The 144,179-nt window shown below is 38.0% G+C and overlaps 1 protein-coding gene across 6 annotated transcripts; it reads left to right on the forward strand.

Moving 5' to 3' along the window:
• The first annotated feature begins 3,109 nt into the window (after positions 1-3,109).
• IBTK (inhibitor of Bruton tyrosine kinase) lies at positions 3,110-70,031 on the forward strand. Of its 6 annotated transcripts, none has more exons than XR_016464458.1 (30): positions 3,110-3,311; positions 10,512-11,182; positions 15,149-15,245; positions 16,607-16,731; positions 18,923-19,033; positions 19,831-20,001; positions 21,233-21,350; positions 22,892-23,072; positions 24,200-24,323; positions 26,118-26,295; positions 27,393-27,570; positions 28,404-29,000; positions 29,817-29,903; positions 30,835-30,917; positions 31,012-31,049; positions 32,766-32,862; positions 33,249-33,350; positions 33,725-33,842; positions 35,160-35,220; positions 36,047-36,174; positions 38,163-38,275; positions 38,862-39,010; positions 39,478-39,641; positions 41,406-41,498; positions 42,788-42,946; positions 47,376-47,528; positions 55,784-55,852; positions 55,950-56,082; positions 58,664-62,890; positions 68,863-70,031. XR_016464458.1 is itself a non-coding variant. In XM_090136091.1 (30 exons), the coding sequence occupies exons 3-30, from the start codon at positions 10,859-10,861 to the stop codon at positions 58,787-58,789; spliced, it is 4,077 nt and encodes a 1,358-aa protein (XP_089992217.1). In that variant the 5' UTR covers positions 3,110-3,311; positions 10,512-10,584; positions 10,834-10,858; the 3' UTR covers positions 58,790-70,031. The 6 variants fall into 6 exon arrangements, 5 of the variants coding, with proteins under 5 accessions (XP_089992217.1, XP_089992219.1, XP_031467110.2 ...); XM_090136091.1 differs by having other exon boundaries at positions 10,512-10,584; positions 10,834-11,182; positions 58,664-70,031; XM_090136093.1 differs by having other exon boundaries at positions 10,512-10,584; positions 11,055-11,182; positions 58,664-70,031.
• The last annotated feature ends 74,148 nt before the right edge of the window (positions 70,032-144,179 follow it).

Raw genomic sequence — 144,179 nt, forward strand, 5'->3', positions numbered from 1 at the left:
TGGAATTATGGAATTTAGTATACCTGTCTCTCTGAGTTTCTTGATAGGGTTTCTTAATGCAAGATATATATATACTTATAAATTTACAGATACATTAGTGGTGTATATATATATAAAAAATCTTAAGTGTGTGGCTATCTGATAAATAAGTAGTTTGTTTTTTTGCTTGGCAAAGCAAAAATCTTCCCTGCTAAGTGGTCTTATCTTCTACTGTTATCTCTCTAATACAAATTCCCAAATATCTTATACTCTTCTGTCTTTTTAAGTTCATAAAATGGAAAGATCATGAGGAATTTATTTAGTGTAAGAAAAAGATAAGAGTTGATTAATTTTTTCTTCAGCAGAGAGTATTACTGCTGCCAATAAGAATTATTACTAAAGACTTCAGAGGACACTAGCAATAATTAGGCCAGCTGAGGCATAAAAATAGAAACATGAATGCAGAAATCCATCATTAGACGCTTAACTGTAGCTGAAAAGGAAAAAGAGTAATTATTTCCTTTTCGATATAGACTGAACTTCTAGATTGCTGGCTGATAAAAGTAATTGTCATCTTTTTTCTACATTCAGAATCAATTTTAATAATCTGTTTTGAGATTATTACAACGATAGCCCAAAGTACAGAACACATTTTTTCCTTACTGTGACTTAACCTTCTCTCCTAACTAGTCCATCAGCCTTAAGCTTGGGACAGTAGACAAACAACATAACTTTATGTCAGTATTTTGACTTCTCTGGAAGAGTGGAAAGGATTTGTAGCTTGCTAGAATGATGCTTAATGGGATAATATCCACCTTGCTGCCTAATCCTCCCTAACCATAAGCAAGCATACACATTTGGAGTACAGTCAACCTGTAACTCCCTAAACTATCAGTGAGCTGAGATGCATACTAATGCACACACAAAAAATAGTCTATAAGTTAATTGAGCCTCACAAAATTGATATTCCTCCTCAAATTCTTGAGGTGAATAAGTACAGCAGTTTTCCTTTTTAAGTGTTGCCCTTTCCTTTTTTTTTTTTTGAGGAATTTTGACTGCAAGTCTAAAACTGCTATGAAAGGTCACAGTGATGGTCAAAGACACATTTTTTCCTATGACAATTACATGTTGATTTGTGGTAATTCAGACCTTTTCGCCACAGACTGGAGAAAAAAAAAAAGTTTTGAACAGTCAGGCACGTAGTACATGCTTCAAGTATTCACGAATCTGGCTCTTGGACCATCTATTTAAAAAAGATGCTTTAGTGTCTTGATAAACAAGAAAACCATTAAACAGTATCTATTTAAGCTGTTTTTTGTTTTATAACTAGTTACCTTATCACCTCAGTATATCTCTGCATATCATCCTCAGTCTGTGAACAGCATTCACTAGTTGGCTGCTTTTGAAGAACTGACACAAAATAGCAGGAATTTTCATTACTGGCCTATGCACTGGGAACAATTAGAAAAACCTCAACAATAAACAATAAGTAAAGTAGTTAATATCCTGTTTTTCTTAAAAAAATAAAACAAAAAAAAGAAACCAAAGACTGTTGTTTATTGTCAAAGTTTTGTCTGATCCAGCAGATTGTATCAAGTCCTATCCTTGTATTCTTCACAGTTGTACTCTGAGCTGTATGAAAGAGAAAGTACCCAAAGGGCACTCCAGCGCCCTTATAAAAATATTTTTCTCATATAGAATCTATTATTGTTGTCTTGGACCTTGTTCTCCTTTAAGGCTCTTGATCTCTCCACTGTTCTGTTTACCTCTCCAAAGGATGCCTGCCTCAGCTATTAGCTTGAATTCATTATTGTACAACAAAGCACTGTTTATGGCTGACTTCAGCTGTATTTGGACCTTCTTATCTCCCCAGATAGTCATTACTGTTCACAGGCCAGCTGGCAGCATACTTGTAGCAAGGCCACCTCTGAAACATGCTCATGATTGAAGCACAAAAAAGCTATCAGTAGGAAAATAACACATCAATAAATTTCACACAGCGTGCAAGGTTAGTTACCAAGGGGACTGACTGCTGGAAAAACCAAACCTTTGGTACAGTGAAATACAGAAAGCAGACGGCAGAGTTCACATTAACTTGATTAGATGACATGGATAAAAATGCCTGTGATTCACCAACATAAAACTTCTGCTCTCTTTATTTTCCCTAAATTAAACTGCTGCTGCTGAATATACACGTATCTTTTTTAACGTCAAATGTTTTGAGATTAAAAAATTGCTAGGTTGTTTTAAACTCCTTAATGCTTGCACCACTTCTGGGATATAATTGTGGCTTTGAATAAACACATAAACTGGCAAAAGTATTAATAAAGCCTGTGTTCCCTTTCTATTTTGCAAGTGATCCGTGATTTTTTCTTCTCTTTTTTTACTGTGTTTTGCTTTAGGTATTGCCTATTTTGGTTCCTAGCTGTTTCAGAGTAATCTGTAATGTGTCCTCCTTATTACATCATCCAATACATGGATTAAACAGTATGTACTGAGTCGAGCCCTTGTGGAGCTTACTTGAGGCATCTGAGATACGGGATGAGAATTTTTCAAGCCCTTGTGCACAAACCAAGCTCGTGAGGTGCAAAGCCTCACAAAAGTCAAGCTGTACCACGTAGAGTACAGCTCGCCGTGTCACGGCAAAAGTTACACTGACTTAAGGCAATCTGTCTCAACCCTTTGGTGCTTTCTCCCACTTCGTTGCTTTCTAAAGGTCTGAGGGCTGATTACTGAGTGACTGCTGCTTGAGCCCTGCAGCGAGGTGCTGCCCTGCCGGAAATTTCCCTCATGGCCACAGACGCTGCACTGCAGCCAGCACTTCCAGCTCTGTGGCCACAATTTTCCTTTCCTTGCGAAGCCTGACTGGAACTCGGTAGTTTTCCCTTCCATCTGCTCCTTCTCGGCACACCACCTCCTCGCTCACAGGGCTGCGCACACCACACCCACCCCACACCCACGGCCGCCATTTTGATTCAACTCCCGTGTCGCCCAGGAGGCCCCGCCCCCTGCCAGTCCTCCCGCCCCCCTTCTCGGCGTGTCATTCAATCCAAGCTCCGCCGTGAGGGGCGGAACCTGGCCGACGGTCGCAACCAATCGGCACCCGATGTGCGGCGGCGCCGCGGCCAATCGGCTGTTCGCTTCTTCGGGGGTGCGGTGTCCCCGTGCCCTGCTCTGCTGGCACAGGCTTGTCGCCGCTGCCGCTGCTTGAGGTGCAGCGGTAGCTGTAGCGGCCTGGCTTCGCTCTTGTTCTGTTTTCACTGAGGATGAGCCCTTGCGGTGCCCAGCGCGCGTCCCGCCCTGTCCGTCCGAGCCCATTCATCTAGCGACTGGTGAGGGGCGGGCCGCGACCTGCTGATGTGTCCGGAGGGAGCCGGGCTGGGGGGAGGGCGGCGGCGCGGCTCAGCCCTACCGGGCGGTGGCCAAAGAGATAGAGCGTAGGGTAACGGGTAGGCAGCAGCTTCTGGTTTCTCTATCTGGAGGTTCTCGGGCCGCCTGCTTGCTGCCAGCCCGCCCCGTGGCGGTTCTGCCTCCGAGCAGCAGCACCGGGGTGCTGGCATCGCGTCGTTGGCTAGGGAGGATATTTCCGTGCCGCCCTGCCGGGGCCAGCTGCCCCATCTTTGGCACCCGGCCCTCCCTTTGCTGACGTGGTCAGTGGAGCTGTCGGTCTGCGTGGAGGCTGACCGCAACTTGTGGTTTACAGAAATAGATGTGAAGGCACCCGGATGGGTGCTCTTTAGCAATGCTTTACCCGACGTCTATAAGGTCTTTCAGTAAAGTCAGCCCTTCCGAAGACTTGTTGTATTTATCTGACACAGCTTTAAGTGTAGGAAATTCTAGGAAGTGTTTTCTCTCCATTGCTCTTTTGTTGTGAGACAGATAAGCTGCACATCCGGAGCAGGATCCCAGTATGTTGTGGAAATGTCTATAACTGCATGCAGTGTACTTCTCTGTTACTGCTTCCTGTATGTTTTCATTTTTTGATAGTGTTACTAAACATAGGTAGTCTTCAGTATTTCCAGAAAGCTCTTCCACGGGGGGTTGCAAAGGGTCACTTTCAGTATAAGCTATTCTGTGACTAGAAGCAAAGCACAGTATTTCGGTGTTTGTTGTATATGTGCTGTTAAGATAGATACCTTGTTCTTTCTGACAAATAAACTTGCTCTGAAGTGTGGTAGCTGTGCTTAGCTACCAGTGATGCCTTGGTGTTTGTTTGACAGATGTTTTGCCTTCAGTTAGCACTGTAAGGATTATACTGTCATCACTCCAAAGTTGGAAGTTGCAGAGTCCGAGAACCTCTTTAGAGGCCACTTGTTGCAGGGCTTGTGGGTGGTGGCACAGAGGTTCCAGCCTAGTAAAGGAAGCACCTTGGGTTTGTCATGACAGAGGGAACGTAGCAGGCATAGTGGAACCCATCGCTTTATAAATCAAGGTGGATTTTGTCCGTCATTTTACTTGTGGACAGGTTGTATTTAAAACTTGCTGGGTTACTTGTCTAGTCAATTTTGAGAATACCTGTGAGTAGCATTATTTGCATTCAGCTTATCATTTGAAAGTACTTCCTGATAAATAATCTTCGATGAAACTTGAAGGAATGGCTACTGATCCTGCTATCAGGGGTAATAGATGGATTTTTCTTTATGCAATAACTTTGTTTGAAGACTCCAGGTGGTCTGTGGAAAACACAGCTAAGAAATAAAAGAGATGCAGTTTTCTCAGCCTCTATTCACAGATTGTTTTGTAAATCTTTGGAGTCCTGGTTCCTCTTTTCAGAGTTCTCTTCTGTTTCTGTGCTTCTCTTAAAACTTGATATCTGAGCTAGAGGCACAGTTCTATCTGATGCTTTGTGTGTTGAGAACAGAAGATCTGTTAATTTCTATGACTTGTAAACAGGTATGCAATACCCCTGTAATGTAGTTAAGAAAGTGCAATGTTTTTAGGGTTCCAGATCACTCAAGATACTATGTAACTTAGATTTCCCCTTTTTTTGCTTGTATACTCACATTTTCCTCTATAAAATATGTTTATATTCAGATAATATTGTTCAAGGGGTTATAAAATGTGCAGAGGGTTACTGAATAGGTTAAACACTCTATGGATATGTAATGTCATGAATAGGAATTAATCTTATTATTCTTTAAAGGCTTGGTTGGTGTGCTGCTTGTAGCTGAAAGGTATGTTTGGTGATATTTATCTAGGAGTTCATCTGTGTTCAGTGGCTTCTCACAATGCATCCTTGAGGCTACGCTGTTTAGTGTCAGTGCTACCATTATTGTATTACCATTTAGCTCCAGTTTGCTAGTCTAAACTACTTTAGTATTTATTAGTGGAAGTTGTTTTCAGTCAACAGAAAATCCTGGAAAATCAGGAAAATGCTAGCAAACAAAATCTATGGAATTAAAGCTATGTTATTTTTAATTTTCATTAGTTTAATAATCAAGTAGTCTGTTTGTAAAGTTTGGTTTGGGGACAAATATTTTCAGGATTACCGTGTTGTTATGGTTATACTTTTTTTGTGGTGTTATGAACTGAGTCTGAATGGACCAACTTGGAGAACATTGTTGAATGTCAGCATGCTTGTTCAAAAATGAAAAGAAAAAAAACCCCACAAACACCCAGGATATCTTTCAGAACTCACAATGCCCTTATAAGGCTGGATTTGCCTCATTGTAGTGTATGACGTTGCCTGTCGCTAATCTTCATGTAAGCTTCTAGCAACTTACTGTCAAATGGAAAAGCAAATCGATTTTGTGTCTTTAAAGCCACATTATTTATACTATTAAAAAAAAAAAAAAAGGTTATTAGAGTTGATGAGAAAACTTTGAGCTGCTTTTTTTTTTTTTTTTTTTTTAATGCAAAATAGAAACTCCTACTTTCATTGTAGGAGAGCCAAATATTTGGTAATTTTTTCACTGAGTATATCCTACATATAGTTGAAATTTAGGAATGAATCAACACCACTTAAATAAATCCTTCCAAAACAGTGAGTGAGATGAGGGCAGGTTATGCTAATTTAATGATCAAATAAGATACTGAGAAATGTATTCTCTTCTGGGACAGGTACCCAGCACAGATACTTCTGGGACAATCTTCTGTAGCTCTTTAGTAAGGTATCTGGACTGGTATCGAATGCCCTTCCCGTGGGTCACCTGGAGCATTATCTCCCAGTGCACTACATGATGTTATGATGTGGAATACTGATAACCAAAAATCATAAAACCATGACAATACTAAAACAGCGAGAAGCAGGGTTTCAAATCAGTGTTGCTAATTGATCAATTGAGTTACTTTAATGCACTGCACATGGAAGATGCTAAAGCAGCAATCTGACCAAAAGTAGCGGTGAATTCTCATCACTGCTGCTAGTTTTCTCTTCCATTTCTGTGCCAGGATTGTTGTCTCCTGTGCTCTTAGGACCAGAAAAACACAGCTGCAGTTACTGTCCACTGCCTTAGTGTGATGTTCACATCCATGTTAGTCAGATTTTTATTGGTACGATACTGAGGGTAGGCTTTTCTCAGGAAGAATCTAAAAGACTACATGAATTCTAGTATTAAATGTGTGCCTCCCAGATTGGCAGCTTCAGTGTCTGTTTCTGGCATCCAGCATATTATAGGATTTGTTACCCTTCACTTCTATCAGCACCCCTGTACTTTTAAGGCAGGAGCAAACAAACTGTGAAAAAAGAAAGAAATTCAGGAATGTGTTGGTTGAGAATGTGGTCTGACAGAAGTGGAAGTGAGCTGTCTGGCATTTTCCTTTATCCATTAGCTTGTGGTGTTCTAGGCATTGCAAAAACTTTGCTGTGTATGCTGTGCCATTGGTGCATTTGGCATCTGAAAGACAGCAACTGAGAAACACTTGCAGTAAGGTCTGCCTCTTTACTAGCATTTCTGCTGTTTCTACATAATTATTATGAGATTTCTTGTTGCCAGAATGTAATTGATTGTATATACTTGTTTATTCTGGGAAGCATCTTGGATAACAAAAGAGCTAAGCAGAACCTTTGGACAAAGAGACTGCTGACCTACCAGAAGACCCCTGTAAACAGCTTTGATACCCTGCAAGATTTCTAGAACTCCCAAATGGGAGATTGTTTCTCTCTGCTTTGTTTGTTATACCCAAAGAATGAACAGAATCTCAAGATTTCATCTAACTGCCCTCTGATGTGTATAATCTTAGTTTCATTCTCAAGAGAGGTGTTTCAACTATGGTCTTAGACTTCTTAATAAAGTGGCACGTTTTTGGCAATTTGTAGAGATCACTTTAAAGAAACAAATTTGAGACAAGCAGAAATGACTGCAACTTTTCCAGCTGTAGGAGTTCTGATTCCTTAAGGTCTGATGGCTCCTCTCTGGCCAGAGACCTTATACGTAGTGGGAGGTCAAATTACTGTGTGTTCTTGTTCTTTGGGAGAGCAGATACTCTGTTTCAGAGTTTCTGTAGCGGCATGTAAGGATGGGCAAGGCTTCCTGAAAATGAGCTGCTAATGCTTTGGCGTAGGACAGGAATTATAGCAGTAGGTCTCTTGAGACCTGTGCTGGAGAAGCTCTGAAGTGGTTGGGTGAAAGTGCTGTCCAGGAGGAGGTTTGACAGCTGTGGTGTGGTGCTGCTTTGCCCTCTCAGGGAAGAGCTGAGTGGGAAGGTTCTACCTACTTGCTTCCAGGAGGCCATAAACCACAAAGTCTTTGTTTACTGCTTAGAAACTGCCTCTAGCTTGGTTGTAATCTCTTAAATTTCCTTGGTCTATAAGCATGTACATTAATTTGAATTCCAACCCATTCCATAACAAAAATGTTTGAAGGCTGATATTTACCTTTTTGTCTTTCACTAATTACAGCATTAGGAAAAGACTAGTGTTATAACATGAGTATAGTGATGAGAACTCTACAGAGATAGCTGCAAATAAAAAGCAAACACATAACCAAAGGCAACATATATTCTAGCCACTGAAGTTCCAAGTTTAAAAAAATGCTGATGGTCTTCATGCTTCGAGCTTCCTTTAGGTGCTGCTGATTCAACTGGGACTTCATGTACTACAATTAAGCATTTTTAACACCGCTTACAGGGTTTGCACATAAACATGAGCATCACAATTTTAAAGTTTTAAGATTTCACTTAAGGACCTACTTCATATGTAAAAATAGTCAGATATGATTATTAATTTGTTTCAGGTGTTGTAATAGCATGACTGTGTTACTGATATCTCAGTCTTTGTTGAAGGGGGTTGTAAACTTGAACAACAGCCTTCTGTCTCGAAACTGAAGGTGTGTATGCCAGTGTCCTAATGTAGTATCTGCTGTTGTGTGTTATAGTAAGGAGGGCTGGGTTAGGGTGACTTATAAAGAAATAATTCACATAGTTGCAGTATCATCATAATGAAATTACTGTGTGGTAGTCAGGTATTTTGGTGTTTGGTCTCTTAGGCTCGAACTCAGCTGCTTTAATGAGGCAGTTTTTCTTATTTGTGTGCTCATTTCTTGTAGTGTTTCTCATGGTGTAGTTTGTTTTTTTTTTTCTTTTTGGTACAAGTTTGTTCTTCCTTCTGAATCATTTACCCATGCAATTCAGTGTTGTAAACAGATGAGTATGAGCCCAAGGGATGGATGGTATGCCATGGGGCATGGCAGGACTGCTGCTTCAAGTGGCAGTGCCACTTCCTATCAGTTTACGTGAGAAATTAGTCAGTTTTATTTATGACTTCTCTGCATATTTTTTCTCTGTGCTTGTTGATTTTACTTTTCTTTCTTGTTAGCACTAATAGCAGTGTCTTAAAAATTAATGCTATTACAGATGTGCTTCACAAAGCATAAAGTAAAATTCGTACTATACCACAACATGGTTTTATCACCTAGAGGAGTACTGATAGTTTTTCCTATAGATACCCCAACATATTTTAGAATAGTTAGCATTTAGAAGAGTTTGATGCCCTGTGTATCTGGGCTGCCAGTATCAGCTACCTGTCACGCATTGATTCCTTGGAGCAGCGTCAGGCCATGTACTTGAAACTAAAGCTTCCTTTCAAGTCTGTGACATTGGCTCCCTTGTTAGTATAAGGTTTTAAAGAAGGTCAAAGGAGAAGTCCAAAAAGGTATGGGTTAAACTTTGTGCTATTGCAGAGGTTCGTATGCTGGTTGGAAGGCATAATCTCACTATGGCAAATGTAAGCTGAATGGTTGTGGTCACCTTTGGACTCTGAGGTATTTCTAATGTTACTCATGGACAGGGATGAGGGACTCAATTATAGTGAATAAAAACTATTTTTTCTTAATCTTTGAAATTGATTTGAAAGTACATAATGAATAATTGTAGTCTGTAGATTTGCATTCCAAGTATTTAATCTTTTCTGAATGAGGGAGAATAATAACTGTCAGAAGTTTTGTCATAATATGTTTCAATTAATATCTTTGGATTAGAGTTGTGTTTTTCTTCCTCTTGAAAGTTTAGATTCCATTACTTCCATTACTGGTGTTTGCTCTAAACCTTGTGGCAATTGTTGATAATTCTTGAAATAGGCGGAATGGGATTTCTGTTTTCTTTTCCAGCCAAAGTAATTTTTCAGTGACAAATCTTTGCAGATTGTGACACAGTAAAATATGGTTGTGTGTTGGGTACCTGAAAAACGATGGCAGCATGCTTTTAAAGGGGAGAGCAAGGAGTTTGGTGTGAGTGTGGTTAGGTTTATATCGATTGCTGAGCTGGGAAGAGAACAGATTATTATTTTTTCTGAGAGTTAAGTTTTATTTATCCATCTTTCATGGTATTGTTGCCTAACTTCTTTTGACGTATTTACAATTACAAACTTCATTTCTTCCTGCTGGTTCCAGGAGCTTTACACCTTTGCCTTGCAGGCAGCCAGCAATCTGAATTCACTTGTGTGTACAAGTTGCTCTTCTTGCCCATCTTGCTGTCCTTCTTCTCACATTTGTCAGCAGCTCTGGAAGTTGTAAAAGGGAGCCTTGCTGTTCATTGTGCAGAAGAGACTTAGTAGGGTGATGGTGGGGACTGGGGACAGAAAGAAAATCTGGAGCTTAATCCTTTATTGCCGTGGCAAAGGGAAACTGTGGTGATCCTCCTCTGCCTGGGCAAGACTGGCAGAGCCAAGATATATTCAACACCTGCTTGGGTTTCTCTTATTTGGTTACTCTTTTTCTCAGCAGTCCTTCAGTTCAATCCTGATAATTCCTTTCTGATAATAAACTATTGAGGTCCTGAGGTGGCTGGGAAAAGAAGTTGTTGTTGTTCTTTAGATTACTTTCTGTTTTTCTGGTTCATCATGTGCCAAAAGATTTGTGTCGAAGAAGGGAGGTGTTACCTTCCAAGGCTGGGGTGGGGAGGGGATTCATGGCTTTTTAGGCTGGCTAAACACCTGACTGTAAGCTCAAATGGCATTAGACAAGTCAGTTAACCCTTCCTGCTTTACTCCTGCACTTGTAAGTTCTAGTATGATTTAACTTTGTGCAGTTGATGGGAGAAAAGTGGTTTTTTTTTTTTTTTTTTGACTAATCTGTTCTGTTTTGTCCTTTTTTCAGGTCTCCCTTGCAATTATGGAGTTTTAGAAGAATAAAGGAGTGTGGAGGGGGAATCCCCCTCTCCACACGTAAGGTAGTCAGTTCACTTCAGAATTTTGTATGGACATCAATATTTGTTATATATGATGGTGAAATAAGACTTCTTAAAATATATATTTTTAAGTATTTATTTGGATCAAGTGCCAAATATAACATTACAAAGATTTCTGATGGCAGCTCAATAAAACTGGATTTGCATCTTTGGAATTACAAATTTTTGAAGGCACTGTGTTGTATACTGAGTTGGTGTGCCTTGATATTCTTAATGGTTGTTCTCCTTAAGGAGAGGAGCAGCTTCCAAAGTGAAGATGAATTCTCTCATGCCAGACTGCACTTCTAAGTGTCGATCTCTACAGCATGCTTTGGATGTTATTTCTGTAGTAACCAGAGGAAGTGAAGGCCAGATCAAAGCTTTTCTTTCTTCTTACTGCTACAATGCTGCAACTATAAAGGATGCCTTTGGTAGAAATGTTCTACATCTTGCTTCATCCTGTGGCAAAAAAGGTGTGCTGGATTGGTTGGCTGAGACCAAAGGAGTGGATCTCTTGGCAAAAGACAAAGAGTCTGGATGGACAGCTTTGCACAGAAGTATATTTTATGGATACATTGATTGTGTTTTGTCACTACTGAAGGTGAGTATTTGCAACTGCAGTTTTTCTTGGTTGTTTTAGAGTGGTTTCAGTCACTGGAAAGTGAATGGTTTTTAAACTTGACTGAAAGTCTCTTGAAGGTTATCTTAATACTGTATTTAGATAATAGAGTGCTAATTTACTTGAGATTTGCCTTTGTATTTGTAAAAGAAGTCTGTCTTTGCCCACTAGGAAATTAGCACTGAGTAAGGATCCCCAGTCAATTGTGGACTTCCCTGAAAGACTGGTTTGTGTGAACAGTATCAGGCTTATGATCTTAGAAGTATAGAATGAACATGACATTAGACAAAAGATACTGCTAAAATAGACTCTTAGTCTATTATACCAATTAGTACTTTTGAGGGAACACAAAATATAAGATTGGGTGGAGCTTATGTTTGAGAGAGAAGCAATTTAAGATAATTCAGTGTTTTATTAAACATATTGGCATTTCATTTATATTTTAACCAGGGCTTCCACTCAGTTCCCTGTGTTCCTTCCGTGTTATTGCTGTTTCTTCCCCACCTCTTAGCAAGTTGTTTTTTATTTTTACTTCCTTCTTCCTCTGTTCCTCCAATCCAAAGTACAGCAACAGGAAGATCTACATTTGATTGAGATGTTCAGGCTCCCTTTAGCCATGTAAGAAAATAAATATTTGTGGTTCAGGATGACTTAGAGCAAATTTTAAGACAGAGACTTCTCCATTTTGAGTTCTAATTCTATTGAGCCTTCTAATATTGCAGTTACTAGCAGTTTGTAAGCAGTAAACTCTCTGCTTTCAAGAAGCAGTTTAAACAGAATGTCTGTGGGTCCACTAGTTCTTAATTCTAGAAAATGTGATAACTGGTAAGTATATGTTTCATGTGTTATACTCCTGTGTAGTGAGGAGGTTTTCTTTAATCTTTCTGAAAGTAAATGTTTTTATGGGAACTGTGGGTGGTTCAGTTCTCTCTAAAACTGGCAGCAGTATATGTGATGTTTGAAAAGGTACTGAATCCTCTATGTCTCTGTATGTGTCTCCATGTCTTTGATATTTGCTTACAGGAGGCCTTTAGTGTTTTTCCCAAACGTATTTTACTTTTTTATCAGTTGCATGACTGTGAGGTTTTTATGATAGGTGGCTCTGTTGATATGCCTCTTAAAAGAAAAATGAGTCATGGAGAGTGCTCTACCTTCTAGTTTCTTAACTGAAGTCTCTCTGCTATGCAGTGTTATTAAAAGCATGTGTTCTTAAGGTATTATGGCAATGACAGGAAGGGATTATAGAACATAGTTATGAAATAGCTGAGCTAGAAAGGAACCTTGGAGCAATTGACTAGTCCAAACATCTGTGTTGCAATGTTTTAATACCAGTTTATATGTTCAAATGGAATTTCTTTTTTTTTAAATTTATACCCACTGCTGCTATGCCCGTCACTGAATACTGCTGATAACCCCTCTTCCACTGCCTCCAGTTGTGTATTTTTTTTTATACAAGTCGATAAGATCTGCCCCCTGAACTTTCCCTGAGTTGAGCATCCTAGATCTCTTGGCTACTCCTTCTATATGATATCTCAGTCATTATCCGCTCTCTTAAGTTACTTTCAGGGCTGGGGACTTCACCACTTCCCTGGGCTGCCCGTTTTAATGTTTGACCACCCTCTCAGTGAAGGTACTCTTCCTGATGCATGATCTGAGCCTCCTGTGGCTCAACTTGAGAGTCTCTCTTTGTATCTTACCACTTGTCACCTTCCTGCAGCCTTCTTTCAGATAGTTGTAGAGAGTGATGAGGTCTCCCCTCAGATTCCTTCCTCTTCTCCAGACTCTGCAGTGATAGCTGTAGCTTGTTATGCTTATAAATGACTTATGAGGCAGCCAGAAGAAAAAATATTGTGTTAGCTGTTACCATGTCATGACGTTAGGAGAAGGCTTTTTGCTGAGGGTGTGGTTGGGCACTGGAGAAGACTTCCCAGGGCAGTGGTCACAGCCCCAAGCTACTGGAATTCAAGAAGAGTTTGAAAGGTGCTCTCAGGTATGGGATTTGAATTTTAGGTAGTCCTGTGCAGAGCCAGGGGTTGGACTCAGAGTTTTTTGTGGGTCCCCTCTAACTCAGGATGTTCAGTTATTGCTGTTTACATTAAAACCAATGTTGATAGCACCTTATTTATTTACTTTTTTTTTTTTTTAATTAAGAGCACCATATATACATATATGTATATATATATGTATGTATGTATATGTACAGAATATCTACACTCATCTACAAGGAAGGTTGGAAGGAAGATTTGGGGAACTACGGGTCTGTCAGCCTGACCTCAGTATTGGGAAGGTCAAGAAGTATATTGTCTTGACTGTGATTATGTGGCATGTTCAAGACAGCCAGGAAATCAGGCCCAGCCAGTGTGGATTCATGAAAGGCAGGTTCTGCTTGACCAACTTGATCTACCTAGACTTTAGTAAAGTCTCTGACTGTCTCCCACAGTATTCTCCTGGGGAAACTGTCTGCCTCTGGCTTGGACAGGTACTCTTCTTGCTGAGTAAAGAACTGGCTAGATGGGCAGGCCCAGAGAGTGGTGGTGAATGGAGCTAAATCCAACTGGTGACTGGTCATGTGTGGTTTGGTACTGGGCTCTGCCCTGTTCAATATCTTTATGGATGATCTGGACTAGGGGATTGAGTGTGCTCTTGGTAAATTTGCAGATGACAACTAGCTGAGAGGAAGTATCCATCTGCCTAGGGATAGGATGGCCTTTCAGAGGGATCTGAGTAGTCTGGATTGGTAAGCTAAGGCCAGTTGTATGAACTTCAGCAAGACCAAGTGCTGGGTCAAAACAACCCCAGGCATTGCTACGGATCTGGGGTAGAGGGGCTGGCAAGCTGCATGTAGGGAAAGGTCTGGAGGTGTTAGTTGCCAGCTGGCTGAACATGAGCCAATAGTGTGTCCAGATGGCTGAGAAGGCTAACAGCATCCTTGCATTATCAGAAATAGTGTAGTCAGCAGGAGCAAGGAGGTGATCATCCAACTGTACTAGGCACTGGTGAGGCTGCACCTCAAGTACTTTTTTCACTTTTGGCCCTCTCGCTACTGGAAAGGCATCAGGGTTCTGGAGCATGCCCAAAGAAGAGCCATGAAATTTGTGAGGGGTCTGGAGCACAAATCTTATGAGGAGTGGCTGAGGGAGCTGGGCTTGTTCAGTCTGGAGAAGGGGAGGCTCAGAGGAGACCTTATCGCTCTCTGCAAGGGAGGTTGTGACAAAGTGGGGGGATCTGCCTGCCTCTTCTGTTGTGTAATTACTGATGGGACAAGGGCTAATGGCATTTGATTGTGCTGGGGAAGATTCAGGCAGGATATTAGGAAAAATTTCTTCTCAGGAGTGGTGAGGCATTGGAACAGTCTGCCTGGGGAGGTGGTGGAGTCACTGTCCCTAGAAGTTTTTGAGAAGATGGAAATCATGACCTATTAATGCTTTTTGCTTTTGAAACTTCCTCTCTATTATTTTGTCTGGCTATTTGTGCCCTCTTGTCTTTTTTCTCAGCATCTGTGATCTACTGTTCCCTGCTTGTTTTCAAAGTCATAGTAGGTGGGTTTTTATTTTTAATCCTACTTCTCTAGCTTGTCAAAACTTTTTTTTTAAGAAGAAGATGTATTCTTCAAAGCTGGCAAATGCCTTTTTTTTGTTAATACTCACCATTCTTAGATGACAGTGCTTTACCTTGAAGTGAGTTTCTTCTGTGTTTCTGATTACATCTTATTACTCAACCAGTACAATAAATTCCAGTTAATGAGTTAACATGAAATATATGTAGTTGAACAAAATTATACTATTAAAGTGGCATTTTTTTCCCAGATCTAATTCCCAACTGACTAGAAAGATTTTAAAGATTAATTACAGTTGTATGTAGCTTTGTAAATGATTACATGGCTTTTTCAAACAATAGAGTTATTTAATTTTTCTTTCCCTCTTTTCCCCTTTTCTCCTTTTCTTTCAGCATGGTGTTAGTCTGTACATTCAGGATAAAGAAGGCTTATCAGCCTTGGATCTTGTGATGAAAGACAGACCAGTTCATGTGGTGTTCAAGAAAACTGGTAGGAAATAAATTTAATTGTATTTTACAAGGAGATCTATTTCAACATCATAATGTATGTACCAGTGTAAACAGTGTTTTCTGTTTCCAATTAGAAATGTATAGATTATCAGATTTCTTAGGATGTTGGGTCACTAATATCCATAAAGTAGCAGGTGCAGGATATTGGCAGCAGACACAGGATTTGTTTATGTACCAAAAATGAACAAATAATGACTGGCTTAGCGGTTTGAAGGAAAGAACTAACTAACAAACAAAAAAACATTAAACAAAGTGATTTAATAGGTTGCCCAGAGATCTCCAAGGACAGTCTCCACAAAATATTTGAAGCCTGAAATGGACATGGTATCGGGCAACAAGCTCTAACTGATCATGCTTGAGCAGGAAAACTTGAAGTAGGTGGCTTCCTGCGTAGCCTTTCAAATTTTCTGGGATCTTTTTATGAGTTCAAGATGTCAGAGACACTGTCAAGTTACCAAAGACAATGTCTTTGAACTCAGTAGAGTGATTTACATCACTTCTGTATCTTCTGCGAAAAGTAGGGGAGTGTATTCTTGAATCTGTACCTTTAAGGTAAAATAACTTAATGTAAGTTAGCTACAGTCACTCTAAATATAACATTTCCAAATGGGAAACGGGCATGTAGATAAAAAAGCATGAATAACTGAGCACACAATGTTTTCTTTGACAGAAACAGTTTTTCCAACTTTTTTTTTTATTTTTAATGTTGTTATGTACTTTTTATACTCTTCTTGTCTCCAGAGTGGCACAGTGAAAGTTATTCTTTTCATCTTGTTTCCAGTCAATTTAAGTGATTTGGATCATGCAAATCCTGGGTTTCCTGTATGAATTTTACATTTTTATATGGTAAACTCCTTTAATTCTTATAATAGTTGGACAAGATGCTCAAATTTACATTTATTATAGTTTCCTACTCATCAGAAAACAGGGTTCAAATATCAGTGTAACCAAAAGGTTTTTTAAAAAAAAAAACAGGTAAATAAAGTGCTTATGGCTTTCATGCATAAGCATATAACCTTTTTTGGGAAAGACTTTTTACTAAATTGTAACTTAAGGTAGTAGTAATGTTCTTCTGACAACTGCAGTAACTCTGCTGTAAAGTTTTGCATCTTACACAAAGGGAATGTAAATGTGAGTAATGTTGCTTATCTGGCATACATAGTTGTCAGAGCTTTTTTTATGACATCATACCTTCTCATTAGAGCGTATGTTTTTCAAGTTCAGTTCAAGATGAAAAAATAACTTTCGCCTTTTAATAGAAACTGTAGGAGTTCTCAAATTTGGTGTGTATGAAACTGCTGTATTTACAAGCTACAGAGAGAATATTCTTCTTCATTGCAGATCTCACAGAAGTCTACACGTGGGGAAACAATATAAATTTTACATTGGGTCATGGAGGTCAACAGAGTAAACATCATCCTGAATTGGTGGACCTCTTTCCTCGTAACAGCGTGTATATCAAACAGGTATCTTAAGAATATTGCATAGACACCTTTCTTACTAAATGTGGAAGGATTTGTGGAGGAAAAGAATGGTCAACAATGTAATCAAGTTTTGCAAATTGACATGGAAAAAAAAGTTGAGTTTAATTTGTATATTTTGATTTTTTCTTTCTAGTTATTTCTCAGCAAACTGTTTCCATTGATCTGGCAACCAGCTTAGAATAGCTGAGGAATATTAGACAAGGCCTGCTGTATTATTTTCTTGCTGCTTTACCTCCCAATCACCTGCAATGAAACAACAATTCTGTTCCAGTGAGAAGAATGTTTTTTGATTGCTGTTGATGATTAGCATCGGTTAAATGACTTGAAGATAATTAAAGAATTCAGAAACATGGCGCTCCTCTAACTGTTACGAGTTTCTAAACTCTTGTGCAACTCCCATAGTGAAAGGAAGTGGGACAATGAATTTTTATGACGTTTGTTTCAAATTCTTGTGTTGAAAGCAGCATGTGCTGTTAGAGCACACCTCCCACAAATGGTAGTTTATTCCTTTTAACTTCTTGTGACTTCAGTTTAAGAGTAATTTAAAGTTTGCAATGAAAATTGGATCTAGCATTCAGTGCTAACCATCTGTGCTGCATTTTCCTTCAGCAATTCTGAGACAGTATTTTTATCCTTAAAACAACCTTTGCTAGCCTGTGAGGCCGTTGCTTGAACATACTTTAATAAACAAAACTATTGAATTAAGTTAATGTATGTATTAAACTTAAAGCAAGTGTTTTGTGTTAATTGTGATTTGATTTGGTAGTGCATCTGCTGTTATACTGGTATCTTATTCGTATTTTCATTATCAGATATATTGTAACTTTTGCCTCATTTAGAATTTAGCTTTCAAAAAGGTTTACTATGCTGGCAAAGAAGTGAAATAACTAGAAGCATGTGTAAATCCTGTTGTCTTGTACCTGTATATTATAGAAAATCAGAGAAATTCTTTTCTGAACTGGCCTGCCATAGTTTAATCTATTCTGGGATCTCTGTACTTTGACTGGGGTGGCCAGCAGGGACAGGAAGGTGATTGTCCCCCTCTGCTCTTGTGAGGCCCCATCTGGAGTATTGCGTCCAGGTCTGGAGCCCCCAGTACAAGAAAGATAGAGAGCTGTCGGAGAGGGTCCAGAGGAGGGCCATGAAGGTGATCAGGGGCTGAAGCTCTACCCCTATGAAGACAGGTTGAGGGAGCTGAGCTTGTTCAGCCTGGAGAAAAGAGGCTGCGGGGTGACCTCACTGCAGCCTTTCAGTACCTAAAGGGAGCCTACAAACAGGAGGGGAATCAACTCTTTGAAAGGGTTGATAACAGCAGGACAAGGGGAAAATGGGTTAAGTTGCTGGAGGGGAGATTTTGGTTGGATATCAGGGGGAAGTTCTTTACTATGACAGTGGTGGGGTGCTGGAACAGGCTGCCCAGAGAGGTTGTGGATGCTTCGTCCCTGGAGGTGTTTAAGGCCAAGTTGGATGGGGCCCTGAGCAGCTTGGTCTAGTATTAAATGGGGAGGTTGGTGGCGCTGCCTGTGGCAGGGGGGATTGGAGCTTCATGATCCTTGAGGTCCCTTCCAACTCTCGCTGTTCTGTGTTTCTGTGACCAGCTTAGCCATTGTATTTGTATGGAGAGAGCTGTAGCTTGGCTATATAAGCAGGGTCAGGGAGATGCATGTGACAGGTGCATTTCACTTTCAGTTGAATTCTTCCTTTCCTTATGGAATTCTTAGTGGTGGTTACTGAAGAAGAAACTCTTGTTGGCTGACTGAACTACCTTTAGGGCAGTTTTGCAGTATAATTGAGAGGATCAACAGTGTAGGCTGTCACGTGTGTCTGTAATCATGTTTCTTTGTTGTTTTTACCTTTTCAGTAATAATTTATATTGATTTTAGTATTTTGCATTCTAGTATTCAAACGTCATAATCATAAACACATACTAAAAAGTTGGTCATAGTAACAATGTTGATCGTTTGCATTCTTCTTTGCTGAGGTTACTTAAACCTGAGGATGAAGATTCTGTGTTGCAGCACAGTGTATAGTTTCATGTTCACAAATTCTGACTGTATTGTAATACGTTATCTTTACTAAAGCTGAACTTGTTCACTAGGTGGTTTTGGTAGACACTCTTAGAACTTAGAAAATGAAGTTGCCCTGTATTCTCTTCCCACCCTCATTCTTTCAGGTGGTACTCTGCAAATTCCACTCGGTGTTCCTTTCCCACAAAGGTCAAATTTATACGTGTGGACATGGACAAGGAGGGCGCCTAGGACATGGTGATGAGCAAACATGCCTGGTAACTTAATTATATTTCTTTAATATCGAAGTCTGAGAACTAAATTAGAGTTCCCGTGAGTGTACTCTTAAAACTTATTCAGTCACTTTGGTGTTTATTTTACATAAACGACCTCCCCTTTCTTCGCTAAATAACATGAATGCCATACAATTCAGTCTTAAATATCTTACCTTGTCTACTTGGTAGTGTGCACTAAGTTTACAGCGCAGTATTCAGTTTTGTTAAATATTCTTAGTATTCAGTATCTGGTAGAACTTGATACTGTGTTCTGAATGCTATTATGAAGACCAAAGCTCACTTTTAAGCACTTGTTTGCTTTTTTTTTTTTTTTTTTAAAGAATGCAATTCTAGGAAGTCAGATTTTTCTTGCAAAGGTATGGAACCTCAAAACCTGTTCTGAAATGAGGATTATACTCATATAAAGGAGAATTCCCATTAGGGGGCATAAAGAGTCAAAGATACAGAACTCCTTCCTTATTCTCTGTAACTTTCTTTAGATTATCCTGTATTTGGATGGATGGGAGAAACCATTATAATTTTAAAAGAAAAACAAAAGAGGTAACAGTTAATATTTGTTTAGCTGTCTTCAAGATACAGTTTTCACCCTGATTTTAGAGCAGATCTGCACTGATAGCAGAGGATGTGTTTTTAATGTCTAGTTGGATTGGATATGGTAAATTTGTTCATGAATATGTTGTATGTTCATAAACATTTTCATCTGTAGTTTCAATATTTTGTTACGAATTTCTGTTATGTGTATGGCCGTTGGTTAATACAACACTTTTATTCTTTCTTAGGTTCCAAGACTTGTGGAAAGCTTAAGTAGTCACCAGTGCTCCCAAATAGCAGCAGCTAAAGATCATACAGTTGTTTTAACAGAAGATGGATGTGTTTACACGTTTGGTCTAAATACTTTCCACCAGTTAGGTATTCTTCCTCCTCCTGCTAATTGCAGTGTTCCTAGACAGGTAAGAATAACATCAACCAAAAGCTTGGCTATGTTTGTTATTTTCATTTTAATTTTTCTTTTAACAGAAAGTGAAATATGAAGATTGTACAAGTAAATTTTAAACTTTTTCGGACATTGAAATGAAATTTGAATTCAGATAAAATCTTGACTTGGTGTTATAGTACATCTCAATCTTAAATTCTTATTTGTGTCCTGATTTACATCTCAGTTTGTAACCTGAATTATACAAAAGATTGTAACAATAAGTATGATACAAGCTGCAGCTTCCGAGAACTTTTTCCTTCAAACTGTTCTGTAACTGAAATGAAGTAATAATAATAGGAATGTATTACTTGAGACTGATGACCTTGACACATTCTGGTTTACTGGATGATGGATCTAAGAGTATGATGGTTGTATCCTTTGCTGGAAGTGCTGTTGTTTTTGGAGTTGTAATGCTTTGGAAAGAACAGAAACAGGGATAAGAAATAATCAGCAAGAACTAGTGAGTCTACAGCAGAGGGTGTCAGCATCAGCAACTTGAGTGTTTTTTCATATTCAATTGATAATTTATTCTCAATTTTTTTAAAAGGAAATAAGAACTATTTTATCATTGAAAACAAGTCTGTCATCTGGAGTAAAAAAGAAAAAAAAAAAAACAAACAAAAAACAAAATTGTACTACCAGTGTTATTAAAGTAGGAAAGAATCATTTGCCAAAGTGCAGTAGGGTAATGTTTTGAGGAACAATGGGATGCCCTTCATGATAACTATATATCCACAGTATTTTTTTTGATTTTCTAGATAGTTATTGATGGTCAAGATCAAGTTAAATGTGAAGTCTGGAATTAGTTAGTATATTGTTCCACAGAGTGTCTAGAGCATTAGGGCATACCAACTGAAACACTTTAAATGACACCTTTGCAGCACTCTAGTCGTCTCTGCATGTATTCACAGGTGCAATCCTGGCATCTTACACATGAAGACCATCTAAGGAGATTTTATTCTAGTTCTGATTAAATAGTGCAAAAAAAAAAATACAACCAAGAAGGCCTTCCTTTTTTTATCATAAATGCACAAGTGTCCACTTGACAAACTTCTGAAATAATCCTGATTTAATAGACTGTACGTGGATTGATACCAATACTGTACTCTTAATGACTTTAGAAGTTAAATGTCGTCAGAAGTTTGTACATGTGAAATTCACCCTTTGCTGCTTAATATTAAGATGTACTTTGGATTTGTGCTTAGGTTCAGGCAAAAAACCTGAAAGGTAGAATGGTGATTGGAGTGGCTGCAGGCAGATTCCATACAGTGCTATGGACTAAGGAAGCAGTGTATACCATGGGGCTGAATGGAGGCCAACTAGGTAAGGTAGAAGTGTTGTAAAAGTAAAACACAGCCATTAGAAGGTGTTACACGTACTAAAGCTATCATCTGCTTCCTACAACAGAAGCCTTGTTAAAGCTTTCTCTCTTTTCTCTTTTTTTGCCAATCTGATGATTTTGTCCCTCCCAACTTTTTTTTTTTAAAGAATATTTTTCATAACGTTTACACTTTGAGATGATGGGAGCTAATCTGACTTAGCTTCTGTGTTTCTTGTGGGGTTTTGCTGTTGAAAATGTTAAGGATACAGAATATTATTGTTTGTATTGCAAATTACCTGAAGTCTTGCTTGCCTGAAGTCTTTAATAAATTTTAAACTATCTCACTTGTTCGCTGTAAACAAACTACTGATAATTTTTTTACTTACTAACTTTTTGGAGAGAAATCTTTTCCTGTAAGTAGATTTTTTAAAATTACCATTGTCTTTTCTTAATTCAGTATTATTCTGACATGAGAACCTAATAAAAACATGTTACCAACTAGTGATCTTCCTAATTCATTATATGAATAGGATATTTTAGTTGCATTTGTCTTTTTTAATAACCATATATTGCAATTGTGATTTGAATTTGTAATTCGATGGCTCTGTATCTTTATGGAGATAAAATTTATCTAGCTCTGATACTTACTTAAGGTTAGTCTGCATCAGTTCTGAAATTTGGTTCATACACTTTTATGCTCCTGTTTAGGAGTGTAAAGGTATGTGAAAAAAAAATCTTTGTCAGAAAAGCATCTTACTAATCAATAATTATTTTTTTGTGTGTGTGTTGTGTATGCATCTATCTTACACATTTCTTTGTGGTCACTTGTGCTGTTGAGGTTCTTCTGATATGCACAAGATCCAGTGCAGTACCATATGGAGACAGTAGCTTGGATTATAAAGTGTAGTTGTGTCAGCTGGGACAATAAATAAACCTTGTGCCTCTATAGGAAGTTTGGGCATAGTGCTGTGCTGTTAGGACAGCATTGCAGGACTTTGTGTTGCAGATGTAAGTGCACACAAAGCAAGGTTATACTGTGTACGTTTTTACAAATTCTCAGTGCAGCAGAGCAGTTAAGTTTTAAGTTTTCTTAGCCCTTACATTTACAACTCCAACTTTTGTTTCACCTTAGCTCCCTGCCTTAGTGCTTACGTGCACTTACAGTGATTTCTATGACGAGCTTGTTTAGTACCTTCCAGTGACTGCAATAGTTGATGCAAGTGTGATAATACTTCCAGTATTATGAACTGTAATGCAATCAGATAGAAGTTCTTTGAGATGAAAAGGCAATGCTACTGCATAGTCTAATGCTATTAAATAGCTGACCCTCTAGTGCCTTTTTCTAATTTTTATCTCAGATCTTGAATATTTTCAGGAGTTCATGGTAAACTAACAAGTATGTGTGGTACATCTGTTACCTGTCTTAAAGTTTTGAAGGTGAATTATCTAACTACCTAAAAAATCTTAAAGAATTTAAAGGTTCTTCAATTGAGTTGCGTGGAATGTTAAATAATACTTTTTTCGGGTGGGTTGTATTTTCTAGGTTATCTGCTGGATCCTAATGGAGAAAAGTGTGTAACTGCGCCTCGACAAGTTTCTGCTCTACACCATAAAGATATTTCTGTGTCGCTGGTGTCTGCAAGTGATGGTGCTACAGTGTGTGTTACTGAAAGAGGGGATATCTATTTACTTGCAGACTATCAGTGCAAAAAGATTGCTTCGAAGTATGTGTTACTTTTCTAATTTGTTATGAAGTTTGAGGTGAAGATTTCACTATAGTCTTTTACTTGCAGAATTATTATTATATACAGTCTTCTGTATAAAGTAGCATTAGTATAGCACTCCTCTGAGTTTTCTTCACTTGCAGTTCCCTCGTATGAACTGCAGCAACCTTTTTGTACGTTTGTTTTGTTATTAGATGGGACTAAATACCATTCATTGTTTACTAAGGATGTTTAAAAAAAAAAAAAAAACAGTAAAAAAAAAAATATGCTGCAGGCTTAAAAATTTTGAAACTGGTGGGTTTTGTTCATTCTCTGATTTCAGTTTGTTTAAATGCGTCTTGGTAGAGATGGTGAAGATGTTCCACTTCGTTCTGTTTTTGAGTTAGTCAGAGTGGCTCTGAATTTCATAAAGAAATGTGAATATAGCATGCTGCATGGAGTAATTTAGGTTGGAATAGGGACCTTGTGATACCACCTGGTCCATGTGCTAAAACCTGAATGTAAAACTTGTTGAAGAGACTGGGCCTGTGGCTCATAAATAATTATTAAATTCATTAATAGACCATTCTCTCTGATAGTCTTCATGAACAAGAGGTAATGAGTGTTTTTCAACAGCTTCCAGTTAGCTTTTCAGCTACAATTCAAATACTACCAATATTTATTAGCTTAGAGATTATTATTTATACTTCTGTTTTCTATCATTAAATAGCCATTCTCACACTAAGAAACCAAAAAGTGTTATCTTGCACAGCTTTAAACAGTTAGATTAGTGAGAGATTGGGAACCTCCTGGAATAAAAGGTCTTTTACTACAGACTCCTAAACAAAACTGAAACTAAAATGTATGTAATTCTGAAGATCAAAGCAACGTGTTTAATCATGGAAAGAAAACATGAATATGCTGCTGCTTTTTTAAAACCAAAATAGATCTATGCAGTCTATTAATCAAATCTGATTAGCAGTTGTGTTAGTTATACCAGCAGAGGATAACTAAATTTAAGTAGCTTTTCAGAGTCGCTACTTCAACTATGCTTTCTTTTACTACCTCTCTAATGATAATTTGAGCTTAGAAGCAATGTTTGTTCATGATGGAAAAAAATGCTACTATAACCTTTTGTGTTCTTTCAGACAGCTGAACCTTAAAAAAGTTTTAGTTAATGGGGGCTATTTGGAATACAAGGTAGATACCCAGCATCTTAAAGAAAACGGGGGTCAGAAGATCTGCATTTTAGCACTGGATGAAGCTGGAAGAGTAAGTTATTTTTCTAAAATCCCAATCTTATGGCAAACTGCCTACTGAATAATAAGAATGAAACCATTTATGCTCTCTTGGTGAACCTCTGGTTAAAGAAATCAAAGTAGGACTTACCTTGGAAAGGAAGGTAAAATGTGTGCTGCAATAATAGATAACTGTATTTTACTATTTCACTATAAACATTAGTTGACAGTACAAAATCAGCCCTACAGAATACACAACTCATTTGCGTAATGCTGCTAATGATGTGTTCTTTTAAAATAAATAAAAAAGCTTTGAGAAAACTAACAATGTACTCTACACTAGTTGATTTTTAAATCTGGGAACATCTAATAGCTTGTCATTGGAGATTAAAACTGCTTTGCTTTTGCATACAGGAGTGATGAGGGCATACCTGGTTCTTGTCCTTTTTTCTATCTTCTCTTAAATTACCTCCCTCATCACATTTATGCCCTCCAGAAATAGTCTTAGAAAAGTTGCAGCTAAACTTGGTGAATAACTTAGGATTTGTAGCTATATGTAAACAGTGTTGTCTTAGATCTGCAATATTATGGAGAATTTATTAGTTTCTTCTTCTCCTCCTCCTTTCACAGTGGAGCAGTTCACAGGCTCCTACAGAATATTGTGCCAGCCATTACTAGCTAGGTCTGTTCACTGGGAGACCTTAGTCTTCAGTGCCACCTAGTGGTGCATATAAAAAGGTTTTGTTATTGAAATGCTGCCTTAAACAATGTTGATAACTGTCTGTGTATCAAAATAAGGATCAGTGTGGGTATTTCCCTTTCTTTCCTTGCATTTGATTGAGCAGATCTTATCTGTTTTGTTAGGTCATTAGCTGCCTCAAAGGTCATAAACTTCCACTTCAGTATTTGTTCATATGAGGTTTATCCTCTAGTACCTGTGGTATTGGTAGTGTCTCTTCAACATCTCTGGGGTACTAGTTTAGCTCTAAAAATAACTACTTTTGTGGAATTGTGTCAACCTACACTGCATATCTTTCCATGCTGGATGCTGGCGAATACTGGGATTTGTGCTTTAGAGTCTGTAAATTACTGAGTAAGGAGAGAGATGAGATATGAGAGATGGGATCTGACTGAGGAAACACTTCTGTTTCCTCAGTCAGCAACTCCTGGTCTAGCTTGATGATAGTTTTTTCAGTCAAGAGAACAGAAGACTTAAAGCGAATCTTACTAATGTGTACCATATATTGTGTGTGTGTATATATATCTGAAGGCAGAGATCTATATGCTTGTGTATATATGTTCACATTTATGTTGTATGTTCTCATGTTTATGTTTAATTATGGCCTGCATCTGCAGAACCTTAGATAGTACAGAGAAACTTAAGATATTTGTCAGGTGATTAGCAAGATACGGTTTACAGTTTTTGGTGTGCTAGTTTTGAATTTGACCTAGGTCATAAAGCTGACAGTTGTACAAATTTGTAAATCAACTGGATTAGGCTTGTTGCTTGACTTGTCTTTGATATCTTTTGCTGTTCTTATTGAAACGTGAGTAAAAACTACCCTATAGATGGCAGTTACAAAGATATTTGAATATTTAGAGCAGCTTTTCAAATGCTCATCATGGGCAAATGGATTTCAGTATCATAATTTTCCCCACTTTACATGTGGGTTCTTTTAATAGATGCTTATAATGTTTTAGGGTAAGATTTAGAAGAATGTCCTTCTCCTTTTATATATGACTTTTAAATGGCACATTCTTGTGTTTAAAAAAATACAGTACTGCTTTTATATGATTGCTCTGAAAAATACTTCTACTGATATTACAGATTTTTTGCTGGAAGTCATCTAATAATTCCATGAAGCAATGTCGTTGGGTATACGGCCGACAAGTCTTCATGTCTGATGTTGCTTTGAATAGGAACGAAATGATGTTTGTCACACAGGATGGTGAAGCCTTTACTGGCAAGTGGCTAGAGGAAGGAAGAAAAATGCGAGAGAAGAAAGGTTGGTAGTGACTTCGTAATTTTTTAAGGACTTGAATATAAAAGATTAATTAAACCTTTACAACTTTACTTTTTTTCTGCTGCTTGATCTAACAGTATTATGTAGTAAGTTTTCTTTGTGGCTGATGGTTGGTTCACTGACCAGTAGTGTTTTCTTTCCTTTTTGGTTAACCATCAGAGATTTTCAGGAAGAAAACTACTTCTGAAGAGCAATAGTAGCACAAATGTTCAGCATAACAACTTTGTCACATATTAAATGACCAATCCTAGAAAACTGGCATTGAACAAAAACAGAAGTATGTACTTGCTTGTACTGCTTAGTTAGGGAAATCTCACTTTGTTTCCCAGACCTGGGCATAATATGGTCCCCAGAGCAATTTCTTCCTTATTAACTTGGCAAACATTGCTGATGGATTGTTTTTTGGTGAAGAAGATGCCTCTCTACTACAGGACAGGATTTTAATTTAGTGTGTTGGCTCTGTTTATAGAAGTGCCATGAAAATATATAAATAGAAGTGGATTTACTACCAATCTGTGCTGTGTTTGTGCTTTACAACTTTATGTTGCAGTTCTGCTTTTATTATCTGGATTACATCTTAATTTTTATGCTCAAATGGACTTAATCTTGGACAACAAAAAACTTTTCTCTTGATTGTTGCAGAGTTGCATACTAGTTTTGCTCTGTCACTACTTGCTTTTATTTTATGCATCGTACGGTAGATCCTGAGTGCATCTCATTTTCTTGTTCTTTGTCCTGGTGCTGGTATGTATCAATAGGCACAATGTTTTTTCTGCTCATTGATGTTTTTTTTGCAGCTTTAGTATCTTCTAGGAAACTTCAGAATCCAGATTTGTTGATCTGTTGACTAGGTGAATGTCTAATTGACATTCATGAGTGTTTTGGAATGAATGAGAACTGCTGTGTGTTGTTTTTTTTTTCTTTTGAAAGTTTGAGTGGTGCTGAGTGGGCTGAAATTTTTTGCATAATCTAAATTTTTAGTGACTACATCAGTGGACTTGAAGTCATAAATCCTTCCATTTTTTTAATCAGTTGCATTTCAATTAGCTTGACCTTTTTGTTTTTTTGTCTGTTTTTAGCAGAGCTAGTATCAAGCCTTCCAAATGCTTCCACTGAAATGTCTTGTTCATATGATACAAACAATGTGTATGAAAGAATTCGACTTCAGAAACTTGCTTTTGTCCACCGAGCTGTTAGTATTTCCACAGATCCTAATGGATGCAATTTTGCTGTTTTACAATCAGACCCTAAAACAAGGTATATCAACAGCTGTTATTTTTCCTGTTTGTGCATGTGATAATAAATTATTCTGCTTTTTAGAAAAGCCTATTTTTCAACACATATGGAAGTCATAATATATAGAGTTATCCATACTGCCAGACAATAGCACTTGCATAGCACAGTAATTACTGACAAATTAATAAGCAGAGGTAATTTTTTGGAGTAATTAGGATAGGTAGCGTTGTTGATATTTTAGATGAAGAGTTTAAGGCAAGCATTTTTGCAATCCATTTTTTAATATACTGTGAGTGCAAATGGTGTGGAAACTCATTCCCTCAGTAGACATCAGTAATCAATTTTTAAATGACAGTGGAAAGTGAATCTTTGGGAAAAAATGTCGAGTGTAAAATAGAAGACCACTGAACGATGTTCTTTTAATAGTTTCCAGTCTATCTAATACAGGACTAAATATCACCTTTTTTCTTATTGCTTTTAGTGGTGATATGAAATATTGCAAACATTTGTGGTTTGTTTTTTTGTTTGTTTTGAAAAATGAGATGAAGATCTGAAAAAAATACATATTGTGGTCTTAATTATAAAGACAAAAGTGCTGTATTTGATATTCTAACATGTATTTGATATGACAGATCTTACACATGTAGTTTAATTGTCTAAGATTGTCTAAGTAGCACAATATTAGCTCTTTCTGTAAAAACAAAACAAAACAAAAAAACCCACAAAATTTTGAATAGTTAAGCAATAAAAGAGGAAAAAGGAGACTGCCTTACCCTTGTCACTAAGCATACTGTTGAAATTTTCATGGAGTTTGTAAATAGAGGATTTTTTTTAAGGGTGTAATTTTTTTCTAGTCTCTATGAAATTCCGAGTGTATCACTATCAAGTTTTGGAGAAGATTTTGGCAAGCTCTTAGATGAAACAGATGAAATGGACAGCATCCATGATGTGACTCTTCAGATTGGCACCAGAACTTACGCTGTGCACAAATACATCTTGGCTGTACGCTCTGACTTCTTCAAGAAGCTGTTTGTTTCCAGTGATAGTCAGCTGGAAACTCCAGATGTCTACCGTAAAGATGAAGATGCTGTTGGATGTGATCTGTATGTAATAGAGAAAGTTCATCCAGATCTGTTTGCATACCTTCTGCAGTTCATATACACTGATACTTGTGATCTTCTGACTCATGGTTACAAACCAAAAATCCTACATAAAGAAAAATCAGAAGAGTATCAAGATACTTTAATTTCTAACCTGAACAAAATGAGTTTTGATGAAGATGTTAATAGGAAGTCTGCATTTGAAATTTACAGAAATAATCAAGTGCAAGTTTTAAATGAAAAACAGAAGAACAAATCTAAAAAAGGCAAAATTGTAGGTGAAGAAGCTAATCTCATAAAAATGTTGCAGAGCGCTGCAAAAAAATTTGGACTCAGCAATTTAAGTGGAAGGTAGGTGAAAGTAAATGAATTTGTTCTAGCAAGTTCTTCACAAAGAGTTTTTGTTTGTGCTCTTAGCTTTTATTAAAAGGGAAGAAAGATCAGTTTGGTTGCTAAATCTGCATTTTTCAAGTGTAAAAGCTTTAAAAACTTTGTGTTGCTTTATACTAAATGTTTAAATTCCTGTTAGACTGATATGCTCTTAATGTTACGTGGTAAAACTAATGGAAATGAGCAAGTAGTTAGAATATGTAGAATTGTATTAGTCATTTTTTCCCACATTTATCTTTTTGTTTTGGTGAAGATGAACTACTTCAGGGCAGGTGTCTTCAGTGTATTTTTCACAAATACTAAAACTGATCAAAAAATATGTGAATCTACTGCTAAAAATAAACTTTCCAGGTAAAATTGCCTTGACAAAGCACTTCTCTGTTGGAAGTACATGCCTCATAATCTATGAGCAGTGCTTTTGTATCTTTACTTATTCCAATTCACAGGCCTATGCTGAAACATGTATCTCTTTCACAGTGCTATCTTTGCTCAGATGACTAACTGATTGGTAGTAGAATCTGTAACTTCTAGGTTTTTGATCCTGTTATGATGGACTTCAGCCTTCAGTACAGCTTTTGTAAAAATAAAAATATACCAAAGATGTAGAATGAATTTCAGGTATAGTTTGCAACTGGCCTTTTGTAGTTTTCCTTGACAGATGGAATTATTTTTCAGTTTTATAGGGTGAATGGACTGAAGTGCTTTTACTTCTTGAAACTCAATGGTTTGAACTTTATACTGATTGTACTATTTATTACTGATGTTAATGATTTGCAGATTGGATGGAGTCAGGTTAGAAAATGGAAAAATTAATGTTGTCAACAGGAAGAATGGGAACAAACTGAAGTTTAATCAGAAAAAATGGTAAACTTTTTCAATTAAGCTTTCCTCACATTTGCTATCTTGTTCTTTCTTTTCTACATCTCATTGTCTGTTAAGTGTGGGCTAAGTTTTAGCGGCTGTATTTTAGCTTCTGGTGTTACTTTCACAGTAACTGATATTTATTTATTTTCTTTGTAGGCCTTCATGTAGTGATCTATGTATTAGTCTGAGATGCGTTATATATAGTTACTACTTTTTACTGTACATGAATTTGTTCTGCAGATTAAGTAGAATGCTAATGTCAGGGGAAATTCTGAGGGTAGTTCAGTCAAAAGCAGTTAAACCTCTTGCAAGTAGGCTTGCTGTTATATCAGGACTACATTGATTGGAAATAAGATGTGTTATTTTTTTCTAATGGAAAAAAAAATCAGAAATATCTTTCAGTAGAAGAAATTCTTTACACTTTCATCAGAGGGCTGTCTGTTCTTCCATTGATCTGTTAGGGATATCTGTGCACAAAGGCTTGAATAGTCTGCCTATGTAATCAAAGCTATGCTGCATAAAAGCAAATCTTTCACAGGTTTTGAATTCCTTTGCTCTTGAAATGCTTTGTTGAAGCTTGTAGTAGCAATTAATTTAATGGAAATAACAAATAACATAGATACCTTTAGATTGACTAAAATTAGCCATAATTAATTTGGTCACAGCTGTTTGAAACAGTAATTGACAACTTTTTTGAAAGAAAAATCTGAGAGTGCCTGCCTTTTGAGAAACTGTATTTATATATTTAAAATAAATAAATTTCTTGACATTATCTTGCCTTTTCTATTAGGTTTTTGTTTGTTTTACATTAAAGTTCAAGTGTGCATATTATGTAAGTCCTCACTTACTGAAGTAAGCATGTATTTGTAGAGTCTACAACTTCCAGGTCTGATGAACAGTCACAGTTTTGATCCTATTAAATATCTTCTAGTTCATACCTCTGCGATGTGACGTTGAAGTCTTCAGATGGAAAGGAATTCCCTTGTCATAAGTGTGTACTTTGTGCAAGACTTGGTATGTGTGTGTATATATATTTATATATAATATGTAATGTCTTTTTTTAACTGGATTTTTATTGGATCTTGAACTGAAATGCCTTTCTTTACAGATTATTTTCACAGCATGTTAAGCAGCTCCTGGATTGAGGTAAGCTTACTGATAAAAAAAAATGTGTAGTGGTACATTTTTTTTGACAGCAAGTAAGGGACAGCTTTTTAATTTTTCCTGGTATAATGTACCCTAAAGATTGGAGAAGAGAGAAAGTTGAATTCCTGGATCCTGTTTGTAAGAAAAGAAATATTTTTAGTTACTCTATTGTACTACTGAGATTCTGTATTGTATGAGATTAATAAATCTAAGATTGAATATCAAAGGAGATAAAATTATTATTTCAGCAATTTATTTTGAGTTAGTTCATGGATTGATACTGGCCTGTTCTTGGAGGATATTGATGCCTTTGGATGTACTACCATTTATTTTCTGTAAAATATCTTAAAATTTAAATAAAATGCTGTACTCATAGGTACTGAATGAAAAGTACAGTAGAATCAAAAGTTAATGTGTAATATCTCTATTTGACTTTCACTGTTAAGGCTATTTCAATTCGTCCTCAGCTGCTATTTCAAAAGGCGTAGATCTTCTGTTTATCTCGGTTCCTATTTTGCTGGCTGTGCACCAACATCTTAGATGTTAGATGATCTTGGAGTTCTTTTCCAAGCTTGATGTTTCTATGATTCTTTGTTTTTTGACATTGAGAATTCATTTAGATGTCTCTGGTTTAGTATCTGAATATAATTAATAATGATTAATGAACAAGGGGAAAGATGTAAATGGCTAAGTGTTTTTTAGAGACTGAAAGCTGAAATGTTGTTTGGGAGTTTTCTCAGCTTCACATAGCTTTTTTTGACAAGATATAAATTAGAGGACTTGGCAAAATACTGGCAGCTCTTGTTGCTAAGTAACAAAACTTTTCCAATCCTTTAAGTTACTCTACTGCTTTTCTTCAGTCATCCACAGGAAAATGTATCTGAAACACAAAGCTGAGTTATTAAAAAAAAAAAAAAAAAAAGTTAAATCGTTGTGTCCATTTATATTAGTCATAGCCATATTTGTTATGTGTGGATTGTCAGTCTATTATTTTGTAAGTAAATCTCAATTGTACAATATTCTTAAGTAAAACATTCATAAGTAAATGTTTTCTGAATCAAGGACTCTAGATGTTATATGAAAATGTCAATTTCCGTAAGAAATTTTAAAGCTAAGTTGGTCAGTATACCAGTACAGAGATCAATCTTTTACTGTCAAGCTTTGCTACAGTGCCAGCTGAAATAAATAGAAGTTAAGCAGTGGCATTGTGTACATTTGAATGATGAAGTTACTTTTGTGGTTGATGCTTGCCTTAATGGTTAGGATGATTCTTCAAATGTAGGGATTGCTGATGACCCTGTTTTCTGTGGGATTAACGGTAAAAGCTAAATTAACCATTCAGTTTTGTTCTTAAATGGGAACTTGTAATTTCACTAAACCTTCTATACTGAGAGGAAAGGAGTTCAGTGCTCTGCTTTTAAACAATTCTGGGTAAATATTATTGTTAAGGGCAGTTTTTAGGGAAGATCATAAAATTGAAGAAATACTGAACTGTTTTCATGGCTGTTTATTTAGAAGTCTGGCAAGACTTTAATTGTTCTGCTGCAGTCAGTTCTTAAAATGTGAATGGCTGTTGTCCAAATGCTCAAATAATTTTTTTTAATGCTAAAAATGTGAACCTCAGCTTGAACGATTTGCTAAATGCAATCACTATATTAATTATTTATTTTATTCTAAATAATCAACTTCTTTATTTCCCTTCCTTTTGCATTTCAGGCTTCCTCTTGTTCTGCTCTGGAAATGCCAATACATTCTGACATACTGCAGATAATAGTAGATTACCTGTATACAGATGAAGCTCTTGCAATAAAAGGTACCAGTAGTGTTTTTCAGCTCAGCAGTAGTTCTTGCAAGTTTTATATATATTTTTTTAAAAGTAATTCCATAGTTAGCATGCTTGTGTTATGTCTTCATCTAGAAAATCCAAGTTAGCATGACTTTAGATTCTGAGGCTGTTTACCCTATGCTTTTTTGTTCCTCTTTTCTGCTTGTCGAACTCAGTTTTCCTTTTCCTTATCCTTCTTAAATATACAAAATCACTTTTTCTACTCTTCTGTAAGCTATTCCTTGTGCTGTGAAATTCCATCAGAATTTGCAGAGCCAGTACATTTGTCCCACTTTAAAATCTTGCTGAAGATCTATGTGTAATAATTGCTTATATGACTTGCCTGTAATGCTTATGTGATGCTTTGTTTCCAGATTCTCAAAATGTGGAATTCATATGCAATGTTCTTGTGGTAGCAGACCAACTTCTTATATCCAGGCTCAAAGAGATATGTGAAGTAGCCATTGCAGAAAAACGTGAGTTCTGTGATTTCTATTAGTGTTTTAGATATTAAAATATACTTTTTTTTAGATGTTAATGTCTTCTATATAATTAATAATCATAATTAATCTATATAGTTAATTTCTTCTATATCTCTGCACACAATTACTTGTTTATTCCTTTGCACTGGTTACCTTCTGTGTTAATTGCACAGCTGTTTACAGTTGCTTTTTTTGGTCAGGGTGAGGTTCTGTAGATAGGACCTTTCTATTTTTGTGAATGAGCACTTGTGTTCATACTGTTGTGTAGTTATGTGGAGCTTGCTGTAATTAATGCTGTGCAGTAAGTCTTAAAAATTGCTACATGAGATTGCATTGTGTTACTAGGTTGTTGTGTTTTGTCTCTGCAGTTACTTTAAAGAATGCTGCTGAGTTGCTGGAGTTTTCAGCAATGTATAATGCTGAACAGTTGAAACTGTCCTGCCTGCAGTTCATAGGACTCAATATGGCAGCTTTGCTTGAAACGAGGTAAGAAGGGATGCAGATGAGCTTATGTACAACTGTTAAAGTCAAATATTCCAGAAAGGCAAATTTGTTGGAAGTAATAGGAGCAGCTAAAGTGCAACTGAGTGCTGTTATCTTAAAGGGAGGATCAGTTTTGCCAAACATGGAGAGAGAGAAAGTAGTTGTATTCATGTACATACTATACAAGTTCCACACTACCAAAAACTGCTTTCCAATCTGGCATGAAAAGCTTGAATTAAGGGTTAAACTCCTCTTGAATTTAATGGGCTTTGACATTAGGCCTGAACTTGTTCAGTGTTTTTCATTGTTTTTAAAGATGCATAAAATTGTGTGTGTATTTTCTAATTTTTTTTTTTTTTTTAATATGTGTGATATTTACTGTGCTATCTGAATTTGTGTTGAGTAGGTTAATTATAACTGGTGTGTCCTCCAAGAATGAGTCATAGAATGGCTTGAGTTGGAAGGGACTTCAAAGATTGTCTGTTTCCAACTCCCCTGCCACCCACTAGATCATGTTGAAAAGGATGGGCCTGCCTTCTGGTAGTGTATATGCTTTAACTGTCTGCAGTGAAGGCTGAACAAATAATTTACTCTTGCTTTCCACAAAAATTCAGCTAGACTCCTGTGAGGTTAAAAGTGTTCTCTGTCACTGCTTTCATACAGGGCTTTGGGTTACTTCCAGAGTAGGTAATGTGTTTTCAGAGCAAGCTCACTGATCTTCTTTCCTAGCAAAGACTTATAAATAAATTAATTTCTATCACCACTCTTATCTGTTTTCCTAGGCTTTTATCAATAGGAGTTTTTGGAAATCTTTGTTAACCAGTTCAGAATGCCAGCACTTCAGTTCCGTGTGAAAAAGATGTTCTGTGTGTATCACAGATATGAGAATTTTTTGGTAGTGTCAATTTTCATTTTCTTGTCTTCATGTCTATATACATTTTAACCTTTGATTTTGCAGAGGAGAGTAAAATTGTATTAATATTGTGTTCAGTGTTGTTCTTAATTAAGATTTGTTGGATTTTAAGCCCAGAAAGGACATGCAACATTCTTACTTAGGTACCTGTCAGGAAGACTTGGAAGTATGCAGAAATAGAGAAGATAAAGCCACAGTCATGAACTGATTATTAAGTAATAGTGGACTATTTAGAAAGTTTATATTTTTAATTCTGCCTTATAATGAATGCATTAACTCATTTATGGCTTGAGTTCATTTTCTTCCTTGTATTTTTGGGACTATATATGCCTCAAAGTGAGATTTTTTTGGAACATTCATTTGTTTTTTTCACTAACATGACTTATATTTTATTTATTTATTTTTAGGACTCTGGATGTCTTAAGTGATGAAGTTGTAAAGGATCTTTCTGTTTATTACAGGAAAATGGTGAGTCACACAACCACAGTGTAAGGTTAGGTTTAAAATGAGATCAAGTGAGTAAGATGTATGTACCTACAGGATTTTTAGATGACTGGCTGAAAGGAGAACATCTGACTCAAAAAAACCTATTTCCTGCTATTACCGCTTCCATGGAGCTCATATTTTCTTATTTCACTAGCTAATAGTATACTTCTTTAAAGTAATTAAATTGCATATTTAATATATTAAACATACTTGTTAATTAACAGTTTTTGTGTGTGGAAGAAAAAAGAAAAAACAAGCAAAATCTGTGGAAAAGTGCATCTGTACTTAGAAGGAAAAGAAAGCAAAGGAGACTTGCCAGTGAAAAATGAAGTGTTCTCAAGAAATCTTAAAGGCAATGAAAAAAATAATGTGAAAGTTGAAATTCCTTGCATAAAGGGAAAACCAAGAAACATTACAGTTATGCAGTTAAAGAATAAAGGATGTGAGTTTGTGTAACCCTGAAGCATTTTCTGTCAGGAGTTATAAGCAGCTGGGAACATACATAGGTCACTCTAAAACTAATGCTTCCTGTTTTCTTCCATGGAAACTGTAACAGCCACAATAAATACAATAACACTAGTTGATAGAGCAGATTCTCAACTACAAAACACTATTCTTCAACATAGTTGCCACCATTAGCCTTAGCCTACTTAGAAACATAACTGAAGCTTACAAGCTGTTTAAATAATTAATTATTTAATCTGTAAAAGTATTTTAAATAACTGTCATGTTGACCCCTTCACGAGAGATTAAATATTTGCTAGCGAACAACGTAAGAGCAATGGTGTTATAACTTTTGCAACTACAGATTCCTGCTATGGTCAGGAGAGTAATTACGCCATATCCAGATGGACCTGACTTAAGTTGTTTTGAGCCTGAAGAGGGAGAGAACTTTGTTTTTATAAGGGAAGAAATGAATACAGAACAGAATTCTCAGTAAGTATCTGTTTTTCATCAACATTTTTAAGTGAGCTATATGTGGTGTTTATTTGCCTTTGGATGGTACTTTGGGATCAGAACTGAAATATTAGAAAATAGGATAAATGATGATTTCAAGGACTGCTCTCACTTCCCTGAAGTATTGTACACTACAGTGAAAAACGCCTACCCTTACCTCCAGCTTACTGACAAGGTAATGCTGGATGCACAGAGACAGACTGGGTGAAGAGTGGCTGGAGAGCAGCTCAGCACGAAGGGACCTGGGAGGAGTGCTGGTGACAGCAGCTTCTCAGCATGAGCCAGCAGTGTCACCTGGCTGCCAGGGTGGCAAACTGCAACTTGCCGTGCATTAAACGCAGCATGGTCAGCCAGTCAGAAGAGGTGATTCTCCTGCTACCTTTAGTGTCGGTGTAGCCTCAGCTTGAATAAGTGCGTGGTTCTGGACTCTACACTGTCAAAAAAAAAAAAAAAAAAAGTGAAGGTTCTTGAAAGCACCCAGAGGAAGGCAATAAAGCTGGTAGATGGGGCTGGAAAGCATGTGCTATGAGGAGATGCTAAGGACATTGGGTTGTCCAATATTGAGAAGAAAAGGCTAGGAAACAACCCCACTGTTCTCTGCAGCTATGTGAGGAGGGGAAGCAGGAAGCAGAAGGAAGGTGCTGGATTCTGCTCCTGGGAACTGATAACAGGATTAAAACAGCACAACACTGTACCAGAAGAGGGTTAGACTGGGAATCAGGAAGCATTTCTTTACTGTGTGGGTGATCGAGCACTGAAACAGGGTTCCTAGGGGGAGGTAGTTGATGTCCCTCAGTCTTCATGAGGCATTTGGATAATACTATCGTTAATGTGCTTTAACTTTGGGTTAGCCCTGAAGAAATCAGACAGTTGGAATGAATATTTATAGGCTTCATTCAGCTATGAACGGAACTATCCCATTCTATTCCTATAAGTAATGTGAGCAAAGATAGCAAAATGGGCACTGAAAATAATATTTAGGTGTTGTGCATACGTGACAGCACCTCTGCATTTATGCAACCAACTATGAAGTTCATTGAACTTCATTGAATTAGAAATTGGGAGATAAACTTGCAGTTTTTACTGTACTATAGATCTGTCTGAAAAATACTTCTTATCTGCATTTTTTAAAATTTTATCAGTATGTCATGAGAAACAACAACCTTCGTAGTGCAAGGATTTTAATCTGTCAGTTTATAGTGGATGCTTTCCGGCTGGGGAATAACACAGCAAATTTCCTATGGTTAAGAACTGTTAGAAAACATAATCTAAGCAACTGTCAGGTAATTTGGCCTTGGTGGTTTTCTGGAATTCTGTTATTCTTCTTTACAGCATTTATCTAAAGATGGGGAAGTGACCGATAGAGTTTGAGGAGACTTGTCAGGCTAACAACATGTTGCTTTTCTAATGAAGTTTATAACTACTTTTTTTTTTTTTTAGTACAGCTTTTTAACTGGGGAAATTGACTGTAAAGTCTGCACAACTGGAAAAAACTAATTTGATATGATGACTTAGTAATATAAAGTTTACTAAAGTCAACTACTTTAGTTAAGAAATAGGAGGCCAAGGGAACTGAGAGACTGTCTTGTATTGGAACACTGAATGGCTTGAGGTCTACTCTTTGTGTGGACTATGTGATAGGAATGCAGAGCTTTAAAGAAATATGTATTTAAGGTTACAATATTGATGCAGGATTGGAGTTGGAGATCTTATTAATTTGATTCTGAATTTCTAAAAATAAAAATAAAATAATAATTCCCGCCCACCCCCGACTAATTTAATAAGTATTTTAGGTAAGCAGGGAAGTGTCAGAGAAGGAACAAGCAAGCTATTGACAGTTGGTGGGAGTAATGATTGCTACTTAACATGTAACTACAGCTGCTGGCTGAAAAACTTGACGTTGATAGTTCTGAGACTGAATTTTCTTGATGCTTTAGTCTATCTTGTACTGTTTTTGCTTTTAATAGGGAAGCTCTTTTCAAAAGGGCAAAAACTAAAGCAAAAAAGAAGCCACGGAAACGCTCTGACAGCTCTGGTGGATATAATCTCTCAGACATTATTCAGAGTCCAGCCTCTACAGGTCAGTGGGAAAGATGTTCCTTTCAGTTATAAAGACAGAACACAAAAGTTAATTTGAAATACAGTGCAATTTTTATACTTCAGTAATTAAAACTTGCAAAGTTTTGCAAGTTGAATTGCTGCTGAATTTGAACAGTGAATTTTGAAGACTGAGTTGTTTGAAAGAGTGGTTATCACCTTAAGCTTGTGCCCAAAGCTTTCAGTAGAAGCGTGTTTTTTGTAAAAGGCACTTTCCCATATAGTGGAACATTTCTACTCACATACCTTTCTCTGGAATATCAAATAGTTTACTCACTGTTTGTTGAAAATATTGAGGAAGACTTTTTTTTAACAGAAAAGTGTCTATTTTACTTTTCCTGAGAATGTATGTCACAAGACAGGGTGAGAAAACTAGGAGCAGTATCAATCTTATTTTTTTAAAGAAAGTTTGCTTGAAGTTATTCTTGTCTAATAAACTGGGATAGGTAATCTGGTTATTTCATTCCTGTAATATGAGGTTAAAAATTTTTGCTTTGTTTAAAAAAAAAAAAAAAATGTTTAGTCCTGCTTTGATGATATATTACTTTTACTCTGTTCTTATTTCATAGGCTCCATAAAACTGGATAAAACCAACTCAGTAGAATCTCTTCCAGAACTCCTAACATCTGACTCAGAAGGTAGTTACGCAGGAGTGAGTAGCCCTAGAGACTTGCAGTCCCCTGACTTCACAAAAGTTTTTCATCCAGAGAGGACTGAGGTTGGATCTCTTTGTTTCTAGCAACTTTTTTTTTGTTATTTATCTAATCCATCAAATGACAGTTTGTATTTTTGGAGTGTTTCTGAGAAACTGTTGTCCTTAAAATTGAGAGACTTTGGCATAACAGGCAAAGAAATAATTTTGAAATAATTCTGCCTGTCTTACAGCTTTAGAAATAAACATCTTGGAGTAAATTTTCTATTACCAAGATACATATTTGGACTTAGGTCATTCAGGGTGAAGTATGGAGAAAAAAAAAAAAAAAGATACAAATAAAACTAAGGAGAGATTCACTAATACTTTGCCTGTTTTTATGGTATTTTTTAAGATTTTTTTCTCATATGCATGTCATCCAAGTTGCATATAGTGTTGTATTTTTTTTGTGGGGAAAAATGTAAGAATATTTATACAGAGTTTTCTGGCCTTGTGGTTTATTTTTATTTATTTATTTATTTATTTATTTCTAGATGAAAGATAAAGCATGCAGTCTGGTTATGAAAGCCTCTCAACAGAACAAGGAGATGAAGTCATACAAGGGATCATTGGCATTGACACAGTCTGTTCCACAGTCCATTCCCAGTACCAAAACCAGCTCTGCAACCTCTCCCAATTGGGTAGCAAGCAGTTTCAGGTGGAGTAAATATTGTGGTGCCTACCTAGCTTACAGTCATTATTTCTTCCTCATGTGGTAGTGAGTGCTAGTAACATTCTGTTCAGGCTACAGAGTTCACTGCTTTTCACATTTGACTCATTAATTTTGTTGACTCAAAAATTTTGTTAGTTTTTTAAAATTGGTTCTTTTAAAAATTATTCTTTGGGATGCTGTTGATGGATGCTTTTCTTTTTTCAAGTGCTATCAGTCTGGACTTCTGCTGCCTTTTTTAGAGGCCAGCTTTTATTTTCCTTTTGTAGTTTTCTGTGGAATCAGATGATGCTTGAGGCCATTGGGAACACCATTGTGCTTTGACATTTTTAAGCCATTCTTTTAGACCACAGTGGATTGTGAAAAATCAGCACTGCAGCTTTAACTGATGCAGTAATAAAATAATTGCCTATTAGTTTTTATCTGCAGCAGTATCTGCATGTGAAAGCAGAATAATAGTACCATAATAAACTGAAGATTCATCTTGCCTCATTGCCAGTAAAAGTTGAATAGAGAAGAGGTTAAGGACTTAAGGAATCACACAGTGATAATTTTTCAGAGTTTTCTTATCCTCTATGGCTTTGTGACTGATGTGCTTTGTGAATACATTTAATCTATAGAATTTAGAAGTACCAACTCTGAAATGTGTCGTTTAGATGGCAGAATCCATTAAGACTGTTTTGTCTTGCCACATACTTGTGCAAGCATAGTTTGTGCAGAGATTCTTTGGTCTTTAGACGTGGTTGAAGGAATTTCCACCTTCGTCTGTTGTCTTACAATTCTTACGGAATGTTTTTTAGAAGATTACATGAAAAGGAATAAACAAAATCATAGGTGTTTGTTGTAATATCCCTGTACCTTTCTGGATTTTCCTTTATACTTTTTCTTTGCTTTTTCTAGTAATGCTGGCATGTGATGTCAAAAAAAAAAAAAAAGCAGGCAGCACTGTTGTATAGTGTTTTAAGGACTAATAGTGTGTTTGGTTGAAGTACTATTGAAAAGCAGTGATGACAGTTATTGGTGTGAATTCACACTGATTAATTCACTACTTAGTCAATTAAAGTTGGTTTTCTGTAGAAAAAGACAAAGTACTGCTTATGTCTGATTTCAGAGTTTGTCTGTGTAACCTAGTTGTAACACAGCTTTGTTTATAGATATCTTCAAATGCCCAGGTTTTAATTTATAGCTTTATGTAAATCCAGACATTTCTAAATTTTAATTTGCATTCTTTTCTACAGAAGTTTTTAAAAAAATCATTTACAAAAAGGAAACTGATTTCTAATGCTTGAGATTGTAGCTGGTGTTTGGAGAGAGCTTTCAAATTTCATTGCAGTGTGCACTAGTGTTAAACAAACTCTTGAAAGATAGATTAATTCAGTCTTCATGAAAGAGCTGTGAGCAGTGCCTTTCTAATACTTAAAATGGATAATTGACTACTAAATAAGAATCCTAGATTTAGGTATCTGATTTTTTTTTGAAGCAATCGTAGTTCACATTTTTCCCATAGGATATTGAGTGTTTTTATAGCATGTTCTTAAATAGATATATATTTATGAATATATATTGAATATATGGATATATTTTTGTCATAAACATCGTATTTGTTGTTTGCCGTAATGGAGCAAACAGACATAAGTTATACATCCCATTTCTGATCTTATGTATGATCTAGAGAGTTTCGGAGAAGGTTGGAAGTATGGAATGTAAATGAAGGTGAGTGCCTTGGAAAGTAACTTGTTATTTTTTATTTAGCCCTGCCAGCCCTCCTGCTATGGATCTAAGAACTATAATGGAAATAGAAGAAAATATGCAGAAAAGTGGAACTATGCCAAAGACAAATTCAAGGTTAGTAAAAAAAAAAAAGACAAAAACAAAAACAGCAAAATTCAACAAAACTTACGAAAGAAAAGTGTGATCAGGGTGTTATGAATTTACTCAGTGGTTCTGGCATTTCAGGCTTGAAAAGGAACAGGAGAAAAGAAGTCATGTTTGTTCTTGAACAACTTTGTTTACTTCATTCATAGTGCTTTTTCTTCAGGAATTGAAAATTTATCCCTTTATTTTACTGTAGTCTTGTTAGTCAACTACTGCAAAAGCATGTCTAGCACACTGGAAACTAGTGTGTTAAATAATTGGTCTGCTTTCTGAACTGCATTATTTTCAACCAAGAAGAATTAACTCTTTCTTGTCCATAGCTTAAGAAATTACTTCTTGACCATAGTATACTCAATTCTGAAGTTTGTTTCTTGTCTTATATTCTCTGACCTCCCCTGACACCTGATGTGTTGATATTCATAGTTCTTGCTCAGTCAGAAGCAAGGGTGGTTCTTGCTTTGAAAATTACCTCTAAAATATAGTGAAAGAAATAGAAGTTCTTAGGAGACAGTGAATTAAACCAGATGCTTATTAAATGGTGACACATAGAAGAGAACAGGAGATAACTTCAGCATAACTTCTGCACCTTTAAAGTGTAATGTTCTTGTAAAAGAGAGCCATGAAAATAGTCCTGGAATGCTTTGATCAATTTCTGTATTTCATAAGAGAGAAATATGGTATCTAGTCAGTAATAAATGCTTAGGGTAAATTTGAAGAAAAAATTTGGTTTGTTTTTTTTTATTTTCCTTGTGAAGGGTTGTTCTCCAGGTAGATTCTGAAGCTGTAAACCCAATAGCTGAGAATGAAGAATCAAAATAGCTTAAAAAACAAATCACTAAGTAGAAAATAATGACTATATTCTGTTGTATACATTTCTAGGCAAGAATATTTTTGGCTTCAGGAAGCAAGTTTCAGATAGTCTCTTTAAAACAAACAAACAAAAAAAAAAACAGTGGCAAAACTAAAAAGTAGTCTTCATCTGGTGGTAGACCTCTCTTAGAGACTTTTTTCTATTCTGCATATTTTCATTTATAGGAATCAGTAAGGGATAGTTTCATGGCTTCTTTCTGTCATTGATTCTTTTTGATCCTTCTTTTTGCTTCCCAACCATCCAGCCCAGCCCTGGCCCATAGTCACTGCGTTTAAAACAGTATTTTGGTCTAGGAAAGGAATATTTCTCTGTTTAGTGTTCAGGGTTAAAGGCAAGTCATCTGAAAGGACACTGATCTCACATGTCTCTTTGCAATATCAATTCACAGCAGAATGGCTTCTCATGGAATTAAGCTTTCTCAGAAGCAAAGGAAAATGATTGCACTGGCAGCAAAAGATAATGGGTCAGTAACTACCAGCACAGAGCCTACTCCACTTATAACCATACCACCCACACCTACGAAAGTTGTGAAGCTAGGAAATGCATGGTATGTTACATTTTAAAAATCACTTCTCAGTTTTGGATTTTTTTTTTTCCTTAAATAATTTCTTAGAAGCAATTTCTACCATAAGTGACCTAGCTTCTGTTCATTAAAAAGAATAATGATGTTTGTATCTATGTTTCATAGTAAGCCCATTGGGGATGGGGACATGCAGTGGTTGCAGTTTAGCAGTTGTTTAAAGTTCTACTACAGGTGAGTCAGTAGGCACTGTCCCATCTGGCTTTTGCCTGTGTGTAATGTGGTGTTTGCAGGTAGTATCCAAGTGATATATAGAAAAAGAAGGTAAAACACAAGCTTTGGAACAGTCAGGAGGAGATTATTAATAACCATTAGGAATGCTGCTCTTCTTTGTCAAAAAGAAAAAAAAAAAAAGTCCTTCCTGGAAGGAAGGGCTAAAATGATTTTGTTACAGAGTGACTGATAAATACTAGTGTTAAGGGTTCTTTTGGAGTGTAATGTGTTTAAAATGATTTTTAGTGCAGATTTCACACAATTAAAATGTTTACATAAATATCACTGTATTAAACAAAACAATTATTTATAATCTGGGCTTACAGCAGTGAAAGGTTGCAGCTTGTCTCATTTAAGATTTCTTTTTCACAATTTGAGTTGGTACAGGATGAAATCTTAGAAGTATAACTGAACAAGTAGCGAGGAGCCATGTGAATTTAATATATTTATTTACTTAAAGAAGAAATATCTGTGATGGCTAGAATTCCACCAAGAATTTATGAAAGCAGGGGCAAGAAATCTTTGTAGGCATCTGTTTATCATGAGTTGATTATTAGAAAAAAAATTATATTCTGTGTACTTCTGGTGTCCAATTTACAGTTACAGGGATATATCGCTACAGCAGTGTATTTTAGCCACTGGTTTTAGTCTTACTACTAACGTTATTATACTTATGAGTAAACAATGTATAAGCTAACATCTGCAGTGACAGTGTACACAGGTCACTCATGCTCATTTACATATCAGTTCATGTGTCCTTAAAAATCCACTGCCTTTATACCCATTACAGAATCACAGAATGGCCAGGGTTGGAAGGGACCTCAGGGATCATGAATCTCCAACCCCCTGCCACATGCAGGGCCACCAACCTCCACATTCAATACTGGACCATCAGTGGCTGGTGTGGAAGGAAAGTCAACCACTTGTGCACCACCTGATGGGTGGCACTGGGGGCATCCATGCTGATGTATGAAATCAGTGTGGCTGTTAATTATACGGACTGGGATTTGCATGAGTCAGTTCTTCTCCTCATGCATCCAGCAAGGGCAGGGACCTTTCCTCTGTATCAGTGGCTTTTGCCTGAAGTCCTCAAAGGAAATTCACCAAACATCCCTTGCCATGGCTTGCTCTTATGTCAGTGATTGCTGCTGTAGGTGTTTCAAGGGCAGTTTCAATGAGTCATCTTAAATATCACTTTCAATTTTTGTAACATAAACAAAATGAAGCGTAAAGCTTTACAATATTTTGGGTGCCAAGGAAGGAAGCTGTGAGATAACACAGGATGGTATCTGTTTGGTTGTCTGTCTTTCTCTTCTCTCCTTCGTACACAACTGATAGATACAACAAAACCTGAAGTAGGCTTTGGAGGACGTTTTGAGGAGTTTATCTAGTTATCTGAATATCTTCAGAAGTGTTTTTTGTTCCTTGAGTCCTAATTTATGGTATAAGATAGGTGAGTCATTAGACGTATTTGTACTGATTAATTTAATCGTGTTGATAGATGCCTCTAGAGTATTTTCTTCTGAATACGGAAAATAAGATAGTAAGAGAAGATGATAAAATATGTATAAAAATATGGAGTGTAATTTCCTTAGTTGGAGATCTTGTTAGGCTGTGCTAACTATTCAAACTATAGATCTGTTCTCTTATGGCTAATTCTTTACTTATTGGGTGTTATTTACTTTTAAGCTACTAAATGCCTGTGAACTTTTCCTTACAGTTAAAAAGCAAATATAGACTGATTTTATATATATATATATATATATATATATATATATATATATTTTTTTTTTTGAGCATACTTGGATAGATCTGTCCAGAAAATATATTGTATTCTTGAGCTTTTCATTAAACAGTTCTTGAAAGTGGCTGGGCTTTACTGTGTTACACAATCTTAAATGGAAGTGCCAGAGTATACATCAGGAGGATGGAATCCAGGCTGTTGCTTGTGTGGTCACCATGCACGATTCTGTATGTTTCTCAGCAATGTTCTGGCTGCTGATCTGGGAACTGCCGGTAGCTCCAGAATTCTAGAAAAGTGGGAGGTAAATAAATATTTTAAATTAAGCATTGCTGCTGTAAAACAGCATTTGTTGAAGAGACTTCAAGCTATAGAAGGCAAGCCATCAGTTGTTTGAAGCAGTTTTTCTATGTAAAATAGAAGAGTGTTACTCCTCTAATGTCGTATTTGCAAAGATCTAGTCTGTACGTTCACTAAGGACTGTTAGAGTCCTTCTGGCAATAGAAGGAGGTTTCCATGCATGCAATACAGTCAAAGCCATAGAACTTGCGTTCCAATGAAATAAGATATTCATCTTGGATGTGCAGTGAGAACACTTGCCAGAAGGGTGTGGGGCCTTCCGACTCTTTCTTGGTTGACTAATGCACAGTATATTGTACACCATGCCCAACTTTTCCACCAAAAGCAACCTCCAGTTTCATAGTTGAGGAGTTGTCTGAAGCTATGCTACCTCCTGTGAAGAATGGTGGAAATAAAGGAGGAAAAAACCCAACAAATAAAAAGGAGACTAGCAGACAAAAAATAATTCTTGGGGAATATGAAGTACAAGAAGTTAGGTATTTGATATGTATTGACCTTATTAGTTCTCCAAACTTTGATCATGAATGGTAAGGCTTCTTGTTTTTGTTGTGTTTTGTTTTTGTTTTTTAAACTCCAGAGAATTTTCAAGAATGGAAGTATAAATTTAAAGCCTTCCTTGAGAATTCATATATATGATGTGTTTTTTTTAATGCTTAGGTATTCAGTTTGTTGATATTTTACCTTATTGTGAAACATCAACAGCTGTTTTGGAACTGGACACTTGGATATTTTGCATTTATAGATTAGAAAAACTTCTTCCTCTTCCATTTTTTCAATGTATAATGTTTAAATTATATTTAAATGTTACATATTAAATAGGTATGACTGTATCAAGCAAGCTTAGAGTTGTTACTCTTAAGAAAATTTGTAATGGTTTAAGCTAAACCATTTTATGCTATCCCTATTGTTTTGGATAGGATCAGAGTCTTTAAGAACGGCACAATTGCATTGTTTTTTTTTTTTGTTGTTGTTGTTCATGGCGTGGGTTTGTTTGTTTTTTTTTGTTCTGGGTTGCTGGTGAATCTGATTTCAGTACAGAATTTTCATGAAGACCGATAGGCTATTAAACTGTTAGCAGCAGAGGCTTCCATGATGGCAGATCCCAAGAGAGCTATTTGCCTGCTTGGTGTAATAAGCTTGGGGAAGGTCCGGTAAAACACTTTCCATGGTTCTTTTAAGTCAGCTGATAGTTGGAATGGAGGATGCATAGAATGACTCCAAGTTCCATCTAGTGGCTTCCATTCCTTTATATGCCTACAGCGCTGCTCAAGCAGTAAGAAAAACATTTAAAAAAAAAAAAAAAAAAAAGGCCCTTAATGCTGGGTATTCTAGTGTATGATTCAGATTATATAGCATTCAGATACTTCTGTTGTTACATTTTATTTCCCTGATGCTTGGTAAATTTTATACTGCACTGATACAGTTTGAGCATCTTTGACTTCAAATGCACCTCTCCTTGTGGTAGCTGTGCAGTTAGTAAACATTGTATAGGTAGCTTGTTCTACTTCAGTAGTATTTATAATTGATCTGTTACCTTCTGAGTGCATGACGAACAGACCTGTTATTCTAGTACGTATTTCTAATAATTGGCATACTGTAAATAGATGGTTAGTAAAGTTAAATGTAGGTAAATTTATGGAGAATTAAATCTGAAGTCATGATGGGCAGGAACAAAACTGAGGGGCAACTACCTTGATTCCTGTAAATAAAGATTTTGAAAGTGTTCATACCATTTATTATTCTAAATTGATGTATTTTCATTCTGTTTTGTTTTGAAAGATAATATGCAGGCTCTAGTTCAGTACCAGTGTACATTATACTTAAGCAAGTAAAAGAAAACTAAGCATATCAGTTCTGTGAATTTCACTGTGGATTAGGGGATTTTTAGAACCTCAAGTAGGTACAAGTGACTCATTCACTGTCTTGGTTCTGCTTAGCAGCTGTCTGCCAATTTTTGTCAAAGTCTGAAATATATCTGGTGTTTATCTTTTTGTCCCAAAGTGGTGTATTTGAAGGGATGAGGTCTAAAGAGGATTTATGTGTGTGTATATGTGTGTTTTTAATTGCTTATTTATTCAAAAGGTCATCTTCATTGCATTCTGCTTTGCCAAAATCATTCCGTGATCTTGTAATGGAGGAAGAAAAATACATGAGTGCAAATAATTTGCCTGGTACTGCTATCAAGAGAGCTGGATGTAAAGGAGCTGAGGATTCAGCAGTCCAAAGCACCACAAGGTAGGAGAGCAGTCTTTTCCTAATTGTGAATAGTAACTCTTATGCCAGAACCTGAAAGTATGAAATTGCTTTTTTTTCCTTTTTAAATCCTTAAAGTATTCTTCTAATGGTGTTTTAATATTAATAGGATTTCATAAGTGGAATACTATTGCAAATAGGAAGTGAAGTAGACTTAAGGAATATAATGCCACTGCTAATTTTATGTTTATAGTTTAAAGTATATGTGGGCATATATATATATATATATATATATATATATACACACATGAACACAAATACTTCTGACTACTAACAAAATGGTTGTGTATCTATGTGTCTATACGTATGTATAAACATAGAAAACACCTTATTTCTGCATAAGTTAGAAAAATATCTTCAAGGATTCAGATATGACATGCATGAGTTTTGCTTAAGAGTGTTTTTCTGTAGCCAGTAGGTGAATAAAATCCATTTATTCAAACAAAGAACAGTCCCTAATCTGAGTTGTTTTACAAGCTGATTCGTTCCATGAAAAATTGCACCTAAACAATCTAAAAGGCTTACTGAAATATTTATGTATCATTTATGTTTTTATATTGTAACTAGTAGGATACTATAATTCTAGGGACAGAAATGACCTGTTTTGAGGTCTATATGAATTGCAGTATAATAACTAGATGTACATTGTTCTTCTGTTGAATTGTTTTGTCCCTGCATTCTGCTATCTCCAATAAAATCTGTGTGTTGGGATTAGAATTACTATCTAAGCTGAGAGGAAATAAATCTCAGCCTAATTTCTGAAAGTATTTATGACCAAGTTGTCATCTTCCTGCATCTCTTTGCTCTATCATCAGGAATTTTAAACACTAGGCATTTAAAATATATTTAAGAGACAGCGGGCTTGAAATTCTTACTGACTTTCCTACCTGCCGTCTAGAAGCCACAAAGTCTGAATGCTCTATCATACTGGTGGGGTCAGGTGGCAGCAAGGCTGGCAGGGCACACCCCTGCTGTGCCAGAGTGAGGTGACCACAGCAGTCTCTCTGCTGGTGACCAGCATGAGCCACAGTCAGTGACTACAGACAAATCTGTAAGGGTGAGGGAGGGATGAGCTCAGATGCAGCTTGGACGGCCAGCTGTGTTCAGGGCTGCATTAAAAAAGGGGTGGCCAGCAGGGAGAGTGAGGTGATTGTCCTCCTCTACTCAGCTCTTGTGAGGCCTCACCTGGAGTACTGTGTCCATGTTTTTAAACTGAGACAGGGGAGGTTTAGGTTAGATATTAGGAGGAAATTTTTCACATAGAGGGAACAAGTTGCCCAAGGAGGTTGTGGATGCCCCATCCCTAGAGGCCAAGGCTGGATGTGGCTTGGCCATCCCAAGGCCAGACTGGATGTGGCTCTGGGCAGCCTGGTCTGGTGGTTGGCGACCCTGCACGTAGCAGGGGGTATGGAACTAGATGATCATTGTGGTCCTTTTCAACCCAGGCCATTCTATGATTCTGCGGTCTAGAAGTCAGGATTAGAATCAGTGAGGAGGGGCAGTCCCCCTGTGCCTTCTCATGGCTCTTTCTTACAAATAACTGTGTCACCAACATCTTGACTAAAGGGAGAGGAATTTGCAGAGCCTTTTGGTGTATGATGGTCCCAGGTACACATTATAACTCTCTCCTTTCTTTACTTTTTAAAGAACCTCTGTTCTGTCCCACTCCAAAAATGGGCTGTGCAAGAAGGAAAAGATGGTTCTGCTGGGCCTCCCTCTTGGTTGCTCAATTGTATAGAAAGTGATGATTCTCTATAATGAAAGTAGTATGTGCCATATTGGTAGTTAAAGAGCAAAAAAGAATGGAGAATTAAAGAAATATGTGGGAAATGATGTTAGAGGAGAGAAGAGGGATTTGGCAAGTGTAACGGAAATATCCTTCAGCAACAGAAATAAAGCTGAGGCAGCTGTGGTGAGTGGAGATGCACTTATACAAATGTGCAGAAATAACTGGTATTATCAATATAGTTTCTAGTAAAATAGCGAAACTTTTGATCACATGAGAGAGAGTGTGGGCTGGTGATAGAGGAACGTGCACTGGATGCTTTTACTAGTTTTGTCACGTGGTCTCTGATCTCCATAAAGTCACTTAATTTCCTTTTGCTTTGCTCTGTCTAGTCTGTTCAGTCTGGCCTGTCTGCAGGCTCTAAACTGGATTCTTTGAGCTGATTCCAGGCATAATATGTTAGCTGCCTGAAAATGATATATTAAACTAGTGGGAGGCTGCATGACTAGATTGTCTATCATCAGTCAGAAAAAAAGGGCACTTCCAGAGCCATTTCAGGTTGTTTTGAACTGTCTCTAAAGATGCTTATTTCTTTCTGTTAGGTATAAATAATCGAGGCTCATCTATCTGGAGTTAGGATTAAGGTTTCTACTTTGAGCTAGTTTTATTCTTTGACTGACAGCTTTTGTCACAGCAAGGTCTGACTTTTGCCAGCAGCCATCAAGAGCTGTTTCAGTAAAGATTCATTATCCACTCTCTTTCCTCTTCCTTTTTAAGGAAAGGAAATTGAATGTTTGTAAAGCATAAGCAATCCTTGTCTCCAAATGTCAGGCCTACTGATGGGATTCTGAAGAAACTTGCACAACTACTGTGTCAGCTTTCTTTCTTTTTTTCTTTTGGATAAAATGTGAAATAATTAAACTTTTTTTTTTTTTTTGCATTGGAAGGGGTGTATAAACATGATTCCATACATTGTCGTCTTCCAGTTTCTGCAGATGAAAAATGTCATGAATGTGGAGATGTGAACTGGATTGGGTCCAGAGGCACATCAGCTCAAAAGCTGGGCCAAGTGGATGTGGCTGCATTGTTTCCAGGGACAACTTAGTCTTGGGAGTTACGCTGCACAGCTGTGTGTGTATAGCTCACAGTTCAAGCTAAAAACATAGGCCTGACGTGACTTGACTCTTTTTGTGGCTGCCCAGATTGTCTTTATTGCGTTACTCTAGGGAGCAGTAAAGAGTCTTAGTGGAAACGCATCTCTCTGGTTTTGCATGGGAATGGCCTGGATTTGGCATGGCTAATATTGAGCTAATAGCTAGTACATGAGTCAAATGGCACAGCAAAGCCCAAGAGGTTCTGCAGGAGACCAGTGTTTTTTTTCTTACAGCAGTTATTAGATCTTTGAGGCAGTAGACCTGAAATGGCTTCAAGTGAAGAAATTCTCAAGAAACATTGGGAAGTTAAGTGCTAGGACATCACAGTGTCTGGGCAGGAGTCATGGCAAGTTCAGCCAACTGAGTTAATCAGGCTAGTTCAGTACTGATGATATTTGGCTTGTTTATTTCCATGCACTTACTTCTCTGCATCAGTCTTTAATTTTCTAGACTTCTATCTTTCCAAGTTCTGTATTGTTAGGCTTTTTTTTTCCATTTTTCTGTATATCTTTGTTTTTCATTTCCCCTCTGTTCTGCTTCTCCTATTTATTTTGATGCCAGCTGAGGAATTAAGCTAGCATGTTGAAATATCTGCAATTGATTTAGCATCTGGAATAAATATCTTGCAAGGAACACAAATGTACATATGCACAAACAGCTTCAAAATATGTGGTGTTTCCTACATTTTAAAGCCTCACTTAAATTGAGGTAGATGACACAGGTACTTCAACTTGTCTTTTAATTGAACGCTAGAGTGTGCTGTGACACTGGAACTATTCATTGCAGCTAGGGAAAGTCTGTGAGTGTATTGTTTTTTTGTTTTTCCTTCCTGCTCTGGAAAACAATCTTTTTGTCTATACTCAAACAGGTTGGTTAAATGAAACAATCTGTGTGGATTAGTTTCCAGTGGTGCTGTGAGCTCTTTGGATTATGGGTGGGGAGGAGAGAGTTTCTTTCAAATGGCTGGAGGGATGCAGGTTATTATCAAATGTGCAGTTAGGTGAGCGTTGCAAGAGGAGTTGGAGAAAGAGATGAAGTAGAGAAACGACATCAGAATAAAGACACTCACTAAGATGTACAGACATGCTCTTAGTTAAATGAACAAGACAGCAGAAAACCTGATGCCTTTTCCTATTGTCTGTTCTTCCTTTTCTGATTCTTTCGTGTTTTTTATTCTCTTATGGTCTTTACTATCTGAAATAAAAACTGGAAGCTGGTTTATCTAGACTTCAGACATAAGTGGTCCCATTGTTGAAACTGAAGAATAATTTAGATGCTGTTGGCAGGCCTCCTGTTCAACACAGCTCTAGCTAGATCATGTTGCTCAGGACCTGGTCCAACTGACTTGTGATATTTCCAAGGGTGTAGATACCTCAGCCTTTCTAGGCAACACGTTCAAGGGTATGATCATCTTTATGGTAGATTTTTTTTCTATACCTAACTGGGATTTCCCGTTTAGCAGTTTGTGCCTATCACTTCTTACTCCATATGCACCACTAAGGAAATGGTTGCCGCGTCTTTTTTCACAGAATAACAGAATCACTAAGGTTGGAAAAGACCTATAAGATCATCCAGTCCAACCATCCACCTATCACCAATGGTTCTCGCTAAACCATATCCCTCAACACAACATCCAAATGTTCCTTGAACACCTCCAGGGAAGGGGATTCCACCACCTCCCTGGGCAGCCCATTCCAGCGCCTGACCACCCTTTCAGAGAAGTAGTATTTCCTAATATCCAGCCTAAGTCTTCCCTGGCACAGCTTGAAACCATTCCCTCTAGTCCTATCACCAGTTATACGGGAGAAGAGGCCAACCCCCAGCTCGCTACAACCTCCCTTCAGGTAGTTATAGAGAGCAATAAGGTCTTCCCTGAGCCTCTTCTTCTCCAGACTGAACAATCCCAGCTCCCTCAGCCGCTCCTCATAAGGCCTGTGCTCCAGACCCCTCACCAGCCTTGTTGCCCTTCTTTGAACACGCTCCAGGGCCTCAACGAACTTCCAGTTACAGTTGAAAGCAACAAGACCTCCTCTTTGCAAGCATATGTTGGTTTTGGTTCTTTCTGTCACGTGTCCCTAATTTCGGTGGTGCTTGTACAGGATATTTTCCAGCATGCCAACATCTTTCTTGTATTGAGGGGCACAAATACAACACTCTGTATGTAGTCTCATACATACAACACAGAAGGGAAGAGTAATTTCTTTTGACTGTATGGCTATGCTTTTGCTAGTACAGACTAGTATGCTTTTGGCCTTTGCTGCAAGGACACATACTGATTCATCTTAGACTTGCTGCCTACCAGGACTACATGAGTCCTTTTCTGCAAGGCTGCCTTCTAGCCAGTTATCCTCTGTCTTGTACTGCTGTATTGGGATACTCTCTTTCAAATATGAGACTTCACATTTGCCTTGTTTTCCCATTTTTCCAGCTTCTTGAGGTCCTTCTAAATGGCAACCCAGCATCCAGCATGTGCACCCCCAGCCTGTCCCCATCTACTTGTGACCTTGCTGAGAATACATTCTATCCGACCACCAAATAATTGGTGAAGACATTAAATATTATATCAATTCTTAAGGCCCATCACCAATAGTTGGTTCCCAGTTGAGCTTTATACAGTTCATCCAGAACCATCCATCTTGTAGTCCATATACCTTGTCCATGCTTTTCAGACTGATTATAAGGATACACTGTATGTGCAGGCTGAGTATAAAGACTTGTCTAGCGAAAGGCAAATGAAGTGATTTTCTTTGCTCTCTGTTTGTCTGCAGAGCCAGTCATCCTATTGTAGAAGGTAGTTATGTTGTTCAGACAGAATTTGCCAGTAGTTGATGAATCCCGAAATGACTTAGAGAAGGATTTGTTCCACAAACTTTATAAGGTTTGAAGTGACACTGATCAGACTGTAGTTCCCCATGTCCTTCTTGAAGATGGGTATAATGTTTAGCTTTCTCTAATTGTTATGAGAAATTGTTCTTCTCTGCATGCATGATAATTTAGATTCATCGTTCTTGAATGTAAAAGATGAAAATGAAAGATCTTCCAAATAAGCTTCATCCAGTGTGGTATATGGTGACAGAATTGGTTGTTCCAAATTGAACCAAGTTGCACAACATTCTTTTTTTTTTTTTCCAGTGATGTACTTCTGATTCATTGTCATAATCAGTACACCTTGGATTCTTCTTTTTCTTTTCAAGCTGAAAAATGCTTAGCTTAACTAGTTGCCCTTCAGCCTTTTTCTTTGGACTGAATTTTCTTTCCCTTTGCTTTGTACCACAGTCATGCTGTTTATTCTTTGAGAAGTTAATAGAATTTCCTAATTTTGTTTGTTAGTTTGAACATCACTGCTTATTATATCCATTAACGTTAACTTATGATGATATTCTTTTAGCTAACTTACTCTCAAAAATTATAAATAATGTGGCTGCAATATAAGTAAGCTAGAAATGAAAGGTATGGGAAATTCATTTAAAAAAAAAAAAAAGCTTTGTGGCACTTAGCTCCTTACAGAATTTCCAGATTTATCATGCTTATCTGTTATGACCTGATACTTTTGTTCAGCAAAACAGGATTTTCTAAGCTGCCCTTTTTTTTTTTTTCTGACAGAAGATTAAAAACAAACAAAAACTCAACTTTTTTTCAACCCTTTTTCCCCAAGTATTCTTTGATCCTCATGGAAAAAGCATTGCAAATTAGTAATGTCAAGTGAAAGGAAACTGGCAGCTCTATGGATGGATGATCAATGTGGACAGTGGTAAAGCAGATTTGATCACTCTTGTCATGGAGTTGTTGATTCGTGGGTCAATTCTGGAATAAAGATTACCCAGAAACAGCCAATTTGGAAAGAACTGTACTTTCTTGGTTTTTTCTCCATACGTTGTTGCACTGACTTTCTTTTTAGTGTCTGATATGATCACCATTACTTAAAATGGAGGCAAAGTCTCATCTTGACTCATATGAACTGTATTTTTCCAGTGGAAACAGAAAAGCAATATGAGCTGGCAGAAGGTGGATCTGCTGGGTTTGATTCATGGGAGTGACACTGCAAAGAGCTTATTTTGAAAGTCCACTGTTACGCCTTGGCAGATGTTAACATTTGTTTGTTCTACTCTTTGAGTAGACGGCTGTTTGGTGGACAAGATTACATTTTGTGACAAAAAGCTGGGCATGGTTCACTGAAATGTTGTTTTTGGTAATGGATGTTCCTTTTCAGGTTTTTTGAGATCCTGCCTTCATTGCTTAGCAGTACAAATCATGGTTCTTGTTGTCCTTGGAGTTGCGTAGTGGGGGAAATAATTCCAGGCAGAGAACTTAGTAGTTACTGGAATTCTCTTATTAGATAGCTTTCTGTAGATGTTTCCCCCTTTCCAAGTGTTTGTGGCCACTTACGGAGGATTACCAAAGCCATAAAGAAAATTGAGACTGATTTATTGAAATACCAACACCATTAGAATTTTTTCAATGCCATAGAATAATTCAAAAAAGTCTGTTAGCATTTCATAGTATGTTATAAAACTTTTTAGAGTTATGGAAATTGCAAAAGTTGCCAAAGGGAGAGATTAAATAACAAAAGTAGGTCTCTCTTGTTTTATTGATGTAGGATTATTTTGTCAAATACACTGTGTCTTAAGGTATAGAATATACCAATTCTGACTTATTTTTGTAGACAGATTAACATCTTAGAATGGGATAAAATGTCTTCCTTCTTGGCAATTCTTTATTGTTATTTCAGGATTTTTTTCTGATCCAGTTAATTCTAGTTACATGCTGTTCATATGAATATGGGTGGTTGCAGGACATACACTGGAAGTCCATATTTTCTGGGCTTATACTTGAGGAAATAATTTGCTAGTGCTATTGTAGTACTGGCTCTTTTTACATGAAATATTTAATTTGAACGCAGGATTTTTCTGTCTTGAAGCCATGTTCTTTCCATGTGAATTCCAAACAGATTTACAGTGCATTCTGTCAATGCATAACTTGATTGAATATTTTACAGGTTTAAATATATCTATATCTATATATCAGTTTTGTATATCTCTATCAATCTATCTATATTATTTTTAAGTGCTTTTGTTCAAATGCTCAAATGTTAGGAAATGCTGGAGTTAGTGTTCAAACTGAAAATCCAGTAAGTTCTGGCATTCAGAAAGGAGTATCAGTGTCTCCTCATGTCACAGTATCACATTTAAAGACAAACTCAGCATTACTTTATAATGCCTATCTTCTGGGGAAAAAAAAAAAAAAAAAAAAAAAGAAAGATACAAATTTATAATTAGCTACTTTGAATTTGTAATCAATTATGATTAAGGAAAATCCATTGTTAGTGACTTCCACCCTCCTTTCCTTCCTTTTTCCAGATTTGTGGCTCGAAGTAGCCCAGGTCCAGAAGGCCACGTTTTGGATTCTCCTCAGCTAGAGAGCCATAAGTAAGTTTGACTCACTTAAATTCCAGAATTTGTTTTCTCTCTGTCATGCTGACCTTGTTCTCAAGGTTGTCTCATAATGTCTTCTGCTTTTTTGCAGTCCTTGGTTGGCAACATCACCAACTAACTCTCCTGTCATGGCACCTGTCATGTTTGCATCTATTGTAGAGGAAGAGCGCCAGCAAGAAGCTGCTCTTATTAGGAGCAGAGAAAAACCCTTGGCTTTGATCCAGGTAAAGTGCTAAGTTTCTGCAGCTGGGTATTAACACCAGGAGTTTCCATTGGCTGTTTTAGAGATCAGTTTTTAGTATTAATTATGTATCATTATACTTAACATCACTTGTAAAATGGTGTTAAATATCATTTAATAATACCATCTTCTTGCAATTTGGTAAGGTAGATCTATATTAAATTGACTATTGAATCCATGGCTGATAGATTTTCAGAATCACAAAATAGTTGAGCTCAGAGTCTGTAAATAGTCTAGTCTAATGGAGGCCTTTATGGAAAGTCTGCTTCAGTGTCCAGCCACCCACAGTGAAAAAAAGATTATGTTGAAATGAAATTTTCTGTATTTCAGTCTCTGTTCATTGCTTCTTGTCCTGTTGCTGGACATGACTGAGGCATTTAGCTCAATCTTCTTTACTTTCTCTGATCAGCTGTTTATACACATTGATAAGATTTCCCTTTATCTTTTCCTTGCTAAGCAACTGCAGCTCTGTTAGCTTCTCCTTGCACATCAGAGAGTCCAGGCTTTTAATCCTTTTTGTGTCTTTTTACTGTTTCTCTTGAAATACTGGGGAGTCCATAACTGGGCTCAAAACTCTAAATGTTTCTTGCCAGTAGAGGGAAGAATCATCTCAATCTACTGACAGTGCTGTCCCTAATAGAGGGACTCTTCTTCGATGCAAGACCACATGGGTGACTTAGAGTCAACTTGCCTACCAGGACTCCAAGTCCTTTTCTGCCAAGCTACTTTGTATTCAGTTGGCTGGTGTATGTGCTTGTGCTTCACTCTTCTCATAAGCAGGAGTTTACATTTTCCTTTCTTGAACTTGATGGGATTCCTCTCAGCTAATTCCCCAGACATGCTGGATACCTTCAGAATGGCAGCACAACTCACTAGTGTGCCAACCACTCCCCCTGATTTTGTCATCTACAACCTTGCCAAGGGTGTGTTATGTCACATTACACAAATCATTAATGTAGATGGTAAGCAGTACTGAGCCTAGTCTTGATCTTGGTAATTAATACTAGCAGCTAGCTTGTGGTATTAATACTAGCAGCTGTTGCACTAACATGGTCTTTGAGACATAGTTCATAATCCATCTAAGACTACCAATTCAGGTAGTTTTCAGTCCATCTTACTTAAATTCATCAAGTCTATGCTTCAGCTTATTTGTGAGGATGTGGGAGACAGTGTTGAAAGGCTTGAAGAAATAAACAATGTCCACCACTTTCTCTTCATCCACCAAGCCACCCTTATATGATGAGAATGCTGTTGGTTTCACTAGGCATGATTTCCCCTTTATAATGTATATGCTACCAGATAGCCTTCCTATTCTGCACGTGTTTAGAAATAACCTCCAGGAGGATTTGTTTTATCATGTTTCCAGGGATAAAGGTGAAGGTGACTGGCAGTTAGTTCCCAGATGCTCCTTCTTGCTCCTCTTGAAGATGACATTTTGCTTCCTTCTAATTTTCAGGAACCTCCTTCTACCACCGTGACCTTTCAGAGTATTTTCTACAGTGGCCTTGCAGTGATACTGGCCAGCTCCCATAACACTCTCTTAACAATATGAGTTCATCCCGTCGGTGTCATGGGTATATGGATGTCTGGTTTATTAAAATATTTCTTAACTTTGTCATCCTCTGCTGAGGGTAAATCTTCTTTTTCTCCCCAGACTTTCCCACTGGTCTCAGGGACCAGGAATTACTGAAAGCTAGTCTTTCTACTGCAGATGAAAATAAAGAAGGCTAATTGTTCCTCAGCCTTGTCCATCTCCTTTCTCTTTCAGCTGTGAGCTTATGTTTTCTCTAGTATTGTTTTTTTTTGCAACTTTTTTATTGCCTTTCATGTCACTTTCAGGATTCAAATCTGTCTGGGCTTTTAATTTACTAATTCAGTTCCTGCATGCTTAGACAACAGTTGTATTTTTCTTCTGGGTCATCTGTCTTGGCTTGCACCTTGTATGCACTTCCTTCTTGTATTAGAGTTTTGTAAGGAGCTTTTTGTTATCCATGCAGGCCTCCTGCCATATTTGTTAGACTTCCTGGTCATTGGACCATTATTAAGCTGGGAAGCACTGATCTTAAAATCAAGCAGGTCTTCTGGATCCCTTTTCTTTCAAGGGCCTGAGATTTTTTCCAAGTAGATCCCTGAACAAATCATAATCTGTTCTTCTGAAGGTCTAGGGTTGTGATTCTGATATGTCTTGTTCCCCTCTCATGAGATGGTGCAAGATCTCAAGGTTAGAGTAGCCAAGGCTGCCCTTGACATTATCATCCTTGACATCTGACAGTGTCTCCCTTCTTCATTTCCTTGATCACCTGTGAGAGGAAGTCATGAGAGCAAAACTTCTGGAGTACTTGTGCCCTTCTGTGTTGCCCTTCCAGCAGAGATCAGGGTCTCTGATGGGGGCCAGAGTCTGCAAGCATAAGGCTTCTTTCAGTGGTTTGAAGGAGACCTCAGGCAGTACTGCTTCCTGATGAGGTCTATATCAGATGTACTCAGGGCCACCACAGCCTGTTCATAACTATTAGTGGCGTATGTGCCAATCTAACACTGAAATACGTGTTCTTTTTTTGTTCCAGATTGAGGAGTGTGCTATTCAAGATTTGTTAATCCATTATGAAGCTTTTGACAACCCTGATGAATTTGTGACTGTTGAAAGGGCTCCACAGGGACCTATGGCCACACCTATGTGGAACAAGCACTAATTCGTACTGTTAACAGCCCATATTATACGTGCACTTCTGAAATCCTTATTACAAGCAGAATGAGACTGGTAAAACATAAATCATGTAACTTTTAACATCAGCATTAAAAATTGCACATAATCAGTAGGTATTTGGTAGAGATAATGGAAGTAATTTGTTCACTGTGTCTTTCACCCACAGCATATATTGTATGTATGGTTTGAGAGAATTTCTTTAACAAGCCCTGTTTAATTAGTAGTGTCACATGAAGATGTAGATTGGAAATGCGTTTGCTAATTTAAATTGTAAAGGTTTTTTGTTGAACTTACAGGTGGCTGAAAAGCAAGTGCTTATTTTGTGATTTAATGTGGAATTGATTGTGCAGAATTATACATCTTTAAAGTTTATTTGGGGGGTTACATTTTTCAGAGCTTTCTGGCAAATTGGGAATATAGCAAAAAGTTCGTGCTTGAACTTGATGTAAAAGTACAGTTTGATAATGCAGTTTTCCTTAACTAATGTAAGTATGTGCTGGTTTTCTGACTGCTGTGACCAGTACGTTTTACTGTTATGCTCCACAATGAACTTCTGTGCTGTACCTAACCATTGCCTGCTCTCAGTTTGGTTATGCATGTTCTTTTCACTGTTGTGAGACTGGCCTTTGAGCAGTCAGTTCCATTGTGAAGTACACAGTTGAATACAACGTGGTGGCACTTAATTAGCTCATCTGTAGTCTTATTCTGGTAAATATGGTACAGTTTTAGAACCACAGTGTTTAAGGTACGATTCACTTGAAGTGCTGAGGAAATGCAAGGTCCATACATTCATTGTTAAAGCTAAAGCTACCGAGATGAATGCTTGATTGTGGAATTTGTAAATGCGTAACCTTGCAAAGATTATCATAGGTGGCTTTCAGCATTGTGTTTTCTGAAGTTCTCTGTGCCTGGTTTAAAAAATTTATATATGTATGTAAAAGAAAAGAAAAAAGGATAGCCTTATCTACAGTATTCTGTTTAGTTTGTCTGTTTGCATAGGTGTGTTTGAACTTCTACTTTTTCAATAGTGTCAATACTCACAAACTCTGGAAAACTGGAATTGAAAGAGCTGCAGATGATGAATGTAGAGAATTGATCACTGTGTGATAAGAGTTGAGTCTTGAAAAAATGCTGTGTAGATATGTCTAATGGTTTCAGGTTAAGCTACACCAAAAAATCCTCCACAAAAGTTGTAAACAAATGCAATAAACCATAAAACCTTGATTTACCCAAAGTTGGTATACTTTTACATGCTGTTTATCTACAATCAATACTTTAGGTAAGTATAGAGTAATACGAAAGTACTTGTCATATGTATGAAAAAACTGTAGCCATTTTGGAGCTACACAGAAAAAGGAAGATGTGAATTTTAATTTTATTTTAAATTCTATTGCTGATTCTTTCAATATACTGATAATTTCATCAAGTGAAATTATCTTTGAAGAAGGCTCCAGGGAGATCTCATTGTGGCCTTCCAGTATTTGAAAGGAATGTATAAACAGGAGGAGGAATAACTGTTTATGAGGGTGGATAGTGATAGGACAAGGGGGAATGGTATTAAACTGAGACAGGGGAGGTTTAATTTAGATATTAGGAGGAAGTTTTTCACACAGAGAGTGGTGACACACTGGAACAGGTTGCCCAAGGAGGTTGTGGATGCCCCATCTCTGGAGGCATTCAGGGCCAGGCTGGATGTGGCTCTGGGCAGCCTGGTCTGCTGGTTGGCAACCCTGCACATAGCAGAGGAGTTGAAACTCGATGATCATTGTGGTCCTTTTCAACCCAAGCCATTCTGTGATTCTGTGAAGTGCTTTGCATGATTCAGTGCACAGGGCCTTAGTGTCTGCTGAATCAATCCTTTGAGATTGAAAGAAAGCTTATACATTTTGATAAACAGCAATAAAAGCACTAGGCTTTTCCAAGCCTGAACTCCATTTGTTAAATCACTTGGAAGTTGCTTATATGCACTTCAATTATTTTCTTCAAAATTGTTTATGATATGTTGTTTTAAATGTCAATCTTAAGTTGTTATCAGAGAATTCCTGTTCCCATGGTGCTGATGAGCTTGACTGCTTTTAAAGTCTGGGTTTATTGCAGTAGTTTGTTTATTCTTTGTCACTGGTTCTAAGCTGAGTAAGCTTTAGTTTCTGTTTTTATTTCCTCAGAACTTTGAATTTAAGAGTGTAAAATGCCTGGAATGTAGTTAAATCTGTCAAAGTCTAGTGGAAACAGAAACAGTATTTTCTAAGTCACTCTATATGCTTTTGCACATATGAAAGCCCAAACAGAAATCCAGAACAAGACAACAGCATCAACAGATATAAATATCTTTTCTATGGAAGTAGTAGTACTTGAAATTTTCTTCAGTTACATACTTTGCTTTGATCTAAAACAGTGTCACTTCCTCAGATTAATGTCATGTCAGTCTTAACTGCGTCATCATTGAGACTGAAATAAACCTCTGAAGATTACCTAGTCCAACCTGTCCAGCCCAAACCAGCTCAACTGGGAAGTCTGTCTCTGTTTTCTTCCCCTTTGCCCCTTTGACTGTTTGTACACTTTATTAACCCTGACCCTTCTCTTCTCCTGACTGAACAATCTCTACTCTTTTAGTCTTTCCTCATACTGAAATATATTTCAAAATCAAAACTTCACAACAGCTTTTTTTGCACATAAGTACTTTTCTCCTCCATCATTTATCTCTTAAACATCAGACACTTTTGAAAGATAAATAAAACGTCCAAATTTATTTACAAAGGCTTCAGCAAAGTTTTTTGCTACAGGGAAGTTATGCTATGCCTTTAAAGTTCTGAAGTTTAAATGGCTGTTCTTTCTCCCTCATTTTAAATAGTTGGAATAGAGAAACTTCGTGTTCTCTTGACAGTGCTCAACTGAAAACTGGAACTGTCTGTTCCAGTATTGGAGTAGTGTTCTTCAGCTGCATAACAATCTGAACTTCTTTGTTGCTGAAAGAGATGCTTATTCTCATGTGCACAGTTTAAGTCAGAACAGGTTACTGGATTATTAAATATCATCTTCAGAATAGGAAGGTAAAAGATTGATTTTTAAAATGAAGCAACATTACCTCTAAGCATTTTAACTTTTATAATAACATCAGAGAATGAGCAAGGTTGGCGTGCTAGCATTATGGTGACCTTTGCAGTAACAGGAAACTGGTTTACAAAGGTATCAAATGGTCTCTGATTGGATACCATGCATTGTATCCACCACAAGTCTGTAGAACTGCATTAAAGAGCCTGTTAATTGAATTATTTCATCTACAAAATACAGTGCCCTTCACCTGGTGACATGTGGATGAGGTACCAAAAGGTGAGTGTCTCCTGTTGAGGTTCTAGCTGTGACAAACCTCAGAAATACTCAGAGGGAAGGAAGCCAGCAGAGCTTGCTTGAATACAGAAATCCTCATGACCACTCTCTAGTACTATAAAACCTGAAACTTCGTTAAGGTTAGTCATATATCTGCTAATTTCTAAACGCAATGAGAGCAATATAGTAAGTATTTCTATGAATGTTCTTGGGGGAACATTGTGGGCAGGATCTGGAGATACATTCAAGTTCTTAGACTCAGGAACTTGAAACTTTTTTTTTTTTTTTTCTTACTCATTACCTGCTTTCTAAGTTAATGTAGCCTGGAATACTTACGCTCCTGGTTTTATTCTTGGAGTGTCATTTTAGGTATTTAACTTTGAGAAAGTACTTAATTGTAGAAGGCCAACAAATTTGCATGACCATAATATATGTTCTGTATGAAAATGTTTTTAGTAACAATACAGCAAAGCAGTTCTCTGAGTTCAGGAAGTGCCTCGGATGGCTTGTGTGATTTTTCTTGTGTAGGAGATAAGCATCAGACAAGCTAACTAAAAAGTTCTTGCTTTCCAAGCAACGGTTTTTTGCACTGTACTGTATTCTAAGGTACACACACACACACACCCAAACCAGCTCTTGGGTACCTTCAGGGATTTGTGTTGCCCTACTGCTTCAGCTCCAGGAGCTTCAAAGACCTTGTTTGGGTAGGGAGTTAGGTGTGAAGAAGCAAGAATCTCCTGGAGATGAAGTTGTTTCTCAGGTTCACTATCTTTATTCTTCCAGCAAAGACTCCTGATTTTTCTTTCCCTCCCCCTCTAGAAGCACATACTGAATGCTATTTTTTTTTAAATGTTGCTTGTCTTTTATTTTTTCCTTCTTGTCAGTTGAAAAAAATGAGGAAAGAATTGGAGCAAAATTTTGCGAGGACTTCAGATAAGGGTTAGCTGGAGCTAAAACTTTTGACAGATCAAATGTGGTCGTTTGGTCACCTTTCAGAAATTTACCTAACTTTATTAAGATGTTGCTTCAAATGTGTTTTGTTTCCTCTTAATTTGCATGACAGAAATGCAAACATCTCTGTTTTGATATAATGTAGAAATATCCCTGATCCAGGCCCCAGGGAGGTGGCACACCCCCCCCTAAGGATAGGGGCAGGCCGACATGTTGGGCCCTCAGTTCCTCTTAGAAGGAGTCATGTATGTAGATTTCAGCTGGAAACTGAAATTAGGGCTTGGAGTAGATGCTTGTTGGCTGAGCTCCTTTTGCAGTCAGTGAAGAGTTAAACAGTGGAGCTAAAGGAGTGTGAAAGTCCTGAGGCAGGCTACTGATGAGAAGTCAGTTGAATTCTATCCAGGCTGTGGTGCTGCCTTGGCTGGATCTCCACAGCTCTGGTCAGAGCTCAGACGCTTTGTATCATAGAATTGTTGAGTTGGAAGGGACCTTTAAACGTCATTTAGTCCAACTTCTCCTACAATGAACAGGGACTACAGCTAAACCAGGTTGTTCAGAGCCCTGTCCAGGCTGACCTTGGATGTCTTCAGAGACGGGGCAACTACCACCTCTTGGGGCACCCTGTTCCAGTCTTTTTGTCCCCCAGCTTGCACTGATAGGAATTTAGCATGTGAAGGTGATTTGTTATTTGTGGGTGATTTTTTTTTTTTTTTTGCTTTGTTTTGTTTTTGTTTTTTGTGTCTCAGCCTTAAGAAAGTAGGATGAGAATTTCTTGTTTAATGTTTTCATGGTGACACCATCAGATTGTCAAAAGTCTAAGCTTTGTCCCAGAGCATCTCCTTCAGGCAGCTTTGTTAGGAGAACACCAGGGTACCAGGACACCCAGGTCCTTCTCCGCAGAGCTCCTTTCCAATAGGTCAGTCCCTGACCTGCACTGATGTTTCTGGTTATTCTTCCCCAGGGGTAGGACTCTACATTTGCCCTTGCTGAACCTCATACTCTCCACCCAACTTTCCATGCTTGTTTAGTTTTGTTTGCATAAGTTATATTACATGTATCAAAACCAGATAAGCAAGCAAGCAAAAGGAGCTCGCTTCAGCAAGTGCACTGAGTTTTCTCTGCAATAATAACATACAAGCATCTGCAGTGCCAAGAGTCTGCTACCTTAATAGAAAAAATAACTTTTTTTTCATTCTCAAATAATAAAGTAAGCAAGAAAAATTGACCCCAAAAGCTTATTTTATGTTTTTCTATACTTCCTGCTGGTTTTTTTCCTCCTATTCCTCAAAAGTTTTTTCTAGGAAGACACAGAGAATTTAACAATCCAAATGCGCTGGATTCCCAACTAATTTATATCAATGATAAATCACTTAAATATCTACATCTCAGACTAAAGTGGCTTTTAAGAAATTGAGTCTTAATCTAATCGTTTCACCATGCTGTAATTCTGCAGGAGTATGTCAGTAAACCCTAACTGCAAGGAAGGAGCTGTCTGTTTCACAGGGTATGCTCTTTTAGGTGGGAGAATGCCAGGCACCCCTTGTTTCAAGCACAGAAGCTACATCTGCTCCATGAGGCTGTCCATAATGTCTATACACTGAGTGAAGAGGTCATGAGAACCGCACTGCAAATACCAGTAACGTGCTCCAGCTTAGTTCTCTCCAGACATAATGATTCATCAGCTGTTACTGCCTTGCAGGGTGACTGAGCTTTTTAGGTTATTTTCTGTCTGTCAGTTTGTTCTGATGCAGACCCCTAACTACTGCTTAATGTCACCGATGGCGGCACAGCACTTGAGTATGAGAACTACACTCATGCCATCTAGTGTCACAATGCTCAGAACAACAGGTAATAACCTAGCAAAAAAGAAAATGCAGACTGTGTTAAGTACAACAGTGTCTTGTGTTTTGCTTGTGCAAATTCACAGATCCATTTAGCCTGCATTTAGATGCTGTCTTTATTGCAAAGGAAGGGGAAAATATACAGAATCCCAGTCCTTTTCCTAGTGTGTATATTTTAAGATGTTTACAAGACACACTGCCCACATATAAGCATGCTGTGAAGATAAAAATTAAGCCATCAAGCTGTGAACACAGTGGGGCTTCCAGGATCCCGTCTTTGTAAATGCATTGTACAAGTGGCTGACAGCATCAGGGCTGATGGAGAATGTGTATGCATGCATGTGTGCATAACCATAACTCTGATTTGTTTACACTTACAGGATTTAATTATATTGTACCACTTCAGCAAACGGAGTTGGGATGTTATCTGTCATCTCCATCTTTATGTACTGTGCAATCTCTTTATTTGATAGCATGGACGCTATAATAGCGCACTTTCTTTAATATACATAAATTGGTAGTGAACCTTTTCATCTGAACATTATCTCCATACTCTGCAAATATTAATGAGTAAGCCTCACTGTATCTGTGAAGGACAGTAACAGGGAGCTGTTACTCACCTTCCAGAAGGAGGTCATCAATGTGTGAGTTACAAACTGGTGACTCAGATTCAGTGCTAAATGTCATGCCATGTTCTGAGGGAAAATCTGGGAGTCTCTTCTTCCAGCTGTCCATCCCAGTCACACACACACAGCTTGTAGCTTTTCTGAGCTCAGCTATACACAAATCATAAAACCATAGAATCACAGAATGGCTTAGGTTGGAAGGGAGCCCAGTTTCAACCCCCTGCCATGGACAGGGCTGCTACCCACCAGATGAGGCTGCCTGGGGTTCCATCCAACCTGGCCTTGAGTGACTCCTGGGATCCGCTGCCAATCTAGGCAAATGCCACTGAAGCAGGGCTTGTTCCTCCCTTTCTTGGGCTTTCTGAGGCATGCAGCCTTGTGACCAGAGCTGCCAGTTGGGGGTAAGCTCTGCTGTTTCCTGCCCTGAAGGATCTGTGTGCTCTCCACAAGGTGGTTGAGCTGCATCTCTCTTTTAGTTTCGTTCTATGTTCACAGGCAATTATTAGTCTTGTGAAATAATATTTCCATCAAATAAGTGCTTGGTGGGCCTTTGGCAACCCGATGGTGGTTGTTCTGGGAAGTTCTAGTGTGATGTTTGCTTAACCAAATGCAGTGGCAATGGTTTCCTTGGAGGTAGGCCCAGCAATGTCAAGCACATGCCTGCAGCTTGGAGGAATGACAGTGGCCTCTGAGATGGCTGAGAGAGAGGTGAAAACTGTGGGCAGTTTCTTGGTGGCCGTGCGGAAGTATCTGATACAGAAATGTCTTCCAATTCTCTCAGCCTCTGGAAAATCTTCAGGTCTAAACTGAATTTCCTGGGTTTTGCAGCACCAAATCAAAATGATTCCCAAAAACGAAGCTCGGCTTGGAGGTGGGGGCAGTATCACAGAGGAAAAAAAAGATGGCAAAACGATGCAAGTGAAAAATCAGAAGTTTAATTGGTTTAAAAATATAATAATAGTATTTTGTTATATTTTGAGGCATGTGATGTCACTGTATCCATGCAGTTTCAGAAGAGCTGTGAGGGCTGGGCAGTGGTACAAATGGACAGAGGTGGGAACTGTACTGCTAGGGCTCTCTTCTTGCTGATGACAGCAGAAAGGAAGTTTTGGCTGAGTTTCTGAAAACTCAATGGGAATTGCAGGCTGTAGTTGTTTATGCTGTCCCACATTCATTCTCATCTCACGAATTCCGATCTCCACATTCCTAGAAGTACCGTTTCGAGGATTTATTTCATCCTTTTCTTCCTCTTCCTTTGCAACTCCATAAGGAGCAGCAATAACTAAAAGCACAATATTGATAAATCATCACAGATTTTTTTCCTCTGAAGCATGAAGTAACAGTTTGCAGTGCAAACTTTATTCTGTGAAAAGGTTGCAAGGATTTCACTTTAAGTGGTAAAGACAGAATATGTATGTGATTTTATTGTTATATGCTTACTTTTCCTACCTGAAGAGTAGACATAAACAGCACCCAGAAATTTCTAATGTTTCAGTGTGAAAGTCTTATATGCATACTGTCATTAAATTGCATCTTTTATGTTGTTCAGAAGTTGAAAATTGCCACTTTAGTTAGAGTCATGCCCAAGTGCTTGCAGTTCTGAAGCTGGATTTAATCTCTCTTGGGATTGTGCCTTCATTAGCAAAAACCTGCTGTGTCACAGGCACTGTGAACTACCTCTCAAAGGTGCCTTTCTGCTTCTCGCTCCAGAGCTGATAGCCTTATGTAGTGTCTGCAGTGTTGAGTATTTTGAATTAGCTCTGTCAGTTTGTGACTGTTAATGTTCTTCTGAAAGCTCTGATGCTTTCTATCTGAAATACAGGAGGTGCTTGCTGATTCCTGCTGGACTGAGGCAGGGAAACCAAAAGGCATACTGGTCTGTTGAGCGACTCCTACCCTTGGTGCAATGGAGTCTGTCTCCATACTGTGTTCCTCTATCTCAGTTGCATTATTTTTGTGCACAAGCATATGCAGTAGTGTGCACGCAGAAATCTACAATAAAATTTCTAGTTGAAATCTCTGTCTGCTGTAAGCCACAACTGGAAATGCCATTAGTGTGTAATGAGCATCCTTAAAGCCACTACAGGTAGCTTGTATTATTTGTGAGACACTGATAGCTGCTAGTTGTCCTTCTCACCATAAATGAAATTACAGATGAGAAATGATAGAGACACATCCTCTCTGGCTAAGGATTGTGTGCTGCCTAGAAAGAGTCTCTTTCCACTTCAAATAAAGGAAAAATTTGACTGTCTTAAGTAGGAGCACATTTAAGTTATGCTTTGCTTTATTATTTGTACTCATATTTTCAGGAAAGGTGGTGAATGGATGTGGCTCTGGGCAGCTTGGTCTAGTGATTGGTGACCCGGCCTGTAGCAGTGGGTGGGGTTGAAACTAGATGATCTTTGAGGTCTTTTTCAACCCAGACCATTCTGTGATGGGAAGAGGTATAAACCATTGGTGATGTCACTATTTCATCTGTTGCCAGTTCTGACATCTGGAGCAGAAAGGAACTATTCCATGTTTCTCATTCTGCAAACGTTACTAATAGCTCATAGCAGCTAGAGCGGATGCAGCGGGTAGCACGAGGGATTGCAAACTCATTGCAGCTTAAAGATTTATCAAGGATTTATTGAGAGCTAATTAATTGAAGCTCATTCTGGAATGAATGAATAGGTAATTAATATTTCTTTAACTCATTAAAAGCGCTATCAATGCTAAGTCAGGATTGGATGCCTGTCTGAAGCAGCATGCTGACATCCAGAAGACTGTAGAATTGGCTTTTTAACTCCTACTTTTGTCTAAATATTTCTAATTTTCAATATTACCTCTTTAGATTCTATTGCTGGCAGTATAACAGTGATTAATTTCAGTTGCTGAAATTCCAGCTTTTCAGGAATAGGCTTCTTTATTACAGTGGCTCTTTTCACAATACTTCTGTTCTCAATGATGCACTCTACCTTTTACACAACGCTTTCAAGTTGGCTCAATTTATCTCCATGTTTTGTGTCTTTATGAGAACAGACAATGCTTCCTTCCACCGCTGGGTCAGCCTGTATAAATGCGAATGTGTCTGTTTTATTTTCCTGTTTCCTTCTGGTGCCAACCTAAAACTTTCATTTAAACGGAATGGCTGGCACTTTCTGTTTAAGAGTTTAACATTCTTGTTCAGTTGACGCATTTTCATACAGCCTGGACAGTTCACCAATTAGCTGGGTACCTCTCAGTTCCCTTAGTGAAGTACCTTTTTTGTTTTTGATATATTTTTAAAAAAATAGCTGTAATAGCAGGCGTTTCTCCTCATATGTTCTTTTCAGGTATTTCTGGATCATCTGTTGGTGATGAAGCTGAGGTGCAAGCCAGCAGCTCACTGCCTTTTGCTGGAGTGACACACCTGCTCTGCCAGCCTGACCTCACATTGAATGCTGATTGCCTTTTCCTTCACCACTTCATTTTTCAGGATGTGGTAGCTGGCTTCCATCTCCTTTTGACAGACAATTTGGAGCTGAGTTTGTATCCTGTAGAAGCTTACTCCATTTGTTGTTTCAGGTGGTGAATCCTTGGAGGATGTTTTAGCCCAAAACCCCCATATGATTCTGTATTGATAGTGCTCAGGATGAGAACCTGCAGTACTTCTGCAGGGTTGATGATCAGCAGATGTTTCACTTCTGAATTAGGGACTGACTCAACACCATCTTGATTTTATCTTATTGTTTTGTGCTAGTTAATTAATATATGCACTTTGTTTTAGTTGGAAACTGTGACTTCTCCACCCTTTGTGAAATTTCAATCTTTTTACCTTTTCCTGTGTCTGATAGTTGTTTATAATGAAGATCCCTTTAGCATCTTTTACAATTTTAATTTACACTACTACGAATTTCATTTTTCTCTCTTTATCTTTTAATTTAATTGCTGCTGTCTTGCTTTTTTTGGGGGGAGTGACTGACGTATACTTTTTGTTTTTGTATTTCTGAAATATCTTGATGAGAAATCTGTCACTGATGTTTTTTTTTTCTTTTTTTTTTTCTTTTTCCTGAAATACTTTACGGGATGACTGTGTAAGACTTATTTCATTGAAGTTTCTACACAACATCACTGGATTTCTCCTTGTGTTCTCTTTGTCTCTTGTACATTTGGTACTGAGTGAGTGCCAATTTATTTTCCATGCCTGTTTTTTTTTTTTTTTGCTTGCTTGCTTGCCATCTCCTCCTCCGTGTATTGTCTCTGCCCCTGTTTAATTTGTGACTTCTGTTTGCATGTACGTTCATTTATCGCGTTGGCTTGGGTCTACAGTGTTTGGAAGAGTTTGCATAAACTTCTTGTGCTTTCATTTCAGCTACTGCATTTTCCATTTCTGTTACTAATGCCATCTGTTTATCTCTGAAAACTGGGACATTACATGAGTCAGACATTTTGTGTAGCTTGATGAAATATTACAGTGTGATTTCTTCAACTTCTTGATTAAAATGTTCAAAAAAGTCTTTTATACATGGCTTTTTTTCTGTGGATTTAAATGGCTTTTGGAGAATTCCTCAGATTTCATTCCCTCGCCCCCTGCTACTTCATGGTTGATTTAAATACTGCTGTTACACAGCAGCATGTTTAAGATGTTTCTCCTCCTTCCACTACTTACCTCCCTCTCCCTTTATCTCCTCTTCTGGCAATTTCATAGTCTACATTAGCTGTAGAAAACTCACTTATTAAACATTTCCTCTGTAAAGTTCATCTGCTTGTAAACAACAATCTGATCTGTTACCAGGTTATCATTGATTATGTTTTATTTACATATGCTTTGTAATATTCATGATACCTGATTTCATGTCTGTTTTTGGGACTTCTGTAATGTTCCATCTAATGTGTTTCTAGCTTGGAGTCATTGTGAAGCCAGCATCACCCTAGAGTTCTCTTTTTGTAGCATCTTTCTGAAATCTCAGTGCAAACAGTTGTTTTTTTCTTTTTTTTTTTTTTTCTTCTCATATTAAGTGTTTGTTTGTTTTTACACAATTTGAAAAGTGGATTAAAGTTTACTATCTATTCTGTGCTTCTGCAGAGGTCTGTAAAAATACAGTTGCACTCATCCTGGGAAGCAATTTGCTGTTCTAACAGTATTGTGCTAATGATTATCCGGGATATTGGACAGGCACAGCCATTTCAGAAGTACACCCATCTGGCATCCCTTTTCCTGATACCCTTTACTACACTATCTCACATACACGTTTTCAGCAACTAGTGGTCTAAATAACTTAATTAAATATATGTGAAATCAAATTAAGAGATGTAAATGGCATTTGAGTGAGATAATGTGAATCAATAGAGAAATCCTGCAAGCCCAGGGAAATAATCTATCAGCAATCTCTAGTAGCAAACCACCAATAGAATGTCTGGTTCCTGCATCTTGACTCTTGAGTGAACTGACATAATTTTAGAGAAAGGAGATCCAGGTTTTTATGAGCTGATACTAGGGGAGCATATGTCAATATTGTTGTGGGAAGCACAACAGCATATTTCTGTCTTGGAAATGGTGTCTGGCCATGCTTTGTGCAGAAAGGAGTAGTTCTGTGCTGGATTATATTTTCTTGTGGGCCTGACTGCAAGACTGCGGTACAGGGAGAGGCTTTCTCACATACTGTGGAATACTTCACAGGAGGTCAGAGATGCTGCTGTGAGTGGTAGCACGTAGTTCTGCTCCAATAAGAAATTGGGCACAGAAGATTGCAGTGAGGGAATGAAAGGAGCACAAGTGAAGTTTTATTTGCTGCCAGCAGGGCTCATGTTTAAGTTTTGTTTGTGATTTAGATGAAGGCTGGAGTTGGATGCCATTAGTCTTTGTCCGTGTTTTATTAATTATTCTCTATCTGTTCAGTGTATTTGCATGTGAAATAGAGGCATAGAATATCCATAGTTGGATGAGACCCACAAGGATCACTGAGTCTGACTCCTGGATCCATACTGCTCCACCCAAATGCAAGCCCTGTGTCTGAGAGTGATGTCCAATTGCTCCTTGAACTCTGGCAGCTCAAAACTGTGCCCACTGCCCTGGGCAGCCTGTTCCATGCCATCGCCCTCTGGTGCAGAACCTGTCCCTAACCCCAGCTGCCCCTCCCCTCACAGCTCCATGCCATTCCCTCAGGCCTTATTACTGTCACAGAGAGCAGAGCTCAGCGCTGCCCATCCACTCCTTGTGAGGAGCTGCAGCCACCATGAGACCTCCCCTCAGCTCCTCTGCTTTGGGCCAAGCAAACACAGGGACCTCAGCTGCTCCTCTTACACTTCATCCTCAGACTCTTCGCCATTTCTGTAGCCCTCGTTTGGACATTGCATAATAGTTTTATGTGCTTTTTGTACTGTGACATCCAGATCTGCACCCACTGCTCGAAATGAGGCCGCACAGAATAGATCAGGACATCCCCTCCCCTCACCTGGTGCACCCCAGGGCATGGTTGCCACTTTGGGCTGCCAGGGCACACTGCTGGCTCATGTTCAACTTGATGTCGCCAGAACCCCAAATCCCTTTCAGAGGGGCTTCTCTCTCAGCCTCATTGCTCAGGGACACAGTTTAGCAGAGGGTTGTTAGGGTAGTATCATTAGGTTGTGGTTGGACTCGATGATCTTTAAAGTCTTTTCCAACCTGAGCATTTCTATGATTCTCTGATAACTCGGTCTGTACATATATACTTCCCCAACCCAGGTGCATCCTTTCCCACTTTCCTTGAGACTGACAAAGAATCAAACTGACCTTCCAACTTGGCGGTATCAGTGATTCCTCCAATCTAAGACTTCATTTTATTTTGTCTTTCCTTTTTTGATCTGGATAAAAAAAATGCTGTCTCTAAAAGCTACAGATCGACAACAACCCAATGAATTAAGACTTAAAAACTCAGCAAGTTTGAAAATTGCCACAATAACTTAATCAAATCTTGATATAAGTGCAGCTCTTTGACACTTGTTGCTCACAGTCTATTTTCCAAAAGTCAACTGAATATCTGTAGGTTCTGTGAAATACTCTGAGAAGTCTCATCTCCTACACTAGTAAATTGAACAGACTTTGAATCTTATTTTCTTAGTTTTAGCTTCCATCATTTGTCTCAATATTGCTTTTTCTGCAAAATTTGAATTTGTTTAGAATCCCAAAGAATAACTGAGTAACTTTCTAAACTAAATGTGCTGATTTCTTTAATTCTTCTCTGTGGGGCCATTTCCTCTTGTTTTAGTTATTTTAGCAGTTCGTTCAAAATACTGCAGGCTTTATTTTTAGTTATCTTTGAAATATGTGTATACATATTGGGTACAGTAGATTGATGCAGCACACCACTGGGAGTCATAGAACCAAGTGATTGGGGGTGTGGAATGTTTCCTCGCTCTTCTTAGCTGACTTGTTGGCATGGACAGAATCTCAGTATGCCTTTAACCTGTTTTTATACTAATTCCTAGTCTGCACCTTGTTATCACTGTTTTTTTCATTGACACTATTTTTCTTGAGTGAACTCTCCCATTGAAAATGTGGCTTCCATTCTTAATTCTGTGCGTATGATTTTTCATGAACATATGGCATCTTGCATTAGATGCTTGCACAAGGAATGCCTGTTGCATTCAGAGAGCACACTGGGCTTTTGGAGCACCTCCTGCTATGCCTTTAGAGTAAAACAATGCCTATGAAAATTGTCTGGACTTGCTTTCCTGCACGGTTTCTCTGACTGAGATGGACAAGTTTGCTATCAAGAATCATTTCAGGTGTAGAAGATTTCACAACTGAAGAAAGATTGGAAATATTAAAATAGTTTAACATCAAGAAAAGGATGGTGAAGGGTCTTCTAAGGCAACAGGAATACACTGAACTGTGGGAAAAGAAACACCTCTTGCTGTTGTCTGTGGTGAAAAAGGAAGAGAACTGGAGCATGAAGGGCTGAGGTTAAATGGTAAGAAAACCACTATAACAGCAACAATGAAGCCTTAGCATGACTTTGCCTGGCAGTTTTAATCACCAAAGTCTTTAGAAATGTGCTGGATTAAGGCAGGCATAGTTAAGCCCACTTAAAAGTGAACTGGGTACCAGTCCAAATCGTTTCTTCCATTTCTCATGCAAATATCCTCCTGCTTAGTGGTTTGCCTGAAATCATAACCAGCATCCTAAAAAGGAAGAAATTTCTGCCAGTGAAGACATACGTATGAAACAGACACCTTTGTATAAAGACAGCTATTAAGAAAAAAGCTTCTGCATTAGATGCTGTTATTACTGCAATGAACTTTTAGTACTTTTCTGTGAGGAGCTTTAATAAAAGTTGATGTGCATGAATCATGCAGCTAAGCATTTAGACTCACCACTTATCAAGAGCAATGAAAAATTTTTAAGGACAGATCATTTTAGAGTAATTGATAACAACCCTAGAGATCTATCAAATCTCCATAAATCAATGCTTGAGGGGAAAACGATTAGAGAACTAATAGGCATCAAAACATAAATCTAATGTGTCATGGTTGAGTAACAAGATTTGACTGGCCTACCAATTTCTACTACTCTGAAATTGCTTTTCTTTAAGCATAGTCAGGAATTAATTTGATTGTTTCAATTTATTTTTGCGAGTGCTTTTAATATGCAGCTATGCACTTGAAGTGCCATTCAAAGCAGCTAGAGTTCAGTGTTATCTCAATGAAAATAATGTACTAACACTACTATGCCTGTGTGAATTTATGTAAAACGCTCACTTTAAAAGCCCATTATGTTCTTAAAAAAGAGCGACTGTGATTTGGATAATCTGGTGGGTGTAGAGAGAGAGTCAGGTGCTTTTATCTTGGAAATCTGATGCATGAGTATAGAACATAAGTACCTGGCTTTTAGTGGAAATGTACAAAAGCAGTATGAATGTGCAAGTGCATATGGAAAAGTAAAGCAGTTTGACGCAAATGGTATAATGCATCTGCTCTATTTTACGTAGTTAATAGTAACTCTGCAATCTCTTTAGCCCTGACCTTCTTCATGTGCTGCTCCCAGCTCCCTCGGTTACAGAAAATTAATTGCAGAATATTGATTGCTAGACACTTCCTTAACACCTTGTTGCGTGTCAAATCATCTGCAGAAGCAGAAAATGAGCCATGCTATGAAAAGAGCTCTGAACTGCCAAACCTCTTAATTTGGATTTGTAACTATATTTCAGATCAAATGTATCTCCCCCAAGAAAAACGTAATGTATAATACTGTTTTGGTAAGAAATTCTGTAGTCTGTTAAAGTTTAGACTTGCAGGATATAATAGTTGACTTTCTGGTGACCTTCACACAAAAACAATGAAAAAGAAAATTTTTTTTTTTTTTTTTAAACACAGTGATTTAGTCCCAATCAAGGTTTATTGTGATGTTTTTATTCAGCTTCCTTTCTTGTGGTGATGGTTTCCTGAAGTTTTTATTCTTCCTAGTGGTTATGGTTAGCTCAGTCAATGTCACTGTAGCCTGCTTCACTTTCTCCTTTTAAATATCACAAAGAAGATGGAAAAACAATAAAAATCTAAGTGAGGGAAATAAATTTTTTTTTAGAAAAGCGAGAGGATATCTGAGCAGGTACTGGAAAAACATGTTTCATTTTGAGACTGCTCTGGTTAAAGTCTATGGCAAATACCAGCCAGCGTGCAGCACCTGTATTTCTTGCCATAGTCTTGGTTTTTACCATCAGTATACTGTATTAGCCTCACATTATGCAATCAGCTTGTACTTGATCTCAAAGTAGATCAGAAAATAGTCGTGATGCAGCAAAGAGGGGGCGTTTAGATCACTTACTGTACAGCTGCATGTTACCTTGACCCATGAACAAGGCAAGTTTTTGAGTAATAGGAGTAGCTTAACAACATGCACAGGACATAATAATTTTGATTAAAAGGCAAAAACTACTGTGAAAGCAACTTCTCCACCTTGGACTGCAGAAAATTTCCTTTCTGCCTTCAGATATCTTGCCCTCTCATTCCATGTATCCAGGTATCTCATTCCAGTATGTTTCAACTTGCATCTTTCCATTAAGAGCATCTCCTGTGTCTGTACTTTTCATCCTTGCTCTTTTTTCCTCCATTATAACAGTAATATTTATATTTAGCATTTATTATGTGTATTATTCATATTTTATCTATAATTATCTGTTTATAATTTTATTATTTATATTTATTAATTACAATATTTATTAATATTTTATTAATTTTTATTTGTTGCCTGATTTATCCAGTCAAGATGCCTGTGAGGAGTAGTTACAAGACATAGTTCTCCTTTGTGCCAAATCATATCATTTGTACTCTTTATTCTTGTGAGGATATTTGGTAGACATGTGACTCACAGCGCCTACCAAGTCCTAGCTGTGAATTTGAAAGTAAGCCACTGTATATGGTGAGGGAGAATCTGGAGCTGGAGCATGAATGGATCGTGTGAAGAGTCTGAGTCCCTCTGTGCCAGCACTACTGATGCGTACCAACAAGACTGAGAAATCAGAATTTTCTTTCAGAGACCCCAAGGTTGCCTCCAAGGCATAATGTTTCAGCTGGGATTTTATCATGCCAGCAGGTGGATCACATTTGCCCCCTGCCTTCCCAATTCACAGTGCTGTGAGACTTTTTCTCTGCTAATCATGACTACACAAGATGTTTTCTAAGATGCCACTTGCTGACACATGGAAGTGATGTGAAAAACAAGAAGGCTAAGGATAATCACTTATGCAATGCCACAAGCAAAAATCCTTGCCATCACGTAACTACTTTATAAGACAATTTAGCAAGTGGAAATTAGGAAGAGAGCCAAAAAGCTTTAAACAATCAGCTGTTCACAAGCCACCAAGAAGCAGCGTATTCTTGGTCTGCTTGGTTCAGCCAGGCCAGCCCAGAGCAAGGTCTTCTTGCTGTGTTAATGCCTAACCACTGGTACTGCTTTAATTCTTACAGAAGTTTTTCATAACTGTAGTCAGCAGAGGATAGATGTATACGGTCTAGTGGTTAAGATGTGGGTAAATGTTTGAGCCTTGCACAGCAGTAAGACTCTGTATACTGGTGTTAATAACTACAGGAAGAAAGCTAGCATAATTTTGATCACTGTAGAATGAACAGAATGTGAATACATTTTACATCTATTTTTGTTTTAACCTGACCATGAACATCACCTCTGGAATCTCAACTCCTTGCAGGTCTTTGCAAAATGAGTTCTGCTGCATTCCTTCCTCCTTCTTCCTGCCTCATTTTTCCTCTGTTTCCTGTGCATGTCTTTTCTCTTACAGTTTCTTGTCATGTTGTTGCATGATATGCTTCTTCCTTGTTTTTTTCCTTTTTTTTTTTTCCTTTTTTTTGTTTGTTTTGGTTTTTTTTTCAGAAATGTGTTTTGGAGATAGAAAATATCCTGCGGGTTTTGAAGGACCCTCCTTGCTGCTTTTCTGTGTGCTGCATCTCACATCTCTCACCTCTGGCCTCTCAGCAGGAGTGCTGAAGATCCTTGTGTTCATTCAGTATAACCAAAATATAACCAAAACATTTTTTATGATGTCTGAAGCAGTCATGTAGAGTAGGGATTAAAATGTTTTTTGTGGTATGTGCAGAGACTGCTGGTAGTTGCTTTTGAAAACAGCCTCACTCTCTGTGTGGTGCCTGGAATTGCTATTTCATAAAATGTGTACCTACTATAGAAGCATCAGGGCATAGAGTAGCAGCTCTAGAGTAGCAGCTGGAAGCTGTAGTGTGTCATAGCTATTTCCCTGCTCTCTGACTGGGGAATAGGTGGGGGTCTGCAGCCACTTACCTTGAAGAGCATATGAAGCAGTTTGAATGCCTGATGGAGGAATTTTCCTTCTAAGCTTTTATTGCTGGATGCATTGATATCATCTTTTGATTGTGTTTGTTCATCCTCAACTGTGATCTCAAGCGAACAACATTCTCTATTGGCTGTGCTTCTAAGAAAAATGGAGTGGACAGGGACAGTTCCAGAAGAGGAATATAGGGCATACCCATGGAATGATGAACCTAGCACTTTCATCAATAGCTCTGGGCATGAGTAGCTGAATTTGGATCTGGCAGTAAAACCGAACTTTTGGAGCTATTCTATTTCTATAAAGAAGGTAATATCCTGTCATTTGTATGACAGAAGTTTGCATTTCTGAAAAAATGAAGATACTAAGTCATGCCCAACTGCAACTTTTATTTTCATAAACTACATTTTTGTATTTACTAACCATAGTTTTTTTTTTCAGTGCCATGTCAATTGACTGATGAAAGAATGATGTTCAATGAAGCTATGCAATGTAACTTTCTTTTTTTGCTACTATATTCTGTGTAAGTAAGTACAGAAACAACATTGCTTGGATTGGGGTCAGATTAATTTTGAGGAAGATCATACAGTACCAAGCCATCAAAATCTCTATGTGAAATCACTGTAGGATTTCTTCTGCTTGAAGAAAAAAGCTCTAAGAACAACTTCATAATTTATGGGAGAGAATTTGTCCTCCCACATGGAAAGACTTGATTAATGTGGCTAGTTTTCTTTGAGAACATTTCTTCCTTATGGATATTACCTTTCATGTTAAAGTAAGTCTAAGAAAACTTCAGGCCATGTACATATAATCATTATCTCAGTTAATTACCCATCGAAAATTCAAACATTTAAGGATAATCACCATTTTGCAGCTGGAGATGTTAATCTGCTCTTACACTTTTCTTGCATAGCATATAGTTCTTAGATTACTTTAAACTTTCTTCCTTTATTCTGTTGCATAATTTGAGAATCCTTTTTTTTTTTTTTTTCATATCAGATTTGGCAGTGTGTAGGAAAGTCTGTGTGTACATAGAGTATGTGCTCTGCAGGTGGGTGAATGCATGCAATGATAAATTACTTTGCAGGTCATCATTACTGTTGACAATAATCATGAAACGTGTGCTGAAGGAAAAATAATATTCCCATATAAATAAAAATTATTAGAGCCTGGGGAAAGCTATGTGATTGGCAGATGTATAGATAACATCTTGTCCTAAGTGAATAGATTTAAATTATATATTCAGAATGAGTTCTTTCCTGTGAAGGCACTGGGGCAGATTGCCAAGGGAAGTTGTAGATGCCCCATCCCTTAGATTGTTCAGGGCCAAGACTATGGGGCTTTGAGCAACCTGGTCTAGTTGGAGGTGCCCCTGCCTATAACAGGAGAGTTAGAACTAGATATTTAAGGTCTTTTGAATTCAAGCCTTTCTATGGTCTTCTAATCACATTTCCAGATAGACGAGAGTTCAAGAGCTGGTAATGTTGCATGGAACTGGTGATATTACATTTTTTTTTTTCCTCATCGAAAATATCTCAGTCTTGGTAGCATTGTTCACAAGCAATGGCTGTGAACTAGAACCCTAGTTCTCTATATGCTCACCAGCAAAAGCAGCTTGTGAGGGTTTGTCTTGGGGACAGCAGCCTGCTTCAGTGGTGATGGAATGTCTGGTGATCCCAGGGACACTGGAGATCTGGTGTCCCCAGGAGAGCCCTGGGGATCTGCCTCTCCATGGATGGTTAGTGAATGGAACTTCTCTCCCTTCCTCTCTCAGCTGCAAGGCTGGACTTCTCTAATGCCTCATGTCTAGATGGCACCACATCACAGTTATTTTTATTGGGTTTTAAAGGCCCTTTTTGCTGTCAGTATTATTAAATAAAACATACTGTGGAATGAGTCTCATGCTTTACACTCAGTAATGACCTTACTGTTGTTTTGATGTTTTGTCATTATCTGCAGAAGTGCTCGCTCTATACTGCATTATTCACAAGCTCATACCAGCAGTGACTGATTGAACATGATGAGCTGACAGCCAATGCTTAGCTCCTACCAGCCAGATTTACTGCTCATGAATGTTAATAGCAGCACTGTGAAGTGACGTGTGGAAGAACAGGCTTGTGTACGGCTTGCATTGCTGCAGGCATCTCTAAACTTATCATTTTTATTAGCTTACTTAGGAAATGATGAATTTCAGATGCAAAGGATGTTTTACAGGACATTGCTACTAAAGTGTACTATGAGGTATTTGTGACACTTTTGATTGCTGTAGGGCTATATCTAATATTGTGAGTCACTAACTCAGGTATAGAATGTTCCAACTGCACATTAACATTAATAAAAAGAGTTCTGGGAAATTTTCAAACTACTTGAGAATACCAGTAATTCCTCTGCTCGTAATTTTAATGAAGTAATGGTTAACTGGGCACTGAAAGAGTTAGTGCCAATAAGACTGCAAAATTCTCATTCAAGCAGTAAATGATTTGATTTATTGGACTCTCTCTGTCACTTGAATTATTTTTTTCAATCAGTAGATCCTATTTATTTACTCCTATTATTTTAAATTTGTTCCCATATAGATTTGAGTACCTCTGTATTCTTCTACCGTGCTCAGAAAGTCTTTGCAGCAAAATCTAAATCTGATTCTATTTAAAAATATCTGTCATAAATGAGAAGTTTGCTAAGATGTTTTCAGGAATGTTGATAGACTTCCTTCAACCATGTAGTTTTTTCAGCAGCTTCCAAGACATGAAACCTGTCTGCCTAACTGGTGAATGTCCCTTTATCTGGAGATACAGTAGCACTGACAGGCAATAGCACGCTGCATCAAGTATGAGGAGGAACTCCATTTTTAGAGGCGGAACTGGTCTGAAACTTGTGGCTTCTTGGTCTGTAGAACATTTGGCAAATCAAACTTGACAGACAGGACAAACATACTCAGTAATGGATATGTGTTTGTAGAACATTTTTTGCCTGTTTTGAAAAACTACTACATTCCTGAATTTACCAAAGTAACAGTATATGACTTGGCTCATATTCTCAGCATTACTCATGTGGCCTGTCTTTCTAGATTGAATGCTTATCTCAGAATATAATGTTGGAGGAAACCTTAGTGTGCTTGGAAAGTGCATTATAATAACTGGTAGGTGGGATCTGTGTGAGTAATCTCTGAAAGAATACAGAAGGGCTAATTAACCTACAACAACCATGATTTTTGAGAAGCTTTGTCTATGTCATTTAGTAATTCTTTTTCCCAGTATTAAATCACTATGCTTCAGGACTCCTTGATAAAGAAACAAAGGTAGATAAGGTATTTATATGGGGCAGGACACTTGCCAAAGCAGCCTGATCTTACTTGACTGATCTGAATGAGCCCCAAAAGACAGAGTGCTAGTTAACAACGCACCTTGAAGTTACAGAAATACTGTAAAGTAAGGAATTGTTCTTTTATCTTTCTTCTCTCTCTTCCCCTTTGGCCACTTTTCTCCTTTCTCGTGCAGTTTTAAACTCCAAAATGGTGCAATAGTGAGAAAAGAGCAGCTGAGTTGCTTATGAAAATGCTCGGGACTGATTGTGCAATGAACCTATGAAATGTAGGTGAGCTTCTGTCAGGGCCATGATTCCACCCTACGGCAACTGTATATAGCTACAGTACCATGTTGTGTACCATGTGGACATCCATTTCAGCAAAAAATCATCACTAGTTTCTCCAAAGGCTTGCAGAAGCCAAAGTAGTAATGCTTGGAGAGTTTTATCCGTTCTCTCAAAAAGCCTGGAAGTAACAAGAAGAACATCAGGAGTCATTGCAAATCCTGCAAGGGCTAAGACTTGGTTTGTCATCATGATTACTGACTGAACTGACTTAACATAACTGAGTCTCATAGAGACCACAATCATAACTGGATAATCAGAACATTTCTGGATGTTTCAAAAGTTTGTCATGTCAGAGGTGCTTGTGGGTGTTTATTTAGGTAGAATTATTTGCGTTGTTGTGGCAATCTATGTATTTTTAAAACAGGTCAAACAACTCAGAGGCTAGAAATTCAGGTCAGAGTTGGCATCTATGTAAAAGGCACCATTTTTCCTGTGGAAGATCACACACTGTTTTGGTTCAATCATCAGTTCTTATTGTGATGCCCAAGCTGTGCTTGTCCTGCTTTTTCTAGTTCCACTGGTATCAGTGTGATTTGGTGGCTGTGAAGTCTGGGGCATCAGGCAATTGTGTTAAAAAGACACACTATCTATTGAGATTCATTTTCTTATTTATTTATTTTTTTTTTCTAAGGAATAGTAGTAACTGTATATTAAGTAGTGATTGGGGTCAAGGGTTAGAGCTGAGTCTGGACCATTCAAAATCTTCACTGATGACCTCAGTGAAGGGATAGAGTCCACCCTCAGCAAGTTTGCTAATGTTACAAAGCTGGGAGAAGTGGCTGAAACACTGCAATGCTGTGCTGCCATTCAATGAGACACAGACAGGCCAGAGAGTTGGGTGGAATGGAACCTGATGAGGTTTAACAAGAACAAGTGTAGAATCTTGTACCTGAGAAGGAATAATCACCTGCCTTAGTACAGGTTAAGTGATGATCTGCAGGAAAGCAGCTCTGTGAAGAAAGATGTGGATGTCCTGGTGGACAGAAGAGCTGGCCATGAGCAAGAAGTATGCCCTCATGGCCAACAAGGACAATGGTATCCTGAGGTGCATTAAAAGAGCATGGCCAGCAGGTTGAGAGAAGTTTTCCTCCCCCTCTACTCTGTCCCATTAAGGACACATTTAGAATACTGTATTCGGTTCTTGTCTGTAGCAGGGGAGTTGGACTTGACGATCTCTTCAGGTCCCTTCCAACCCTTGCAATTCTATGATATTGTGATAGTTTTCTTTGCCTTCCAATCAAGAAAGATAACATTCATGCAGTGATCCTCTGTGTTGGTCCTTGCTATTGCAAGAAACTCCCTATTACTTTGCTTGTTTATTAGTACTTTGAATAACATAACCTCATGTGCCTTTATTTGTAAAGCTGCACAAAATGTACAAAATATATTTGGTATTTTTCCCTTGTTAGGATGAAATATTTAATCTTATAATATGAGAAAACAAACTGTAAAGAACCTATTAGAACAGAAATTTCTGTTTAAAAGCAGTGCAGCCGTTCACTTGTAAGAAAAAATGTAATGGCTTTGTAGTCTCATTAGATCAGCTGTCTGTAACTAGAATGCTGAACGTGTCTAATGTAAACATAGTTTATGTTGACAGCAGAACAGTTTGCTAGAAGAACTTCACACTATTGCAAGTATAAACTAAGCAGTGCATAACTGAATGACTTTACCTCTCATGATATAACTGAAAAGTCATTACTATTTTGTTGCTTAAAAAAAAAAAAAAAATAGATCATCCAACACCCTGCAGTACAAAGGGTTAAAATAATAATAATAATGCAATCCTGGGATGATACAGTTAAAGGAAAACAGAATAGAGGCAGATATACAGGTAATAGAAATATTCCTATCACTTCATGAGCTGCAAAGACTCTTTAACAATATTTGAAATGTACTTGCCAAAAAATGGGATTCTTATGCATTATTTAATTTATGTATTTATAAGTCTTAGCTATATTTAAGCTAGTTTTAGCTGTAGCTGACTCTTTGAAAGGACTGGCAAGGATGGGAGAATTCTAATTTAGTTATATTTGAAACAAATGATAAACTGCCAGATATATAGGCTGGTCAAAGACCCTGGAAGTTAAGTCTGAGATGAGAAACACTGTTATGTATGAACCATACAGAGTTTCTCAGTGATTTTCTTCCACTAGATTAGAAATAACCTAGCAAACCTAATTTTACTCAAACTCCAAGCTTAGGGAACATAATCATAGTCTGGAAACAGCTTCTCTTCTGTCACACAGAAGAGTGTTTGTGTGTGTGTTTGTGTGTGTACGTATGGAACATCCTCTCTGCATGAGTATCTGAAAACAGTGGCCAGAAGTTACGTATGCCTTAGAACACTTGAAATACAGAGATAGCAGCAGGAGACTTCTCCAGGGTAGATACTTAAGAAGCTTTGTTTGTGTCATAGGAGGTCTGCAGTAGTTCTGTCTTAGAATTCTACACTGCTGGGAGTATTGTGGCCTCCTCCTGAGAGAGCTGAAATTGAGGTAGAAGTGCCAAGCTCCTGCAGGGTAGATACCTGAGAATTTTTGTCTATTTTGGAGACGATTTCTACCCTTACATCCACCAGGGAATGGTTTGTAGGCTTCTGTCTTGCTCCAGAGAGATTTTAAATTCTCTATAGCAGCCCCCGACTGCTTCTGAGACTGTAGGTACCAGAAGAATTTCCTCTCCTGCCAAGGAAGCTCCATGCCCAGTAACTAACCTTACCTGTTCCTGGACATTATTTGTAAGCTTTTGGCTTCCTCTGGGGAGAATACTAATTCTGGATAGCAGCCTCTGGAAACTAGAGTGGGAATACCCTACAGTTATTCTCTGTTTTAGAAATAAATCATTGCCTACCCCTGCTTGCGCCCAGGCAATTTTGTAAGTCTTATAGCCTCTGCAATAGAGAAGTCAACTTGAAGATAGCAGCCCCAGAAAAATACTGGGTGTATTTTTGTGAACACTTCTCTATTTTGGAGGTAGGTGTGCCTGGTAGCTAGGGTTAGTGAGCCTGAGATGCTTTTCAGTGTGTACCAGACTTTAAACAAGATCAAACCGAGATCATTAAGGAATCTTTATATTACCCACAAACTAAAGCATAGTGATGGCCTATCTATGTATTTATATACCAGTGTTGTACGATTAAAAGAAAGGCGTAAATAGCATTTTCTCTAGTGTAAGGGTAAGTTTTATTTTCTACCATTGGAAAAACCATATTGGTACAGGAAACAAGATTTGGACTTTGCTTTGTTAGAAGAACGTGTTTTAATGCAGTCTGAGTAATTTCCATTGGCAAAAATGATGCTATTAAAAGAAGGGGAAATAATGTTTAGTGGAGCTCCAGTACCTCTTGGAGAAACTTCTCTTTCCATTAACTTATGAAAACATAAAAGTAGAAAATGTTGCAGTTGCTTGTGGTGAATTGTTGGATTACTTTGAGTGCAGAGGCTGGTTGTACTTAACAACTACTGGCTAGTCTCTGCTGATCTATGTTGATATACCACCATGCTGTGGGGACTCTAAAGTACAGAGATGTAGTCTGAAGAGAATCAACCAATTAAATCTGGAGAACAGAAATGGATCGAGCACTGCAGTCATAGCTTGGAGTGGCCGTGTACTCCCTGAAACCCCAGTCCCACTGGGGAGAAATGGAAGTAGATAGGACAGCACGTTGTGGGACATATTCACAAAAAATTATAGGTGCTTTGCTTAATGTGTCTGTCACTGGTATCACTGTTCATTCTAAATCATCCTGTGGTTACTATTGCATACATCTCGTAGTGCTACTGAAGCATGAGGTTGCATGTGCTTCTTCAGGGACCACCATTGCTTTCTGGAAGGGAACATATTAGAGATAAAATGATTGCAATGTTTAACCAAGCCATGTGGCAGGAACATGTGTGAGATGTATGTATCTGGGGTTTGATGCTCTAGGTACCCTGCACACATGAAAAATACTTTTTTTTTTTTTAATTTTTTTTATTACTATTCCAAAGTTGGAATTGATGGAAAGTTACAAACATTGGAAAACAGAATTTTAGATTTAAGATTGGTTAGTTTATTTTTTAAGCAGTAATTGCTGATGATAATTCTCATTACTGGTCCATTATTGTCTTTCAAGGAAAATGAGTGAATCTCATGATGGTAAATACATTCTTTCTAATAAGAAAAAAGAACTAATATTAGGAGATTTTGATTTATGCATAGTTGTGCTGGTTGGAATTGCATCTGTTTTTGACCATTTTGAGTGGATCTGTTGCTCATGGAGATATGAGTATTGCTATACTAGACAAATTTGATGTGATACTTAAATCTATGTATTCAGCACGGTAGGGATCTTATCATTTTTTTTTGCTTGATTGCAGATGAACAGGTACGTGGCTGGAGCTATCTATCATCTGCTGATTTTTGTATATATGTATTTGTTTTAAAATAATTTAAGTGAACAAGAAAAATCAGCTCTGTGAAGCTGTGCTGTCCTATGGTACTCAGCCTGAGTCTGAAATTTGTTTTGAGCTGAATATCTATAGGTATGTTCCTGAAGATAAAATATGGACTACTAAAATGTGGGCCCTTGTTATTGTATCTATTCCTAAGGCTGTGGGCAAGCCAGCTGCATGCTGTTTGCATACTAATGGCTAGATGGCTAGCTGACTTGGAGAATTGTGGTTAATTAGCAAATGCATAATTACTTGTTTTTTAGGGTTTTGTTTTGTTTTGTTAGTTAGGTTTTTTTTTTTGTTGTTTGTTTGTTTGTTTGTTTTTCAGCAGGAAGGGCACCTTGCCCAGCAGACAGAAATTTTGGAGCCTCACTGATTCTGAAAGTGAATTTGTGACACTAACGATTAACTGCAGAGAATAAGAAAAGAATACAAATGGTCACTGAGGAGTGACATGCTGAGGAGTCTGTATGGGACTTGATGTGCTCCCTGGTGGTTCCTGTCATTCTGAGTGACACTTCTTTAAAAAATTCTCTACTCTCCACCTGTAAAATGAAGGTAGCACCTAATATATTTGTCAGTTATCAGCAGGTAGGTGACTGACAGGGTGACAGGTGGTACCATTACATACACTGTAGGAGATCTACCCTCTGCCAGTGCACTGGCATCATAAGCTGGCAGCAAGCATCTGAGCTGCTGAGACTGTTGTGTGCATACTGCAAGCCTGTGGCAAACCAGGAAATGCAGCATACCTTATAGAAGAGGTTTTTATACAACTGGCACTATTTGCTGCAGGGCTACAAAAAAACCCTGGACAGTTCCTTCACCTCAGCTACAAGCAATAACCTAAATTACAAGTTGTTGAAACGCCCTTAATTGAAAAAGAATTGAAACTTCATCTGCAGCTAAAACAAGCTATTACTCTCAGTAATATGACAGATCTCTCAACCCACTCTTTTCGGAGTTAAATTTATTGGGATGGACTCTGAAGATAGTCTTTTGCTTTTGAAGGAGTTATCCTAGTTAAAATCAATTGAGAAAGTTGATTTAGTCAAATGTATACCATCTCCTGTGTGGGTACTGAAAACAAAATGGAGTAGATTTTGTAGTACAAACAAACCAGCTTTTAAACTCAAGGAAACAGGAAAGTCTGATGGCTGTAGATATTTTCTATGCACTCAATTTAATTTTCTGTTCTACCCTCCTACTTCCTACAGGAGTTTGAAGTGTGCTTTAGACATGATGTCTGGATGAAGAGCTACGAGATATGGTTTAGTAGCTTGTGGTAGCAATGGCAATGGGAGTACAGTTGGACTGGATGTTCTTGTAGGTCCTTTCCAACTTTGTGATTCTATGATTCTATGGCCACTTAATTTTTGCCAAGCTGAAGTCTGTGATGCTGTGGCTATGCTGGAACTAGGAGCAAATCCCATTCATTGTCGATGGTGCTTGTGCCAATTTATTTTAAATTTCATTTTTATTAATAGCATGGGGATAACTGCACTGCCTAATTCATAGGTTTCAAGCAAGGAGATATACAGAGTGCATAGCTCAGGTATTATTTCATAAGAAACTATCATGTTAGTTTGAAGAGATTTAAATTGATTTATTTTTCTCCAATGGACCAAGCTACAATGTAACAGTAAGAACTATGAGAAATCTGTAGTTATTATGAAGGTCTAATGGACCTATGTTCAGCATTGCTCTTCCCAGCTATCTGTTTCAGGGAAAAAACTGCCAGTATTTTTCTCTAAGCAGCTGCATTTCACCTCTTACCCTTGTGTGCTCTCACAGTCAAAGTCTTTTCTCCATGCACAAGTCAGGCCATGAGGGATGAATTGCTCAGACATAATAGTGGGATGTAGAAAATCCGAGTCTATGCCCAAAGTTCAAGGAGGTTTTTGTTTGGAAACTTGTGTGTCTTTCTTTAAGAAGGAGCAGAATATCTATGAACCTGTTACTGCTGGTGATTTGTGTAAAATCTGAATTAGAATAGAAAATTTGAAGAATAAATAATAGGGAAACGCTTATGTGTGGGAAGAATTAAAGCAGCCATTATTTTGGTTGTTTTTGTAAGGGCTGGAATTTCCAGCCCGTTTATGAGAATTTTTGTGATGTCGTTCTCTTGTGCAATCAATATCTTCTAAAAACTAAACGATGAGGGGTTCAGCAGGGCTCAGACATGGGCCTGGCCATGCTTATTTTTATTTTGTTTCAGAGAAAGAAGTATTTCATGCATTGTTTAATTAAAAAAAAAATAAATAAAAATCTTATCTGTATTACTTCATGTAATCTGACTGTCTGTATATACTGGCAATAGGAAAGCAGAACACTTTAGCTCCAAAATAAAACAATGCTGTGTATGTTGGCAAAGGGAATTCCTAATTATCCTCTCTATTCTGCCGGAGGATTCTCTTTCTGAGGCAAAAACTCTAGCAAGACATCCTTGGAATGTTATAGTCTCTTTCACTGGAGAAAACTGATGACTTCTGATTTTCAGCCCACCACTTGGACAATAACCTACAGGTCTGCATGTAAAGCAAACAGCTTTTCTCTTATCTATTATGCTGGAGAGTTGTTGTTGTCTTGCAGAAATGAATTGCTCTCAATCCAAGACTCTGGCAATAGCAGCATTTCTAAGCTTGTTTTTTTGGCACCAGCCAAATTAATGCCAGGAAATTTTTAATGTTCTTAGCAGCATATGGTTTTTACATTCACTTTCCTGTAGTATTAAAAAAAAAATAAACAAAACAAAAGAAAAAAAAACAACAAACCAAGTAAGTTACTAAAGTTTACTCTTTCATAAGTAGAGTTATTTTTTTAGTATTCACATTAAACTCCTATATGACTACAAGTATTGGATAAAGCGACTAATTTAACATCTTTCCAGCTCTCTTCTTTACTCAGAAATATGGTTCTCCTTTAAAAATTTGAAGGCTTACATCCAGGCTGTGAAAACACGATTTTTGATAAACAGTATCTGTCATTTCTCTATGCGCTGTGCTACCATCAAGTCAATAAGAGAACTTAAAGTCTTGGGATGGGATATGACCAACTATGTGGTCCCAACCTATAAAATAAATTGAAGTTCTTTTGTATAATCAGGAATAGCATATAGACATTTCCTAGTCTCCCAGCCATACAAAACTTTGTGCTTCTTAGAAGATTACATTTATCAAAATAATCAAGAAATATCTATAGCGTAATGTTGGAGTAATTATGCTATTTTTTTTTTTTAAAGATGGACTTTTTTTAAAGGCAAAACACTCTTTCTAAAGAGGCTTTTTAGCACTTAATCTTACCAATGTTATTTAGTCTTTCCTCTTGCTTCTGGGATGCTGACAGGAAAAAGCCTAGATTGTGAACTGCATTTTCATTTCCTGCATTTCATTTTTTAGTGGTTATAGTTTTGGAAGCACTTTATAGGTGCATTTAATTTTGAGTATCTGTATAACTTCATATTGTTGTGTTGTAATATGCTCAACTATCTTGCTGAATTACATTCAGAACACTCAGAAATTAAATTCTTGAATAACTTACTCCTGCAACTTGTCTTCCCTACCCCCAAACTTGGCCCATTTCTCTCTGCATATTTTTGTATCTGCTTTTGAGTACTCTGCAAGACTGATAGCATGAGGATTTGAATTTTTCTTCCTTTCTTAGCACAAATTTCTGTTGTGATCATGAGCAAATTTTGGAAACGGTGAGAAATGTGGAATGACAGTGACTTGTGATCTCCCAGTCTTCAGTGCAGTCATTGAAAAGGCACAAGTTCATTATCCATCTAATATTCAGAGAAATGCTTAAATAACAAGACTAGCTTACTGTCAATTTGGTCACTAGAAACAATATATATATATATATGTGTGTGTGTATATATATATATGTGTGTATATGTGTGTGTATATATATATATATATATTTATTTATTTATATATGTATATATAGGTTGGTGCTTGGATTCAGTGGTCTCTCTGCTGCAGTCCCTAAAATTACACTTCCTTAATGCTGGAATGCAGTAATTTTCTTCTCCTAGTTTGGTAGCTGGATGTCACTGGAAAAATGGAGTCAAGGAGAAAGTACAAACTGTGATATTTGCATTTCAGTTTTCTGCAGAAGAAACCTGCACAGATGTGTATGACAATGTCTTGCCAGCTATTAATTGAAATGAAATATTCCCCATATCTCTTGCTAACCCTGGACTGCTAGTGGGACTTCCTTGTGTGACTGCTAGCCCCTTTGCCCATGGACTGGGCTGGTGGCAAAAAGCTTTGGTGACAAAGATGCTGCTATTGCCTCAGCTTGCCTCCACAGGTGCGTAGCAAGTCTTGGGCTTCCCAATGGAAAGTGACTGGGATCTGCATCTTGTTCCTCGTGTGAGTGGTCTTGTGTACTTGGCTAAGTTAACGGGGCTCTTCAATATGGTTGTTCTGATGGCAGAGGCTACTACGAGTCAGAGCAATTTCTGCTTTTGAAATCAAGGGGGATGTTTAACCTCTAACATCTGTTTCTTAATTAACGGTGGCCTGGTTACAAAATAGGAATGTGCACATGTGTATGTTCTCTGGTGCTTATGCCAAAATTCCTGGTGTGGTTTATGAGTTGCTGGCTTGTGGCTAGACTAGCCATTGACTCACCTTAGGAGCCTTCTACACCAAAGAATCTGGTACTGATGGGACTGTACTGACCTGCTTTAATTACCTCTGAAATACAAAACTGGAAATGCCATAGCATGTTCAGCACACTGACTTGACTTTTGATTCTAGCTATTGGTAAGGCTCGGAGTAGCAATTGCTGTGTTTTGCTTTTTTTTTTTTTTTTTTTTTTTTTGAGCAGACTACTACTCCTTCCACTCTCCCCAAGAAAGAAATGAATGTTTCCATTGATTGCATTGTTTTATTGAGGCGAACTTTCAGATATAATTAAAAGAGCAGAGCTGATTTAAGCTTGATGAGTAAAAAAAAAAAAAAAAAGCACAGTTCTGAAGGCATCAGCTGTGAGCTGCCCTGTAGTCACTAGGGAGGAATGAGCTTCCTTGGCAGGCAGAAAGGGAAGAGAGAGCCAGTGTGAGGAGAAGGAAGAGGGAAATGTTCCCAGCAGCACTGCAGTCCAAATTCCTCTTCCTTCATCCTATCAAGATGTTGCTAATGAATCATCTGGTCAGAAATACCACATTCTCATAAGCCCTGTGTCAATATCATCCTTATCCCTTGTTGTTTCCCAGTATCCTGGGTTTCTCCAGGCAGTCACTGCTGGCCTCTCAGTTTCAAAGACAGAAAAATTGCAGTCTGAACACCTAATGACTGGTACTTTGTGGAACGTTATCTCACCCTAGATGAAGCTGGCAAAATGTAGGCTATAGGGAGAATGGCAGAGGTAAATTTCCACCAGTGCCCACATCACTGTGGCTGGCCAGGGAATCATTTTACTGGGGCTGCTCAGACAATGTTGAGAGATGAGATGTGCTACGCAGGAAGCCCAGGTCTCTTTCCAGTATGTCTCTGTAGAAAATCCATCTTCAACAGTACTTACAGCTTTGGAGAAAGTTATGAGTGTGGAAACAAGCCCTTTTAGCAAACATATAAACAGGATGAACCTTAAAGTCTCCAGAATCAGTAACTGGTACTTCTACTGCTCTTTGACACTGGGGTGGAAAGATGTTCATTCCTTGCCTGCGTCCTCCCCCGTAAATATACACATAGGCATTCAGGTCATGAGCTAAAATGTTATAAGATGAACTTGCTTTGTAATTGTTAGTACAGATCTGCAAACTTTTTGAGTTCAGGTCTTTTGAATTCCCTGCCTATCTTGGAAAAGTTAAGAGAGGTTCAGATTTGCAGGTTTGTTTAACTAGAGGAACTGCCTAGCTTGATCCCAGCTATATGCAGACTATTTGCTTTCTGTGGGCAGAAACTAACAATCTAAATTGTACACTTAATCTCATTTAAAAAACAAAAGAAAACCAGGAAACACACACACACAAAACAAAAACAAAACAGAGCAACCAAAATATAAGGTATTGAACTACTTTTTAAAAATTTTTTTTGCTGCATCTGATAGAGATCAGGGATACAGTGAGTGTGCTGGTGAATTCTACTCACAGAACCTAAAGAGGCTTGGGAGAAGCTGAAAGGAAAAAAAATTGTAACTCTGCCAGAAGTGGAGCTCTGCTTTGTCCCAATGACCTCTGTCATCTGCTCCACTGCTCTCCAAGCAACACGATAATTTTATGAATGACCCCTCGCATTCCCACCAGTTTGGGTAGAAGAAAGCTAGAGATAATGGGCAATGGGTATGCTTCATTTCCTCCTGCCTTGGCTGTTGTGTAGAGTCAGCAAGTAGAAAATTAGGAAATTGGAAAGTGTCATTTGCAGAATAGGAAATTAATCCTCATAGTGCTAGTGTAACAACAGGAGTCTTTCATGTTGCTGTCACTGCTACTGACACGCACTACCCACCACCTCACTGTGCTCACATCCACTGTTTGGTCTCCATAAATGTTCAGAAAGTGTCAGCAGATGTCAATGGGTGCCATTTTTTTTTTCTGTGTGGAGAAAGTCACTTTCATACTTTCTCTTCATGAACGCTTCCATGTCTCATGCCATTTTTTTCAGACTGCCCTTCTGCTGCCATATATCACATGGCAAGAAAATGTAACAGAATATTGGCGAGTAGGTTCAGCCTCTACTGCCATACCACCAATCTCCACCTCTGACATCATGGGCCAACACAATAAAATAGGAAGTATTGCTTTTGGAGCTGCTCTCACAATTTGTCATCCTCAGGGAAGCTCAGCCCAGCCCTGCATGTTCTCAAGGGCTCTGGGAGGAAGTCATATTTCAAGTGAAAGGTCAAAAAGGAGCAGCTGTAGCAGGCTGATAGCCAGCTGTGATAAGAGATCAAACACAGCTGAGCAAATGCAAACATCAAAACAGTGCCAAAGCAGTAGGTCATGGTAAATTATGTACAGTAGCAGAGACTCCATCTGTCCTGAAAATCTATTCAATTTTGACAAAAGTCTTTAATTCTTTTTCCAAAATTGTGAAGTTTAATGTCTGTTATTTTCTGTAACAATCAAGCTTTTCAAAGCCTCCTTTTTCAGAGGAATAGAAAAGTAAAATTACTGTGTCAAGAGAGAGCTTTGGAATCACATGAAGGGTAAAATCAAGTCAACAACCAGAAATCTCCAAACAGTTCTGTTTAAATTAAAAAAAAAAAAAAAAAGCAAAAAAGAAAACAAACAAAGAAAAGCTATGAGATGTGCCAAAGTTTAGTGTAGAGCTGTAAACCTAAAATACACCTTGAAAACTTCTTGCTTACTCTATTTAGAACATGGCCACTGCATTTGTTTTAAAAGCTTTTTCAAAGCAGTTTATGAAAAATCACTGTATGGTACAGCAGCATTTACAAAGTGCCATAGAAATGAAAATTCCATTTCTGTTTTGTCTTCACAGTACTACTTGTCTTTCCTTTCTATTCCCATAGAAATATTAAAAGGTGAAAATTCAAAACAGAGCTTATCATTGTGAGATAGTGTATATCACTTCAATAAGTACTCCTTCTGTGTTGTTGTTTTTTTTTTTCTTTCTCAAGTCATTCAAGCAGCTGGTTGAAGATGCTGATCTGTAAGCCGAGCTTTGTGGATGTAACCACATGTTGGCTCCTGGCTTTGCAGTTTGGTGGAAACAGGAGACTATGCTTCATCTTTGTCCCTAATGAGTCTTTCAGCCAAGGGCACCTTGTTGACATTTTTTTTTTCTTCATGCATATGTGTTGAGTAGAATTTTATTTATTACTGAAATATTGAAGGTGTGAAGATGTCATTTAATTTTACTACTCTTATTCTACATTAACATAGCTTCTGAATGAATGGACTGGAGGCTCCTGAGGAGCAGACAGCAGTACACTTGCTCATTTAACAATGAGAAGTGAGGAATACCATGCCAAGTCTTCTCAAGGATATTATTCTTTTTGTCCTGCTTTTATCCATATGAGCATGTGAGGGGAGGACTGGGGCAGGGCACAGGTTAGGACACTGTCCTGTGAGCATTCAATTGCTAGCATGCTCCCAGGCAATGTTTAGGTCAGTGGCAACTAGTGTGTCCAGGTAGTGAATTGATGTGGTTCATGCACAGTATGGCACCAGGGTATTCCTAATCAGTTTGGACTGAGATAATCTTTTGTGGGTGTAAAGTAAGGGAGAGTGATGTGAGATATGGTACAACATTTAGTTTCAGAACCAGACAATGCTGTGCAATTGTAGCCTTTTATCACTAGGTTTATTTGTATCTTGTTAGTTTTTGCAAGACATGGGTCAGACTCTTAGCTGCATTTTTGCTTAAAGAGGCTTCATGAAGCAATGCTTTATAACCACTTCCCTTTCTTTCTTTCTTTTTTTTTTTTTTTGTTCTAAGCTTTCTGCACTTTCTGCACTTTCTTTCCATTACCTCCTTTCCTTGAATTACTGTGCAGCAGTTGCCTTCTTTTCCCTGATTGTTAGTGCATCATTAAATAGCTGTAAGTCTATAAGATTTTATAAGTAAGTTTATAAGATTTGCAAGGACCTTCCTTTAAAGAGACACTAGACTTCATGTACAGGTCATTCTTCTCCTCAGGCAGCCATGGCAAACCGCTCAGTGGCAGAGTGCTGTCCTGGAGCCACCAGAAAGGGAACTGGGCTGTTAACAATTATAGCCACAAAGACCAAGAAATTTCACCATCTCTGCCTTAGGGTATGATGGTTAACTTCTGTTGACATCAGCAGAAAAACTGTTCCTTTTGAAAGAACCGCTGAACAGAGCCATTACTCAGAAAGAAAAGTCATGCATTGGCTCACCAACACCTCTTCGTATGTTTTCCCTGGAGATTTGAACTATTAGACCTTCTGAAAGAAGATCACATATTGAAATGATGGAAGAAGACAGTGTGACCTAGTGATTGGTGCTTTCATGTATCTGTCATTGGTTTATTGCCGTTGCTTAATTCTTGAGTATAGTGACCCATCCATGGGAGAGTACTAGCAGGGCAGTTGCACAATTTTTATATGGCAAGCCCAGTTTACATTTTGGGCATTATGCAGATGTAGTTTTTGGGACAAAAATCCTCTTCCAAAGATGAAACTAAGGTGGTAACTCTAATCTGCTGCCCACTTACATATCTAGCAACTCATTTTCAAGTGCTAATCTGTTTTGCTGCATCCCATCCAGCATGACAGCTGTGGTAAGAACTGAGTCAGATCCTTTGGTGAGTCTGAAATTTGTCATCACATGTAGCAGAGCTGTGCCACAGTATTCCTTTCAGAATAGGCTTCTCCCAAGGGGTTACATTCCTGTTTGAACCCCAGTTGTCAGGCTTCCACACCGCATATGTGTAACTTTATATCTCTTGCTGGATTCCCATTATTTTCCCTCATATACCCTATGAGTAAGTAATGATATGCTAACCACAGTGTTGTTGGAATGCTTTCTACTTAATTCTGTGAACTTCTAGCAGTTTTACTGAGAGATGTTGCAGAGGCAATTGCTCAGTTGGTAAAAACTGTTAAAATGAAACTATAAGAAAAAGATATAACTCTCCCAAGCACTGGATGGCTCTGCTTTTCCAGGCAGATTAATTAAAATACATAAACTACCATGGCTCACTCACTTTGTCCCAGAGCCTGTGCTATAAAATCAGACAGATAAGTCTTCCCAGGAGCAGCATTTTCCCCTTTGCCAGCGCTAAGCTCAATAAAAGACCATAACTAAGCTGATTATACTGATGGAGAAAAAAGCAGAAAAACTATAGTACAGTTTGGGAAGTCTGAAGAACATTTTTTTTTTTTTAATTCATTTATCTTTCTCCTCACCTAGAACCTATCCTCGGGCTCTGGGGCCCTGCTGGAGTAGTCATTTGTTTCTGCACAAATGAACCATACTTGGAGCCTGTGTGCCACCTCAGAATATTATGACAGGTGAGAAAGGATGAGGCTTGCTGGAGCCTTTACACTTCCCACCAGACAGAAGTAATCATTGCTCTCCACTGTGGGACGAAAGTCCCCATGAGGTACTGTTGGGCTGCAGATGAATGGGAGGTGATGCTCTTACTTCCATGGCTCTGTTTCCTAGGCATTACAGCTAACTGGGGCTGTTTCTGATCTGTACCAGGCCTCAGCTTGCAGAGCTCATCAGTAGGCTTCAGTTCCTTTGAATGATGTGGAATAACAAATGGGATCTGCAGAACTTGTAACGAAAAATAGGTTTCTTCCTAAATTTTCTCTTTGAAAAAAGAAGTCAGGCTTGAGGAGCCTCCTTTGCTCAAGGTTTCTTTATCACCACATTGGCCAAAGTGGCAACTACCCTTTGGGGCACTGAATGTGTGGGGAGTTCCAGTGGCTGTCTGTGTATTTTTATCAACTTCTGTCATTGGTAAAATGTAGCTGATTTTAACAGAAAATGATGCCAAGCAGAGATATAAAGCAATAAGATTTAGTCTGGCCTTTACCAATATCCTTTTCTTGCTTTTAATAGTGCTTTTTCACTGCTGGGATTCTGTATTTCTGGAACTTCATTGTTCCCTTCAGGCAACTAGGCTGTTGTACTAAACTAGTGGCTGCAGCATGCGGTTTTCAAGCTTAAAAGAGCAAAATCTGTAGGTCAAGTATCTGTGATGAATCACAATGCACTTTAGAAAATGAGACATCAGTCGGAGCTTGGACTAGATGATCTCCAAAGGTCCCTTCCAAATCCTATGATTTTGTGATTCTCTTTTGGCTTGTTTGTAAAATTAGGTGTATTTTCATCAGTAACACAGATGTTACTCATAACCTAACTGCCCCAGGATGTTCTGTGAAGCAGTCCCTGCTATCTGAAAACCTAGGTCTGAGTATTTATAGCTGAAACTCTTCCAAGGGCCTATGTCATGAGATAATTATGCAGTTGCAATTGAAAATAGTGTAATAGCAGACTTTCATCTGAGAATGTTTTACACTGGGTCGCTGTGTTTTCTTATTTCAATTTTCTAATGGCAAACAAAGTCAGATAGATTTCTTTGTTTTCAAATATGTATTTTAAATTGTTTATTATGTGCCCCTCTATTTTGGTAGTAAATTCAGTAGCTTTTAAAATTAGATGAGCATTTCTGTAAGATGACAATTTACAACAATGTATTAATCATTTAAGATCTTAAAACTCCTATGATTTTCACAACACTAAGAAGGCAATGGTGAGGTATCCTACGTAGATTGTTACTGACATCTTTCTGTAATGAGGGGTTCATTTTATTGTCAAGCCTCTGGTTAGCAAAAGTGGGTAAAATCAAAAGAATATAAATGGATGTGGCTGCTGAATGTGTTTCAATTGAAGATGGTGGTGTTGAGGTATGTGATCCATGAAACTGACAAAGAGAAATCTACTAAACAACTAATCTGAGCTAGGTCTGAGTAGGATTTCTTTTTTTTTACTACTCTGTGGCAGTATTAATGATAATGGCAACAAGCTAAACATTCCTTGTTCTTAGTATTATAAGATAATAAAAAGAAATAATTATATGTAGGGCATATACAGATTAGAGAATTTGTGTGTATGGTCATATATATATACACACAGATGGAGCTGATAAATCAATTAATTGAAGGATATATTAGGCCATTGTCCAGAGCATGAGTCTTTCTGAGGAGATACTCTGTTCTGAATATGTCTTTTGCTGCAAAGTCTTTTCCTTCAGCAGAGTTTGTCAGCTCCCTCAGCTGATATTTCACCCCAGATCTTTATCATCTGCTTGTGGTAATGGGGCAGAAGGCCCAGAGAGAGCAGATGAACTTCTAAGAAGCAAGCTTTCAGTTTCTGCATAAACATCCTTAGCAATAAGGTAGAAGGAAGAGAAAATGCAGCAAATACCTGTATCAGCAAAAGTTACTAAATAGAACATTTTTATGAGCAGTCAGCAGTTTGGTGAGGATAGCCTAGCGACCGTATAACAAACTGCAGTTGTGAGTTAAGACATGGTCCAGTTTCACCATGTTGTCCTCATTTTGATGGTAAATAAAGACCTTCTGTTATTTTTTCTCTCTCTCTTTTTTTTCTTCTTCTTCTTCTTCTTCTTTTTTTTTCCTCTTCTGATTTATTAGTTTGATTTTTGCCTTCTCTCCATACACATAAGTCCTGTAAATCTCTTTGCTGGTTTTGCATTTTGACTCCTTCAGGGCAACAGCTTAGTGAGCACACACTGAAGCTAATATAATTTTACTGTAAATACCCCTTCAGGAACTTGTTCTTTCTTATCCAGTGTATTCTTAAAGAGCTCTAGAGATTTATATTTGAGGTGTGTGTGTGCAAAAGTCTTGGCTAGTCAATTAGAAAAGTGATTGTTAGGCCTGAGGTCCAATGATGTTTCTAACTGTCCAATTCCTGTTAAAGCAAATTGAAAAATTTCCATGGGGCCTATTAGAACTGAATCGGGCTCTGTATGTCCTGTTAAACATACAGATGTGTTAAACATACAGATCATATGCTTTACAAGGCAGGGCATAAAGTTATAGTTTGCATTTGCTTATAATGGAGGAAAGAAAAAGTATGCTCTCAGCAGCTACTAAGTGGAGCTGTTTGCTTGAATTGTTTCTAGTTCAGGACTGTCAAGGGAGAACATGGTGCACTGGCTACAGGTGGTTCCATTCATTTTCTTTGATAAACAAGATTGAGAGGATTTCACCCTTTGAGACAATCAAGTTTCTCTCCAGATAGCTAAAGGAGGGGACAAAAAGGACCAGGAAAAGAGATGTTTTTCATCATCTTTGCATTATCTTTTATTCTTTGTAGCTTTAATTTTAGCAGAGCAGCTCTTCTTGATGAAGGATCTGTGCACCAGTGCTATCAGCAAAGAGATGCTCATGTTGAGCAGAGCTTTTACTGTGCCAAAGCTTTTCTTCTATTTTAAAATGTTTTGGACTAGTGATATCTGTGGCAAACTAATGCAAGACATGGAGTTCTTCCTGTGGTTAGTAAGTAGAAGGTCTCTCAGAACCAACCATGGGGTTCTGAGAGGTCTCATGTATTTATTGCATACCATGCCCACATATACAATGCTTGTAGATACAGATAGATATAATGCTGTAGATACAGTGCTAATACAATATTTCTTAACATGATAAAAATGGTTAACATTTAAGTTTTTGGCTTCAGTTTGCTATTTTCACTTACAAGACACTTCTAAATGTAAAAGAGTTTTTCACAGTCATGATTTAGAAATCCAGAAAAAGATGTGCAGTAGATGATTGTGGGTTTTTTTTTTTTTTTTTAAATTGTGATTCCCACAGTTTGGTTACACGTCAAAAAGCACTGACATTTGAACACTTGGAGTACATCCATCTTTGCTTGCAAGACTGAAATTCATCTATGGACATCTGGTGTAAATAAATTCCTTCTAGATGCTGAATTCTTGGTCTTTTGAAATACTTTGCAAATTGTCCAAGATTGAATTATTTTCCTTGTCCAGTCATGACTTATGTTTGACTGCAGTTAATGAATACTGTGGATTTGGAGTAGAAACACACTCCTGTTTTACCTGAATTGAAATGGTTCCTGTATGTGTAAGCATTCTCAGCATGAAGTACTTCAAACAGCACGTTTTCTCAAAGTGTCCTACTGACACTTTTCCTGTTTTCCTTTTAATAAAAGCCCCAATGAACATGTACAAATGTATTTAAATGGCTCTCAGCATTTAGATTAGTGTATGAGGGCTGACTGCAGGGTTACTGGAACCCAGATATGGTGTCTTTTTTTTAAGCCGCTGCAACATAGACAGGTCAAATTGTTTTGGAAGCTGGCTTGGTTCCTGCAAAGGCAAGAGTGTGTTTAAATCCATTTTTCAGCACAAGTTGGAAAAATCATAGCTTCTGCTGAGGCAGCCTTCTCACTCAAGAGATCTACTATGCTTTACAATTGAGGCATTACTGCCTGGATTGTGAGGCCTGAAGAAGTTGCATTGTTTGTGGGAGCCATCTGATGAGAGCTTTTTATCGTCTCAGTGTCTGCTCCATCTTCCTTCTAAGAAATCTGCAATTGATAGTTCTGTGACTTTGGAATCCACTCTTTAGGCTTTATATGTCCAACAGCCACTGTGTTTGGTGAAAAAGGAATAAACTTTTCAGGCATGTCTGAAGAAGTGCTCTTGTGCTTGAAAACTCACCTATTTTCTAGTTACCGCTGTGAGGCCAAAAAAAGGTATGACATCACTTTTAGAGAATTCTCTTGCTTTTTACATGCTGTCTAAAGCAAATAAGAACTGTTTGCTCTGTGAAAATTGTATCTGGCATGACAGACGAACAATTGCTTTTGCATTTCCTCCTTCCATTTTGGATGTGGGAACAAACTCCCAGGCAATATTATACCTAAATTAAAAGAAATGTAAATTGACAGGTGCAAATCAGAACTGTATAATTTGATGCTCATTGGAGACTGCTTTTCACATGAATTTGTATGGAAACAGGTCTGGGAGCCTCAGTTCAGATTTATAATCAAGAATGAATTTCAAGTAATACTTGTTCAGTTAGACAGAAATCATATTTGTGGATATCTGGCAATGGCTGTTTGGCTTCGCTAATTGAAGTGCATAGAGTAAATTAGCCGAATGCATAGTTACTACTTTCAATAATTATCATGATTACTAAATCAAATTACCTCCTATGGTGGTTTGGCCCTAAATAACAGCCAAGTACTTGCAAGCAAAGTTTGATTAGGTTTGAACAGGCAATTTCTTGAGCAGGTGATACAAGCCAACCTCTTGGAAGTGCTTTGCACGTTAGCACCTGGTCCTTGAACTGAAATTGGATTCCTGGTGTGGAGAGAAGAGCCCCAGGAAAATGCATCAGTGTTGACCTGAACTTTCTAATGACCCAGCTCACTTCTCTAAATCTTTCAAAGGCTGTTTCTCCATTAAGATAGCAAAGGAGGTATTCTGAACATACCCTGCTAAAACTTAATCCAGACTAATATATGCAAACAAATGGTGGCTCCTCTGTATTTGAAATTCTGCATAACGTTCTTAATGACTTCAGTTTGATATCTGAGAATGTGCTGGGAGGTTTTTGTTTCCTCATTGTCATGTGATGGATTGCAGGTGAACTCTTGGTGCAGCATATATTACCTGGAAGCAAACACTATATTTAAAGACAGTGGCTCAGTAGGAAAAATGAGATATTTCTGATGTTTCCATTCTGAAAAATCTGGTGCATCACTCTACCTTTTAAATCTTATTTATAAACTGTACTTTCTACATGCTGTAGAAACCATCCTCATACTCCAGACACTGTTTGTTCTTCCTATATCTCACAGTGAAAGTTATCTTTTTAGGAAGGCTTAGAAAAACAGTAATTTCTTTCTCTAGTTGGTTTCTGTTTGGTAGCTTCTCCTGTCTTTTTTTTTTTTTCTTTTTTTCTTTTTTCTCCAAATGTGTATGGAAAAACCATCCTCCTATTCTTTCACCTACCCTACCAAAAAAATAACCACCGAGTTCGCATGAACTCCCCATGCTTCCCAGCTTAGTCCTTCAGATACAGCTGTGTACAGTTTGGCTAGTAAGGTCTCTAAATGTGTTTGGTACCATCGTAACTTCTTGTTTTCTTATACTGTCACAGCTTTTGTGACTGTCCTGGAAAACTGCAAATGAATGCAATTCCCAGGCCTGCTCTATCAGTTTAATATCCTTTTGAAAGGATAGTTTTTATCTTCATGTATATATATGCACCTAAAGGAGCATCACCTTTATCTATTTATTTTTTGTGTGCAACAAGTCAGCATGTGCTACAACTTATGAGAAGGCAGTTTAATCTGAAGCTGTCCTAGCCAGATGCACGTGCAACATCGGAGCCAAATTTTCCACTTACAGGAATGGATAATGTTCATTTAAATCAGTAGAAAAGTATTGACTTTCACTGTTTGTTTTTGAGGATCTGTCAGAATCAGCATCTCACTTCTGCTAAACACTAGCTGTGTCACCTAGTCGAAAATCTGTCCTCCCTTCTCTTTGATACTTTTCCATTTTTCTTTCTCATTAGAAACAAATGAAGGTAATTTATTTCAGAAATTTTATGTTATCAATTTTTTATAGTACAAGTTCAAGCAAAACATGTAAGAAATGTTTATAAGAGAGTTGTTCAAAAACAGGCATTGCATCAACCAAATTAAGTGCATAAAACAATCCAAAGTCCATAAATTAACTTTCAATGATATCTCATAGAAAGAAGCTGAATTACAGTACTTGATAAGTCCAAATTTTGGTCAGCCATTGTTCTAGAAATAGTAAATGGTGTAAAAATGAAAGAGAATTAAAGGTTTAGCAACGTTTCTCATGACATATAGAAAAAAAAATAAAATCCTTACAGAATCTGGAGAAATAACGTCTGACTTTGAAAAGGAGAATATGAGAATGGCCAAACATAGGCATTTTTCAATAAACTGTGGTATTACTACTTATCTGAAAGGGATAATCCAATAATTTCTCCTTTGACATGTGTTTTTGATGACATGCTGTGTATTGGTATCAGAATTTTTCATAGAGCTACATGTGGGCAAAGCCTTCACCATAGGATTCTGTTCCTTCTAGAGCAGAACATTAAAATCCTTAATGAAGGCGAAAGGGCTAGCAATGGTTGACACTCTAAGAAGGTCAACTTGTTTTTCATGAAGATATTATTGCCTTTTAAGTATAGATGCTGTGATCACCTCCTTATTAAAGGTTTGATATTATTTAATTTACTTGCAGCTGAAGTACAACAAAATATTTTTTCTCTTTTTTTTAATAATAATCTTCGCTGATGCCTTACCACTGCAGTAGCTGAACATGGTAGAAATCATAATCAATTAATCTTGAAAAACATTCTGAAGTAGGCAATCTGAATACTCAGCATGTAACAAGGGAGCAAAAGCATTGGAAATATAAGTGTCATGTCCAGAATCATAAACACTGGTGCAATCTGAGATCAAGCCCCAGTTTGCATTGACAGACTGCACCATGGCTCCACTATACTCTCTTAGAGAATAGACGCATAAATGGTTTGCTGGGTTTTCAAAATAGCCCCAAGCTGCTAAGTTCACATTCCCAGAATATCCAGGTTTGATTCTTCTGCCTTGTAATCTGACAGAAAGAATGAAGAGGGTTCCATATAAACATGAACTGATGAAAGTGTATCTGTTGCTCTACTGGATTGTAAATGGTAATCACTTTCCTACGATCAGTGTTTCAGTTTCCCGCTGACATAGAAGCGTACACATGTTGTGAAGGTTGTTGAGAGCACTGCTGAACAACTACAGAGAGATTACTCATTACATCCCACAGCAGCTCAGTCACAGAGTTAATTCATTTCAGATGCTGAAAGAAGGTTTTGAATTTTCTTCCAAAGAGGCTAGCAACTACTGACACAGGGAATAACTTGTCTCGGTGGGAGTGAACATTGCTTGAATAAAAACCTAAGTTCAGACTGATTATTTTGCCATTTTTCATCTAATTCATTAGCAAAGTAGCTAGTTGAGTGGCACCTGTGTGCCTGGGGACATGCCACAGTCACTTTGCTTGTATCTTTTAGCTATCAAAACTTGAAAGAGAGAAGAGACTTTGTCTGGTATTATGTGTGGTGCTATTAATCCTAATGGGCTACGATGGTACTGACATTTTGGGTTAAAGTCTTCATGACAAGATAGTACAAGTTATTAGTGCAATGTCCATGGGCTTTGAAATACTAAAAAAATCTGTAATGGAAATGTATTGATATCAAAGCTTCTTTAAAGTCTAATTCCTACACGAATCTAGTGCAGCTGTATGATATAAGGATAATAGAATACTATTTGGTTGCCAAAAGCAACAAAAGCTGTACAGATTTTTGGATTTTTCCAATGCTCACACATTACCAAATTAACTTGTAGAATTAATATTAAGGTAATATCACAAAGAGAATTCCTATGGGATGATAAGTGCAGCAGAGTGAGATAAATGGAAATTGAGAAAATGATATGGTAGAAATCAGACTTGAAAGCTTTTGCAATATCTTTTGCGGATATTCTGTGAAATCCCCAGGCAGGTATGGAGCTTTTATTACATTTTCAAATTCACTTTCTTTGGACTTCTTGAATCTGCTTTAGGTCAAAGTTTAACTGTGCTGAGAACAAACTTCAGCATGTTGCCTAGGAAAAGCCCTCAGAGGTGGAGAAAAAAATCTTATGTTTGTTGATAGTTGGAAGGAGCTCTCTCTTGGCAATTTTCTTTGCAAATGACCTTTGGAGATATTTCTATGACAGGGACCTCTGGATTAGAGGTCAGGATACTGTGCAGGGTACATATAGAGTAGCTGTCTTTGGAAGGAGCTTCAGATAGAGGCTTACTGTTGTGCTACAAAAGAAAACTGTTGCAAGCATAAGGATTGGCTTGGTATTGTAAGAAGAGAAGTCATTTCCTGGGCTTGGGAAGAGGGGGTTCACCATGTCCTGAAATGACATAAGGTGTTTTGGAGAATGGAAGAGTTCATTCTGTAAGTTCAGGGGCAGAGCTTTTGTGGGAGGAGATAAATGGAGAAATTGTAGCTCTGCAACAAATGCCCTCCTGGCACAGCCAGGATTTCATCTGGCACATCCAGACCTGTTTCATACAGAAGAGCCATGGGAAGCTTCTCTCTTGCTGATAATTGAAATTGCTGTCTAGATTATGTCCCCCATTTCTGTAGTGGCCTCTGAGATATCCCATATTGCAAGCTGCATTCCATGGATGACTGCACCTTATAAAACCTCTTCCAGATTTATGTATATATATATACTGTGTGCAAACTACATTTCTATGAAGTAGAAACAGAAAAAATGTAGCTTTTCAGGAGTATGAGCGCTTAAAGTAGCTAATAGAAAACTGGCAGGAGCTAGAGCAGTCAGAAAAAAAGAAACAAGAAAATTAAGCCAAGACATCAGGCAAGGCAGAAAATGACTTCAGAAGAAATCAAGAAGGATAGATTCATTTATCAGAAAGAAACTTATTCTTCTCCATTACAAATAAAAGTGCTCTGAAGTAAAGCTATGAGCCAGCGACGCTTTTTGTTCTTTCTAGAATATATGATAGTCCCATATAATGTTACCTATGAGAAACAGCAGCCATTTTGCTTTGTATTTTCTACAAATAAAATGCAAGAGACACAATGATTAGATGCTATCTAATGCTATGCTGACTAGATTCTAAACAAGCCATCCAAGCTTAAAGAAGAGGCTGTTTATTGCTAGAAAATGTAAGGAGGCAAGTGTGTGCCACCTCATGGAAGAAGGTGAGTGTAAACTGTGCTTCTGTACAATGAGTGGCCAACAACAACTCTTACTGGCATTACAAGGAAACTTTTTGACTGTGATTGCTATGATGATTTTTCACATTAATAGCAATGAGTAACAAGCTCACAACTCAGACCTGGTAATACAAATAAGCAAGCACTCATCATCTGACTATTTTGTCCCTTGATTTTTATCATTCTCTGGAAACTCAAGTCCCAAAAGTTTTGTTGGTCTAACTGTCAGGCAAGGGAGGTTGCTGGCTTTCAATTATAGGTGCTGGACTGATCCAAATGAGTAGATAATAATGGCAACGATTCCCAAATCTGTGAAGGAAAACTCCTGCTGGTTTGAAAGTTCTCCTTGATGAACACTGCATGTCTATACTGAACTTTCTCTTCTGTTTATCTTAAATTTCCTATGAGAGCCATTTCCATGTGGAGGGATAAAGAAGGTACGTGCTTACAAAACAAATCAAATCAAACTGCAGTACTTAGAAGTGTGTTTATTCAACTGTGAAATCTGCTGTTGACATAGGGATTATTGGACATCAGCTGTATTTTATCACCACTCTATTAGCAACCAAAGTTGGCTTCTTCTCTGTCCATGACAACCTTCTTTGTGGTAATGGTAAGTGGTTAGCAACCATCTCCTGCCTGAAACCTGTGAGCCTGGTGTTCACGAGGAGAACAAACATGAACAGCCTGCCTCAGCCTGACTTGCTTAACGGTATTAATGTTATGGGTGATGTGAAATTGGTACATTTGCCACAAGATAGTCTTATGTATAATTTGCAGCAGCAATGGCCTTTGTCCTCATGTAGGCGCCGTACCCTTTTAGTGCAACAGCACAGTGAACTCATTTCTCAGTCTTGTTATTTGGTATCTTGCCTGATGAGTGTGAGAACTGCAAGGAAAACCTGTTTCAGGACAGGAGCAAGCATACATTCTTTTACTGAGACTATGTCATTTTGCCTGGAAATAATTTAAGACTCATTTTAACAAGCAGGCAATGAGATGCTCCTTAATTTCACTGGAAAAGCAATAACTAAACAGTCTGCTAGCTCACACATGCCTTGTGGCTTGTACAGTGTAGATTTTAGTGAGAAAAATATTTGGGAGTAGTTCCTAAAAGCCAGAAGTGATTTTTCAGTTTTAGGTCTTTTGCTGACCTATCTCTTCCATCTTAACACAGATGCACATTTTAATAATCTTGAAAATTCTCAAGTAAAGCAGAAACTCTTAAAGATTTGTCATTGGTTACTGCATTGTCATATGCAGTGCTACGTTCGGCTGCATAGGCTCTTTAAATTCTCATCACGCAATGTTCTGCCTCTGAAAATGGAACAGGCAAAACCTGATTGATTAATGGGATGTATTTGCACACAGTGCCATTATAAATATGTAGAGTGAAGTACTTGTAGACAGTATTAATATCTAAGGTGTCTTTTTTTTTTTTTTTTAAGAGGTATTTACAAATACCTTCTGCTAAAACTGTTTATTCCCTATCCTCTACATGAAAGATTTGTTGTCATCAAATGAAGGTGAAATTCATTGAAATTGTGATTTGTTTGGATTGCTTAACTTGCTCTCAGGTATACTGGTGAACATGGATGTGTGAAAAGCACTAATGATTTTATGGAGAAGGAAAAAATATTTCAATGTTTTGTTTCTTTACAAAAAACAACCACCACCAAGAACCCAAATGTAAATCTCAGAGGCAGGGAAATGAAAGAGTAGTGCTGTTATATTCTCCAGAAGCTTTTTGAGGAATCAGTCCTGATTTATGGCACCTCATAAGCATTTATAGGGGATGTTAGAGAGACATTTTTTTTCTCCTTGGGGAAAGCTGAATGAGACTGCTGTGGAATCAGCTGCAGCTGTGTGAGAGATGGTCTTTGCACCCAAGAAGTAAGCCTGCACTCTTCTCCACTACTCTGAGCATCCTCTTGCCCTGTAGCATGAGCTTTGACCTAGAAATTATGAAAATCTGTCTCATAGCAGTGTGGAGAATGATTTGCAGAGCCATTTATAACAGCCAAAGATAATTCAGTGGTGACCTCTTCATGTTCCCATAAAACTGTTTTTCCTTCAGCATCAGGAGATGAGTCAGCAGCAGTGATAACAAGAGTTAGAGAAAGGCTGGAAAAAAATGAGTGTCCCAAGTACTGCAGCAGTGAAAAATTCAGCTTCAAAGTGATTTCTTCATGGAACATTTTTTTCTCTCTCCAGGACACCAAACTGACTGACTGACTATTAAAGAAAAAAGAAAAAGAGATAGAAAATGAGTTGGATGGTATTTCTCAGAGTCTGCCCATTTCTAACATACTTTTGGAAAAATTGAGTAACAAAACCTGCCAGGATAGCCCAGTCCTAATGGAGGTTAGCAACACTTTCTGCTTGGTGGCATGTTTGTGGTTTTGCAGAATTGACCCACAGGGCCTCCTCATTCTCAACCGGTGTAACAGGCTTTCTTGTTTGTTAAGCCTATAAGGATCAGGAAATTGTCCTTTGCAACTGAACAGAACACGTGCCTACCCAGAAATTCCCATCTGGTTGCCATCAGGTGTGTCCTTCTTCCTGTAGAACACAATGGGTGATAGGAAACTTTGAATTTCCTCTTCCTTGAAGGTCATTCTTGTCTCTGGTGATTAAGCACACAGGTTTTAAAAGAGCTTGCAGCATGAGGTGTTATTTTACACGGACAGTTGCAAAGTTTGTTTTCTGTTTTACAATGTTTTCATTTTCTTCAGATTTTTAAATCTGTTATGCATGATATATAAAAACAGTGTTGTATAGGTATATTATCAAATAGAGGGAAAATCATAGCTGCTAGCATTGAGCTTTTTTCATGACCTTTGAATAATAGATACGAAGAAAAAGGTAAGGAAATGAAGGGAAAATGAAAAGAAATAATCTAATTTCTTCTCTTCATGAAATATGATGTAAAAGAAGGACATATCTGAAGGTAGGTGGCAGCTGAGCTGTGGTGCTGAGATTCTAAGGTGTCTAAATCTCTGTTGTGAGTAAATCAAGACACTTCAGAAATACCCTTGCTTGTATCCCTCATAGCTAGGGCAGAATTGGTAGCTTGAGTTTTGAGAATTATATATAATGACGAGGTAAGCTATACACTGCAATCTGTCCAGACGCTGCCAAAATGCACAGTTGCAGATGAGCAGATAGCACCTGGCGGTGTCAACCCTCTTTTGGGATTGGCTTTGCACTTTTAATGTGCAGAATTGACTATTTTAAACACTCTCAATACAGCGCTTGTTGCTGTGACTCTAAAATGGTGTCCATTGTAGCAGTGAATGTAAAAGAAGAAATGTGATTCATGAGATATCTGCCAGGAACTTTGCCCTCAATAACTAAGTGAAAAAGAAACCACTATCTTGCTTTATTGTTCTGTCTGGCCCAACCTGTGTGTACTTTTTCAGAATTTGATTCTGCAGATCAACAAATCTTTTCCTTGATCCACTGCTCCTGGTACTCAAATTAGCTGGGATTTGGAAAATCCCTCTGTGAGGGCCATGATATTTCAACTTCTTCAGCGCAGTTGTGAGAAGTATTTACTGAAAAACCTAATACTTTTCAAGTAAGCTTAGGCTGAGTATCAGATGCAGGGAGGGATTTATTGTTGAGTGGAAATCATGTAAAACTGTACTTTGACATACTTTTGACCTGAAACCTGGCAAGGCTCAGCTATTTTGACTGAAGTTATTTTGAGGCTACAAAGCCAAAAATGAAAGAAAAACTCAGAGGTGGCACGAAGAGCTCAGACTTAGCACTAACCTGCTTCAGCCTTCAGTATGGAGTGAGATACTGCCCAGCCTCTCTAAGTAGACAGGTAAACAACAATATTTTATTGAAGTGTTGCAATCGATAGCAAACATAAGCACATGTGGTAGAATAACGTCACACCTGAAAATAATCAAGTCAGTGCTGTATTCTCAAAAAAAGCCACGTGGAAGGGAATATTTCTGGGGACTTTCCCAAAGATTTGCCCTAAATCTTTGTTCAGATGAGATGGAGCTTTTCTAAGTTGTGCATTGCTTGGTGATGCCTCATCACTGTCAGATTACCACAGACTTTGCCGCCCGTTGGTAATTCTGTGATTCTGTCAATAATTTCTTACATTTATGTTGTTCCCTAATATAAAAATATTTTTTTTCTCATCTCATATTGCATTAGCAATGACTTCAAAAAATAAACATTCAGCAGCAAGTAGAAATAGCAGTGGGATTTGCTTAGTTATTTTGCCCAGACAGAATTTAATGGAAAACCACTATCAGATGGAGAGGAGGCTGCCTTGCATTTCCAAATGAGAATATTCTTGGGAAAAAAGAGCTTTTCCCCATAAAAGTGTTACTGCAGAGAACCAGACAAACGTTTCCAGCTCTCTGAATAGTTCAAGTTCTGAGGGTAGCAGTTCCAGCCCTCCAGGAAAAGAGTGTGTGTATATGTGAATTCTCTCACATGAATGCATAATAAAAGCAAAGAAACTTTATGAGTTGCCGAATTCTAACTCTTTTTTGTCAGCATAGGATTTTCTGTCTGAAGAGAAAGAACATCTTATTCTCTCCCCTGCTGCTTCTTGCTGCTTATATTGCCTCTCTAATTGGAAACTGCAGTATAGATGTGCAAAAAAAAAGGATATTTTTGAGCATACCTCAAGGGTGAGCTGTCTAACCAAGGAAACAATTTCATCCTGCCTATTGTAAGAGAAGCCTGGCTCAACAGAACTCCTATATCACTGCAGAGCAGAACAAAAGATGGCAAGGAGAACTCGATAACCGTAACTGCAGCACATGAATATTCATATTTTCTGCGTGCAGATTTTTGCAGGCTGCTGCAGAATTGTTTGCCTTTAGTTTGGATAGGTGAATAGGAGTTGCAGCATTCTGCTTATATCACTGCTTCAGACGAGACAATACATTTAGCACTGAATAAAGAAGACATAGGATTCCAGGCTGGGCTGTCGCTTGCTGCAGTGTGGCCTTTGCTTTCAGTTTCCATCACATGGTGTGTTTTGCACTCACAAACAAACAAATCAGCTGCCAAAGGCAAGTCTGACAGGGAAGCAGTACAGCAGTGCTCTCTGCAGAGGGACTGTGACACACGGCTTGGCCAAAGACACCCACCTGCATGGAAGTAGCACCTGAAACCTGGGTGGTTGACTTAGATCAGGAATGTCACAGTGCTCCCAGAATAGAATGTCCAAACTAACAAATTATTAAGCTTGTTTCACTGTCAGGAGTGGCAGAGCTGCACTAGCGAATGCCAAATTATTATTGCAAACAAGGCACAGCTTTAATAAGTGTGATGATCTTAATCCAGAAAATGTTCATGTTAGAAATATTCAAGCTAAGGCCAGTGGAGTTGTTCAATTGTTTAAAGTTAGGCATAGGCATATTTTCTATGTAATATTTTGGAAGGGTATAAGCATAACTGATCTGAGCCCCAGATGCCCTGTTTTTGTTGACATTGTTTGGAAGTGGAGAGTAATATTCATCATCAAAGACAAACAAATGGATGACTCAGTCTCATCCTTTACTCAGAGGGGAAGAATCCAAAGGGAACTGGATTTCCCTGTTTAAAGAAGTCCATGCAAAGAGAAAGGAATTCACATTTGTCTGGAACAGGAAAATGCAATCCTGTTAAAAAGTATTTTTCTGCAGTTTTTCAAAATGAGGCCTGAGGTTTCCAGGTCAGACACAGATGATTTCTCTCTCACTGGGAAAAACTAAAGGAAAAAATCAGTGTTATAGTGAACTTTTCCTTCTTGAAGAAACACGCAGTGATTCTATTTTCACATGCAGTCTTCAAAGCAATGAAAAGTATTTTTCACATACCAGCAGCACATCAGCCACAACTTTCTGTTATTTAAGCCAAGACCAAGAGAAAGGTCCCTTGAAAAGTCCAGAACAAACAAAGTTCTGATAAAAAAACAAACAAACAAACAACAACTTACTTATTAGTGCTCGCCATCAAAACCACTGCTTTAGTAACTGATATCTTAGTTCTTGATATGGATAATATATATCGAAATATATGAAGAAATAACACAGTGATAGAACTGATTAATGAAGATCCCATCAAATGCTTTCTTAACATATACAAGACAAAATGTTCAAGAGCTGAGTTCACCAGAATGTCTCAAAAATATCCTTCATTATTTTTTATCAGCTAAATATCTCACCTTTCCTGGTTAAAACCCAGGTTATTTTGTTGACTAAGTGCATGAACAAAGCTTGATAGATAGTGATAAATCAGACGTAAGTAACTGCAGGAGTAGCAAAGAACTGTTATTCTGGCAGAATTTGAGCTTCTCTTTCAAGAGGATGAGTGGGAGTATTTAGCTGTAATTAAGGTCAGAGTTCTCCTAATCATTGTTAAATAACTATTAGAAGGTGCATAGCTCTGAAACATTACCTTAGCAGCTGTGATTTTTTTAACTTTTTTTCCTCACTATTTACAGGATCCTCTCCTCTGTCATTCAGAGTTCCTTTGACCAGAGAAAGTGACACTGCTATTATTTCTCAGCACAGGAACTGCCATGGGGTTTCATCGGAGGGAAGTGTATCACTGGGTCCGAGGAGCAGAAGTAAGGGAGTGAATACCAAAGGCAGTAGGAGAAGCATGTTTTGGGAATGGGAATTCTCCCTTTTTCTTGGTCTGTTCTAGAAACCATCAACTTCTGGCCAGCAAGCGGTAGCAAAGGAGGGTAATAGTCTGAGAGAAAACTTTGGACTTGCTTTTCTGAATTACACAGCTGCTTGTGGAAGGATAGGATTTAACTGTGGAAAACTGATGTGTGAAATAAGTCTGGACTTATTTCCAGGGGGCTGGTGAGGTGAACGCAGCGCTGACCTCAGTCATGCAAGCCCTCATTGTGGGCTCCTATTTGCAGTACAAAAGTTAACTCGGAGACACTCATCCTAAACACAGGGAAAGGGGATTCAAAAGAAAGTTAAGTAATATTCAAACTGACTCTAAGCAAAACATGCGTCAGCTAAGTGACATATTGGAAATATATTGGATGCTGATTCGTGGTTTTCCTAAGGGCGGTATTAGTGCAGTAACAAAACATATGAGGCTGAGTGCTTTCTTTAGGAAGGTTGGGCCTTCGAGGCTGGATTTACCGCCCAGCCCGGCTCCCAGGCTGGTCTTCCCAGGCACAGTGCTTCCCGGATTGGGAAGGCCGAGATGAGAGCCGTGGAACACAAAGCGGTCCAACAAGCTGCTGAACATAAGGTCACAACCAGGAACATATGAGATGAATAAATCTTTATTGGGCAGGGCTGCAAAATATTAGGTAATGGGGCCAGTGACAAAAAAGGAACGTTTTCAGAACTGCTCTGCAGAATGCTCATCACAACAGGAGTTCAGGCCTCTGACAAGGGGAAAAACTCACATTTTTTGATGCTGATAGGAAAAAAAGGGGAAAATCTAGCAAAAGGTCTTTTCTTCTTCTGTAATTGCTTGTTTTTTACATATCTGAAACATTTTAGTCTCTAAGAGTTCATGTCAATTTCCATAGTTCAGACTGGGTGCCCCGTGCTAACCCCATCCTTTTCAGTTATTTTCCAGTTTCCATCACCATCTCTGCCTTCTGCCCCATTCTCACCTTCTTTCTCACTTGCAAATAGAGAAACAGAGTTGAAAATAAAAATTCCACACATTCTGTTTCTGGGGAAAAGTTCTAGTGCTTAATTCCACCCTGAATTGGAATAGAAAGTTGAAATACCTCTTCTCCCTCTTGCCATGAGAAAAGAAGCTCTGAAAATTCCTTTTTTTTTCAGAATGAATGAAACACTTAATTGTGAATCATTTTGGAATTCATATTATTCATCTTCATTTTTGTCACCTCCTGGGGAAGGTGAACACACAGCTGGGGAGATTGCTGTGTGAAAATGGAGCTGTCCACATATTTGGGTTCAAGAGCCAGCAGACTGGATCCAAGTTTTGGATCCTTCTTCAACTCATGTGTTGAGTCATGCACCACTTGCCGTTTCCTTTCAGCAAGGCAAGGACTGACTTCCTTCATGGAAGTCATGCTAAGAAATGTTAAGACCATGAAGAAAAGGCAAAAAGGTCTGAGTGAATCATCCTGCAAACTGGATTCAGACTGTAGGTCCCCACTTGATCCATTTTAATGGTGACTGCTGTTCTGTCCGGGATGGAGACTCACCCAGAAGGATCCCAGCTGCTTTTCTGACAGGCCCATGGCTGGCTGCGGGATTTTTGCTCCTGCTTACATCCATTCCTGGGCCACTGTCTGTGGCAATCTGGTTAGGTCTGGGAAGAATACATCTTCCCTCTTTCCTTCAAGTGTGGCCTCTCCTGTTCTGGGCATGCAGCACTTCGTGCCCCAGAAATGCTTTGAATTACATCATGAAATTTTTTCCCTACTCTTTTCCAAAAACTGCTGTGAGGAAATTTTGTAAAATTAGAAAATTATTTGAGCTGGAATGGACCTTTACAGATGATCTAGTCTAGTCCTTTGCAATGAACAGGGAAAGCTGCAGCTAGAACAGGTTGCCCAAAGCCCTGTCCAGCCTGCCCTTGAGTGTCTCCAAGGACGGGGCACCCTCCAAATTTTGTTGCAATACAGATAAGTTAAAAGCAACAATGAAAAACAAGAGGATAGACCCATACAGAGTACACAAAACTCGTGTATAAACTGTTATTGAGAAAAATACATTTCAAAGTAGAAACTGACAGAGAAAAAAGCAAATATTCTATCAACCACAGTAAGGCACTCATCCAGTCTAGTGGGCTGTCTAATGATCTGTTGTCAGAAAAGAGACAACGTGAAACGGGTACTAACACATTTTTCTGTATTTGTTGCAACAAGAAGAATAACCTGTGCCTGACAATGAATGAGATTCTTTTAATAAAACTGGATGTTGCTGAAATTGAGATGGTACAGTTTGCATGGAAAAGAATTGCACTTCAGATAGGAAATTCTGCTCTGTTCTCTTTGACTATACCTATGAGATATCATCTGATGGATTCAGCTGAGCCTGTAATCCTTTAAAAAGCTTTAAAAACTAACACTGTGAAAAAGGACTATAAAGAATAGAATTGTGTGTGTAGAGACACATAGGAATCTCTGAATTTACATCAGTCATGCAAGCAAAGGAGCCCAAACTTAAAAAGAAAGTAGTGAAACCAAAGGAAATCTCTTTGTGATAAAGTACAGAAACTAGCTACAGAAAGATCTTGTATGTCTGCTCCCAGCTGCAACAGCTTTGCTATCTTTGACAGGAAATGTCCTGTCTTACCTTAATTGCTTTGTGCAGTGGTTCTTCTGTTGTTCCTCTGTAGGAAGCAGTTAGCAGTTCTAGCTTAGGAAGCCTCAAAAAAAAAAAAAAAAAAAAAAAAAAAAAAAAAAAAAAAATCTGAAATATTTTGCAGTGAAACATATACAATTTACAGTCATTTTAATTCTTATGGGAGTGCAATATGTTAGTTTTGCATAGTTCAGTTGTCCACATAGACAGAGTTTTGCAGAATAGCTCATATTTTGTCTTTGAGCACTCTCACACCAAGCACTGATCACTCCCCAGCAGCCTTGTTTCTGCACTTCAGAGCTAGGAGAAGGAATGCCTGGAATCTACTCACCTGTGCAAATAATCCTGTAGTCATACAATGGCTTGGGTTGGAAGGGACCTCAAAGACCACCTGATTCAAATGCACTGCCCTAGGCTGCCTAGGGCCTCATCCAGCCTGGCCTTGAATTGGCTACAGTTCAGAATCCAGTGTACAGCCAGTGAAAAGTTATAATGATTTCTACAGTGCTTTTTAGCATTCTGGTAAGTCTGAATTCTTTGCTCAAGAGTTTAAACTCATAATTACAAACTCTACAGTTTAAGAAAACTGTGGCACGTCTGTGCAGACCACAAGCCTTTAACAGTGCTTACCTTTTAATCAAGAATACTCCAGCTCATACTTACCTCATATGACACTATAGAGTCTTCATGTCTTCATATTCTTTTTTTTTTTTTAATATATTATTTATCTCTTTAGAAGGAGTAAGGATCTTCAAGCTTGCAGGCAAGACTATGTTAACTGTTTCTAGAGCCTTTGCAGAATTAGTTTTTGCAGTTTCCAGAAGTTTCTTTTTTGCTTTGCTTTTGCTGTTTGCCTTTGATCTGAGTTTTCCTGAGCTAATAAGTGGGTGACAGACAAAGGTGCTACACAAAAATCTCTCTCATGTTGCCCTACCATGTATGGAATTGATTTTCTGATTCAAAGCTGCTGTCCTTACCTTGCATAATGCACTGCTCCCCTTCCTCCCCCCCCTCCTCAAAGATTTACCATTAACACCATGTGAAAGGAAAAACAGCTGTCATGCTATTTTGTGAATAACTGAGTTGTATAGTACTTGTGTGTGAGGAGAGACTGGAGTCAATACCAGAAGGCTAATATGGAGAAAATATAGGGAAGATGAACTGCAGGCAAGTAAGCCTGAACTCACAGAATGCCATTACTGTGCTGAGGTGCTGCTGTGCTGAAAAAGACTACAATTTATATTAATATAAAAAAAAAAAAAAAAAAAAGAGGTTTGTTTCTTCTGTTTGGTGATAAAACTGCATTTCAGTGTATAGTTTGAGTCACTGAATGCACCCAGAACAATACAGCCTGACCACCCGGGCACTTTCTCTTATTCTCATTGGCTCCACCTGAAATTTTCCTTGCATCCCCAGCAAACTGATTGGCTCCCCTGTAGTCTTCACAGGCAGCTGCCCAGGAGCTGCCCTCATTTTAGGCTGAGTTGTAGAGTGATGTGATTTCACAGTGTGCACGCAGCTCCCTGGAGAACAGGTAAAAAAGTTTTGTTGAGCCAGTCCCTTCTTACTGGCTGCAGCCATTCATGGCATGCAGAGGAAGAGATCTAGAGGTGTTAGCCAATATTTAGCTCAACTTTCTTTAGCGTTAATTGTGGTTCAAGGAGTAATTGTGCAAGCATGTGTAATACATCTTTTCTGTGCAAACTGACCTTGGATACCTTCACTGAAAATAATCCTATACTGGCAAGCAGCAGCAAGTTTATGTGAAGTAGGAGCATACCAGTTGGTGGATTCACTGTGCACGTTTTCTGTGCATGTTGGCTGAGTATTAATGTCCTCTTCTGATATGCTATTTACGCATATATATTTTTTTTTAATCTGGTAATTAACTTATTTTCAGGAGAAGAGAATATGCAGAAGATACTGGATTCAGAATCCAACCAGTGTGTTATTGCTTCTTGAGTCTAGGAGGCCAGCCCTTTATCCCTGTGACAAGAGTTTGTAGAAGGCTCTGATGGCTCCTAGGACAGGCTATGCATACATACAGAAGGAGTGAATGGGAGAGCATGCTTCCTTCCTGAGAAGGAGCAAGGGAGAAACTCTCTTAGGGTAAAAAGCTAGCTTGCTTTTTGGGAGCTCCCACTGAAGTTCTGCTCTGTGCATCAGACAGACTCATGAAATTCTGGGTGACTGTCAGTCATGACCCTGATTAGCGAAAAATGTTTCACCTGCACAGAAAGCAAAGCACAAAATTGATTGGTACAAATCCAAACAAAAAGCAGCCAGTGCCTTACTACTGCCCTCCCTCTGCTAGAGGAATGCACACCCCTACACTCCTATCTCCAGAAGCTGTATATGAAGATATATGAACTACTTCCCCCACCAACTCCCCTAAGACTCAATGTTCAGCTCAAGGATGAGAAAGTCAAACTCATGCTGAAGAAAGAGAAAACTTAGAGGTGGGAGATGAGGCACCCAGCTAAAATAGACAAGGTCCTTCATTGTAAGGAAGATGAAAAACAAGGAGTTTGCATGTGCCATGCCGATAAACCTGTTAATAGCTGCTTGGGCTCTGTCCTGTGAAGTTAGTTCGTATCCATGAGGTTGTTCTCTTCATTCTATTTGGCAGAAAGATCAGCTGTTTGATTTCAGTTGTCAGGCTAAAATAGAATCTTAGAATCATAAAATCTCTAGAATAGGTAGCTGAAAACTAAACATAGCTTATTCCCTTGCATACTGGATGTGAAAAAAAGCGGGAAAAAAAAGCAAAAAACCCTCTTTGCATATCATATGCAAAAAAATTGGATTTTTTTCTACATCCAGGGATAGTTCCTTTTTGCATCTTGATGGCATAAAGCCTGTCTAAAAGGTGCTATTTTTCCCCAAGACTTAGTGCTGTTCATGGCTCCCTCAGTTTTGCTGGTGCTGTATTTAAGGCTGGAGTTGGGGCTGAAAGGCCATGCTCATGAAATGGAAGTGAGTAAGGGCTGGGATAAGATGGGTCATAAGATGTCTCACACAAGTGGAACTACAAGCAAAAATGCATGTATAATTATGTCTGCGGGTGCTGGAACTGGTTATATTGAACATACTATATAATACTATGATCCCTTTTTTCCAGATTAGGAAAACTGAGAGGTTTGTGTAGTAAGTGTAGGTAGGAAGTTCTGATATCTTGGTTCTGCAAAGATGCTGTTGCTTGACATTCAATGTAAGTGTGAATGAAGAGTTTCCAAGAAAGTGTACAGAACCACTATTGGAGGGTAGCTCTGTGCTGTGAAAGTTAAACAATCTGCTGGTAGAAAACAGCATTGGTCCTCATCAACGTGGGTCTATTGTAATCTATCAGTTGTTCTGGCTGAGTTGCAAATACTACCTGTGAAAGGGTGTAAAGTACTCCCTGTGAGCTTTAGACTGGAAGGTACTATGTGTTTTTCAACCCATCAGTTTACTAGACTGTCAGACACAAGATTATCACGTTAAACAATAATGTTCACTTGACCTGGAAAGCTCTGTAATATTCTCATCTGCCAATGTTTTAATTACAGGATAGCTTTTGCTAAGGGAAACTAAACTTAGAAGTGGGTGAATGGATTTCGATATGAAAGGGGAAGATTTTGTTTCTTTTTTTTCCTGTTTCTTTTCCTTTCCCCAAGGAAATTACATTCTTGGGAGAACTGCAAAACCAAAAAGACCAAAATGTTCTCCCCTGAGCCATAGGGTGGAGAAAACTGTGCAAACCAAATGTTAGATATAGAAAGTCTTCTATTTATAAGTGAAAAAGAGTAACAATGAAAGGAGAAAAGGAAGATGTGCAAATGAATAAGGGACTTGGGAGAGAGGAACAGGGAAAGAAAGGAGTAGTTGATACGTGATTTTGTCAGTGACGAGTGGGTGAAGCTTTGTGCAAAGTAGATCCAAGGAGAAGAGAAATACTGGAGCGGTGGAAGGTTCTGGGATGCAGTGCAGAGAAGGGTGTCTCAGCCCATAACTGATGAGATCAAGAGATGCCAGTGCTTCCACAAAGCCAGGTTTGGCAGGGAAATCCTGGCATGCCTGCAGACTTCAGAGGCTCCTACTGAGAGCTATTCCTAGACGAGTACTGTGCCTCACATTAACTCACAGGATGAGGGATTAATAATGCGTATAACTTATGCAATTGTAGATTTTCTGCTGTTGTGACATATTTTTACTTTTAAATTGCCAAGCGTTATTGTAGTATTGGTAGCGTAAATATTTTCTATGTGTGGTGAACTATTAAGGAATAACTGAACATTCAACAAAACATCCAAGATTCTGCTAGGGACAAATTCAGCGTCTAAGTTAGCTTTCCTATAGCAGTTTTCTCTGCAGATTTTCCTTGTGTCCATGCAGCAACACAAGCATTCAGTGAAAGTTCTGGGCGTGTGGAGAATGTGAGCTTGGACGCTGTGTATCCACAGCAATGAATCTGAAAACAGTTCAAAACATTGCTCTTGTTTGGCATCTCTCAAGTAGCTTAAACAATAAGAATTTATACTTAGAATATGCCATATTCCCTCAGACATTTAAAACCTTATTATGCCTATACTGAGAGGTATGAATTCAATCCCTGTCTCCACCATTCTCCTTGCATAGTGGGAAGCATACAATGTAGAGAATATGAAGTTTGAACATTAAACTTGCACGTAACTTTAGAGTCTAAAGAGTTAATGGCATTGGCCCTTGTATTTAGTATTTCAAACTTAGACTTGTCTAGCACTCTACAAAAACAAATATAGACAAATGTGAGAGAAGCAAATAGTTCATAGCCGGAAGAGTTTTCTATTTAAGTTTCACAGGCTGTTGAACAGATTTGTGCATAAATCTGAGCTCTCACTAAAGAGGTAGAGGGCAGAGAACTAACAGTAAGCAAGAAATTGCCAAAAACATGGTAAAAACAGATAATGTTGTTACACTGTCAATCAGTGCAAACACCTAGGGTTATGTGCAGCTTGGTGGTTTTGTCTTTTTTTTAAAATTACATTTTTATAATAAAAGACTACAACACTAAGAGGAGAGATCCGAAGGAAGGAAAGTGTGAGGACTGTTTCTGGCAGTCTCAAAAAGTAGATGCTTGCAGGAAGGCAAATGGTATAAAGACATACATGTTAATGAGAATTCTGTGAAAATCAGAAAAGTTCATGTATCAAAAGGAGGAATCATTTGCAAAGATGTGGTGGAAGTAAGAAAGGGCCTTCTTTTGATGGGATTGATGAGGGCTGCTTATGAGAAAAAGTGAACTTGAGCGCCAGGCAGCCATGGCTTGTGATTTATGCAGATTCAGAAAGAACGCTGGAACAGCCCAAACACAGAAGCTGTCATAATAGATGCACAGTTCTTCAAGGACAACAAAACATAAATCTAAAAGAACTAAAAAAAAAAAAAATCTTTTAAAGCTGGCATAATTATAACAGCATTTCTGCCTGCGGTTTTACTAGAAAGCAGCATTTGCAGTCAAGGACTCAGACGACTGACCTGTGATGCGTTTCACGCGATGCACACACGTGATATGCAACGTAACAGTGGGCTGACCCATACCAGGCGTACTTGCTGTGCTACTTTGCAAATTTCCAAGCCAGTCCAGGCGGATGCATGGCTGCTAAATTGTTTAGAGTCTAACTTCCTGTCTGTTTTTTTCTTTCTAATTTTCTTTTTATTGTTTGCAGCATTGTCAAGTAGATAGTTTTCAGCTGAAGCTTTCTCTACTGAATATTCATTTTGTTAGGTCCTTTAAATTAAATCCATGGATCTACTTACATGGTTTTCAATTACAGGAAAAAATGCCTTTTCTTTTATGATCTGCTAAGACCACTTCCGCTTTAGGGGCAGAGGAACATATACTCATTAAGACTTGCAGATGAATGGAACCTTAGAAAGTCAATTTATTTAAGCTGTTTACAAATGCCTGTACTGCTGTAGTATTCTGGACACCTGTATATTTTCAGTCAGTGGTATTTACTGCTGCCTACTAGCATACAAATATGGGGTTGTAACATAATACTCACTGAAATTCGTCTTTAATTGATAAGCCTATCAATTAAAAAAAAAATATTGGATTTTGTACGTTTTTCCTTAGAGAAACTTCAGTGACACAGAATGTTCTTATAATTAAAAACTCTTCATTCTATAATTTAACTTAGTGCAAAACTGAAGTATAAAAAAAAATTTTCTGTATTTTTCTTCAAGCTAGCTTCTTTGCTGACTTTTATGCATATAATAGTATATACTTTAATATATACATATCATACATTAATATGTATAATATATATATTAATATATTAACATAATATAATATGCATTAAAACAAATAACTGAAAATAAGACAAGGAAAGATAGATTATGAAGGACTTTCATGATTTTCATTTTTGAAAAAGGTAAGAAAGAAGGAGACAGACTCGGATTGGACAAGGGGAAATGGTTTCAAGCTAAGTGAGGGTAGATTAAAGTTGAATATAAGGAAAATGTCTTTTACAGTGAGGATGGTGAGGCATTGGAACAAGATGACCAGAGACGTGATGGATGCCCTGTCACTGGAGACATTCAAGGTCAGGCTGGACAGGGTCCTCAGCAACCTGATCTACCTGCAGGTGTCCCTGTTCATTGCAGGGGTGTTGGACTAGGAGACCTTTAAAGATTCCTTCTGACTCTACAATTCTCTGATTATCTTTGTGAGCTCGTGAGGTTTTATTAACCTTTGCTGTAATATCTGTATCTATAGAAGGAAAAATTGCAATTTCATATTTGTTAGTATGACCTGAGTGGTTTGCAGCGTATTAGAATAAATAGTGAAGAAAAGTCATTGAAGATATCACAATAAAAGACAAACAATAAATGCAATCTATTTACCAAAGGCAAGCTAATCTGATATATTGATAAGATAACTTTATGTCAAAAGATATGTGCCTGTTATTCAAGCTTTGTCATTAATAATGCAAATAACTTTGTCGTGTTGTCAACATATTGTAAAGGAATTTGGTTTGTCCTGAGGCTGAGAGTGGGATTGGCCGTGTCTCTAAATAGCAGAGAGGGAAACAGAGAGATTTCAGCAACCGTAGTGATGGTATGAGGAACAATGTTGTGCCTTCACCATGAATAGCTTCAGCTGGAAAGTTAGAAGAAAGTCTCTGATTGTCGGAGAGAGAAATTTGCTTAATAAATCATTTAGTTACAAAGATGGAGCTTGATAAACAGCCAGAACCATATGGCATGATTGGCAACAGCTGTAGATAGCTGAGGCCGGTGTCAGGACCAGCACGTCTCTTCTGCTCTCAAACTTCTATTTACTGTTGCCATGTAGGACTGTCCTGTGGGTGCACGTGTGTGTGCTGATAAGTGAATCTGTAGGAGCCAACTACACTGAAAATTACTTTATAGAAGGCCTGTGGCTATTACAGAAGAAATGCACCTAACAGTTTCCTTGCACAGTTTTTTTGTTTTTTTTTGTTTTTAAAGAGAATTTAAAGAAATAGAGTTTAAAATGCATCCTGTGTTGTGATGCCTGCAGGAATCTGGAAAAACAATTTTTGTTTATAGAAATTTTTATTCTAATTTCTTAGCATTTAAGCTTGGATAAATGGGAGAAAATGATTTTTTTTGCTCTCCTTACTTTGCTTAAAATGGCCACAGAGTGTACAGTTTGCAGCAGGAGCCTTTAAACTTCCACATTTGGTTTGTTTGCTGATTTTTTTCTCTTTGTAAGTGGTTTCATTAAAAATAAGAGAAAACCAAGGAGTGGAAACTGTGCTCACCACCATGGATGGGATGGTCCAGCATCCTGAAAGCTATTCGGTTTTAGATTACTCAGCTTAATGCTTTTCATGGTGTGTTTGGTGCATGCCTGATCCTCTGCACACCCCTCATACCTGGGTTTATCTGAGATCCTTTAGAGCTCTGTCCACTGCACAGATCTCCGTGTATTGAATATACACTGAGAGATTTTACACACTCACATAAGAATGCATTTCCACTATTTGTGAACAATATTATAGATCTTTCTTTTGGTAGTTCGTTAGCATACTTTCAAATGTCCTGTGCACTTTGTTCTTGGAATATAGTAAATTGTTTGTGATTTGACTTCTAGAAGCTTCTACTTCTCTGAAGACGTTCTTAGCATGAAGAAATATGTGAAATACTTTATGTCACTTTGACAGATAAATATGCTTCATGAAAGGAACAGCCTTTCTTCCAATTGCAGGCTCTGCTTGTACTAGAAATTAACCAGTGCCAGAAGACAGGCCCAAGCACTAGCTTCATTGCCTACTCTGTTAAATTGCTAGAGCTGTCCCTGGAATGGTTTTTGCCTGGGCAGTCTGCCCAGGCCTCTTCCAAACAATTCTTGAACGTGCTTTGAGAATTAGCATGGGCCAGGCACCATGCCCAACATGTCATTTGGATGTGGGCACCCTTTTTTGGATGATAATAGACCTCACTAGTGCCAGGTGGCCTCAAAACAAGAGGGAATAAACATAGCCTGAGTGCCAATGCCATGTGCTAGAGTAGATGATCTTCTGTGCTGTAAAATGATATCTTAGCATTATGTGTACGTGAGTGTCTTCATGTTTAACAAGCTGTAACCTGAAGGACTGGAGATTTTATGAAGGGCAGCCTCCAAATGGGACTTCACGGCATCCAGAAAATTAAGGTAGACATTATACAGTGCCTGTGTTGCTGAATAAATCAGAGCCATGGATCAAACCCCAGTCCTTGGATCAAAGGCACTGGCTCAGATGAACATTAAGTAGAAATTGGCTTTAAAATTTTGTGGGACTCCTCTGATTTGAAGACATAATTATGTTTCTTAACAGTTTAGAGTGCATGAAATAATACAGGGGCTGCGTAAAAGTTGTTTGCTTTAGGATGTATTGTGTCTTTGAAGATGCAGTGTCTATGGGGATGCTGTTACTAGGCTGTAGGGCCAAAATGAATTATTTTTCTTCTCTTCTTCCCCTTTTCCCTTTTACCTCTCCACTTTTCCCTTTACCCTCCTCTTTAATTTTAAACAGTCTTTGTGCAGAATATAAAATTTTCATGGGATGGACATGAAACACTGACTGAGCAAAGAGCATGTGTAAATGAGAGAAGCTTGTTAATTATAAAGAAGCTGCTGGCATGCATTTCAGTATTGCACACTAAGCAGTGTATTTCTGTACCAGAGATGTCATTGGAAATGGAAAAATTCTTTGCTGTGACAATTTTCAGTCTGATGATTTTGGTTTATCTTAATATGCCAAATTAGCACTAGTGCAGGAGCTGCTTTCTGAGGTAGATACCTGTGCCTGGGGAAAAAGAAGTGGCTGAAACAGTAGCTTTTTCAGGCATCTGGGTTTTATTCAGTGCTGCAAGGCTGATGAACAGATGGTGAGGCCTGAGGATGTTCTCAGGTCAGACCTGGCCAAGGGGAGAAACATCATTCTTGGTTATGACAGAAAGAGATGTACTGATATAAATGCCCAGGGCTTGTTTGAGGGTCTTTTGCTGTCAGCAAAAAAATAAAATTGATACCTCCGCTGATAACAAAGTGGTGTTATTATCAAGCTTTTCAGTTTGGCTTCTCTGTGCTATGCACTTTAATCTTGCTTCATAGACAGAGAGATTGTGAAGAGTAAAGCCAAAGGTTCGAAGAAATGGGTATTTTTTTTTTTAGTAAAGCAGAAAAGTGCTGGCTACCTTTGAAAAAATGGATATTCAGTTCAGAGGCAGTTCTACAGTCCTGGACACACTCAAAATGAAAAAATTGCTGTCCTCATCCTTATTTATTAACTGAAGAAAGTTTACATAATTTCAAGACAACTATTTAGCACAGGAAAAACTGCACAGCTTTTCCATGTCATACATAGCATTTGCCAAATTTCCATCACTTCTGCTGCAGAAGTGTTAGCTGTGCTTGTAAATGCCCTGGAAATGCCTGTTACAAGTTTCTGTCACTGATCAGGACCAACACAGCATTTGTTATCTTTCACTGTTTTTTCATAGTTACAGGCGTTCATAAAAGTGCAGTCATTTCTAGAGCTACTGGGCAAAGGAATTAGCTTTATGACCTAATATATCTAACCTGTCAAGTCTCCTCCTTACAAACCAATTTTTCTTTTACTGTATCAGACAAAGAGAAAAGTAGACTTTGCCATCCACTCCAGAGAGCTTATTGCTGTTTTCACAGAATAAATTTATAGTGGATGTTGGTACACTGCGGGCATACAGAAGAACTTGCCTGTGTGCTCTGTGGTAACTCCTTGGATAAGAAATGGCAGTAAGTACTTCTGTAGGAAGAGAAGGCACCAACGTTCCCCAGTGAGCATGGCATGGGTATCATTTCAGATGCCTTTTTTACCCTCGAAATGCCTGCAATTCATGGTCACCAGAAATAACTGCCCCATCTAGGCAGTTGAGATGTAATCACATTATTTCCCAAGAACATGAAGAGGTAATTACATGTGCACAGCCTGCACAGTCCTTTGGATATGTGAGGAGCTACACCTCCTCATTATTTTTCTTCATTTCACGTGCAATGAAATTACCTTTTTCACATGATTCACAGGCAAATAAGAGCAAGACTGTACTCAGTCTGCCCGGTTTATCCCATTTTCTGTTTTATTCTCTATGTTTTTTGTATTGGCCGTGCATCACCTCCTGCTGTGGTGACAGCTTGTGGGTTTCAATCTCCCTATGGCTTACCACTTCCTTCTGGTCCAACAAATTGAACCTTCTGAACCAACCTTCTGGTTCAACAAATTGAAGTCTTTAAAAGAAAAGGCAGTTACTTAGGAAATCAAGTGGTTAAGCTTTGTGGACTATCTCAGTTTTTATGTTGGGGCATACTGCAGTACTCTTGTGAAAGAACAGCCTGTTACACTTACTACAGCTTATATTTGCAATGTTTCAACCAAATGATGAGACGAGTATTTTAAGTGGTATGATTACATTTCTACTTCAAATGTGAATTTATTTTTCATGCTATTTTCAGTCTTTTTGCATTCAACTTCTGAAACTTTGCTACCTCCTTTTTTTTAAAATGCCTTTTTCTTTGTTTTTCTAAGATAACCCTCTTTTTTTTTTTTCTCTCTGAAAAATATAATAAATTTGGATGATGAGACTATAAAATGGCAGATAACGGGGAAAAAAAAAAAAGAGCAGGTATTTCTAATGTAACCCCTCTTCATTCATTAGACTTACAAGCAGGAAAAAATGATAAAAAGAAGCTCTCCTTTATGATTCTGTAGATATTAACAGAAAGTGTGAAAGATGACATTTCTGATTGCAGCCTCTTTCCATAAACTTGTTATGCTTGGTTATGATGACTGTGTTGAGGTTCATGCACCCTATTGTTTTTAGCTGTTTGACAGTCACGGACACTAAGCCCCTCTTCCTGGAACTCCTGTAAAACCACAAACCATGACAACCAGTGTGAAATGTCATAGTCAGTAGCGCTGTCAGCTTAGGTATATTTGTGAATAAAAATAAGGAGAAAAAAAAATGCCGCCCATGGCTAAGGCAGTATCCAGTTCTCCACTGATGCAGGTGAAAGCTATTTGGTAATATACAACCAGGTATACGTAAAAGTAAGACAAGACATTTCAGCCACTAAATAGACACTGCTATTCTCTGACTTTGTTTCCCCTCTTCTCCTGAAGAGTTAAAATTAGTGGTTTTTTTGTTTTTGTTTTTGACCGGAAAACCGGGTAAAGAGCTTGACTTCTCCATAAGCAAGTGGGGAAAAGCTGTTGATAGAGGGGTTAACATAACAGTGCTCTTAAGGGTTCCTATTTGTTAGGTGCTAGGGTAATCAAGAGATTGGTAATCGTAAAACTTTTACTACAAAAGTCTAGGCATAAGGCCTGAAGGAAGCTGAAGTGAATGACTAAAATGGAGGAGTAGAAAAATAAAGGGAGAAAGATAAATGTACTTCATACAGGTATATTTTCATAAACTGTCAGTATCAGATGGTTATGAGCTTGGCCTATCACTTCTGCAGGCTATTTTGATATACTGTATTCTCTTAGTGCCTGGGTCTGTATCCTATCTTTTTCTGTTTTTATTGTTTGACTGGCATCTCTAATGAGGGGCACTTGTCTTCCTCCTCCTCAAGCTTCTGCTAGCTCCAGCCATTACACTATGTTCTCTAGAGTGCTACCTAAATTGTATATGTGTGTAAATATATATATACCTGCTACAGCTTCCTCCCCCCTCTTGTCTTGAAGGACAAATTAGGAGCTACACCTGCCAAAAGACAGGTGTTATAATGAGTATAATAAGCATCACCAAACTCCTGACTAATAATAAAATGTTTGAGAAAAAGGTCCTTGAAAAGAAAATTTAAGAGGTCTGCACTTCTGCCTCACTATTCAGTGCTTATGCTTTAAGACTTTGTGTGTAGCTCTGTACAACCGACACAAAATGTGTTGTTTTCTGTCACTGTATGATGGAGAAGGGGAATGTGGGAGTGCAATGCCTGCATGAGCTATTATCCACATTTTCCCATTCAGACAGGAAGGCTTTTTCTACAATTAAAAACTCCACCAAGATGGGTGTGTGGGGCCTCACAAGCAGAAAGGATGCTGACGTTATGGCAATGTCTCGCCTTGAACACAGTGGTCAATTTCCAGTGGCTTGCACCTCTTCAGACAGGTTTAAAATAGGATGACAGCATCTGACATCCATGTTGATCTCCAGAGCAGTACAGTAAGGTGAGAGGCAGAGAGTTAGACAAAACTGGTCTTCTTTCACTCACATCTGGAGAGAGAGTGGTGTGTGACTTGCCCTTCATGTGCAGATAAGGGGTCTTGCATCAAGCAAGCAAAGCATGACAGTTCCCTGTAACATTTTTCTTACAGCCCTGCACAACCTGTGGCTAACCTCTGAGCTTTAAGGGTTATGGTATTTTCATCATACGTTGTTGTGAAGCAACCCAGGTCCCTCTGCCTGTCACATTAGCACAAGGTACAAAACTAACTGCAGTTTCCTTCGGAAGGGTTGAGGCTTGTTGGGTTCTGCCTCTCTCATGTGTGTTGGCATGTGCAAGCCTTTCCACAGCAAAGGAGAGAATCCTGACCTGAAAATGATCTGATCACGGTGATGAGATAGCTTGAGCAGCCTCTGTGGTAGTTATTTCTTTTCTCCATTCTATGTTCTTTATCCCAAATTATTTGATATTTGTATCTTGTGTTTTTGTTTGTTTGTTTTTTCCCCTTTCTTTCCAAATGGTAGGATTTGAAACAACAGCTGAATTATACAGGAGAAAAATGTCACCCTTAGTTGCATGAGCACTGACACAGCACAGAGCTGCAGGCGTGGGAGGAAGGAGTGCTTCAGGAATGTCCTTACACCTCAGCAGTGGACATAAAATACGTCACTCTGCTGAGCTCACATCTATTAAGTTCACCTTCCTCACCTTTCTGGGACTGTGTCTATTACAGTATTATCCTTTATCAGTGTGAGATGCTTTTTCAGTGGCAGATATTTAGTCCCAGGTAATTTGTGCTCTTTTTATATATGTTTCTATACAAGAGATGTGACATTGTGCTTGTAACCAATTCCACAGTCCATAAGTACTCGTCATTTACTTGGCTGCCAGTCTGAAGATCAGAATTAGAAAGATCCTAATGAAAATAAATTTCTGTTAATAAAGCTGAGCTAGCTTGTTGGAAACAATCTTCTGTATTTAAATTGGGAATGAGGATACTGGTCTGACAATGACCCCACTGCAACTTGCCCTTGGAGCAGAAACAATAAAGATGCTGTGAATAGTTGCCTGGCAGTATGTGAGAACTGTCACTGGGATGAGGAAAGTGCAGCAGAAACCCATAGGGCCTGGATTTGCCATGGCAGAAGTATCAGATTAGTAAATGCTGGAACTAATGTCAGTGGGTTTTGTTTGTTCTGTTCCTACATGAAGAATCATGGCTCAACACTTTTCATGATCTCTGTGGGAGCTCAGTTTGGTGGTCCAACACTACCACCTCATTCCCAGGCTGCTCAAAACCAAGCCTGGTTATCAGTCTGTCAGAGAGGAGCAGAAGAATTACATCTTCTGAAAGCAGTGTAAGTGATGAATAATGTGGAACAAGGAATATCTGGGCAGTTTGCATTATCACTCCTCTGCTCCTTATGCCTGTGTAATTCAGAACCAGTGATCTACCAGGCTTTTGTGATGGCATATCAGCATGTGATTTTGCTGTATTAGAATGACCACCAGCTCTGCTGTGGCTTCTAAGAAAGGTGAAAACCTTTCTTTGCTGTTCAGGCTAGCAGAAAAAATCAGCAGAATAAATCCATCTGTACTTTGCCTATGATAGAGGTGAATCTAACTCCCCGAAGATAGAATGACAGAATGCAGCTGAAAAAGCTGACCAAAGAGACATATAATTTGATGAAAGTTCTCCCATTTTGCAAGCCACTAATGCAGCAAGGCCTTCACAGAACTGTTCCATTACCCTTTATGATATTGCTGGGGTCTGGTCTTGTGTGATAGTTTTGACCTCAGTGGGAGTTAAAGGCTCCTGATAAATCATAAAATCAAGTGCTTCTAAAGAGGGCAATGCTCTCTTTTATTAAGCATCCAAGAAGCAAAACCAAAGACAGTTTAATAGTGAGTTGGATCTGTGACATAAATGAAGCCAATATCCCATTTTCAAAATAATCCACTCCTTATCATACATCAGAAAAAAATATTTCAAGATAATTACTACTTTTTTGAAAAGGTTGTTTTTAGTGAAATATACCATCATGTCTAAATAGCAAGGACACTTAAGAAAAACAAATGGATTAGTTTTTGTTTTTTTTTTTAAGTATTTAATTTAATTGTACTTGGTACAGCTCTGTAACTGCACAAATTTAAATAAGCATTTACCAGATTAGACTGCAAATTTCATCTCTGCCATCAAAGGAGAGTTCATTTCAGGAAGTATCTGAGCTTAGAGTTTTGGGTCAGTTCGCTATAACAATAATGGACATACACAAAACTTTTTATCAAAGTCTGGTTGTAATTACTTGTATACTTTACACCTCAAGAGGAGATAAATTAGAGCAAACCTGTCTTTAAACTGGCTGGGTTGTGTATGTGATCTGCTGGAGCCTAGAGGCAGTGCAGAGTGTTTGCTCCCATTGCTAAGAACATTGGAGGCAACGTCAGAGATTTGCTTGCTGCCTGCTGCACAAACAAAAGGTGCTCTATGGCTGTCCATGAGCCTTGTTATGCTGTGGTGAGCCAGAACTCTTCATTCCTTGCATCTCTCCAAATGATCAAGGGCCATTGCTCTGGAACAAATTGCCCAGAGATGTGGTAGATGCCCTGTTCCTGGAGACATTCAAGGCCAGGCTGCACAGGGCTTTGAGCAACCAGATCTAGCTGTGCATGTCCCTGTTAATTGCAGGGGGGTGGAACTAGGTGACCTTTGAAGGTTCCTTCCAATTCAAAATATTCTATAATTCTGTGATTCTATGATATACTGTTTCTCAGCCCCAACAAGTCAGGAAGTTGTGAGTTAGTATATAGGGATGAATAATGGTGAGCATGGGGGGTGGACAGTTGGTAAAAAGATGGATGTGGGGCATCTAGGAAAAAGAGAAAGAATGCTGGTGGGCTTTGCAGGGTAGATGGAGGAGACTTGAGTTTGTCTGAAGTCTCTGAAGACCCAAACTTTCAGCAAGGTTGTACAGCTGTCTTCTGAGGAGTCAATATTCTATGGCTTTATGCTCACGGGTTTACTTTTACATTTGCTGCTGGTATGCTTAGGTAGCCATTGACTACTGGCTTAGTTGAGGTAAACTGCATTATGGTCATTTGTCTGAGCTCCGGTGTGCTGTAATAGAGAATGAACTGGAAAGTAAAACTGCCTGTGGATGGGCCACTTCAAACATATTTGTTCTCTTTTTTGGATCTTCCAGTGACTCCCAGTTAATGGCTATTTTTTATTCCTGATCGTATTCCTGCTCATATCCTATCAAAGAAAAGATTTATGTTTGAGATAGGGCAGCTAACAAAGATGTGTCAACAGTGAGATGGCTGGAAGTAAAAGTTCATTTGGTGTGTCAGTTCATCTTGAGGAGCTACTGAAGGTCAGACATAAAATATGGCTCATTCTTGGATTGTACACTGAAAGATATCTTCATACCTTAATAAATATTCACTGCCTTAACTGATAAGAACAGAAATAATGTTCCAATGGCTGTGTAGAATTCACTCTGCTCTTCTCCATGCTTACCGCTGGTTTGGAAAGAAGATTTCAACTAATTTCTGGCAAGAGGCCTTTGTCTACTCTGTTGCAGTTAAATGGTTTGGAAAATAGGCCAAGTTAAGAATTAATTTAAAATAGGTACAATAGATGTAGTAATAAAAGCAATATTTATTGAAGCAAGTTAACATTCTTGACATCTTGATTACTATCTCTGAGCAGTAAAATGCCTGTTGGTCCCATAATCTACTGAGCGGGAATCAGTCTTAAGGCACCACAGTCTTCTTAAGCCAATGGTTATGGTGGAAATACATTTAAATAATTAAAGAATTATTAAAAATAAATATATCAATGTTTACATTTATATCTTAGTTTATATTTTAAGATAAATGAAAAGAATTATTCAAAGTCATAACCAGTTTGGTTGCAAATTGCATACCAAAAAAAAAAAAAAAAGAGAGAGAAAATTTGGGAAAAATTGCCTTCTTTTTTTCTCATGAGAATTGTCGTTTTAATGTTATTTCCTTTCATTAATCATTAATCCTAGGCTTTTCACACTGATGGTGCTGTAGGTAAACGATAATCAAGCTGAATTTCAGTTGGGAAAAAACAAAAAATTTGCAAACTTTGGTCCATGTGTGAAGTTCTGTTTCCAAATCTGGAATTAGAATAGGTGCTGTTCTACCATAGTCCCTGCTGTAGGTCTCGTGAGACTGAAAAACACCGAGTGAATCTCTACCATGAGTGTGAGTTTCTTCTTCTGCGATAACTTACGAATATTTAAGGTACAGCTCCTTTATTCTAGGAACAGCAAATCTGGCAGCTGTTTTGCATCTCTAGCACTGAAAGTGTAATTTGATTCCTAACCTCATCCTCTGTTTGATGAATTCTATTACCTGAGTGAACTGGCTTTATTAGCATGGGAATTGAATTAGCTCTAACCCTTGCATACTTTCATTTTTAAATCCTGTTCCTCTGTAACCTTCTGCTTTCTTTCTTCAATTTTGTAGATTTCTTTGAAGCTTCAGGTTTGGAATGACATAAAACATTGATTTACTCAGTAACTTTACTAAAGCTTTCCAGTTATTCGAACTCTTACTGACCATTTCTGAAGAAGGAAGAGTGCTAGTAATTAATCAAGGCAACCTGGCTTTGCTGGTGCGATGGCACTGAATGAGTTCCCAATGGGAGATTTAATTGAAAAACATTATGTTTCAAAATGAATTGGATGAAGTCAGGGGATTAGAACATAATTCTTCCAATCTTGGCAAATTAAAGAAAGAGAAAACTCTCTCAGAAGGAGGAACTGCATAATGCATCAATGGGCCATCAAACACTAATTGCAGGCTATCAGTTAAAAGTGACACCAGGGGATTTAATACTGAGTATTTGGATGCAGGCCACGGGATAAAGATATCTTCTTAAATGTGAGTGGAAGTAAATTTAAGCCAGCAGCAACTTGGTATCAATGACAGCCCTACTGTGTTTAATCAGAATTGAAAGATGGGCCTAAAAGTGTTTTCAGGATGCTTTGTCTACTCAAAAGATTTGATCATGGTTATTTCTTCACAAAGTGGTTGCTCTTCCCAGAATCGATCACACCACTAAATACTTCCATTTGTGCTCATAACCTGAATGATGCTGCTCTCACCACAGTTTTGAAGACTGTATAAATATTGCAAAGACAATATCCTTAGGCAGTCCTACACATTTTCAGCACTTTGCTCTTTTCCCTCTGCAAAATTATTTTGCTTCCTTGCTTCTTTCTCCCTCTGTGAGGACAACAAGAGAAAGCATTGACAAGTCCCTGCTGAAACTGGGGACCACCCAGTTATGATCCTTCGAAATATAATGGACTGAAGATGTTGTTAGCACTAACAGTAGCACATCTCCATTAGGTTATTCTATTTAGCATTTATATAAATGTTTTCAACTACAACCCTGCATCTGCACTTTTTTTTTCACATTTCCTTTGTCTTCCTTCTAAAGTTTGTTTCCATGATGTGACAGCAAGGCTGATTTGAAACACATTCACCCTGCAAAGCCTCAAAGCAGGGTTCCACCTACGTCCCATCATGTAACTATTGTTTTACAGCAATACACATTATAGACGGAAACACAGCTGCTGTGAAATAGCATAGACAGAACAGACACTTCAGAGAAATGAAAACAAGCATTCAGCCTTGACCTTTTGATTTGCATACCATAAAAATGGAAATGTCATTTTCTGAAGTATTTATAGAACACTGACTTAACTCTTGAATCTTGTTCACCCTCTTAGTGAGAAATCGTGAGCATCTGTCACTTTCCACAGCCTCAAAACTTCCACGCCCCCCCCCCCCCCAAAAAAAAAAAAAAAAAAAAGAAGCAAGTATCTTTCCAATAAGCAAACATTTTGTATCTTCTTTTGTCTGTTAGACCATCCAGGGAAATTCTGTATCTTCAGTAGTATTAAGCTAACAGTTTGGGGGATAATACAACCTGATCTTTTAATCATAAAATCATTATTTCAGAAGGGGCTTTTAGAGCTCGTTTGGAGTGAAGGGTTTGGGAAGGCTGAGTATTTCAAAATCTTGTCCTTGTGGATAAGCTTGGTAATTGTTAGTAATCTGAAGGCTGGAAAATAGAAACTGAATGTATTACATTTCTGCAATTTAACAATATTTATAAGCTGAGATTAGTCACAAAAGGTCAAACTGTAGAAATGTTCTATAGCAATCACATCAGTGTTCGGTATAGCAGATCTTAAAAGAAGTGCTGTCGTACACTTTAACTCACCTGTCTTCATTTTCTTAAAAGTCTTTGTGCCAGCATTTTGGGGGCAGCAGTGCCGTCATTATACAAGAACAAAGGTATGTTTATTCCAGATTTCTGTTTCGGTGGATAGGAATGGATGATTAGAAAGTGTACAATAGGAGGATATCAGTACATTCCCCAAAGTATACATACATTCTGTCCAGTAAAAGAGAGAACATCTTATTCTGGATGTCAGATCACAGGTGTATAACCTTTGACTTTTTCTTTCTTTTTCCATTAGTTGGTTTAGCCACTTTTTTTGCCCATTTAGACCTTTGATATCCACAATGTGGCAAAAAATACTCAGCAGACTGTAGCTCTCTGTGAAATTCCTTTTGTTGATTTGAAATTGCTACCTACTCATCTCACTCAGCAATGTGTTCTTTCATCGTAAGAAATGTGCAATCATAATTTCCTGTTCATCTTTTTGTAGAGAAGATACAATCACTTTCCTAGATGAAAATCCTAATATGTTTCATGTCTTTTCACACAGAATCTGTGGGATGGCCACCCTTGTCACTCTACCATGTCTTTTCCAATATTGTGTTGTCAGGCTGGAAAGGGTGGAAGACCAGATCTGCATGTGGCATTTGTATTTTTACAGTAGTAAGATGAAGGATTTCTGCTGTATTCTCTGTTCCCTCTGCAAGAGTGCCCAACATTCCATTTATCTTTTCCACCCCTGAACACTGAGTTGATACCTAAATTGAAACCCTATGCAGCAGTGTAGACTTAGTGAAGAGTAGCTGGAAGGCTGCATGGCAGAAAAGGCCCTGGGTGCTGGTCAATAGCTGTCTGAATGTAAGCCAGCAATGTGCCCAGGTGGCCAAGACCAAAGGTCCTGGCCCACATCAGAAATTGTTTGTCTAGCAGAACTAGGGAAGTGATTATCCCTTGGTACTCAGCACTGGTGAGCACTGTGTTTTTGGGCCCTTCACTGCGATATTGAGATGCTGAAACACTTTCAGAGAAAAACTACAAAGCTGGTGGAGGGTCAACACATATGAAGATTGTCCAAGGGAATTGGGGTTGCTAAATTTGAAGAAGGGAAAGTTGAGGGGAGACCTCACTGCTCTCTACGACTGTCTGAAAAGATGTTGTAGTGAGGAAGGTGTCAGTCTGTTTCCTCAGGTGACAAACGACAGGACAAGAGGATGTGGCTTCAAGCTCTGACAGAGAAGGTTAGCTTGGATATAGGATGGATGAGCATTGAAAGAGGCTGCCCAGGGCAGTGGCAGAGTCCCCATGCCTCGAGTCTTTTAAAGATATGAAGAAGTGGTACTAAGGGACATGGTTTAATAATGAATTTGATAGCACTAAATTGGTGGTTGGGCTAGGTGATCTTAAAGGTCTTTTCCAACCTAAATAATTCTATGATCTCTTTCAGTGGCAATAATTAATTTAGACCTAGTCATTAAATATTTATTACTTTGCTTTTATTTATATTGACTTTCATCTGACATTTTCTTGCACAGTCATGAAATACAACATAACTCTTATGTAAAGAAAGCTTTCATTTTCACTATCCTGGATAATTTTATGTCATCTCCAAATTCACTATTTATACCATCTAGTAGTTCTAATATGAATATATTAAACACTTTACTTCCAAAAAATTGATGGACTTTTGAGTAATTTTTTAATACATTTTGTATTTTATTTTATATTAATTAATTATAAATACAAAATAAACCTTTCTTCCTTATATCATTACTTGTTAGTTTCTTATGCTTTGATGGAGAGATGACTTGTCAAAAGATTTCAGGAAAATTCAAGAAGCTTTATCAATACACCTGTTGAACTTTCAATGAATCCAAATAGTTACACATTTGAGCCTTTACTTTGTACTACAAAAGCTGTTCCAGTATAACTAGGACATCATATGTTGAGCAGATTTTTATTTTCTATAGTTTCTATCAGTATTACCTGCATAACACTCACATTTTCTGTAGTAAGTTACTTGCAACTCTCTGATTTCCCTTTTAAGAAGAGTCTTCACTTGTTACTCTATTTCTTTGGCACTGAGAGAGTGTAAGTAGATTACAACTACAGTAATGATAAAATAGTTTCACACTTTGACTACCATACCACTTGATGGTGGCTCAAGTGATTCCTTTGCATTTATTTTATCAGTTTGTTCTATTTGATGGTTCCAAAAAACTTACCTTTTATCAAGAAAGTGGCTGTAAATCTAGATTCTTCTTGAGTGAAAATGGATAAAAATAATTCAGCTAATTTTTTTTTTTTTTTTTTTTTTGGTCATGAGTTTTAACTTTTCTGTGCTCAGACTCTACACATTTTCCACAAGGGAGCAAGAAAGGTTTTATTTGCCCAAGTTAATCTTTTTGTTTTTTTTTTTTCCATCTTTGCTATTTACAGTTTTACATTTGATTTATCTAAATGTATGCTCTTTATTTTGTTTCCCTTATCAGATAAGACTTCTGCTTTTTTAAGGAAGACTTCTTAACTTTTATCACCTTTCTTTATTCTGTTATTTTATTGGTTCTGACTTTTTTGCATCTTTTTTTTTGTAGCTATTATTTACGGTGAAACTCAAGTTTAGTTGTCTTTAAATAATCTCAAGGTTGTCTGCAAGTTTTTTATTCTTCTACGTTCCTTTTAATTTGTTTTTAACAAGCTTCTTCATTTTTATGTTCTCTTTTTTGAAATTAAATCTGCTTCATTCTTGCAAAGAATGCTAAATTTGAATATATAGTAGTCATAATTACAGAGCAAGTCTTCAAAAGTAACGTTGAAAACCACATCTCATCCACTCAAGCTTGAGCCAAATTGCTCCTTAGGTTGTGGGTTTTCTGACTAGGAAGTTTAACAAGTAGTCATTCATGATATTTAAAACTATATCATTTCTCACTATGACATTTCTTCCGGCTACATGGTTATAATTGAATTTTCTCATTCTTATTTTCTGTTCTGCTCTGACAACTTTGATCTCTTTCTAAAGCAGATTAAAGCCCCACTGTTTTCTCTCTGAGTAGCAGTACTAAATTTCCTACTAAAGCAAGACAATTAGAAATACACAAATTCCTATATTCTTTCTGGAAGCAGTTAAACAGTTTACTGCGTTCCCCTTATTTGACATTTATACCCTAGCTTTCTCATTTATTTTCTTCCATTCTCTCATTCATACAGCATTATGATATCACCTTTGTTAGCAAACCTAACTTACATTCCTGTCTTATTTCAGTCAGGTAGTCGCAAGTGCAATGCTGGTCCATGACCTGGAGCTGTTGAGGGTGACATCTTTCATCAACACTCTGGTCACAGTCAGACAAGGTAAGACAATGACAGAGGGACAGTCAGGAGTAGTAGGGGACAGGGCTGCCTACAATATTACTCACAGTATATTACAGGATAAGACTGTGGGCCGGATCCTGAACTTAGCTGAATCTTGAGGCCTAAGGGCAGAGGGTGAAGATCTTTGTCCCAGGGGAAGCTGATATACATCCCTGGCCTTGGAGGGTTATCCATGGAGTCTGGGAGGGTCTCTCCTGGGATGTGAACAGTAAAAATATATATATATATTTAAGTGTTCTAAAAAAGGTGTGAACACTCAGATGAAAATGGTTTTTTATAATAGAATACAATATTAATGGAAGACAGTTGACTGTGAAGAATTGAAAACAGACCCTCTGAGGCTAGGCAATAAAATGACATAAAATTCAATGTAGATAAACTATAAATGCTGCACATCTACAAAAGAAATTATCCTAATTTCTCATGTAGAATGATGGGCTCTAGGATGACCATTAATACTCAGATGTGAGATTTGGTACTGTGATAAATAGTTCCATGAAAACATCAGCTCTGTGCTTAGGAGCCGTCAAAAGAAAAAGCAAAGCACAAGTTTTGCTTCCTCAAAATGGGAGTTACAGATCAAAATATAAGATTTTATAATACCACCTTATAAATCCATACTTTGCTGGCATGTTGGTTGGTGGTTGCCTGGGCATTCCATTATTAATCAATTTATAGACAAGGGTTATGCCAATCTGTACTGATTCACACTGAGCAACAAGAAGCAAAAGCAAGAAAATCATTGCAATGTATGCACTATTTCAAACACCACAGTGTTTAGAAACAATTAAAAAATCAGGCTATAGTTGAACTCTGAGTCTCTGCCTAACGTAGTAAATTAAATAGGGCTAGCATTTAAGCAGTTGATTCTGATTGTTTAAAGTTGTTTAAAGTTGTTTAAAGCTACTATACTCTCTCAGGCAGTTTTTTGATGTATTGCTCTCTGAGACAGTGCTTGAGTCTGTTCCTAGCTGGGTGGCATATGCATGCCACCACCATGTTTTATACAGAAAGAACATTTAGTTATATGGAGAACATCTGTCTTGTAGCCTGTGATGTTCAGGTTCAAAGAATGGTTTGTTATCTGTTTTTTTTTTCCTAGAGCAAAGGTAATCTTAGCATCCAACCGTAGACTCAAAAGCAGCCTATGAAAATAGATAAAATGAGCCTGGAGTTATTTTATGACCCTGAGGCAGTGCAGCATATGTGACACCAAGCTGCTTAACTGCTCCTTTCATTTCCCCAAGCTGGATTGTTGCACCCCAAATGCTGTCTGGGAAAGAACTCTTACCTGTTCTTGTTCTAAGCAATGCCAGATATTGTCTAGAGGCATGCTGAAATTGTGCTAGGGTTTGTGTTAATGGTCTTAAGAGCATGGATACTCATGGGAGCTAGACCATGGCCCTGCTACAGCATTGCTGGGTAAGGGCTAGTGGCCCTAGGGGTGATGTGAGGTACTGAGCTTTGGAGTCATGGAAGAATCAGTAAGGAACAGACAGGGCTGATGGTGCACTCAGGGCCCTGAGAGAGGAGTGGGTGCCTGTTATCCTTTGGGTACAAGCTCAACAATTTTGAACACTGTATGAGGCCTCCTGCCTTTTCCCCAAAGCGCTTTACCAACTTCAGTGGCTGTGGGTTTCCAGGAGAATGTGGCTATTGTAGTTCAAAAGAGATGTAGCACAGACCATTTTCATCATCCTGTTCTAATTAATACAACAAGCACCCGATATTAAATAATCTTTGTGATGCGGTTGCCACCAGAAAATGGTTGATGGTTCCCTCTTATACCATCACACAATTTTAGGATTTTCAGTTCCTCTAACAGCTGGGTCATCCTTTGGAAAGGAGATATGGTGAGTCCCTGATACAAAGCCAAAACCTTGGGGAATGGACACCTACTGATTCCACTGGTGTTTCAAATTTGTCACAGCTACTCTCATTTTATTCTACCTTCACTGGCCTTTTGAAGCAAGTGACAGTACTTTCTCAATCAGTTGCATAACCCTCAACCAGAGAAAATAATTTACAGCTAAGAAAGTAATATACTTCAGTACACCTACACTGAGATTTGAATATCTGCTGCCCTTTTGTATGTGATGACTGCCATTTATTTGCTTTACTGATAACCAAGAAACCTTCAACTTTGGCCTCCTCCATTCGCTATTGATTTCCTTGTTGCAATCAAGGTGGCCTGGGTCAATGTGCAATACCTGCTAAAATCCTTAATATCTTTCAGTTCAGTACTGCTATATCTTCCAGTGAACAGAAGGCTATACTTTTCACCTATGGAACATTTACATTTGTTATATTCATAAATACAAAAGCAACAAATCTTCCATAATTGTTACTGCATCACTTTGATTTTTCTGTATCAACACTTAAGACATCAATAGCACTTTGAAAAGAGATGAACTCAAAATTGGAAGTTGGTGGAACTCAGAGGTTTAGCAAGTGCTCATAGTTCTTCGGATATATTAACTCTGAATTAATGAATAATCTAGATAATTAAAAAAAAAAAAGCCAACAAAACACTCTTCCTTGATCAGTGATAAGTGTTACAGTCTGATATGACTTTTTAGAGGAATATCAACTGCTTAATACATTCCAATTAGTGAGAAAATAGTCTTCACTTGATTCAGATAAACCAAGTTTTGTATTGTAAACTGTCCATTTATTTGATAAAAATATTCACATTTAAGCATTAGAGAAATCTTTGCTACCTTCTGATAACATTGCATATCAGAAAAGGAACTCCATTGTAGTTAATGGGACTGAGGTTGTGTAAAAAGTAATAGGCTTTTTCTCTGTATTTTAGGAAGTGTTTTTGAAAAATGAGCATAGGTTCCCTCTCTGTTGTTTCTGGAATGTTAAATAACTTTAATTGCTCAAGCATAATCTTATTTTCTCAAATAATATATTGGACTGTTAAATCCTCAGATGCATGTTTATGATCTGACTGTACTGAGAGATGCCCCAGTTCCTTGCTTGCTTATTTCTCACTGAGCATTCATTCCTCCATGAATCATACTCTGCTGAACAACCAGAGAAGCAATGCCTTTGAGCTTGTGTTGGAGAAGAATACCACAAAGATGAATCTTCCTTTCAGATAGATGTTATAGCTCACCTCCCATGCCTCAATTCATTGAGTGTTGGATTGGGTTCACTAAAATATATAATTTATATTGACATTATTTTAAAGCAGCCTATTTAAAAGAAGTGTGGTAAAATTCTCATAGCATTTTCACTTGCTGACAGCTACAAATGGAATGTATTGCTTCTTCCTTTCCATAAGTGGCTTTGATTTTTCCTAGATGTTCAAGGAAATTAGTCTTCTGCTGCTGTTGCAGAGCTGGTGTTGCTCTCACAATACTGCAATTGTCTATCTGATATTCTCCTCTACACCTAAGAAGAATTGCGAGTGCCATACAAAGAGTGCCGAGGTTACCAGGGCAGAAGGTTATAGGCTAGTACTGCAATTTTAAATACAAAATGTGAGACAAAAATGAAGCAAATAAAGAGATCCCAAAATAGTTGTCTGTTGTGGTAACTTGACAGGGTATAGGATTCTTTAATATAGTGTACATAGTAAACTTTTCTAGAAACTCTTTCTTATGACTCATCACGTTGAGGTCAATATTTTACAGTAATAAGCATTAAGACAGCACCAGTTTGTGTGGGCAGAGTTAAATTTGGGTTAAAAAATGAGTAGTGAACCATATAATTGCATAGAAACGAGGTCCACTGCATGTTGGGGAAGGTTTAGTCAGATCTTCTAAAATGCAGTCAGTCAGAATGTTCTGCTCCTTTCCCTTACTCCTTCCCCTTTCCTACAAGACTGCTTAACTCTACAAAGAAAGATTTTTGCCCACATATTTGCAAGGCTGAAGTCATGCGTGTTCGCTGGTAAAGAGGTACTGAACTTCCAATATAAGTGGTAGCCAGCTCCTCTGGCATTTTTTTTTAATTTTATCGTGGACTGCAAGACTGAATCCTGAAGTGAAGGGGAACTAAATGTTAATGTCTTGGCTGCAGATGAAACTGCCTGGTGGCATTACAGCATGTAACAGTTGCAGTTTCCTGATATAGATGCTAGACATGCGGCTGAGTATTGTGGCTTAGCGAGTTATCACCATCAGAAGTGAACAGAGGCTAGCAAACTGGCAGGGTTGATGTTGTGTTTTGAAAACATTAATTCACTGACAGCAATAGTTACTTGTGCCGTTGTTTGCCTGGCTCTGGGTAATTGCTAGTTGGGATGGTTCCACCTATGCTCATTGTGTGTTCGGTTTCAAGATGAGCATTAAAGTTTAAATCACTGACCTTGGCTCCAAATTAGAGGATGATTTTTTAAAATGTTCTCTCACTCCCCCACCCACTTAGCAAACTCTTTGACCTCTGGGGGTTTGATTTCCCTGAAATGTGGAGATAAATCTAACATTTTTCCTGATGGTACATTTATACATTGTTTTAATATGATTTAACCAGAACTCTGAAAGCTTTTTCCTTCTTTCTCACTTCAGATTTTGCCTTGTGGTCTTTCAGTGGGAAAAACAGAAAACATTTGTTAAAAGCATTAGAAAATAAGTGTTGTTTTTTGGTGTTTTTTTATTATTATTATTATTATTTTAATTCTGACACAAGTCTCAATCAGCATTACATTATCTCCCTTAACTCCCCAGGCTAATGATAAAGAACTGCTATCCTCTCCCCCTGAAGTTTCTCTCTTCCATCCAAAACAATTTGTTTTGTACTTCTGTGAACTTTGAACACTGATATATTATAAAATTAAGCAGATTACAGTGATTTGAACTTTCCTGACAGACAACAGTAATCTGCTAAAAGTTTCCCATTCTAGGCCTTGAGAAGGAATCAAAGGTAGCAGTTCTAGTGTACCGAAATGAACCGTCTGGGGTTTGTAAACATGCAGGCTCTCATATTAACACTGCAGTGTTCCTCTACCCCTATTTCTTAATGCATAAATCGCTTGCCATTTATAAACTGGCATGTACTAATAGCTCCTCTCCTTTTTCTTTTAATGGTCTTACTTGTGTGGGTTTTTGTTTGTTTGTTTTTTGATTTTGGTTTTGCTGTTTCTTTCTCAATTATTACAATGGAACAAATCTGATAAAGCTTTTATGTTTGATCTACTGTCCCTTTTGTGGCCAAACCTTTAACTAGAGCAACTTAGGGCAGTTTGACTACTACCAGTAAAGCTATACTACTTTCTGTTAACTTAATATCTGTTCCTGCTCATACTGTCAGGCTCGTTCCTTACTTCTCAACCTTTAGTTGCTCTTACCTCAACATAACAAAGAAAGGATGTTGTGGCTGTGGCAAACTTCTTGAAGAGTTCTCATCTAAGAGACAGTTCTTACCACTCATGCTTTTAACAATACTTGATACTAAAAAAGGAATACTTTGTAGACTCTTATTAATGGCAAACGTCACTGCCAAGAATTGACGTAACTTCTTTATATTGCGGACTGCACTTTGTTCTCTGTCTAGCCGTGGAGCTACTTAGCATGCACAGGAAAAATATTATTTAATATTTAAATTTGATTTCTCTAATGAAATGCTAAATTTAATGTTCTTATCTCTTAAACATGCCATGAATTAATTATTCCTTGTCAAATTAGATCAGTGGTGTAGTTCTGTAAAAATCATAGAATCCTTAGAGTTGGAAGAGACCTCTGAAGGCCATCTAGTCCAACTCCCCTGCAGTGAACAGGGACACCACAGCTAGATCAGGTTGCCCAGGGCCTGATCTAGGCTTACCTTCAAAATCTCCAGGGATGGGGCATCCATCATATCTCTGGGCAATCTGTTCCCAGTGCCTCACTACCCTTACTGTAAAAGACTTTTTCCTTGTATCTTGCCTAAACTTACTCTCTTTGAGCTTGAAGCTGTTTCTCACTGTTCTCTAAAGAGTCTGTTTTCTTCTTTCCTGTAGTTCCCCTTTAAATACTGTTGCTATCAGGTCACCTCACAGCCTTCTATTCTCCAGGCTGAACAGCCCCAGCCCTTGTTCTTGCAGGAAATCTGTTCCATTCCACAAATCATTTTTGTGGCCCTCCTCTGGACATTCTCCAACAGGTCTGTGTCTCTCCTGTACTGAGGAGTCCGCATCTGGACACAGCACTCCAGGTGAGGCCTGGAGTAGAAAATTAAGGAAAAAGGGTAAAAAACTAAGGAAAAGGTGTAGAAAATTATGCTCTAGAATAGGCAAGACTTTTTTACTGGTTTTGTTATCTAATATTTAATCCTTTGCTTTGCTCTTTTTTTTTGCTATCTGTCTGGTCTTCCTATTTTAATGGCAGGCAAGGTGTAGTTTTTAAAACTGATGTCCAAAAAAAGACAAAAAAGTAGTACTGCTACAGTCATAAGTACAGTCATAAGTGATAGCACATAAGTTATGCCACACATCTTCTGGAAGTTGCTGCCTACAGAGATTATTATGGGAAATAGGCAAGATGAAGTTCAAATGTGAGATGTATTGTACTAAACTCTGCATAAAGAAATTTGATGCAAAAATACAGTTTGGCAACAAAACAAAAAAGTTGTTCATAAAAAGTCTGGAGCTGAGTAACTGATACTCAGTTATGGCAACCCTTACTTTAGGCTGGATTAATTTTAGATGGGATGTCAACTGTCAGCCCAAGGAGAGTATTATTCTCTTCTGCTTGTAACTGCCAAAACCTCATTTAGAAGACTTTTGGCTACTGTAATCTTTGAATTGGAAGAACAATTTGGATAACTTAAAGAATGAAAAACATAATTTGAAGAATGACACATGACAAAAAATGAATGAATCAGTTTTAGGAGTGAGGTGTTGGCATGGGCTTTCTGTTTGTGGAAGGAGCTATTTATGTTGCAAATTAACAATGATGGATTGTTTTCCATAGCTGCTGGAGAAGATGTATAACTTAATCTGCAGCAAAAGTTTAAGCTGGATAGTAAGAATTACATCTTTTTAACTGTTATGCAGATGGACTGTCATTTCAGAAGGTTTCTGAGGATCAGATTGAGTGAATATCCCTGATACTGATATTCACCTGTTCCAGGTGCAATTGATCATGTACCTATGTTTGGGCAGGATTAGAATAAATAGCTGAAGTCTGTGTTTTCTTCAGTCACTCTCGGATATTTTTGCATAAGCATGTGAAAGGATTATGTAGAAAGCTGAACCTCTTGCCTTGCTACTAATATTCACCATTCTCTTGTATGCAGAAATCCTTCTGTCTGATGCTCAGTTCTGAGCCACATCCTAAATTACTGTGTCCAAAAGTGCCAGGTTTTGGTACCATGGTCATGGTTCCATTAATACCTATAATTAAAGGTGATTTTTGTTTTTCCTTGCAGCTGTTACATCCATGTATCCATTGGGAATGAACTTTAGTGTCACCTGGAATTTCAGACTTGACCTACAACCTTCCAGCTCTCAGTGAAGTAAACCTTGCTTTAACCCTGCATCTGATTTTGTTAGTTCCATTGCCAGCATGATGGCAATGGAATGAAGAATGAAGGCAATAATATACTGAGATATTTTTGTAATCTTTCAACTTTTGTGGAAAGTGATTTTGCAAAGTATCAGTCTTAACAGATTTGTAGGAAAATGGCTCTAAAATCCTGCCTTTCCCATTCATTATCAGTGACTTTTGAATCTGTTCAGGAAGGAAGGTACAGATGCATTCTATCATTTCTTACTCTTGTTATTCCTCCAGTGATAACCCCTGCCATGAGAAAATTAATGAAGATATGCTTCTTTGTTTCTATAATTCTTCCCAGCAAAGCCCAATCATGATTTTCTAACCACAAGGCAAAGCTATTATCTTACCCTTTTATATGACAGTTTGTGCTGGGGCAACCTATTCTACCCAAATCCACAAATAGCTCATCAAGCCCTAGAGCACTTTGTTCAACTCTG

This window comes from Phasianus colchicus, chromosome 2 (assembly GCF_987193195.1).
Source record: "Phasianus colchicus chromosome 2, bPhaCol1.hap1.1, whole genome shotgun sequence".
Classification (NCBI taxonomy): Eukaryota; Metazoa; Chordata; class Aves; order Galliformes; family Phasianidae; genus Phasianus; species Phasianus colchicus.

Excerpts from the sequence above, each read along its gene's own strand:
- IBTK (XM_090136091.1), top strand. The coding sequence starts at position 10,859 with ATGAATTCTCTCATGCCAGACTGCACTTCTAAGTGTCGATCTCTACAG. Across the intron at positions 21,351-22,891 it reads GCTGAATGGAGGCCAACTAG|GTTATCTGCTGGATCCTAAT; the intron begins GTAAGGTAGAAG and ends TGTATTTTCTAG. Across the intron at positions 35,221-36,046 it reads CTGTTTATTACAGGAAAATG|ATTCCTGCTATGGTCAGGAG; the intron begins GTGAGTCACACA and ends TTGCAACTACAG.